Here is a 144,179-nt window from a genome sequence, read left to right as displayed (position 1 = left end):
ACTAACGTAAATGGTTGACGCTCTTTCGCACTTGCCTTTGTGTAGACTTGTCATTAAAGTATGTTTTCATTTACAGCGTCTGTAAACTATATCGTATGTTTGCATTCATACCTGTTGGAGTAATCGAGCACGAATTGATTAAATCGAGAGAGAAAGAGAGAGATAATCCCGAATAATTCCCAGCCCGTTAAAGTATCCCTATTGTGAATGTTGTGCGTGGTTGAGAAAGGGCACAAAAACTGAATCTGTCTATATACACGTCTTCCAATTTACGATGGCATGCAAAGCATGAAGGAAGTGAAAACGTGAGCATTTTAGCACGTCAGCGGACATCATGACGTCATTGTGACTGACGTCTCTGTACAAGATGCAATCTGTTGTATAACATGAGCTTGAAAACACGCGAAAAAACTCAAGCACTATCACTGTAAACATTGATACCTTCTCATATTTGTATTAGGGCACTCTTCTCTTCTTAACAGTAACAAACAATGTGTTCTCAGATTTTTACACATTTTTTTTTTTACTAAGATGTAACTTTGTTTTTGTTGATAGCACTGCTTTTTGACCAGTTCTGATGAAGGTCAGAGGTAACAATTATGTTATCCATCATTGAAATGAGACACCAAAGACGAGACGACGTACTGACTCAAAGACAAAAAAAAAATGTTGGTTTTATCTCTTGAGTTACAGATAACACATCACGGCTCACTAAAAGATGGGAATAGACATCGGGGAAGCGTAGACCGACTTGCTTGATTCACTCTCCATAAGCTGAAGCTGACCTGAGCGATCGCGTAGCTCGACGTTGAGATCATCGTCGCCTTCGAGCGCTATGTATTCGTTGTTGCCCTGCGGCGTTTCGTCGATCGGGAGATATCCAGAGACGATCATCTGTCCACCTGGAGGTCTTTCATTATCCTCCTGGTTGACGAGCACGGCCAGGTACACAATGATGTAGACAATGCCATAAAGTGCTGTGATTGGTCCGTAGATTGCTGGAACAACTATCATATCATTCCATGCTTCACTTTTTGCAAACACAGACGCCAAGATTATAATCCTGTAAACGAGATAAAGACAGAAGATAGAAATTAATGAGGGATGCTAACATCCATTACTGGAAAAATCGACTCAAAGGTTTTGATCTTTGAGAGTTTTGGTGCCATCATAATGCTGGATAAGGAGACTACTACTAACATAATGACGACATTATGGACAACACTATAAAGAAAATATGAGGAAAATTTTGCAGGATTTTATTTTTCATGAAAAGTTCACTTTCCATCGACTTGTTATTGACATATTATGTTACACATGGTAATAACAATTTCCCCTGCTTTCAGAAAGAGGTAAGGCAAGTGTTCTTAATTTACTATAGTAGAATAAGATCAAAATCAAATAATGTTGAAATATCTGCATATTCTCTTCGTATTGTTGTCCATAATGACGTCATGTAGTGTATAGTAGTCTCCTTTGATATTCGAAACCTTACAGATTTTTATCTTTTGAACGGATCGTCCGATTTTCGTCAAACTTTCAATGATGCGTTCTTCTAAAATTGCTGCTTTCACTCAATTCACAGCTATAACTTGGTTTCTTTGACAATGATACTTATTTGAAACTTGTCTTTGCCCCTGAAATGAGAGTCAAAATGATAATAAACCCTCACTCATAACATGTATATCTCTCCTTAGACAAAATAAATTGCGAGCGAACAATCAGTAAGAATCTAATAAAATTTTTAATGACATCATTCGTGCATATACTTTAAATTGTGTTCGAAAAAAAAACTGTCCTCATCAGATAGTGAAAGACAAATGGACAACTTGTACCGCATTGAATCATGTTTTATTTCTATTTTTTGATGATGGAAATAAACAAATTATTGAATTGAATTGAAATTGAAAATCACATTACGACGCTTGATATGGACACTCACGCCACACAGGTGTTGTGGAAGACGGCTTGCACAGCGAGGGTGTGGCGGGAAGTGCGATGCTGTCCGAAAAGAGCCGCCAGCAAAAAAGCAACTACGTAACCCACCAGGGGAAGGAACATGGTAGCAAAGTAGACCCTAAAAGGGGCGTGGAACAGTTCCGTATGAATGATGAGGTGTACCAAAGAGTTGGCCGTGAACGCCAGAAGGCCGACAGTGAGTCCCACCTGCAGAAAATGTATCAGAACTTGAATAGATGTGAATTGGATTATGGAAAAATAGTATGAATTGAAAGGAAATAGATGATATCCGCCATTTTTGCGGTGGAGAAGAAGAAATTGTCTCAGTTTTAACAAAGAAGAATATGAATGAGTAGGCAGGGGTCAGAGGAAGGAGAACAAGAAACTCATACGACTGTACTAAGATTTACTGCAATTAGAAAAAGAGAAGAAAAAATTTGTATTTAGGATGTGCTTGTAACAATAGGACTTAGGGGGAATGTAGGTATTTCTGTATTTTCTTCCTCATGAATTATGTCACATTAGAATTTAGTGGCAAAACGTGTTTTTTATCAGATTTGACTTGATTTTTAATCACGCTTTATAGTCAGAACAGATATAAAACAAATAAAAGTTTAAAACATGATGGAGGAGAAGATTTATTTGGACTGTCGGAAAAATTGTTCTTTTTGTCATATCTATAATTATGATAAAATTAGTCAATTGTAATATTCACAAACGCAAACAGCACACAAAGACGCTTGAAGAAGAAAAAAAGACGCTCACCACGACCACGACCTTTGCCCAACCCTCTCGAAGGTCCCGGATGAACATGCCGCAAGCAAGAGGAATCGCTACCAGGAGGATAGCGATGGCAACCACCCACAAAGTGGCGAGGGCGGTGCCGGGATACCACGCGGTAGTTACAATCAAGGTTACCAGAGGCACGAAGCCAATGGAGATCACTGTAGTGACCAGGACCATGGATGTGCTGTCGGTAGAGATGCATGGATCGATGGAATAAAAAATCCTGGTTACGGATCTCATCTTATCTGACCTGTAGGAACTATACCGTGAACTAACTGAGCTGTATCGTATTTTTTATTGTTATCATTCATTATTCCATAATTTTACATTCCATCTGATTTCGAGAGAGAAGTACAACACAAAATATTCAATTTGAGATGGAAATGGACAAATATATAAGCGAACATAAATAATTTGTGATCTGAGAAAATTACTAAATAGCAAAAGCTCGTATAGAATGTAGACTCAGCATAGTAACAATTTCAGAGTTTACTACATTACATTAATGACGAAAAATTACGAAATGTACAAGAACACAAAATGTCTTTTATGTAATAAAGTTACGTAATGCACAAAAATATTACAGAGTGTTCAAACTCAAATTTAAAGTTACAAATCTTACAAAGCAACGATTTGGTCAAACAAAATTCAATCACCCGATTGACAGAAACTTCATTGTGAGTATACAGGCTTACACAAAAATATTTCCAGTGATCAGGGTAGGACATTTAAACTTAAAAATGGAATTTCAAGAAATCGCTTTGAGATTTTTCTCAAAGGAACTTAAAGAAATTGATTGGAACAGAACAGAGTCTAACTTAACGACTAAATGTAAACATGTGAGAAACAATGTTTAATTTGCAAGGATGACAAAAAGGTATTGAAGAGTGATCTGCTAAACAGTGGAGCTTGTATGTAAAGGGTTGATAACTCGGTAGGTGCAGTATAAGAAATGATGGTATATTACATGCTTTAATCTCATCTCGCTTAAATTCAGTGACGCTCCTCTCTCTGGCTTCTTTCTGGAACGAACTTGCTTTCCACATTCATACTATCTCCTTACTTGACCATTTAAAGACAGGAATGAAAACACTCCTATTTCATTAGGCACATGAAAAATTCATAACTTGATATTTTCTCTTTCTCTTTTTCTTTCCTTTATCTTTTATCTATTTTCTGTTTATACTGTGTGAGGAATTTTTCGTGCCTTTGAGTACTCAGACTTGATGGTAAAGGTCATTGCAAATACAATGTACCATCATCATTATCATCGTTATTATCATCATTATTATTGCTATCATTATCATTATCATTGTTATTGTTATAGCATTTTCAAAGCTAATATACATATTTATATATATATATATATATATATATATATATATATATATATATATATAAGATGTAGAAAACGTAAAAGCATAATGCAGAAAGTAATTGTTTCAAGGTACATAAAAAGAAATGTCAATGTTACAGCACAGACACTAGTCATCTTTCTCATTGAGCCGTGTGTGCCAAGAAGATATGATGACAAAACAATCCATACAAACACATCCGTGAACGCACTATACTCTATCGTTGGTTGGGACGGGTGAAATTACGAAAGTTTCTCAATAAGCAATTTAATAACCTGCTGCCTCGTGTTTTAGAGAACGTGGTTTTTTTTTCTGTTTATACCTACTGACGAACTAAGAATATTCGTTTGAACCTTTATCAAAGCTACTTCCAAACTCGAGTTCTGTATAAACAAAATAATGCATTTTTGGTAAGTATGCAGTTCTCTAGGTCTCGGTATGAGATACCCTTTTCGATAACTAAGCTTGATGGGTTGTTAAATGGTTTTATTCTGAAAAAAAAAAAACGGAGAGTGACCAAAAACATCAAATGTTAAGAAAATTTAGTGTTTGAAATAATCAGAAATCGGCCAATCTCAGTAATTTGATATGATATACTTTTTCATGTTGGCTTAATTTAATTTATTTGGGCAGGAATTTTATTAGCAGTGCCCGAAAAGCAGTAAAAATCTTAATAGTACGACACGAGCTGAAAAGCGCGGGTACCAGTGCATTGAGGTAGTATGGCAGATCTCGTGCCATCTTATCAGGTTACCGTGAGATGCCATTCCGCTACTCCTTAATCATGTTTTGTCGAGTAGTTTTTCGTGTTAGAAACTTATACTGAAACTTACTTCATTTGCAAAATTGCAATACATAATTTGCTTTCGATCACCGTTTTATATCTGCAAGAGTATTATATACTGGAGAAAAGATTGAAGGTCTGATTTGAACTTTGTGAAGGAATTTAAGAGACCCGCAGTTTTTACTTTGGTCTATAAGAAACTATGGTCCTTTCTTAATGTCAAACGAATAACAAATAGTTACTGTTGCCGATTACATTTTGGTTTTCACAATTATTCGACATATTTGACAGAGTAACAGAAAAACAAAAACAAATCTTGACTTAATTATATTTCATTGACATGATTTCTCGAAAGAGCTAACTTCGTCTAAGTACTTTCTCACAGTTAACTCTGGCGCCCGGCCCTCCCAGTCAGTCTTGTGAAATTCAAATCCTTAAAAAAGCTGTGGGCACGAACAAGTGTATAATGTATCTCGAACGGAACGTACCTCAGGCATATGTTCCCGTCGATGAAGAATGTTACGACGTTTGCCATGGACCCTCCGGGACAAATTCCGACAAGCAGCATTCCCAGTCGATAAGGAGCGGGTAGCTGAAACAGGTAGGACACACCGAAAGCCATCACCGGGAAGAGTGCGAACTGGTTGATGCAACCGACGACGAGGCCACTCGACACCCGCCATTGGTTTCTGAGCTCGATTTTGCCAATGGAGGCACCCATTGCAAGATTCACCATCGCCACGGATACAGTCATCATGATCGACGTCACCTTGCGAACGTAGTCCAGATCGACCACAGTGGGCTCGACCTCCTCAGGTGTAGTCATGATAGCCGCAGTAGACAACATTAAAGAAGGCAGTTTTTGTTCGACATCCTGTTCTAAAATGTTCAGTGGGGACTGCGGTAGAGTATGGTTCAGTAATGCTCCCTCCATTGTTGGTATCGTGCAGGAACCTCTTTGCCGATTTTCAAGATTTTGTTTTGGTATTCTTTAGATTCTTCAAAGAGTGACAGATCTCGAAAGTGTCTTCGAAATCGAGACGAACAAGATAAATAGTCAGTTGGTATGATATACTTTATGAGCAGCTGCACTCTTACGACAATATTTTCTAATTCCTCCAAAAGAGCAAGTGTTTCACTAAGTCCTGTTTGGTGAACGCAGTCCTCTATGAACATATTTGCTGTAACACACATTGTTACAGGAGGAGGGATAATAGTGTATAATATGACGCAGAGTATACCAGCAACATATCGTCTTTCTTTGTCACGTGAGTATACTCACCAAATAACTGCACTTTATCTTTACTGGTACTTGTGCAACGAATGTTAAAAGCGTTCTACCTCAGACCAGTGCACAGGCGGTTCATGTTAATTTCTCTCGTAGTTTTCTTATCATTATGATGCGTACTATACGAGGAAAGCTATCACCTTATATGAATGAAAGCATTGCCAATTGTGACAAGCTATGACACTAACCTATCTAGGTTACGTTTGGTTACACAAAATTAATATAAGATATGATATACATACGTACACAAAAATCCAAACACACATCAGCGCATACACACACTCGAACACACACAAAAGAATTACGTAAATGTCGATAAAATACTATAAACACGCAACAATTTACTCGACTTTGCACGTCCGGGCGCTAATCCAAGATTATTGAATAATGAAGAACTATACCATAACACTTTTAATTGTCGGAATTAAGTGATAAAAAAGTGACAAATTCTGCTTTCCGGGAGGGGATAGTATCAAAGGTTTTTACGGCATACAGGTCTGACAATGTCTGATTTACACTTTTGCAGATACATATAGGCTATTTCTGGATGGGATTGACCGTCGTTTCATATTCATGATTTGTCTTTAGGAGAAATTTCTTTCATCTCATTAATAAACACGCAAAATGTACTCGATATTATAAATGGTTCAAAATGAATCTCCATATTTCTCAGATAGAAATGGCAGCTTCAAACATCAATGGTACAACTGCACCTGTGGAATTCTTTAGTGTATCCATTGCAAAATGACAGGCTGTTTGAACTCCAGCTCTTGAACCTCATTGGTTTTATGAAGGGGAAATTGAGCGGGGGTGTGGTAGAGATACTAGGAGCTAGGCGTACTCACCTCTTCCACCCATTATTTTGTGAGCCAGTCTTGGCCAAACCTGCCACACAATTTTGAAGCCAGGTTTCCTTTCCATGCTACGGAGATAAAGAGTCTCCAACCCAGCAGTTAGTGCTCTTGATTCTTTCAATCCCTTAGGGATAGCCATATATGAAACGAATTTCACTGTGATAAAATCAATGTACATACTGGAAAAGGAATACAATGTAGCGGTGGGAGGCTATGGCGGATCAGCGTTACTTTGATTTGATATATAGTACTAAAATTATGTTAGGAAAAGATTTATATATTCACGCATATAGTTTGAAGTGAGTGTTATATTGCACGCAGTATTAGAAAATATATATGGTTACTGTATACGATCATTATATGCAGTATTAGAAAATATATCGTTATATTATATGACCTATATAGATACCAATGCGGGATTGGTCAAAATGCTGTCACGTGACCACGGTTACGAGGATGAGAAGCGTTATATTTCCAAAACATGACGTAAATTACGTACAATCATGAAATATAACCCCGTATGTAAACAACAGGCGTGTTATATCACGAGAAGTGACGTAAACAATAGAATCAAAAACAAACGTCTGCTCTCGCGCAGATGCTTTGCAACTTACAGTACTAATACAGTAACATGCACATTACTACATGTATACTACAGTAGTATAAATGTCCAATGTAATAAGCGCGTAAGCGCGTAGCGCGAAATATGAAATTGCAATAGGGACCTAACTTACGTTAGTTACATTTGTTTTCGCCAAAATGGCGTGTTCGACAAATCGTTTCGCATCTCTTGGAGAGGATGATCTGGACCAATTACTAGATGAAAAAGACTCCAAATCTACTAAAAGAGTCATCAACTTAGCGGAGAATATTTTGAAAGCTTACACAGAAGCCAAAGGATTAAGCATTTCCGAGACGATAACAGCGCAAGAACTGAATAAGTTTCTCCGTTCATTTTACGCTGAAGTTCGCAGATCGAATGGGGAATTCTACAGTAAGAGATCGATGATAACTCTGCGATATGGACTACAGAGACATTTCAAGAAAGTGAGTGCTTTCGATGTTGTAAATGACCCTCAATTCAAGGAGGCAAATGAAATGTTTCATGCAATTCTCGTTAAACTAAAGAAGGAAGGCAAAGGATCTGTGGTGCACAAAGATCCTATTACACAGGAGGACATGTTGAAAATCAAATCGTCATCAGCACTGGATGTGAGTACTCCCAGAGGCCTTCAGAACAAAGTGTTCGTTGACATTATGTTGCACCTTTGCAATCGCGGTAGAGAAAACTTACGCAATTTTTCAAAAACAGATTTTGACATCGCGACTGATTCAACAAATGAGAGATACGTTTACCTTGCTAGTGACAAACTGACTAAAAATCATCGTGGAGAATCACTGGATGACTCCCGTAGTCAGCAAGGAAGAATGTATGAAACCCACAAACCAGACTGTCCAGTTGAAGCATTTCAAGTTTATGTTTCCCATCTCAATCCAGCTAATGACGATTTTTTTCAACGTCCAAAAGTGAACGCGGAAAGTGACGAGCAAGTGTGGTACTGCAATGCTCCCGTCGGTAAGAACACTTTGGGTGACAAAATGAGGAAAATATCCCTTGAAGCACAAACATCACAAATCTACACGAATCACTGCCTACGCGCAACATCGATTCATGTCCTAGACGCCAGTGGATTCGAGGCCAGACACATTATGTCGGTATCCGGACACAAGTCCGAAAGTAGCATCAAACACTATGCCTACGTCGATGAAGCAAAAAAAAGACGGATGAGTAGATGCCTTTCATCAGTAAGTGATGAGGCACCTTCGACTACTGTAATTCCTCCTAGCAATAAGCCTAGTTCTAGTTCTACACTGTCTACTAGCGCGGGACAAGGATCAACAGCTCTCGTATCAGTACAACATGCAGAAGAGACTGCTTTGTCGCAGAGCTCTCAATCTCAGCAGAGTCAGACTCAGTCATCCCCACAAATTAATGTTGTGTCAAACAAGCTCGCCTTAGACAAGAAGCGGCAGTACAATTTTTATAATTGTACGGTAAACTTTTACAATTAACGTTTATAGGGTCATGACAAAATATCGGTGGTCAATCTAGGTCTAGACAGACCTATATTATATGTCTAACGTTAGATCTAAGGTTAGATCTGACGTTGTTAGATCGAAGTTACAGAACTGTTAGATCTAGAACAGAACTCTATCATCTAACGTTACGTTAGGTCTGCATTAATAATTACAGAGACTTGTCTGTTAGCTGTAGGCCTAACACGTTACACATCCCAACGCTATGCTTCTAACTGTTACACAACGTTGATGGTCTACTTGACGGTGGTCAGATTTTCAGCATTTTCCTGTTTCAACTGTTCGTATTAACGTTACAATTCGATTTTTTCACTGTGGAGTTGGAATTCAAATTGACATCAACTTCAAGTGGACTATTTTCCTACTTGGATTTCACCTTACTGCGACGGTCATCGCAAAGTTGACATTGGAATTTGGATTTACAGAAACTTTTATGCGTTTGGAGTGTTTGTTTACCAGCTGAAAAACGTTGCAAAACTTGTTGGATTTCTTAACATCTGAGTATTCTGACACTGATGATCAATGGGTCTAACAGCAATCTGCATAATCTACAATGCCAATGGTAAGTTTTCACAAGTATTTTCTGTACATTTTTCTGCATTTTTTTCACATTGGTTTGCATTATAGTATAGGCCCTAGATCTGAGCTCAGGTGTAACGTGTTGTTAGATCTTACTTACTTTACTTTTCCGGAACGATGGTGGAGGACAGAGCCTGTTCATCGATCAGAGGTATAGAGTTATCTCTTGATGCTCTCTTTCCAATCAAGCTATACGATGTTTGATACATGTATGTATAAATGCAGATTCACGTTACACTTTGTAGCAGTGTGGCCGGCTCGATTGCGCATTCACTGACTTACAATTTTGTACTGCGCGTTACGCGCGTACTGGCCGTGTGGGCTGGCTCGGAAACCCGACAGTCGCTTCATATTCGCTTTTTGCAACCCTTTATTCTTTGAAGGTGAAGGTCATATAATATAACAGATATTGACTTTTTCCTTCGGTAGCAATATAACATTTTCATTCTCTTGGGGAATTATATTTTTGTCTCGGAATACTATATTTTTCCTCAGCGCTACGCGCTTCGGAAAAATATAATAATCCTCGACAAAAATATAATTCCCGCGAGCATCTCAAATGTTATATTCCACCTCAGTCAAGTCAATATCTGTATAATATGCTCTAAGTGATGTTATTAGTACATGTATTATTGTTTCGATTATTTTTGTACTTAAAAATTTACAAAATTTGATCATTGTTACTCAGTTATGTTTGTTTCATATGTTCGTGAACACAAAGTGGATACACTGCAAAAAGTCCGGTGTTAAATAGTGAACACCGAGCTGGTGTTAAATTTTCGGTGCTCATTTATGGTGTTAGATTAAGACCTCCGGGTGTCATTTCCAAATTTTAAACTGTTTTTTGAAGAGTTTCTTAGTAACTGCACTTCTTGTTGATTTTTAATTTAAACAAGACCATCAAGAATTTTACATTAAAATACTAGATTTTTGAAAAAATGTGAAAATAAATTTACACCAAAGTAACACCAGCTGGTGTGGTCTCTTATTGAAGGTGGACGGGTGTTAAACCATTGATATTAACACCAACAAATATCAAATCAACACCATGTGGTGTCATTTTTGAATTAACACCAGTACAGTGTCAAAATAACACCAGGTACAGTGTCAAATTAACACCACGAAGTGTCAGGTGAACACTTTTCAACACCATCACAGTGCATTTTTAACACCTGTGGGTGTGGTCCTTTATTGAAGTTTGATCGGTGTTAGATTTAACACCCGAGGTGTTAAATCTAACACCGATGTTTTTACAGTGTATAAATTCATATCAAATCAATAAAATCAATCAATCAAAACCTTGGTATACAACCAGCTAGCTAATTACTAGTTTATAAGTTTTCGTGACTGTTGTTTGAATAATTTAGAAGGCAACTGAGACTAGGGACTTCTCCCGATAGTCGATGGTATTGAGCGTATCAGGACAATTGGTATCCCGATCGAGGACAATCACTCCCGGCTAAATGTCGGTTAGTGTACGGTTAGAATAAAGACTATAATAGGGTGATGGATAGGTTTAGAGTAGGAAATTAGATTAGGGTTTGGATTAGGTTCAGGATTTAGATTAGGGTTAGGGACAGGGGAAGGATCTGGGGTAATTGTCATTAAACCAGTATTGAGACTCTGATATCCGGGACACGGCAAAGGCTTACTATTGTATAGAGCCTCCTGGCTCATGGAAATCAGCACGCGGGAGATGCCGAAATGTTGGAGAAACCGACGTACACTTTAACCAGCTTGAGAATGTGATTGAGACTAATCTATAAGTCAACTGGACTCAGTCGGCCTACAAGGCTTGCCATACGGTCATACTTTGAAATCCCTCCTTGAATTACAAGTTCTTTTACATTTCACAAGAGGTTTTTATTATCTCAAAAAAAAAAATGTTGGAATGTTTTTTAAACCTGTCACTACATGCATTGAGTCAGTCGACGTATATGTGAACACATATCTATAAGTTTGTTCAAAATGCAGATCGAAAAAAATGAGTCTCCAATGTTACATGTGCTGATGCATTCCTCGTAATATGAAAAAGGCAAGAAATTATCGATTATCAATTGATACTTCAACTTCAACTTTATTCCAGACAAAACATATCAAGATTACATGCATCACACATACATTTACATTAGTTAAACATTAATACTTTAAGGGCCTCTTTCAGCAGCAGTGCTTTTGAGTTGGGGCCTCTGCAAAAGTACACAAGTAAGTTTGGACTCAATGGTACAATCATCAACAGTCAATGATGTCAACTGACAAGAACGTTTGCCATATCAATCAATCGGATCAGTCGCTGAGACTACCGACTTTAGACCAAATTGCCGCGTACGTTCACACAATAAGGTGTACCACATGGGAAGTGTAAATCAGGAAAAAAACCAACGTATATATACAATGGAAAAGATAAAGTTCATGGGAAATGAAGACTACAAACACACACATACATGATAGGTATACACACACACACACACACTCACACACATACACACACACACACACACACACACACACACACACACACACGTCTCACAGAACGCATAGGACTTCTAGCCTGGACAATCTATATAAAGCATTCAACTGTTTAACACTGGCTTAAATGATTTCAGATTGTCAAATAGTTATTTTTTCTCGTTGAACTTTTAACCTATGCTGTAATGTTCCTCGTGTTAGGTGGCATTTGATATATTCTTTAATAAAATGGTTTGGAAAGAATTCAAAGAAACACTGGTTCTTACGTGAGGTCGATAGAGGAGGGTTCTGTGACCCGTGTTGCCATCATGAATCATTCAGCTAAGGGTAAATAGGTCTAATTGATCGGCAAAAGTGCAAACGGGACTGTAGTTTTAACAAAATAATCAAATGATTAAATGGTTAAATGGTTAAATGACCCTAGTTCATCAAGTGGTAGTGACCTTATAAAACTAAAGGAATAATGCCTATTTTAATACTCGGCTGTCTTAGATTTTAACTGGTAAGCCTTATTGCCTTCTTTTGTAATACACTGTACAATCAACATATCAAAGTGAGTAAAAAACGCACTTATTTCCCCATATAACATTACAGTAAGTCAGGCAAACAAGAACAATGCTATTGTATAAAGTTCTTCAAATCATCCCAAGTAATCTATAATGTCCTCATTTACATGAGACACCTGCACTTCGAGAAACATTAGTACAAACAGATTATTTAAGACGTCTCCTTGAAAATCAGTTGGCGTGTTGCTTCCGCCATGTTTACACGTATGTAAGGTCCTTTTTTTTTGATAGTCACTGAGAAGCAGAATAGTTCAAAAAACGTTTTTCAGGATTAGAAGGGATGTAGACAAAAATTGGAGGATATGATCGAGGAGGGTGTAGGATGGGATATCTCTTGCTCACACGAGGGAGATTTCACATTTTTAGAATTGAAGTTCAATGATCTGGTGCGTGAAGTACGACCTATTTGGAAATTGCCTATTAGAAATAAGAAAAGGAACTATTTATTGAGGAAATTTTGAATGGTTAAATCGTGCATGGTGTCTGTCAACTCTTGCTCCTCGTATGTATCTTTACTGTGTACAAAGTCGGTTAAGGTGGAGGGCGCTCACCGGTACTGTATTGACGAAACAAAGGGCAGTGGGTGGAGTTATGGCACGTATCAATAACTGCGTCATAACGCATTCTCACACTACAGGGTGAGTAAAAAGAAAAAAAAAGGCTTATTAAAGAAATGAACGAAAGATTATCCTACATGGTTTGACTGTCTTATCCCCACCATTTGGTATCACTTTTGTGTCAGATGTGTTCATGCTTGAATTTACAAGAGGCATCGTTTGCAAGAGTGCACGACTCGGCATGCGTCAAAAAGTGAGAGATCACTATCACACTATCAAAGTGAGAGAACGAATAAATTGAACGTACGATCCTCTCAAATAAAATGCATTGCGTATGTGTTTTTTCACACACACACACACACACACAATGAACTAACACAATCTCACACATAAACACAAACAGGCACACAAGGACCACATGCGCAAGCACACACACACACACACACACAAGCACATAACATCTCACGTTAAGATGCAGATTAGCTGTGTCACTTGGGAGAAATTGTTGTGATACTAATGCGCCAAACTTTCATCAAGGCATTATGATTTAATTTGACTTCCATTTTTAGATCAAATGGGAAATTTGGGACTGTTTGTGTTTGTGTGCTGGAGCGTGTGTGTGCGCGCGCGCAACTTTACTTTTGAAAAAGGCATATGCATTACATTTTAGATAGTGTCCCATATTCAATTAATTCGTTTCTCTCACTTTAATATGTTGACCTAAGTCGATTTTTTGCACTCTTGTTTAAGCACTCTCGTGTAACAACTTGTAAAAAGTAAAATTCGAGAGAGAACACTTTAATACAAAAATAGGGGCTATATCATAAACAAATGTATATTTTATGAGGGAAGTACACTTTGCAAAAAGACAAAGGAATACATATAGCGATGAAAAAGAGTGATACACTGAACAGCGGATCTTGTACATCGGGATCGCTCTATAAACGACAGTCAAACAACATTTGAAATTGGTGTTAAACTTTTTTTTCTCAATACGAAATATTTACTTACAAAAATTATTTGATGGAAGAGACTTCTTCTTGGGGAATATTATATCAAATATATCAAACGAAATATTTCCTTGAAGGCCATCTATGCTAAAAAACAAAAACAGAACAGAAACAAAACATTTGTTTGTTTTATTTTTTCATTTTAACGGTAGATGACAATCACCTGGCATATTCATTGTATGTAACATGTTTTAATTCCCATTTACTGTTTTTATCGCAATATAAGGGTCATAATGAACGAAGAAAAGGTTGAGGTTATCCGAGAATAATATTGATGACAGTTTGTCCGAGGATCTGTAGAAATCACGAATGCAAATTATGAATAGCAGTGGGACGAGCAAGCTTCCTTCCATTGCTGTTATCGTGTACCTTTGTTTTCCTTTGGATCTGTAAGATAAGTAACTCGTGAACCACTGCGAGGCTTTCCCATACTTACCGTATAGGGGGATAATTATGAGAAAAGTTTATCATGGTTTATCGTGCGGTTTAATCCCTGGAAAACTCCAGGAAGACGCACATTGTGTGTAAAAAGAGTGCATGAGTAACTTTCTCAACTTTCGTTCTTGTATATTGTGTTGTGATTTTCTCTTAATCTAAATTTGACGTTTGAAAATATATCATTCGTTTTTAGATAAAATCACATTTATTTTAAGATAAACAGTATTATCAAAAATAATCCAAGTTAGTAAGGTCATACCTTCTGGAAAGGAATAACTTTTGATATCTTCATATTGTTTCTCACAATGCCAATAAATTGCAAGCGATAAGATTAAAATGTGTATTGACTAGGAATGTACAACTTTGGGAATATGGCCATTAGAAAGTTATTTACAAGTTCATCATAACCTGCATGGGTATTTTCCTTCTTTCAAAATAAAAACGAGCTCATCTCTCCAGCTGCAATGCAGTTACAGGTGCAGAAGAGTGATATAGCTTAAAGAAATAACCACAGAGTTATCTAGCCGCATGAAAATGTGGCAACGTTCGATTTTACTATTAAAAAATGTGTCCTTTTCACAGAAGAATGGAAAAGCAGGTGCACTGCAACTGAATTATGAGTCACATTCTTTAAACGGATAAAATGGCATCAATGTTTTCTTTTGTGCCTTTTAAATCGAGTAGTCATTGTCTTTCTAATAAGGCGCGTGTACAAAACATCAGCACGGAGTAAGTCTTCACAGAATTTGGTTGCGTTCTGTTTAGTGATGAATTTATCCTCCCGTATATCACGATTGTCCGTCTCATTTTTCATGATGCAATCATCCATCACACTTTGCTCCAAGGCCCGAAAATAAGCCAGATCTTGGTGAAAGTTCTCGCCATATTCTCGAACTTTCTTCCAGAAGGTTGTGTTGAAATAATCATAAAGCATTATGTCTCCGGCATTCCAAGAGCGGATTCTTTCTGCGGTTTTCTCAGTGAGTGGGTATCGGTGGCTTTTGCTTCGGACAGCATTAGATACGTAGAGAATATCCGTGTAGTTCCAGCACATCAGTTTCCGCAGAAGAATCAAGGACTCGTCAAAGTACTCATTGATCATCACTAAGTCTATTTCCCGCGCCAATTCTTCGATTTTCTCCCTGATTCTTGTAAAATTTTCATCATATCTATGATCAAATCCAAAATCATACAACTGTCCATTTCTAAATCTTGTCCACAGAAAGCTGTCATTGGCGTTATACACTTTCACATTAGACATGAATGCTTCCAAAGGATTAGAAGCATTGATTTTCAAACGTTCTGCGATTTCAAAATATCCAAAGAATGATTCGAACTGCTTCACTGGGTGTCGAATTATTGAAATGTATTTTGCATGAGGCACAGCAATATCCATTTGCCTCCGATTGTATCTAACATGGTTAACTAACATGTCAAAATCTTTCCTCTTTCGACTCTTGAATTTTATGACCATCGAAGTAAGAAACAAGTCGTCACTTGAAAGGATGTGACTGCGTGGAGGTACTGCAACGTCCAGACTGTGAAGATATGCATACCGTTCAAATATAGATGCTAAAGTCGTTGATCCTGTTTTGTGTGTTTTTACATACACGGCTCTTTGAAGCGGTTGGCAGGTTGCTTGATGTGGAACATCGGATTCATTGCGAACGCTATCGGCAATAAGCATCACCGAAGTTACGGAAATTGGCCCCGTGGGGCAAAGTGACTGGTTTCCCTTACTCATCGTCGCATAGATTGTTCTGTAAATAAGAGAAACATATTTTATGAAGGTAAAGTTGAATTAAGTATGATGCCTCGTTAGTGAGGATACATCTTTTTCTTTTTAATCAAGGGATACAAACTACGTAGATGGCTATTCAAGAAATGAATACAATAAATATTATAGGCCCTATAGATACATTGGAAATACACATTTCATATACAGTATAATGATAGGCCTAAAACTGAACAGTTACTATAGAGTATACAGTGCATGTTGTCTTCAGCTGCCGTGATAGAAATAGAAGTTTCGTATTAACAGCAGTCATCAGCTTTGACACTCATGTGATTACAAGGATGTTGGTTTGTTTTGTTCTATTGATTTCGGGTTTTTTTTCCAATACTAGGCCCAAAAGAGTAGCCTGTTTTGGAACGCTTCATAGAGTGCATGTTACTTCTGTATGATCTCTCGACTCGGATACAAAACAAATACAAAGTACCAACACAAAATACACACAAAAAAGAAGAAGGAATTAATGATTTTCCGAGGGGAAAAATATTCTTTGCGATTGAAGTAAGTAGTGTAGATATTTGACTTGTATTTTCTTTACAACTCGCCCGTGTCATCATTATTCATAATCAGGTTTAGTGTGATGCCTACTGTCTTCTTTTGTGTTTCCCCCTGTGTGTAATGTTCTCATGTTCATGTTCTCAATGGGATGTCGTCTACTGTTGTTATGCTATGTTGCAGAATGCTCACCTTTCCGACAGGAGGGGACGAACTTTGGGGTACTGGTGGGAGAGAAGCGTTGGCTGTCGGTCTGCATCCAGGAAGAAGCAGCAGATGATCACTACGGCGCAGACGGGCAAAAAGAGCGACGTCAGGATTGATGGTGGTGAAGTGTTGGTTGCCATGGTTATCAAATTACCACTGAGTATAACCTGTAAATATAGTATATGATGAATAGATCACTGAATATTGCGATAGGAATAGATTATTAGAAGGGTGTTAAAGTGAAAAAACACAGATGTATTTGAGTTAGGTTGTTTTGCAAGGAAATTGCCCCGGAATTGCACTGTTAGTAAGTTATAGTGAACAAAGTATTGGTGTTATTAAATTCCTATATTCGTATCCTCAGTGAATGACTCTTTATTGGTATTGTACTGGTTGATAATGAACAATGTTTGTAGTAATCCAATAGTTTATAAAAACTTCCATCGAAGGTTTTTTATCATACCTTTAGGCATTGCATAGATATGGGGGAAATAGTCAAATTTTGAGCATTTGACCTTGACCTTTTGACATTTGGCCTTGGGCATATGCAATCAAAAGTTGATAGGCACATCCAACTTCGCCCACTCATATATTTATATACATGCCAAGTTTCATTAGGATACCTCAAACGGTTTTTTTAGTTACGCTGTCCACAAAATTGATTACGGACGGACGGACGGACAACCCGAAAACATAATGCCTCCGGCGACATTTCGTGGCGGAGGCATAAGAATAGATCAATATTACTATAATAGGGTTCCTTGTCGTCACATTTCAAGGAATATGATTCCATTTTTTCCCCCAGATGACAGTTTAAAATTCCAGAATCCTCATTTTGACCCATTCAATCAAATTACTTTTGACTTGTGCCTATACAAAAGATTTACTGTTTAAATATGGATATGGAAAGAGAAAGTCTGACCACTGTAAAGGAATGATAGAAAAGATAAGAATAAGAAAACAAAATCCTGATTTTCCGAGATTGAAGGCACTTTTCTCATTTTCCCTGAATTTTACATATAACTTGGAAAAAAAAGGAAAGTCATTTTCCAGGTTTTCTCTTACTCTCAGGGTTGGCTGGGAAGCTTACTGTTATGGTAAAAGGAACCATGATGTTTTTTTTTTTTTTACATGATCCATTAATTTGTTTTATTAAAAAAAAGTTAAATGATAATTATCTTGTCATTGAAATAAAATCTTACGTGGTAAAGTCCTGTACATGTATTGAAAGTGTGAATCTCATCTTCTTGTTAAACGTTCCTTTTTTCTTTGGAGAGGGGAAGAGAGAGTTTCAGTTGGGGAGGGATTGGTTCTAATCTTCAGTACACATTAAACGTGTGCATTCCTGTTTGTATAAGGTACAAATGTATACAGGTACACTTTTTTTTTGCTATTTGGAGATACCGTATGAAATTAGGAGTATAATACAGTATGTGAGAATAGCAGCAATTATTTCAAATGTGAAAATAAAATTTGTCTTTGATAAAAAAATGTTCACTTCAAAATTCAATTGAAATCCATTTTCCAGAACAATTACACTGACAAGCAGCGAAAACAAATTTAATTTTCATTATCATGTTTAATGTTGTAACAAACATCTGTTTTATAGAAATAGCAAGAAAAATGACATGAAAAATACTGTTTTAAAGAGATTTATATCCCACACTTCTATCATGTCTATGAAAAATGCTGCCATATATAGAGTTCAAACAGATTCATGGAAACATTTTTATTTTTAATATCAATTTAATTTCTGCACACTAGGTAACTAGGTAAATCTCTATAATATATTTCTGCAATTCAACATGAATTGTATTCGTATAGAAGAAACAAAATAATATCACTTCCTTTTTTCACTTCAACGACCAAAATTGAGGCCTCTGCAGTTCAACATGTACAAATTTGATGTTACATTTTTTCTTCTCGAACAGCTGAAATCGAAACTGTCGGTTTGTCAATGCAATTAACACACTTTATAAAGCTAAAAATTCTACATGTATTTCAATTTCAATGGAGTATAGCAAATTTTGAAAATCTGGCATCAGATGATGAGCATGAATATTGTAAACGATATGACTGCCATTTAAATAGGCAGAGATTATTTTTTTTCCTCCCCTAATTAGTTGATACAGTTAGGATTCAATAGCATAATACTTCATATTTACTACCTAGTGGTTTGTAGTAGGTTTGGAGTTAAGGAAAGAAACACTGCAATGTAATTGATTAAAAATTCTTAAATGATGAAGTGAAATAATTTGCCTTTCATGTCCAAGCAGAATTATCTCTTGAATTACAATATGGAGGACAAATGTCACGCCGTTACGATAAACGGTGTAACGAAATCATTAAAAAAAAATCTCCCACTGATAAAATTATGATGTAATTTATTCCAAATTGCCCAGCAATGAAGATGATGATGAAAATGAATTGAAACCTGCTTTACACAAAAACCACACAAGAAGTTAAAATTTAAGAGAACAAATGCTGTTATAATGTAAAGGCGTGACATGTGACGGCGTGACATATTATAGAATTTAGGATACTACACAAAATACACAAATTTGGTGAATATTTCTATTACACATTACATATAAAGAATATGGGGTTTATAGATTTCATAACATATTATCTAATTATATCATTCTAATGCAATTTAAATGGTAGCAGTCCCAATGTTTATATTTCTAACCATACTTACATTTTGGGCTAAACATTTTTACCAAAACTGGCCATTTTTCAAGGACAAGATAGTACAACTTCCCCCCTAAAGTATATATCAAAGATATCTTTTGAAAGTGTAAAATATCATAAATCCTGTAATATATCGTGTGGTGTTAAGCATATCACACACCTATGACTTTGGTATTTTCACATGAAGTCCCATTTGGTGTTGAATTGCCCATACACAGTGTTTGTTGTTTCCTTGGAACACAAAAGAATTGCATTGCTGGGATCACATTATAATTTCTTTTAATCATTATCAATGCAAGTAGTACTGCGTTGCGAATTTAAAAAAAAAGGATTAAGAAGAGAATCAAGCATAAGAGGAGATAGGAATGCAACGCAGGAGACACAATAACTAGAAAAGACATAGCACATAGCAATGCAGAGCAAAGGGGTAAAGGAAAGGAATGGACATGGTTTTGATCAATAAGGAATTACTCCATACAGTTGTCTGCCCATGGGATTATCAGTACATAATATTTGTATGTATGTATATATATATATAGTAAACGAATCAGTAGAAAAAGAACGCCGTAAAAAATAATAATAAATCCTAGATATATATATATATATATATATATATATATATATATATATGGGAATAACATATAAATTCATCTGCTGGGGAAAGGCCGTATATGAAATAACTTAAAGTTATACAGTGCATATGTAGAGAGATGCGTCGGCAAAATACAATTTGATACATATTCTGTTTACAATATCATATTCTGCATGCGGGACTAAACCGGAGCACGTATTTGGAGTGCAAATTTCTTGTCAAAATATCTTGTTTCATGGAGTCTAATATATCAACATTGGTTGTTACAGCTGTAGAATTAAGAACATTAAGATAACTTACACACCAATAATCATTATCAAACGGAGCTCGCTCTTACGAAAAGAACTGTAAACTCAGGTATATTGGGTATTATTGGCGGTATGTGCATTCTTGTGCTGCTGCACATGTACTTCAAGTTTGTGTATATAGCGTAAACTTCAATCCAATTCTTTGAGAGAAACTAAATGAAGTTTCGCTAATTTTTCACAAAACAGTTCTTTTTTGGTCAATAGGCATATGCAAATGAGTTGATGATGCCATGGCCTCACAACTTGCATTATAGTTTGCACACAAAATCTTGAAATTTTCAGGTTTTTGTTCAAATGCAATTAATGATGTCCCAGTTTGACTGATAATGGTTTTTGAAGTTATTCAACCTAGAATATCATTATGCTGTACACAACGGAATAACATCATGGTGTACATATTAATTGAAAAAAAAAATAAATTTCGTCATCAGTTCACCCTTTACAAATTCATATCAACTGTTCGAGGACTGTTTTTGACAGAAATTAGCACATAAAAATCCATATACATGTAGTTCCATATAGCTTACCTAGGTCTTATCCACTGTTGAGTTTTATTCACTGTTGAGTTTTATTCTTTAGTCTTTCTTCTCAGACTATGACTTTTAACTATAGCCTGGAATTTCCCTTTTAATTACCGACGTATCCTTCCACAAGTAAGGATCGTTTGATGATCACGATGTAAACATGCTCCGTCAATACCTTGTCAGCTACAACCCTGCTGTATCATTCAATAGTTCTGTGATCCCATGATAACACTGAATGCACTTCTGAATGGGTGATATTTGTTATTTCGAAGGTTCGTTCTTCCGAAACACCAAAATTCATTAATACCTAAATGTTCGTTAGTTCCAAAAAAAAAAAATGAAAAAGGGTTCGTTAATCCAAATGCAAATTAGTGACGCCGAGCTATTCTGAAAGATCCTTATTCCTGAGGTTTGTTATTCTTCAGGTTCCTTAAACCGAAAATGAAAAAGGGTCCATTATTACGAAGGTTTGTTAGTCCAAAACAAAATAAGGTTCGTTAATCCGAAAATGAAAAGAAGGTGCATACTAAAACGAGTATTTATTACATACTTTAGTTATCCCGAACACATGTACAAATTCCCGATAACTAGGTTCGAAAATGAAATACGGTTCGCTAATCACACAAAAATACAATATCTAAATACCTAATTATGCGTATTATACATGAAGGCTGCAGTGTATATGGCTACGTGTAAAGCTCTTTGATCTCCGCACAAGTCAAGGAACCCTTTAAAGGTCAAAGATGCCAATTCAGACTGCACCAGAGTGGCACAGTAATGAGTGCATAAACACAGTACACGTATGAAAGCTGCAGTACGGCTGCTAATAGCAATTATAGAAAGTATACAAACCTTTGAATCCAAATAACTGATTTTCGTCCAAATTTCTGAATTACTAAACACACACACACACACACACACACACACTCGACAGCAGGAATTCCATTGTAGTGCAGTTTCTTACGGTGTCCCTAAATACCATACTAAAAGTCCAAAACAAATCTTGTTGAACAAAATGGTTACATTTGTATAATATGCAATTTAGTTCTAACTATAACATGTAGATAGAGATATTGTTTCCATCAAAATTGATCATCTATCGGTTTCAGTTTAGAAGTGTCTAGTCCTATTTTTACAAGGTCAGTGAGTACAATCCACGTAGAAAACCCTATTCTTATTTGCAAGATATCCTCCTTTTCTTTCGTTGAAAGATAAATTAATGAATATTATGTTTAATCGCTTACAAATACCTGCCATAGATATGACAAGTGCTCAAATTAGGCTACGAGTTTCACTTTACATGTAAGAAACTTTTCAAAATTGATATTATGAATTCATTATGCATAAAATGCAAGTGAACTTTTGTTATCAGGTAAAAAATAACAGCTTGACCTTCACTTTACATTCGATATAAGACTAGCTTCATAAGAATATGAAACGAGTCTCGACATTTATACCAACAGATCATACATTTCACACCAACAGAGCACAAAATAAGTTAGACTATCTCGAAACAGATTATAATATACTCTGTATACCTTCACGTCTTAATAAGAGCCACAACACTGCTAGCCATACGGTGAATTATCCTGTCGGGATTGTCACTATTTTAAGCCCCCTCCAAAGAAACAGACCAAAACTACAACCAGTATAAGTATAGTCAACCTTTCGCGACTGTTCACGATGAATAAGCCATGGTTCATACATCCTTTCCTTTTGATATAGAGTTTTGATCAAAAGAGATGGATTATTGAGTATTTTAGGCGTTGCTGTTGTATGCAATGAACCGGTTTGGTAATCATGATGTTAATGAAAGGATGTAGACGGAAGACCAAGTTGCCAATAAGTTATAATTTGGCACGCCCGAAGAACCTATGTTCTTAAAAACTATGGCACAGAAAGAGATGTTTGCTGCAGGAATATAATATTCTCATTTACAGCGGTAAAATATTACACATTTCTGACTATAGCCAGGACAATATTTAACCAATTCTTCAATTCCTTGTCAAGTCAGTTAAAAAGAGAGAGAGAAAAAAAGAAACAGACAAACAAACACATTGGGAAAGAAAATATGTCACGGCAATATCACGACTGTTTCAAGAGCGCCTGCCGCCTATTTTTGCTCTCGACATAATAGTCTGTACATTGATAGAAGCGCCGTTTCAGTGGAGGTATATTACATGGTATAGGGGCTTACAATGGTTCCATCTTAATTCTTCTCAACATAATTCAATAAGGACAGACTTTAAGAGCGAAATAGAGCTTATTATCTATTCCTTATACTTAGGCAAAAACAAAAACAACAGGCAACGTCTTTTGCAACTTGAGTGTATAATTATCATTCTATAATGTGTGTCTCATCAGACACTACTGATAATCTTACCTGTCAGTGTATATGCAGGTGGAAAAAAAATCGATACTATGAACCAGAAATGATGAATTTCGAGACGGTCACCGCCACAAGTTGTCCTATTTTTCGCCTCTGAGTGGAATTGACCCCCACTTGACAGTCTGCAGATGACACAAAACACAGCTCATTTATAGGGGTAATAAAGAATCCCTTGCTTGTAAGAGATATCATGAATGGAGAACCGCTTGTACCGATAGCTTAGACAAGATGGCGCACAACAGTCGGATGCCAGTTCGGAGGGCGGCGGTTTAATATCGTGTGTTACACGTATGTACCGCAGTAATCAGAGAGATAAAAAACAAAGAAAACAAAACAAAACAAATCACACCGATGCAAGATAAAGCTGGCAATGTCAAGGCAATGTCAAGTCTGAGTGCCGAATAATCGCATAAAGATATCAATGTAGCCTAAATGATGAATTGCCTATATACCAGGGGTTATCAAAATTGATTAAAGATTCCCCCCCCCCCCCAAAAAAAAAGCCGTTACTCTTCTTCTTTTTTTTTTGGGGGGGGGGAGAGGTTGTTGTCATTTATACTGCAAACCTATACCGTTTATGACTTCGAGATAAGATTTAACACACGAATGTCTTGCTTAGGTGTGATTTATTCATATATTGTCTCTGATAAAACATAATGTACACGATACAGGTCTATAAGCATTATATAACAGTTTCCCTTTAGTCGCACGCGTCGTGTTCCTCGACGCCGTGGAGACCGAAGTCAACAATATAGTTAGAGATATGGGAACTCCTTCCGGAACAGTCCCGTAAAGACAACCTACGCACGTCGTGGTTACGTCACTGGTAGAAGAGAGACCAAATAAAATGTCCCTAATGCGATCCTACCACATGACGCCCTCTGTGCATTTGGTATGACAAACGTTGTAATCTGTCGACATCTTTCGTCCAGTTCCACTTGGCGATAACCCTGTTTGAGCTCAGACAATTATTCGCGGCTCCTGACAGTGATTCAAGCGTTTCCTGTGATAACACTTAAAAGATTTTTATCTCAGTTTTCCGTTCCAGTGTCACTTATTTGCGTGATATTTTTCCATTGTTTCACTGTATGCCATTAGCACAGAAATTCCTTGTTATTTCAAAATGCACGGAGAATATCCAAGCAACCTGTGCAATGCAATTGCGTGTTGACTTGATTTATGATACCCTGATCATTACTCTCATGTGACAAAAAGAACGCCTGCCCTCATATTTCATAATTATGTTTCCGCTTCTTTTCTTTAGATTACTTGGATACGTCTCCACCCCTCCCTCCTCAAAAAAATAAAACAATTAAAAAAATTTTTCAGACCACGATTCTGAAGATGATATTTGAAGTGGCATTCGAGAGATTTTCATAATTTCACATCATAGATTATAGTACATAAATAAACAGCTCTTTGTAAAGATTTGTGGAATTTATTGTGGTTCTTGAGCAGAGAAACCAATACTCTGAAAATCCTAAACAAATTACTCTGAACAATGCTGATGACATAGGAGCCCCACATATTTCAGAAGTGTATATAGCATGTGTGGAAATCATCCGGAGGTTTCCTTCAAAACCGTCTTCCACTGCTATACATCACTAATTTGACTAACAAAAGACATTGAAATGCACCTTCCCCTGAACTGAGCTGAACTTGCATGTTCCCTGCAGTGTCTTTTATAATAATATTCAGTGGCGGATCCAGAGGGGGGGGGGGGCGCAACCGGCGCACGCCCCCCTTATTTTTCGTAAAAAACAAAAGAAATAAAAAGAAAAACAATGAAATGAAACCCGGAAGTGGCACCAGAAATATTAGTCACGCCCCCCTTTACAGAATTCCTGGATCCGCCCCTGATATTAATCATAATTACTATACTAGTAATCATAATCAGTAGCGTTTAGTAATGCACAACGTATCAGTGATTGAATGATGATATCATCGACAGTATCTTGGTTTGGTTTGTGTGTGTGTGTGTGTGTGTGTGTGTGTGTGTGTGTGTGTGTTTTTGTATCCCAGTGATTTGAAGAAAAAAAAACATATTTGTAAATATATAATGGCAAACATTTAGACATTCTTTTGGCTACATACTATTAGTGTTAATCAGGGTATCATAAATCTACACAAGCCAACATGTAATATGCATTGCATGGTCTATGTCAGTAAAAGTTTCGAAGATTACTTACTAGATTGCTGATTACTTTATGTCAGGTAGCTTTAGAGATATTCCTGAACTGATCGATCCTGCTCGTAAACAAGAACCATGTCGCTTTGATTTCTAATGCGAGGTTTCAGGAGTTACAGTCAACAATAAATACGGTCGATCTGCACATTTGGAAGGAAAGAACGGTTACAATATAACATACAAAATTACTCCAAAATACAATCCTTTACTGCCGAGAACACTTACGTATTTGTCGAGTTGGTTGCTACTGCAGAATTTTTTTTTTTTTTTTTTTGTCAAATTACTTCTGTAGTCTTCTCTTTCCGCGTTGCACGTTTGAATAATAAGCTTTCACTAACAATTTTCAGATTCGGTGCTCCATCCTGCTATGGTCCAACTGAGATTATCCAACAGTTAATGAGTGACTTATTTCGTCTAAATGATGGTACATTTACACACGTTTCAAATCTTTTCTCTGTGTATATAGCTATGAAGTACGGTCATTTGACGGCGTCTTCGGATTCCACACGTTGCAAATTACATGACGTACTGATTATCCCACTGTAGTTGCTATGTTCAACATTCACTACAATATTATTTTCACATTGACCAGAGAGAATATTAAAGGTTCACAATGTCCACTAATACGTGAAAGTCATTAATAGCAGAGACTCTGCGCTTTGCCAGTACTTAACTCTCTGTGAGTATAAACATGCAGTTAATTCCCCTTCAAAAGGTCGACTGCACTATACATCTGACACGTCCGCACGGCATTGTGTCACCTCAGGAAACTACCCTTTTTTAAGTCATATAGATCAACCTGATAGTGGGATGCTTTCACCTATAGTAATCATTAATTCATACATGCGAGCGACGGTTGAGTAGCTGTGATACCTCAATGTAAGCAGGAAACATAAAAACCATCATAAATGGGAGAGTAAGCATCGGTGACTCCCCGCCTGCGGTTTTTTTTTCCCTCTCTCTTTTTTTTATGACAGGGTTTGCGCCACCAACAAGGGAGGGCAATAGTGTCCGCCTTCTCTCCATCGTGAATGATGCAAAGTCTCGATCGGCGGTGCATCTCTAACGTTTTTGCCCGACATTAGTGCAGGACATAGCCAGGGAGATGGAAGGTGTGTGAAGAAGATGAACGTGAACGTGAAGTTCTGCTCTGAATAGAGTGCTGTTGAGACTTAAAATAAATCCCTTTGCTGTTAATTAACCAATCAATTAATCAATTAACCAATTAATAAACCAAGATTCATCCCAACACAATGCACACCGCACTGCACCGCACGTCCTTCGCACAATTACTTCCCACTCAGTGAGTGGCAAGATTTTCTTTATGTATCTCTTTATTGTGCCCTTCGCACAATTACCCCCCACTCAGTGAGTGGCAAGATTTTCTTTATGTATCTCTTTACCTGGGGCCATCTTCCTCGTCAAGCTTAGCTTATGATGATGGTCCCCTGCATTTCATTTTTATCATTTCCTATTGCTTCCTTTTATATATGATATTCGTTCTTGAAAAAAGAAAATGTATGTATGATCCAAACGTTACGAATATTAGCTCTGTAAATGACTATGTAAGTATTTGGTTGATTTGCTGATTTGTATCGATTTTGAAATGCAGAAATAAAAACTGAACTGAAACTGAAATGAATTTGAAAATTATCCAAGAGGTTATCTCTCTATCTATCTACATATGAAAAGTTTGTTCGCAAAAACCGATAAATCCATTTTTGAAGATTTTGAAGTACGGTCTCTGTCATAAAGTACAAAATAAATGATATATTGGTCACTACATAAAGGTACATTTTTGAAGTTATGGTCAAAAGAAGCAAACATTTTCTTATTATCCTCTTTATTTTTCTTGACCTTTAATCGCAAATATCTCCATTTGGCAAATATGGACTTATCGGTTTTTGAGAACAAACTCTTCATATATTCTCTCTCTCTCTATATATATATAAATATATATATATATAATATATATATATATATATATATATAATATATATATATATATTTAATTAATGTATATACATATATATATATATATATATATATATATATATATATGTGTGTATATATATAACAAAACTGAAACAAAGTTCATGCTGTATTCACCAACGGTCTATTTCTGCACACAAATTTTCGAGCGTCTCGCCGCCCTTTCTCAAGTGTTAATACTGAGAGAACAATAACAAAATGTTGTTATGATTCATGTTTGCAAAAACTTATCATCGTCTCAGTATGTGCACTACACTGACGAAGGCCTGAGGCAGGCTGAAAATTTTGTAATTAAAAAAAAAGACCTTGTTGGATCCATGGCGTATTTGAGACTCGTTCTTCTTATAATTACAACATTCGAAGTGCAACACGTGGAAAGTTCCTATATATATATATATATATATATATATATATATATATAAGGATTGTGTGCAGTAATAAACCGTTAGTGAATACAGCATGGACTTTGTTCCAGTTTTGTTTTTATAGATATAGATATATGAATACATGTATACATATACTATACATACTGATTAGCCTATTTATTTAGGAAGTAACTGAAAGCTGATGTGACTGAAGTACTCATACCCAGATTATTAAAAAAAAAGTTATACTCCTTACCCTATAAAGCATTTCTGTTAATCGCTGTTATCATATTCATTGCTTTGATTAGTGTATCATCTTTGCCATTTACCGTTATCGTTACTTGAAACCGTATAACAAAAACCTCTATACAATATCTGATTCCAAGGCAACTACCTGTTTTTATTAATTGCAGCGGATGAATTATCGTTCGATTATCGAATGAATTATACCTTCTCAGAAGGAAGACGAGTTTTGGCTTATCATAATCGTTTTTCATATCAGACAACTCATAGGTCTCACATGAACAATCAAAGAGATGGGCACACAGTAACGTACATGCGTTACACCTCATTAATGAACATGACTGGACCGAGACTAAGTTTCAACATACCACCAGTGGCCCGAGGATGCAAGTATACCAGTATACTTATGAGTTATTCATGATGAGGTTACGGCACAATATTGCCCACTCTCGTCGATGATGAAAGTTCAGAGTGTGTGTGTGTGTGTGTGTGTGAGAGAGAGAGAGAGAGAGAGAGAGAGGGCAAATAAAATCGCTCCAACGCCTCACTCTCACATTGTCATTTTGCATGGCAGCTGTATGGTCCATGGTGCGGAAGGAAAACATTCACATAGACCTGAGAACATTATAGGTGCCATGGAATGCTCAAATATAATTACCATTTGTGTTTGTCAGATATCTAACATACATATAAGTTGAGTTAATGCGTATTTTTCACTTTTATTTTAAAAAAAAATGATATGATTGCTTATAATAAGGAAAACCTTCTTTGTGTATATAATTCTGTATAGCAGTGATTAGGTTATTATTCAGTTGCATTTTCAACGATGAAAGGGGGTAAGTATACGAAAATCGAAATATCATTTATACATCTTATACAGAATTTGATTGTGTATAATGTTATTTACATGCTTTTTATACTTTAAACTGAAGACCTAATTTAATGTTCTTGTAACATACTGGAAGCATATCGGAATTATGATTTAAGAGTGGTACACTGCACTGAATACAATACATACAAATATTGAGTGGGACTGACAGTATGTCACTGTAAACTACACACAAAGTAAGAAATATCTGAATATTGATTCTTGCGGGACTCAATTCCAATTTTAAACTCGAACATTATCCTGCAGCCATACAACTTTGACACATCCCTTACGAATGGTCAATATTCACCTTTATTTCCAAAATGAACGGAATCTTAAGAATCCCGGCAGACAAAAAACGTCAAGTGCGTTTGTGCCTCACATATATTTCCCGTTCATAATACTTACGTTAACTACATCATGCTTATTAGATCAAGTTTGAAATTTAATATTGGTTACAGGCGTTGACGTGCAAAGTATCTAATCCGTTCGGGATCAAAAAAAAAAAATCTACTTTTCAGAAAACCACTCAAAGATTAGGGCTTATATAGCCTCTTCACTTACTTGGGACATGGCGAGGAAGAGATCTTCAAATAGTTTTGATTCACTCTAAACATATGTAACCCTTACCTCCTCTATAGGTTTAGGCTATAGATTTGGTTTAGGTTTTGGTTGGTCTGTTATTGCCTTAATTATGAAAATGTGTAAAGTTATATGTTTACACTAGTTGACTGGTCATCATTATTAATTCTCTCACATAAACCACCACCACATCCATCACAATCACTCCAGCATGCGCTATATAAACTCCTTACACTAAATGAAGACAACAGACATTTGATTTACGTGGATGCCACATTATATTAGTGTCTTGCAAGTCTGATAGGTTGAAACCATCAATTTGGTGTATCTTAATATTTCCTTAATTACTCATGCAAATTATAGATGCTTAATATGGAGGTGAATTATAAAACCCTAAACTTCATTTGTGCTACTCACGGTACCGTGCGCGGAGTCCATTGTCCGTTTTTATAATTCGGAGGATGCACAAGTCATCAAATTAGATAATTTCAGAGAAACGCGAAATGGGAGGAGGCGTCTCCATGGTTTGGATCCTCAATGTTAAATGGCAGCGGCGCTCCAGGCTTGGCTCCAAAAAGGGGTCTAGAGTGTTCGTCGGGACGTCAAATCTCCATCAAATTTGTTCGGGTACTCGGTGTCGACTTTGAATAGGCAACAGGAACATGGGCACGACACGATGTAAATCAACGTCTTTTGTCGAAGTCCAAAAGCATCAATTGTAACTGCTGATGCAACATAATCCGCTCCCGGGGTCAGGAAAATCAGACAAGCATCTCAAGCATAGGCGCCGGAAGTGGGGGGGGGGGGGGGGCAGGGGGGCGGCCGCCCCCCCAATCCAAAAAGTGGGGGGGCAAAACGCATTTTTGCCCCCCCAAAAAGCCCCCCGCCCCCCCCCCCCCCCCAAAAAAAAAAATAATAATAATGATAATAAAAATAAATGAATAAACAAAGAAAAAATATATATATATATATGAATAAAAGGGAAAAAATATGGCTACAAACGGCAGCTTTTGGACTGTAAAATGTCAAAATTTTCAAGCTCGCTCGCTTCGCTCGCTCGCATCCAGCAGTTGAGCCCGGTGCGCCTCCCCCTTAATTTCTAAAGCGAAAGACATAGCTACGACGGCAGTTGTTGGACTCTAGAATGTCAAAATTTTCAAGCTCGCTCGCTTCGCTCGCTCGCATTGAATCGTTATGCCATTCTCCTAATGTTGCTGACAGTAATTGCCAGTAGTTGCGCCCGATGCCCCCACCCTTAATTTCCAAAGCGAAAGATAAATATAGCTACAAACGGGAGTTTTGGGACTGTAAAATGTCAAAATTTTCAAGCTCGCTCGCTTCGCTCGCTCGCATTGAATCGTTATGCCACTCTCCTAATGTTGCTGCCAGTAACTGCCAGCATTTGCATCCGATGCCCCCCTTAATTTCCAAAGCGAAAGATATGGCTACAAACGGGAGGTTTTGGACTGTAAAATGTCAAAATTCTCAAGCTTACTCGCTTTGCTCGCTCGCATTGAATCGTTGTGCCATTCTCCTAATGTTGCTGCCAGTAATTGCCAGCAGTTGCGCCCGATGTGCCGCCCCATTAATTTCCAAAGTGAAAGATAAAGCTACAAACCCCAGTTTGGGGACTGTAGAATGTCAAAATTTTCAAGCTCGCTCGCTTCGCTCGCTCGCATTGAATCGTTATGCCACTCTCCTAATGTTGCTGCCAGTAACTGCCAGCATTTGCATCCGATGCCCCCCCCTTAATTTCCAAAGCGAAAGATATGGCTACAAACGGGAGTTTTTGGACTGTAAAATGTCAAAATTCTCAAGCTCACTCGCTTTGCTCGCTCGCATTGAATCGTTGTGCCATTCTCCTAATGTTGCTGCCAGTAATTGCCAGCAGTTGCGCCCGATGTGCCGCCCCATTAATTTCCAAAGTGAAAGATAAAGCTACAAACCCCAGTTTGGGGACTGTAGAATGTCAAAATTTTCAAGCTTGCTCGCTTCGCTCGCTCGCATTGAATCGTTATGCCATTCTCCTAATGTTGCTGACAGTAATTGCCAGTAGTTGCGCCCGATGCCCCCACCCCTTAATTTCCAAAGCGAAAGATAAATATAGCTACAAACGGGAGTTTTGGGACTGTAAAATGTCAAAATTTTCAAGCTCGCTCGCTTCGCTCGCTCGCATTGAATCGTTATGCCACTCTCCTAATGTTGCTGCCAGTAACTGCCAGCATTTGCATCCGATGCCCCCCTTAATTTCCAAAGCGAAAGATATGGCTACAAACGGGAGGTTTTGGACTGTAAAATGTCAAAATTCTCAAGCTCACTCGCTTTGCTCGCTCGCATTGAATCGTTGTGCCATTCTCCTAATGTTGCTGCCAGTAATTGCCAGCAGTTGCGCCCGATGTGCCGCCCCATTAATTTCCAAAGTGAAAGATAAAGCTACAAACCCCAGTTTGGGGACTGTAGAATGTCAAAATTTTCAAGCTTGCTCGCTTCGCTCGCTCGCATTGAATCGTTATGCCATTCTCCTAATGTTGCTGACAGTAATTGCCAGTAGTTGCGCCCGATGCCCCCACCCCTTAATTTCCAAAGCGAAAGATAAATATAGCTACAAACGGGAGTTTTGGGACTGTAAAATGTCAAAATTTTCAAGCTCGCTCGCTTCGCTCGCTCGCATTGAATCGTTATGCCACTCTCCTAATGTTGCTGCCAGTAATTGCCAGCAGTTGCATCCGATGCCCCCCCTTAATTTCCAAAGCGAAAGATATGGCTACAAACGGGAGGTTTTGGACTGTAAAATGTCAAAATTCTCAAGCTCACTCGCTTTGCTCGCTCGCATTGAATCGTTGTGCCATTCTCCTAATGTTGCTGCCAGTAATTGCCAGCAGTTGCGCCCGATGTGCCGCCCCATTAATTTCCAAAGTGAAAGATAAAGCTACAAACCCCAGTTTGGGGACTGTAGAATGTCAAAATTTTCAAGCTTGCTCGCTTCGCTCGCTCGCATTGAATCGTTATGCCATTCTCCTAATGTTGCTGACAGTAATTGCCAGTAGTTGCGCCCGATGCCCCCACCCCTTAATTTCCAAAGCGAAAGATAAATATAGCTACAAACGGGAGTTTTGGGACTGTAAAATGTCAAAATTTTCAAGCTCGCTCGCTTCGCTCGCTCGCATTGAATCGTTATGCCACTCTCCTAATGTTGCTGCCAGTAATTGCCAGCAGTTGCATCCGATGCCCCCCCTTAATTTCCAAAGCGAAAGATATGGCTACAAACGGGAGTTTTTGGACTGTAAAATGTCAAAATTCTCAAGCTCACTCGCTTTGCTCGCTCGCATTGAATCGTTGTGCCATTCTCCTAATGTTGCTGCCAGTAATTGCCAGCAGTTGCGCCCGATGTGCCGCCCCATTAATTTCCAAAGTGAAAGATAAAGCTACAAACCCCAGTTTGGGGACTGTAGAATGTCAAAATTTTCAAGCTTGCTCGCTTCGCTCGCTCGCATTGAATCGTTATGCCATTCTCCTAATGTTGCTGCTGCCAATAATTGCCAGCAGTTGCGCCCGATGCGCCCCCATTTATTTCAAAGCGAAATATGTAGCTATACAATTAAAACTCCAGTTTTGGAACTGTAGAATATCAAAATTTTCAAGCTCGCTCGCTTCGCTCGCTCGCATTTTATTGTAATGCCATTCACCTTATGTTGCTGACAGTATATAATTTGTCGATCGTTTCACACCGTCATTCCATAATCCATGTAAAGAAACCTTACAATGTTCCTCAATGACTGCATGCGTTGTTGAATGTATCAAATTCCGTAATGTATTGTGGTCCCATTATTGCTCACGCACACGCGCACAAGCATCAGACCGTCAAAATTACTTTATGGTTCCCCCCATGTTTCGACCCACCGTACGCCACTTTACATATATATATATATATATATATATATATATATATATATATAATAGATGTGTGTGCGTGTGTGTGTGTGTGTGTGTGTGTGTGTGTATGTGTATATTGTGTAACATATGCATGGTCTAATCTTGAGCCCCCTCCAATGTTTGCCCCCCCAATCCAAAACTGCTTCCGGCGCGCCTGATCTCAAGTGTACATAAGATGAAAATAGGAGCTGTAGAAAGTTGGTACAAAGCCTCAGGAAGGTACCAAATTGAAGTTTCACGTTGCGAGACTGATCCCTTTGAAAATTTGGAGAGAAGTTATGCAACTTTTAAGATGCTTGGAACATTTCTGCTCCTCTGGAGTCCCGAGAAGAAGTCTCAGAAAGGCATTGCTCGAAGTTGTAGGGTTGGGGAAATATAATTGCTCCCTTCAGAGTCTAAAGGAAAAGTTGCTCTGGATTATAAGGATTTGGGAGGCATGACTGCTCCCTTCCGAGTCCAAAGGAGAAATCGCATTCAATTATCATTTTCTCTCACCTCCACATCTCATATCACCTCCATCCTAAACAATCTTCATTAATATTAAAACCCTCTCTCTACAACTCATACGCTAATTGGTTAACTTTACATGTCAGTCACTGGTGGTTGTCAAGTACCATTGGTTGATTACATTTTAGGTTGGGCATAAAGTATAAAACAAATTCTGATTGGTCGAATATTCTTTGGCTCTGCCTATCTTCCTTCCAAACTCTTCCAAAAAAATGATTACTAAGCCATGACTTGCCTTGAACTGTCCATTGATGCATCTGGTTTATTTACAAACCCTTCGAAGTGGTTGCAATTGTGGTTGGGGTAGAGGTCTGCATAATCTCCCATTTCTTTACTTTCTCTTCCATTGGGCTTCTCTTTACTCTGACCTCAGTCATTAATGATTCCAAGTTTTAGGACAAAGGTCGCCATTTACTCTGGGCTTGGCCGGTCAGTGGCCTAGACTACATTATTCACACAAGGAAGATAAACTTTGTTTTAGATTTTGCTATCTGTGTAAATGGGACAGCCTGTGGGAGTAATAAGGGGGAATTCACATTGAAATATGATCTTTAGGTGTAGTAACAGACTGAGCTCAGAAACACTATGTGAATGGGCAGTTCCTGTATGATTCATAGATAAGGGATAATTTATAGTTTCTGACCCCAGTAGGGAGACCGCATGACCCCAGTAGGGAGACCGCATGACCTCTAGTGAGAGGGTGTTGGTCCTGAATGAACATATTGAGAGATAGATGGAACAAAGTAATAGCTTAAGTCAAATAAATCAAAATGTGCTTCCAGTTTGTAAATGGGCACAAAGGATGGAATAAAATCAAAGGACTACATAAACTGGTATTTGGTAAAGCCCCTTTACTGGCTGGGCTACACATAATAATGATGATGATAATAAATAATGATGATAATGATGATGATAATAATAAGTACATTTGAAAAAAAGTTTTATAGGCCTACAGCGTTTAAAGGCGCCATTGAAACATACAACATTGATAGACAAAGCGGGATCATGAGGGTTTTTTTTTAAATTATTGAATAATACTATTCATTCTTTTCGCACTTGTAAGTCGCAAAATTTTCATTTAATAAGTACCAAGTTATTGATTGCTCATAAGACATAATGGACCAAACCGTGAGAACACTCTTGCAGACTCTGTTAAATCGTGTAAAAAACGTGTTTTTTAAGGCAAGATTGAAAGCTTATGTTACTGTCAGACTACAATCTGTGAACATCGATTGTTTTGCTTTGATCAGATTTGTTTATTTGTGAGTTGGATTCAAACTACAGTAAATATACGCAATAATACATAGAATTAAACAAATTAAATGAATGACTTTTTAGGCCTCTTGAGAAGCTAGTCTATTAATATTCTCAGCATCCATGCATTCCGGATCCTCTGGTTCAAATTTCTTCACCAAACCCTAAACTCCACATTGAATACAGCTATCCGAAGCAGTGCAGACAGTCCCGGTAAAGGCCTTCTTGATGACAGTGATCACAAGGCACACCAATCGCCGAGATCCTGATTGGGGGACTCATTTTCCGGCTTTCGTGGCTTGACAGAACTTACGACCTTCTCGATGGCAGCAGCGAGACAAAAAGTAATATCAAGTCCATTTGAACATTATCCTTTAAGACACTGAAGGGATTTGAAGGTGCCATATTCAGTCGTGTGAAGATCATCAATAGGCTCCTACTGAAGAGCGATTAACCAGACGGTTCAGCTGAAAATCAACGTGATCAAACTAGCAGCAGAGCAACATACGGCACAGTGCACAGTACAGAGCTTATTCGCAGAGTTCAACTGAAAATCAACTATGACGTCACAATACTATGAAATGGAACTTCAGAGAGTTCACTGCGTGCTTCTGCCACCTGTGACGCGCAGCAGTGGGTACATTCCTCATACGCGGAAAAAAAATGTGATTTTGAGCAATATTTGTGTAGAACTGCAGCTAGAAATTCGATGACAGTTCAGTAGAAAACAGCTAATTTATAGAAATCGAACAGCTTACAGTCCTTAATCAATGATTCCAAATTAACGAGTCTCTTCAAAGATAATTATGAAAATATGTTCATTTTACATACAGCGTTATTGCACGTTTGACCATTTAGGTGGAAGGGCGCGCGCTTGCCTGCACGTACGCAAAATGATACATAAATTATGTACGCACAACACGTACACGTACGTACTGTACTGGCTCTCCATAAAACCGTCAATGCATGCGATATAGGTCAAGCTAGAAAGGTCGGTCGTACCATCCATGTCCACCTTAGCCGGCCGGCCAGCCACATGCACGCACAAAGCACTGAATTTTCTACACGGCATGGCGCTGGCAGGACTGGACTGCTGATCAAAAAACTGCAATGAGGGGCACGAACATTCATTCCAGAGCAAGATCATCCTCATCGTCAGGACGTTCTCTCCGATCCATACATTTATTATCATAGGAATTGGGATAGCAATTAGTATTGTCATTAAAAAGGCCATGCTATGCAAACTTGGGAGTGGACGCCGGTGGCTAGCAAACTGGTGAGTAACGTGTTAAATACGGTTAACGTTAGATACCAGTCTAGTTGAATAGGCCTATAAACGTTAGAATTTATAAACTGTTTAACGTTAACGTTAGGCTCTAACGTTAGAGTAGTGGCACGGTAAATCTAACGTTAGTGAAAAAAAAAGGTGGGGTATCATATATCTCTAACTGCCCTTAACATTAGAAAGTGTCTCTAATAATAACGTTATTTGGTTTGACATATGCCATGGTTTGGTTACTGAAGATATCCGTAGAATTAGGAAAGGTTCTAACTTGTTAACGTTAATTAGCTTCTAACCTAACTGACTGTCTACGGATTACAGGATTAGTACTAGTAGTCTAACAATAACATAACACTAACGTTAGTAACACTAACAGTTAGGTCTAACGTTAGGCCTAGCAGTTTTGTGTCACTAGAACTAGACTAGAAGTTGGAAAAGTAAGAGTAACGTTAGACTCCTAATAAAGTCCTATTACAGTTAAGAGTCCTAATCGTTAGAGTATTAAATGGATCTAAACGTTACAGTTGTGTGGTAGTTATTTATTTGAAAATGAAAGTGAAACCTCTTGTAAATGAAACTGAATTAGTGAAAGGAGGAAACATCAAATGCCGGGGAAATTCAATTATTAATCCAACGCCTCATGTTTCAGCATAGCCTCGATATTCTTCCCTGCTCTTCAAATAGGCGGGCCTACATTTAACAATCCATGGCGATAAGGTCCGTCTTTTAATCTTTAATGTCAAGTTCAGGAAACCATGCCTATGTGACTAGAGCTATGTCTTAGGATTTAGGCCTAACAGTTAGATCTAAAAAGGTATCGTTTACCATTGGGAACAGTCAGTAAAAATGTTCCGAGTTGTCACATTTGATGCATATGTGTAGACCGACTAGGTCAATTGTATCACAAAACATCCAACCATATGAAAGTTTCGCAATGAAGTTTAAAGGAGATACACTATTTTTCTTAATAAACCATATATTAAGTGTATGCTCCTAGATCTAGCTAGATGGTTTATAGAAACATTCTTATTTGATATAACCATTGTTTCACATTTTGTATGATTTTTCAATACTCGACATTGATTATAGTAGCTCCTGATTAGATCTAGACATAATATTTTTATGCTTTTTGTTTCTATCCCTGACTCATAATATTTTAGAACTATTTATTTTGAAACACTAAATCTGGGTCTTTGTTTAATCTGCAAATAGTAAGTAATGCATGTACCTTGCTGTACAAGGACTTGTAGCTCCGACACCCTATTGTACAATACAACCAGTAGAGCATCTACTCACTATTGCCAGTATCACCATAGATTTTAAGATGGTCTTTATACTAGGCCTAGGCTAGGTAGATCTCTGAGGGATTTAGATCTACGGGTACCTAGACGTGTAAGATATGCGCTTGATGTACCTTGACGTCAAGCTATTAGTATTATGTATTTCATAGTGCCGAGCAGAATAAGGTTGATAGTACAGTGCAAACGTATATGCCTCCTTGCTAGGCAGTTCACTCATCTCCTTTTATGTACCAAAACCACTGTACCAGCTTCGTTGTCGATATTGTCTGCATACGTCTCATAAGTTCTGCTGCATCCAGCGGGTTTTTCTATATAAGTCTTTCCCCTTGCACATGTATTACAGTACGTTTTGTTTGTACATCTAATAAAGAAGAAATTAGATCGGTCTGGGGTATAGGGGATTTATACGTATCGCGGAGCAACGGACATTTCTGGTGTATTAGTGTCATTATCATGGAAAATGTCATATACAATGTATTCCATTAAAAGTAAAGGTATCATATTTCGACGCGAGCAATTATATCATTACAGCACATGTACTCCTCCGAAACATTTCTTAGTATTCTAAGCATAAAGTAATCATTAGTTATCGTGAATGATAACAAAGAACCCTGCATTGAACAATGCATGTTTTATACTAAAAACATATCTCGTTCTTTCATCAGGCTACATACGGATAGACATTGCATGGCGCATGGGTACGATGCACAAGCCACAGAGGATTGGCAATTTCTTTCGTGACGCACAACCATTAGTACACGATGACAAGGCAGGAGAGAGCCTCATCGGAACTGGTCATCAGAACCATGAGACGCGGAGGACCTCTATCATGAAAGTCTCGCAGAGCAATGCGGAGCACCCAACCACTGAACCATTTCCCACTCCGAACGAGGATCCATTTCTAGCTGCAGAAGGTGGTTATCACCTTCTCCGTCGGATATCCTGCGCAAGTACAACCGGCGTTCGCTTTGCACCGTCAGTGAATATTCTTTACGATGAAAATGAAGTTCGCAAGCATATTGCAGACACTAAATCTTCAAACCCGTCGTATGAGACCCTCCGGAAACGCCGTCTCACTGCGTTCGCAGCGCAGATCGAAGACTTCAAGAAAGGTGAAGTGGCCAAGACTTACGTCCGACGCGTACTGGGTCGCCTCTCGAGTGTCCTATGCTTTTTATCGATGCTTACTTGCATCTTCACAATAGCAGACTTGGAAATGAGCTATAAATGTGGAACGGCTTATAGTATTCGAACATTAAAACAATCTACAAATGTAACGGAAGGATCTTCAGCGTATCCAGTGATAATGAAGAGCTTTGTCACCTCAGGCTCTGTACTGATGTGTATAATTCTAATCATTCACTACCATTTTCAGTGTCGATATTTGATCATCGTTCACCAGCTACCCACGAACGCGACAGTAATCACATCACCTCTCCGGAACAGCTTCCTGCTCGAATTATTGCTATGTTTTGTCCATGTTCCTCCCTACTTCGACTCACTTGTTCCATCAGAACTTCAGCTGTCCGTGTTCCTTCGCCTCTACTTGACAGCTCGCTACATGAAGGAACATAATGAGATGATGCGCACAAAATCGACACGCTTCCTCGCTTCAGTGCTGCAGACTGAACTCACTTCGGGCTATCTTATAAAGACTTTCTTTCTGAAGAGACCCTTTGTTATGATCACCGTCTGTTACATCCTAAATCTTGTCGGATCAGGTTACCTAGTGTTCGCCATGGATCGTTATGACAACCCTTCTCACCACAATTCGTTTCTGGTAGGTGTATATTGATCAATGGTTCCGATATTGATATCATTTGGATGAGATGTTGTCAATGGGCTTTATCTGGTCAGGGGGTGTGTCACAAAGAACTGAAGTCAGTCTTAAAAGTTAAAGTCGACTTAAAATTGTGGTATGCGCTTCTTGGTCTTCAGTGATTTTCTTAACTTCCCGTTGCGGATGAAAATCTAAAGTCTCTTTGGATGCAACCATTACTACACAAAATAAAGTAAGTATAAAAGGGATTTTCTCTAAATGTTGGTAACAATTTGAAGTAGATTTGCAAAGGTTGATACAACTGAACAGGGAAACCAGTAGCAAACCGCAATGTAAATTTGACCTTAACTTTAAAGATCTTAACTTTAAAGATCGACTTTTTTCTGTGTGAAAACGCTACCTCCTGTTTGTGTATTTGCCATCACTTTGATGTCACATTTTTTCACTAATGATTGATCTACGTAAAAGCAATTGAAAGAATTTTGATGGTAACATGGTTGGAAAGAATTTTTATTCCTGAGTGGAGCCAGTATTCAAGCTAACTGACTGATTTTAAACGACACCAGTTTTCTCAACAGTAGTACAGTTTTCACCACATAACCGAGCTCTTGATAATTGGGCACATCGGCTTTTTGTATGTCCAGCAGGGCAGTGCATACAAAGTATTAGTTTGCCTACTTTTTATGAGCACTTGTGTAGTATGTAATATCGATGACTTGAGTATATGGTGCGTGCTCATCGCGAAATCGGGCACCCCGCTTAAAAGGGCCGGGTTTTGTTGTTGTTGTTGTTGTTGGGGGGGGTGTTTTTTTTTTTTTTTTTGCTACTCTCAGCCTATCTAGATTATGCGGTTAGTACTGTAAGAAATCGATGATACAGTATCAGCAACTCATTAAGTAAGTTGCATGATATTTTATCCGACCATGAATAACACTCTCAAATAGTGGTTGTTTTCATAACAATATATCTTCATGCTTTATTTTGCCTCTTGCCCTCTGTATACTTGCTGGAATGGTTCTGAAAGGACACAGTGTGGATGCAAGCTGTCACCATGACAACGCTTGGCTTTGGTGATGTGACGCCAGATTCCCTTCTCGGGAGAGCTTTTGTTAGCTTCTCTGCTGTCTGTGGCATCTTTCTCATGGCGTTACTTATTAGTGTGATTCACGAGGGACTTCATTTAACACAGCAAGAAAAGAGGATAATGGCCTACGTCGAAAGAATAGGTAAAGTTATATAGGACTCAATATCACTCGTTCGTTGTGTCTGATAAATATGATTCAAAATTTGCAAGTTTTGAAAAATATACCTGTGTGGTAACAGAAACTAATGACATTATTACATCTTCGGAGTTATTTGTTAGCTCATATGAATACAGTGTACATGTATTTGATAAAGGCAAGTGCAGAGCATTTACCTATCATTATATTAGAGTCTTTGATTTGACAGAGAGGGAAAATGGTGTGCTGGTATACAATATATACTACAGAGGTATAGCAAAGGTAGCTGCTTGCATCAAACTGTCCGGTAAGAGCGTGAAGGGAAAGTTAAAAGTCTTCATACGCTGGTATGAAATGGATGGATGGTGCTAGTGTTAGCCTACTGTCTGGGAATGACAAGCATGTTCGGCAACTTGAATAACAATATGATTCACTAGCACCAGGTGTGTCTGACATTCAATAATTTGTCTATAATGTACATTTAATTTGTCATGTTATATCTACACAAAGGTAGCTCTAACAGTGTTTCTCTTTCCCCCAGATTTCAACAATCTCTACCGAGATCGCGCGGCGCGCTGCATTCAAGCAACTTGGCGTTTGCACCGTGTATTGAAGAATGGCAAATCCTCTCTGAATAAGTGGGAGTCGTGGCTCGCAAACTGGGGTCTAACTGACGCCGCTGAAGTTTACACGCGACGGCTATACAACGCCCTATATCATTGGAGGGGTATCAAAAAAAGTAGAACTCCAGGTATTATATGAACATGAATTTTTCTTCTTCTCTGTTGTTTTAGCTCACGTGAGCCTTAAAGTGAGCTCCTGCGCCCAGTTATCGTCCGGCGTCCGTCGTGCGTAGACCCCCACCCCCCCCCCCCCCCCCCCCCCCCCCCCGAAACCCCATGACGGCTTTTCACCAAACTTCCTTAGGGTGATAGAGTCTCAGTTGTTTGGTTTGGTTTGATTTAATTTCGCATTCCTGAATTACCTGAATTTCCTATGATGACGCCCAGTAAGTCGAAAACTTGTAGAGGGCCATTTAACAGATCAATGCAGTCCTGAGCCTGAAGAATTCAATGTGATGTATCCGAGGGGTGGTCAATTTTTTCAATCTGGATCAAATTTATTATGCTTCTGTTTCCAGTTATCACTGAGCTTCGCCTAAAATGAGTTAACTGATTTTGCCTCGACAGTATCAGCACAAAGGCTGTCCCAAAAATTCACTGCTCTCTGGTTGAAAGAATTTAACTTCTTACTAGTGCAATACTTTCCCTTTGACCGCGTGTAACTTATCATTGATATCAAAAAGGGCAATTGGATCAATGTAATACAAATTCATTACAAATTTCAAACACACATACACAAAGAATAACAAATGAAATGATATGAAGTTATAACATTCAAATGTTTAAATTTGTTCAAATTCAAAAAGTAAAATTTGTTTAAATTGGTACATTCCCCCCCCCCCCCCCACCTCCCGGAGGCCTCATAAGGGTACCAAAACCCCGAAATAAAGGAGTTTCTAATTAGTGTATCTTCTTCTTCAGAAACAAAAGTGATAGTGGTTAGTTGGTGACACGTTTGGCACTGGTGACTGAGTAGGTTCAAGTTTGTAATAAATTGGTTAATTACATTGGTACATTTATTCAATGTGCAGCTCAATTTTGATTGTCCGGCACGTCTCAAGTACCATCGTATCGACATACCTATACAGAACAAGGAAAAGAAATTTGTCTTAAATGGTATCAAATAACACAACCTAACGATGTATATTTCAGTGATTTTTGTTTTCTTCCTCTGCGTATGTGTGCGTGTCAGATGACCAATGGGTGAAAGAGTTCGTAGCTGACAATACGGCGATCATGTTAACAGACGTACTGCGCAAGATAGACAACCTTGAGCAGGTGCTTGGTGGTGAACAGACGGAGGAGGGTATGGCAGCTTCATTCGGGCGGCAAGAAAACAGAGATGAGAGATCTTCAAACCAGGTACTACCTGTAACAGCACTTCAGATTTGATTTTGGCGGATATTAATGATTGCAAAATGATGGACATCTCAGGGCCCGGATAAAAGTATTTTGCTTGTAAATGATAAGGTGTTATAGCTGAAATATTATCCCCAAAACCGTACGTGGGATATGTCATTCGAGTAAGCATACGCACCTTACAGTCAAATTGTACCTACATCTAACGTCACGAATCACCTGCCATGTAAGAATGTTATCCATCAATCTTAAAACGAGCACAGATTCAATGACATCCATGATGTCACGTCATGTGCATAAACATTTACGAAAGTGGAAATTGCTGAAAATACAAGTGTATCATATTGTGTGTAAGTCAACAAGTTGTCAAAACCAATAGAAGCGGTAACGACGCTGTTCCACGTTTTGTTACTGTAGCTTACAAAACGTCTGTTCACCACCAAGCACCTGCTCAAGGTTGTCTATCTTGCGCATAGGCATAGTCTGTTTCTTCCCCTGCTCTTTGCCCAGTTACCTACTACAACCGTACATCTTTTACTCGTATAATCCCTGCTGGAAAGAACACATTCCCATATTGTGTTCATAATGTGTTCACATAAGCTCGATTTAACAGTGTTTAAGATGATTCATTCTATGGTCGGGTTTTTTGTGTGTGTGTGTGGTTGTTGTTTTTTTTTTTTACAGAGAGTTCACATAGTAGTGTTTTGTTTCACTCTGTATTGATGATTCACAATGTGTTCACAATGTTAAAACGCTCAAAGATATGTTCACACTGTGTTCCACACTGTGGGACACTGCTTTCTTTCCATCAGGGATGGGGGCATATTTTTGTTGATTGTTGTGTTTCTGTAATTTTCTTTCCTTTGTAACGAAGGAGAGGAATGTAGGCATACGCACACCTCTTGTCCAGAATATATATCTCGCCATTTTAGTGTGTCTGGTCGTGCAGCAACACATTATTTCCAAATTGAATAATAAGAAAGACAAAAAAAAAAAAAGAAACAAATGGAACAATCCTCAAGAAGATGAAACGGTCGTGAAAACATTCATCCTCTTCTCTTTGTGATCCAGATCAATGAGAATTGTGACTTTTGTGTTTTCTCTCTTTCCTCTTCCCGTCCGAAACCTTTCTCTGTCCCCTACCACTCATAGAAAGAGGAAAACGAAGAAATCGCCCAGAAACATCGATTGATGCTTTCGCCTGAATGCACAGAGCAAAATCAATCGCGGGACAAAGCTATCACCGCGTGGGACTCGGAGGATAACGCACATGCAGATTCCGACAAAAACCAAGTTGTTCCTCTCATTTTTGTCCAAGATACTTTGAGCAAGGCAAGAGATGCTGCCACAAGTAATGTGGCTGAGCTTGTTGAGCATGTTGAGAATATGGAACGCACACTCGGTAGCTTCTATCAGGTGATGAGATCTGAGCTTAGCGTCATCAAGGCTCATTTCAAGCAGGCAGACTAACTGATGACGACACGCTTTATCGCATAAGTAAAAAAAAAAAAAAAAATATATATATATATATATATATATATATATATATATATATATGAGTATACGTGCATATTACGTGCATGTCATTTTCACTTGTACTTTTAATTTATCTATTTTTGATGCAACAATTCAGCTCAAATGACCGTCAGTCAGCACCAGCTGTTTCATTTTGCTTGTATGCCGTCACCAGAAGCTGAAAATAGCACGCATCTGATTAAAAAAAACAAAAAACGAGTAAGAATGAGTTTACAAGTAAAAAAAACACAAAAATATGCAGAGGCTCTAGTTCATTTTTGTTTTTACTATCGAGAGTAATTAGATTTTTTTTTTTTTTAATCAAAGCCTGTTTGCAACATTTCCAGTGTTTCAGCAAATCAAAACACTGTTCATCGATATGAGTCAGTTGAAATGCACATAATCCAGAGAGTAAACTTTGCAATACAATAAAATTTTCTGCGAGGTACATCCCTCCAAGAAGAACCTAATTTTTTAAATTGTAATAACCGGCTAATTATCTGTAAAATCCGTCTCCGTCATGAGAAATAAGTGTTATTCTCGCAGGAATATGTACGAAAGAAATGAACTGTCTTTGTTTCTGTAACGTGAACTTTACTTGAAAGTATGTGGACGAGACGCACTCCTCCATGTTTTTTTTTTCCCCCTCTGTCACTTAAGTATAAAGTTATGTAAGAATATTACATGTACCATCATTGCTCAGCACGATACGGACTTTTTATGTTGTTGTCTTATGGTAACAAACTTTCAGCGTAGATTGGGTTTGCATAATTTGGACCAAACCGTTATTGGCATTCTCAACATTGCCCCACTTGGGCTGTTGTTGTTGTTTATTCTTATGATACAAGATGTAAGACACAAATGGCAGTTTATTTGCAGTAGATATGCTGTAGAAATCGGTTATCACGAACTCTCGTGGCGCCCAAACAACTCCCTATCTCTATCGACTGTATGTTTCCATGTTATCTTTCGCCTATTTTTTCAAGTTTTTGTTTACCCATGTTCACTGTTATGAATCCCCTCCCATCCCCGTTATCAGCAGGATTTTTTTTTTTATTACCTCGCTAGTCTTGTTTTCTTATTTTTCTATCATGTACGTTTCTTAGTATACACATCATATTATAATATCTATATTGTACGTGTACTGAGGTCGCGTTCAGAGCGACTGTTTCTCTTTGTGTTGCAAGAATACGTATGATGTAGTGGTCTGTAAATACAATGTACATTGTACCATCAAAGCTCATCTAAGCCAAAGGATAAAATTACCTATGGCGATCATTCGTCGTCCGGCTTCCGTTGTAAGTCGTCCGTCGTACGTAAACTATTCAGCCCCTTGTTGAGACCTCATGACGGATTTTCACCAAGGCAGGCAGGCATACAGCATTCAGAGTGTGATAGGATATCAATGTCAATTTCAAGTTTAAATGAGCACCATGCCTAGGAGCCCAAAGTCCCAGGGAAAAACAAACAAACAAACAAACAAACAAACATAAAATCTTCCAGAACAAGATGTAATGACCCCCCCCCCCCCCACTTCAGTATTATCAAGGGTATGCTTGTAGTCGTTCCCTTCCTTCGAAAGTACCCCTCCTCCAATCATTACTGGCCACCCACCTCCCAATTATGGGCTTCGCGGGAGTGTGTATGTGTCGGTGGGGGTCGAGTTAAGTTAATACTATGAGTAAGTGCATTTGTGACTGTAGTTTGAAGTTTTATCATGGCTTATCCAGGGGTCCCCCCTGGGGCCCTGTGAAAGGACCGAATTGGGAGTCAACTTGCATATTCTGATCTTTTTGAAAACGCATGATCAAATTTTGTATTTACATGGCAGGTATTATCGCCAGTGTGATGAATAAGGAGACCACACTCCCCTGGAGGTTCCAAAGCCACCAAAGTTTCCTTTGGTTATTTTTAGGTAATATATGTGGTCTGCAAGAATGCGTGTAGAATGAACTTACGGTACTCGGGTCGGCGCTATATAGACCGACTGGGTCTCTTGTCTTGACATACATGTATTATTGAAGTTATCATACTGTATATTCCTGATTGTACATGTATATTCACGTTTTTATTTTGTGTTGCATGCATAATTGATGCAAAATAATATGGTAATTTACTTGAGTTTATATATGAGCTTTAATGATAATTCGAAATGTGGGGAAATGCTTCAGATGCTTGCGATTTGATTACAGACTTGTAAGTTGTGCATAATGTCAAAATGAAACTTTGTATACAATGTATAACTATAATGTATAAAGTCCTCACAAATGTTGAGACGAAGAGTAAACATATTGTTCACCGGTAGTCAGTGTAACCGCAATTACAAGCTTCACAAATAAAAGTATGAAATTGTGCTGGTCGCTTTTCCCCGCATCCTACGAGGTACCATACTTATTGAATGTTTGTACACACATACATCCCAACGCACGCGCGCACACACACACCTACACATACAACACATAGATCTACAGCAAAACACACAGAAGAAATCAGTTGGGCAAGTTCACTCTCCATTTTAATACACCCTGTACTGCAAAAGCTTTTGTATCCCGTTATCAATGTACTGCAGGCCTACAGTATAGGCTAGTAAACGAAATTTTATCTGTAAACCCTCACTTCTGTTCCTGCATTCTAATTGACTTATAGAAAGCAGCAAGGATGGCGTCTGTCCGTGGGTCGTCTTTTAGAAAGAAGGGTGATATTGTTGAACTGACGAAACAAATCCAACCTGGTGGGTAGGGTCAGCGTACCCCATTTGGCCGCCAGACTCCGGGTGTCCGTACATCATCTCGCCCTCCTGTTGCATTCGCAGAAATTACGTGGATTAAAAACTTTTGTTTATAAAGGTGCAAAACAGTGTACTACTATATATTCAAATGCCCTTAAGAAATATATTACAATTAGTCGAACAGAATGTTAAGTTTCATTTAGTTTGACATAAAATTTAGGAAGTGGTTAAAGTGAAAAATGAAACACAAATACATAATCATATACGTTGTTTGTGATCTGAGTATATATCTCGTCAACCTTTCAATATATCTTTCTAACAGAGAAAGTCACAGCGTTACAATGAAACTGATGTGATCTTTAGCTGCCATCTCTGTAAAGAGTTTTTTTTTTTTGAAAATTTGTGTGTAGGAATAAATGAAGCCTTTTTTTTTACCACTGCTTATTACATCTGTTTCATAAAAAGAGGGGAAATTGGAAATTTACAAACTTTATTTCAGGCCGTTTAAACTATGTTCTATTTATCATTTCACTTTCGTTTGGAATTCCACGTAAAATCATTGGGGTCCAGATTTCTCACGAAAAAAAACCCCCAAAACTAATTTTCATAAAATCAGATGAAAAAAAATCAAAAGTCAAAGCAAACCAAAGAATGAAATAATCAATAGCATGCGGTAAAAATGCAACATTGCAAAACATGTTTACCAGAAAGTCTTCAATATAAGGACGGGTACCAAAACTGAACTTGTTCTGTCGTTGCAATGATTTATCTAATTTGAACAGTCCTTCCTATTCTGACCGAAACCTTGCAATACTTGACGTAAATCAGTGCTTGGTAAATCCAGTTTTACCCCCATCCTATGCTACCAGCGAGGCACTATTTTTCTTCTTTTGTATGTATACATGCACACGTCTACATTTGTATATATATTTATAACAACACAAGCAAATCATTTGGATTTTTTTAAGTAGGGAGTCAGTAGCAATACGTTATCACCTAGAGTTATTATTATTTAACTTATAATATTCAGTGTGGGCACGAAGTAACGGCTTTTGATAAAGGCAAATTTGCAATACATGTACAACCACTGTTATGCGTCAAATATCAGTGCTTAATATGTACTATCTATGAAGCGCGCTACAATATTCGTATACCTGCGGATGTTGTTCCTCTTTGGTCACATTGGCTCTCCGTCATATCAGACAAACTGGTGGAAAGCATCCATCAAATTGATGGTGCCCTTGATGAAACCTATTCTGCTGATCAGATGTATGAAATTTATTTCTTAAATACACAATTGTCATGCGTCTGAAGAACTAATTTCATTGAAATTTATATGGTACTTACCGCGACATCAGAGGCAAAAAATCCGAGATTAAAAGCCATGGGAACGCCGAGGCAGATGTCGAAGGTAGGCTCCTCGCTCTTCATTAGATCGTCTGCGGCTTTCTTTGAAAGGAGCGTCTTATTGGTTTCCGGGTCCGTACCGCCAATCGCGACGATGCTAAATAGCTGCAGGAGAATCAGAGGAAATTCAAGCTCGTGATGTGCAGGTATGGTGCATAGAGATGGCCTAAAGACTATTGAAAAGCTTGCGATATACAGTGACAGATTAGAGTGGCGTCACACTGTCCCAAAATTGACAAGATGGCCATACGAATTTCGCACGAAGTTGGCCCCACACTTGGTTAAAAACCAGTCAAGAGCCAAAGCAAATACGATGCCTACTGAGGGTCACACGATGACACCCTCAGGCCACACGAAGATGAAAATTCGTAACATAAAATCAACTTTCGCAAGATCTTCGCGCTATTTGGGCCTGTCAAAGGATTTTGCCGCCACTCACGAAGTTGCTGCCGGAGCCTCAAAAACTCCATTGGAGGTCATACGCTGGCTCAAAATGCCCTGACGAACGACATGCAAGAATGTTCATGTGATCAGAGCCGAATTTGAAAATTTCCCCTGTCGTGTGTCCAGTTTTGCTCAATTTCGGGTCAGCATGGCGGCTCCGTCAGCTCGTATGTTTTCCTATATAATTGGTGCACCAGCTCTACATATTAGGTTCATTGAAGGTAACCAGGTAAATGAAACACTGAGAGTTGCGATTCATGATCAGCTGAAGGGAAAACTACCCTTCGTGTTCGTGATATCTCTAATGAAGAAAGTGAACTCTTCAGGACAGTGAAATATACAACATTACTAATCAAGGAAACTCCGTGAAAGACGTTGTTTGAACGAATTTAGAAAGTTTAGAAGAAGGGGTTTAGGGCCTTGGAAACTCTTGAGAATTGCTTGCTCAATAAGGCCGACGAATAGGCAGGCGTGGACCGATCTTAGTTCCCATAGCGACTCCTTCCTTCTGAAGGTTGAAATTTCCATCGAACTGGAAGGAGGAAAAGTTTTAGCACTAACTCAGACAGACGAAAGATGGTACAGTGCACTCCCGTTATAACGAACTGGGTTATAACGAAATTCCGGTTACAACGAAATAAAAATCCAGGTCGCAAAATTATCGGCTCTATGTTTTTTATCGTTTACGTGTTCAGTTTCAACGAAATTTCGATAAAGCGCACTCCCGTTATAACAAACACGTTTATAACGAAATTCCGGTTACAACGAAATAAAAATCCAGGTCGCAAAATTGTCGGCTCTTTTTTTTTTTCTTTTTTATCGTTTATTTGTTCGGTTACAACGAAATTTCGATACAACAAAAGAAAACTGCCGGTCCCGAGGACTTCCTTATAACGGCAGTCCACTGTATAACGAAAGAAAACTGCCGGTCCCGATGACTTCGTTATAACGGGAGTCCACTGTAGTATCATCCGGACAATGAGGTGATGAGGACTTCTGCAGGAAGTAAGAGCTCTGTCGGACATCCAATAGATGAAACTACAGGTCTGCCGGGATTTCCTTCTTTGTGTATTTTAGGGAGAAGATAAAATGTTGAACTACGGGGGTCTTCTGACAAAGGTTCGGTGCGGATGGCGGGAGAGCGTTGCTCTTGACAACATCAGTAGCTGTGACTTTAGCAATCTCCTGATGATCGCTGGCAGGATCGTTGCCTACCTTATAACAGAACGCTGGATTGTCGAGTTGTCGCTGGGCCTCAGCGATGCTCAAGTCGTGTCGCCATACGATGACAGCTCTTCCTTTGTCAGCCGGTTTCATGATGTAGTTGGTATTCTTCCTCAGGGACTTAGAGCGCCTTTCTTTCTTTCTCAGTAATGAGACGGAAAAGGTGAACAGGATGAGTGAGGTTGTTGACGTCAATCCTACATTTGTTGACGTCAATCCTACATTTGTTGATGAAGAGATCAATATTGGGGTTCTCACCTTCTTATGGAGTCCAAGTTTAACGTTTCGGCTGCAGAGATTCAAATGACGGAGGTGACGGCTGTTGAGTCAAATCTGCCGAGTCATTTATTTCCTTGACAGCCCGATCAGATTCACTGTTCTTTTCGGCAAAGTGTACTTTCAGCCGTAGACGACGAGCGAAACTCTCGAAAACACGCCGAACTTCGAAATCATCCACTGATTTCTATTTTGGAACAAACGTCAAGCCTCTCAAAAGAAGAGTGCAATCACCTTCAGCGAGTGATAGGTCCTCAGAAATAGTTACAACTAGACGATGAGATGAAGGTTTGCTTTCATCAGCGATACCATGATCATCTGTCTCATTAGCACTCTCTTTAAACCTGTGATGTTCGGCATTGAGTATCAGACACTCATTTTCCCGCGGGGTAGAACAAGGGGGGGGGGGGGGGGGGAGGGGGGCAAGTTTTTAATGTTAGTGGTATTTATGACAAGTGTAGTACTCATGGTTGGAGTCATGTATGAAACTCCGGATGTATGAAAACTGGTCTTAAGCGCATAGTTGTCGAAGTTGATTAATCCTATTGCTCATCTGGGTATCTATGAAGTTGTATTTCACGTTGAAACTATTGTATTGAGAGTCTCACCACACGACGAGACTCATCAGTCTCACTAGACTCCGCCGTCTCTGCAGTGATGACGAAGACTTCCATCAGAAATCACATAAATTGGTCGGTATCTTTCAACAACGTGGCCGACGCGGGAATAATTTCGCTGTCAACAGTATGTCAGTAACAAGTCGAAGTAATGTATTCTTTTTATCAAAGATAAAAAATAACGTTTTGAGGAATTTTCTGATGACATCACCAGCACCTATATTCGATTTAGCGTTGTGTTGTGACTATTGTGACTGTCATTGACCATTGCATCATTATTTAGAGGGCGTCACACTGTCCCTCAGTTGACACAAGTTTGCAACACGAATATTGTCAATTTCTTGCAAAGTTGACCTAAAACATGGTTAAATGCCAATCAACAGTCCAAACAAGTACAGAAGGTCACACGATGGCACCACACATGAAAGCTACAGGAACATCTAGATCTTTAGGCAATTTAGCCGAGGGACACATGGAAGAAACAATGGCTACTCGAAAATGTTGCCTCCGCTAACGAAGTTGGTGCTGGGGCATGAGAAACGCCATCTGCGGTCTTCACATGACTTATGCTGCTTGAACGATTGAGTAGATGTTCATAAACGATCTAAGCCGACTTTTTATAACATTTCTTTTTCTAATATCGTTTGTCCGTGTCTGCTCGATTTCTAGAAGGTGTGCTGCCTGGTCAAGTGAAAACATTTTTGAAAACCTGTGTGAATATTTCATATCATTCCATTTCTATATAATCTGTGTTGGTTTGTTGTTGATTGTTGATTGTTGTTTTCATTACTTGACCGAATGGTGGAGGGTTAAAATTTTTTGTTGCCAAGGTTCGCTAGGCCGAAAATGAAATAAGGTTCGTTATTCAGAAGGCTCGTGACGCCAAATAGGAAGTTTTCATTATTCTGCAGACATTCATTTATCCAAAAATTAATTTAAAAGTTTCGTTCTGAACGTCTGTTAATTAAAAAAATAATAAATAATGTTCGAAATTCCAAAGGTTTGTTAATCATACGTACCTTCATTTTGTTTTCGGATCAAGAATCTTCAGAATCCCGGTTCGGAGTAACTAATTGTATTTCATTTTGATTTAACGAACCTTCGGAATAACGCCACAAAATGTTCTGATTGACAAATCCTATTTCATATTCAGGTAAACGAACTTCTTGATAAAGGGGAGTTTGTGTGTCTCGGAATAACGAGCCTTATTTCATTTTCGGAATAAAGAACCGTCAGATGAACGAACACCACCCTACAGGAGGCTGCCCTTCTTTGTATAGGTCGATTCTACTTAAAATGTGTAAATACTATTTTGCAATTTTTTACATTGATTCTACTACAAAATCCGTGGCTTTCCGGATCGCTTGAACTGTTACCTTTGCAACTGACCGAGCTGTTCCTATTCCACTTGCCGATGGTATCTCGATGGCACGGTTGTAAGGGTCATTAAAGAATCCTGGCTGGTTTTCGACAAAAGACAAAATAAATGAATGCATGGTATTTATTATTTTGCTTAGGCACTGTATAGATATGTATCAATCACGTTTACTTTAGTGTTCTCATACTGCCAGAGGGTGTATTGCCAAGGGATCACTTATGAATCGTCTGACATTGTTCTCACAGTTTATAAATTTATGTCTATGACTTGAAAGATTATCAAGCGGTTTCCATGCGAGAAAGTCTTCTACACATCATACAAATAACAACTTTATCTTTTTTTAATATCACATGAAAGGTAGATGAATAAAAAGAATTTGAATATTAGTAACCAAGTAGGTCTATTCGTGTTTATCTGATGTGACACCTTTCTTGTCCGTACATGACACAAAATCCTGCAGTGTACGTAACCACTTGTAGATTATGGGTCTGTCTTCGTGATCACATTAATGTGCTGTACGAAGTCCTACCCAAAAGGAGAATGTCACCTTTGCACAACAGTAATACAAACATAAAGGATCATGAGCTCAATCTGCCTGCCAAGGTATCACTTCTATACCCGACTACCTGATAACAAACTGACAAAAGAACCGCGTATATTTATTATACGTTAATGTTCTGCTGACATTTCAAATGAGAGTCGGATGAAATAAAAAACAAAACAAAAACAAAAACAAAATAACAAAACTAAACAATAAACAAAAAAGGAATACATTGGATCAGCAAAACGATAAGACAGAAATTGAAATTGAAAAATAAGACTATAAAATCCTGCACATATACGTGTCTCCAAAACTAATCTGACATAATAACAACTTGCTGTTTGTGAACAGAACGCATACTGAAAATAATGCGCATCGTATCACCTACAAAATAATACGCCTGTATCATCACTCCGATCAATATAATTATCTACATGTGCTGAGTTCTGAACTGACGTGTTTGTATTGTATTGGATACACGTATGTATCTAAAAAGCCGAACCCTTTGTGAAAGAGAGAGAGAGAAAAAAAAAAGATCAATTGCACGTGTATTCCTGTCCGTGTATCCAAACCAAACTCTGTATGATACGACACGCATGGCCGATGACAATCGTGAAATTCAATGTAAATGTGCAAAGCATAACCCTTCTCATGATCAAGTTATAGGCTCGGTATGTTTTGAGAGTTGTATCATGCAAAAGACTAGTTATTTTCCCCAGAAAAAAAAAAAAAAAACATTCAGTATCAGTCGCGTCAATTGGTGACTTTGGACGCATCATTCCCCGTGAACAAGGTATAGATAAGAAAACATGGACAATCATGCTTCCTATATAATACACCGACCTGTTGGAGTCCCGAATTCGCCAGTGCACGAGAAAAGAGATCGTTGCGCATGAAGTACCACATGGCCTGGCGTGTGATACGGCTTGACAAGCCTTGAGCTAAGAGTAGAAATATATTATTGCTCTGTACGGGAGTCCGAGCCACACGGTAGTTCTGCTCCAAGGGCAGACCGATGTAGAAATCAATGCCTTCATTGTAAAAATAGGTTAATAACATGAATGAGTACAATGTAAAAAAGCAAAAAACAAACAACACCCGACAGTTTTTACTTTTATTTGATCTTATTTACTTGCATTCGTATCGTCATCATCCATTATGCGTAACTCAAATTACAAATTTTCAAGCGACCGCAATACACATGACCGTGTAACGACCAAAACCACATAAAAACATATTCATAAGTGATCATTCACACGTTAAATTTATGTTACCGAAATACGACGGCATAATGTCTGGCGTCCCAAAAACGTGTTTCCTGTACATGTATTATGAGTAACGTGCTGCTTTGAACCTATGTCGATCTTATCTTCATTGCACAAGGACATTTGTCGACTTCCAGTCTTGTATGCGTCTACTCGTCATGAATACAATATTAATATACACTGTAAAAACATCGGTGTTAGATTCAACACCACGGGTGTTAAATCTAACACCGATCAAACTTCAATAGAGGACCACACCCACAGGTGTAGAAAATGCACTGTGATGGTGTTGAAAAGTGTTCACCTGACACTTCGTGGTGTTAATTTGACACTGTGCCTGGTGTTATTTTGACACTGTACTGGTGTTAATTCAAAAATGACACCACATGGTGTTGATTTGATATTTGTTGGTGTTAATATCAATGGTTTAACACCCGTCCAGCTTCAATAAGAGACCACACCAGCTGGTGTTACTGTGGTGTAAATCTATTTTCAAATTTTTTCAAAAATCTAGTATTTTAATGTAAAATTCTTGTCTTGTTTAAATAAAAAATCAACAAGAAGTGCAGTTACTAAGAAACTCTTCAAAAAACAGTTTTATATTTGGAAATGACACCCGGAGGTGTTAATTTAACACCATAAATGAGCACAGAAAATTTAACACCAGCTCGGTGTTCACTATTTAACACCGAACTTTTTGCAGTGTACAACACAACGTATACCGTAACTACAGTGCGTATCAAAAAATGGTAATCCAACTTTGGAGGGCTACCATTTCATAATTGTCCGCTCCGGAGAGTGCAATGTTGTGAGGAAAGAGGAACTCTCCCTCTTTCCATTCTAATTATGTTGACAAAATTCATGCATGACTGAGCACATGAACTCTAAAGACAACAATGGCAAATTACACTTTTTCCAAGTTTGAGTGTTATAATTAAAGAAACAATGCATGTCTCACTGAATGGATTGGATCTCTCAATGAAAGAGGTAACACAAACACGGCAGCCCGCATGACTGCAGGTTTGTGTTTAGGGCTTCTTGTAACGTTTTATGGTCCGTAATCTTCAATATGGCCACCGCTGATGATAACTTTGTCACTTCCACAAAGGCAACTAACATTGCACTCTCCATTGCTGACAATTATGAAATGGTGGCGCTCCAAAGTTAGATTACCTTTTTTTTTTTTTGATACGCTCTTTATATTGTGCGTACTACCTAATGAAAAAAAGATAACAACCCAAACTAAAACGCAAAAACAAAAGAGAGAAAGAAACTTCAATGGCTCAGTGTTTGTCAAGGTTGCAGAGAACGATTTTGATACGTCGGCATGCGCCGAAAATAATAGAAATATTTGCCTATAGTCTTAGGAGAAAGAATTACACTTTTTGACACGCAGCAAATTCATATATATTTCTTTCCCTCTTTTTAACCTTATTTTTGGGGTTATAGAGAAGAACTAAACTAGGACACGATGGCAAACTGCAGCTACCATAAATGAGCGGCATCATTTTGATAGTCAAATAATCCATATATTTACCGAAAGGCTCCCCTATCTCTTCGGCAAAGAATTTGCCCATTGTCCTGTGCTTCGGATCGACTCTGCGCAGTAACTCATTTGTTAGCGGGCCGAAGGTGACTGGATGGTACCCATGAGTCTTCCCGTCAAGTTCCAAGACGGGCTCAGTGGAAGCCATGAGCTCGCCTGCCTTTGAGACATCCCTCAGAAGCTCAGCACTGAGTCCGGGCGGTCCGGCTAGCATCAAACCAGCCTAAGTGAGTTAAAAGTATATACTCCGATGACACAGCTATGAGGGCATACTTGCAGCATTCATTAACTTCTTGTGATGATGTCACACAGCGTTATACTCTGTGGCACAGCAGCTGCATTAAAAATTTTGTTTTCATTCCATCATTTATAAATCATTATGTCGAATGCGAGTTGAATGCGAGTCGAATGTGAAAACAATTACGTTACATGTTTCCACATGAATGACAATCAATCTAAAGAGATCTCCGAAATTTGACTTCCTTTCAAAACACATATTTTTCCTCAGTGAGAAATTCATTTTGAAAATGCATATACCTTCATGGGCACGTAGATAAGCTAACGGGTAGTAAAGCTTCACCGAATCCTCAAACGAAATGAAATTGTAGATACGATGTGATCACTATATTGTCTTGACTATGATATCAGGTTACCCTAAATCTTGTCATACTAGCTAGGTACACACCGTTCAACGCACCATCAAGGTTTGTTGAACGACTATGACACACTTGCATATAGCAAAATTTTGCATGTGCATATATTTTATTTCTGCAGTCATTTAAAAATGTTAAAGACAAAGTTGTGTCCAAGTCGGACAAGCGGTCCTGTGAAAATCACACGTTCTCGGGACGTTTTTACCATTATCATTATCATCATGTGAATTGCATGATTTGCATCATTTTGAGAGTATATTCACTGAGTTTCAAGTTACTCGCTTGTTGGGAATGGTATTGTCTTTTAGACAAAATTCTGTTTGTGAAATCGAGCTTCTTACGACCACATGTGGTCTGTATTGTGTGATACCCGCATTTTATTTTGATTGCGCACACAACCGAAACGGGGACGATGCAGATCACATCCATTCATGTACCATTCCTGACGTCACAAAGCGACCCCTATAATGCTGAAGACATGCCTAAGGGAGTGTCAGCGAAGGGTAAGGGCAAAAGGGTAATTGACATAGAAGATCATAGAAGAATAACACTGAAGACAGCCTCACTGACATGACCTTTTGCGACTGAGAGAGAGCGTGCGAGCAATTTTCAAATTGTTGCTGAGCGCCAACTAAACATCAGCAACCAATCGGCGACCAATTTCTAATGGTCGGCAACCAGTCGCCGACCAGTTGACGACCATTTGCTAACCTTAACCTTTCTCCGAGCAGTCCCTATATAGACCAGCCCCTAAGATGGTTTCATCAAAATCTTCCTTCTTTCATACATGCAAACTCTGACCTGAAGCTATAAATTCTGGGACAACCGCTGCCTGCACTGAGGCGACAAACCGGGGTTAAGAACACAATTCACATCCCTCCTCCCCCCACTGAGGCGATCATTCATACACTATGCTTATTCCATATTCTTACAGAGATGCCGCCTTTAAAGGTGGAAATGAGCTAGGATTTTGACATCATATCACGGGCTTTAGGAAGGGAAGCCAGTAATTCAATAGCTCCCTTTTTTTTGGAAGGAAACTATAGCAAAGCGGAGTGACCTATGTCGCGAAATGTCCTGCGGAAAAAAAGACAAGCCGGAATGCTTTGCAGAAAAACATGCACTGTATTAGCATATTAGAATGAGAATCAGGGTAAAAAACATCAAGAAGCTGTACTTTTCCTATTTCGGAATTTTTCGGGGGTTGAATTTTACCTTATCCGGACCGAATTTCAGGATTGTTTAGGAAAGATCTCGAAACTACACCTTATCAAAAATGTTTCGGGAAAATACTAAGAGACCCCCTATATTTCACAGTTTTTGGAGATACCCCCTATTTCACGATTTTTGGGACCCCCCCCCCCCAAAAAAAAAAAAAAAATGCGCCTCTAAATCATATACTCATTTCCCGAATAATTTGGAATGCGCATGCTATGTGGTACAAAATAGGATGACCACTCGAGTGGGGGTTACACCTCATATCACGTTGTAGAAGAAAGGGAGAAAGAATTTTATACCTTGTGTTCGATCAACTCACGGACGGTAACCTTTCCTTTGCCCTTTTGAGCGAACTCTGGCCAGTAGTGTGCCACGGGTTTGTCGTAATCGAGCAGCCCTCTGTCGGCCAGCATTGCTAGGCAGATTGCAGCGACCCCTTTGTGGAAATGGATGGACAACAAAACTTAGTTCAGAAATATTACAAACTTTGTTTTGAGCACTTTCAATCCTCACGGACAAATACTATATACTAAAAAACAAAAAAGAAATAATCCCTGCAAAACATGTGAAAGAAGAGAAACTAGTAGCAACAGGGACAATGATTCGAGGCATCTCTGTAAAGATAGAGTGTTAATTTCATTGTTTAGAGCAACTCATGGCATTTTGATTGAAGCAACACTGAAGAGCTCAAGGTTAAGATAAATGAGATCTGAATTGATTTCTCGCTCTACTTACGCACCGTCTCAGCAGAAGTATGTTTATATTTCTTATACCCTCCAAACGAAAAAAAAAATCGGAAGGACAGTATTTCATTTTGTAATCTGCAACAATAGCAAGAATGTTCTAAGCATTGATACGACGAACATTTCTGTTTTAGATCAATGATTAGATACTCATCATATTTATTACGGTGTTGATGAATAATGTCATCAATTCATAACATAAGTCTATTATTGAGGACGCATGCATGCAAGGGCAATTTGATAAGCCAAACGAGGTCAGCTATTTCTCATAAAAATATACAATATGTTGGTTAATTCGTTTTAGCTGCAAAAACAAAAATAAACTAAATTCTACATTGATACTTGATTTTCTCATTAATGATAAAGTTACAATGACTTTATGGAAGAGGAGTTGAACATTTTTTGTATACGGTCATGGGGCAGGGTATATATAGGTATATTTTTGAAACATTAAAATCAATTTTGTTCCAAGCACATCGATCTTGCTCACCAATAGGGGGGGGGGGGGCAAGAGGGGAGGGAAGGGGCCATGTCTATGATGGCCCCATTATACCGGGTGTCCCAAAAAAGCGGAACGGTGGATTTTCAGTACCTTGCGGTCTAAAAGTTATATATCTTTTGACATCATTAAAAAGAGCATTTTCCGCAGAATACTATGATATCAAAATAATTTAATTTGGTTCAGTACTTTTTATTCTACACCAATTTCTGAAAATGCAGTGATTGTCAAATTTCGCCAGATTTTTGCGACTTATGAGATAATAATTTGAGTGCGACATGCGATCCATACGGTGAATATTGTGTAAGCTTGGTGATCCATGTCAACAAAAGATACAGCTTTCACATTGGGCACGGGCCAGGAAAAAAACACTGTGTGTGTGTATGTGTGTGTGTGCGCTCCCAATATGAAAGCGTTATCTTTTGTTGACATGGATCAACGAGCTAACACAATTCACCGTATGGAACGCGTGTCGCGCCCAAATTATTATCTCATAAGTCGCCAAAAATTGAAAATGACTGCATCTACAGAAATTGGCGTAGAATAAAAATTGGTATCATGGTCTTCTGCGGAAGATGCTCTTTCTAATGATGTCAAAAATATATCACTTTTAGAACGCAAGGTACTGAAAATCCACCGTTCCGCTTTTTTTGGGACACCCGGTATAATATCGTCTATTCAACTTCCGGCATAGCTATTAGCGGATTGAACTTTGAATTACTAGAGGCCGCAACAAGAACAGAAAGAAAGACGCACATATCGGAAAATGAAGAAGACTTCAAACTAGTGATTAAAACGCGAGCATTCCCGAGTCCAGGATGGCTTACACAATATCATTGTCTCGTTCAATAGGTTTAACGTTGTACCTTTTGTCGTGGAGTAGAATACCGACATTGTGTCCTCCCGCCATGGCTGTCTGATCTCTCCGTCGGCATACCCTCCCCAAACATCGACGACTTTCTCCCCTTTGTAGTAGGCGGAGAAAGCAGATCCACCGTAGCGAGAATCTCGGCCAGTCTCGAAGTTTTCTCTGCGTCCATATAGTACATGTGTAAAGCATGACATTAAGCATTGACTATTCTAAGGCAAGTTAACATGGCAAAGAATGGAGGAGCACATATGCATAGATTACTGTCATTGGATCGTAGTGGTGTGAAGCTGGGGAACCGAGAAGCTCCCACAGATGCATGTTTACGGCGGACAGGTTAACATCCCGCTAGTGACGTGCATTTACGTGTATTTAACAGCATGGTCAAAACCCAATAGCGTCACTGCCGAGTCAGAGACAGCATGAAAAAGACACATAAATTCGACTGACGTATATAGTATACACCGGTCAGCTTTCATTGAGACAATTAACGTACCTTTAGGCCCTAATAATCCTAATTATGCACATGGCTATAGTACCTACCCTGTATCTCTACATGTTTACAAACATGGGTCATTAATATAGCTAGTGCACGTGTTGTATTCAATGGCATATATTGTATGACAAGAAAAAGACGAACACCTGAACAACACGGCTACCTACCTGAACACTTCCAGCACATTTTCGAAGCCGGGTGCGACGTACCCATGAGCGATTACTTGAGGTGGAGTCTCGAAGTATCTGGGTAAAAAGACCACCAAAATGGCAGTGACTGCAACGAGGGCAGCGCTATTGATGAACGTCATGTTGGATCAATGTCCGACGGCATACATGGCATTCCATGGAGATATGGGTCTTATACTGTGTACCAAGGCGACCCCTGTTAAGGTCGCCTATAGTAAAGGTCAACATAATGTTCCTTATCTCTCTTCCGATCGCACAAAGATACGTTACCTAACTCATCGTATTTATCAAACGTTAATACCGGTACGACTCATAGCGTAGACTGGCATGGTTATAGTCATAAGAAAATAAATGTGAACCAAAGACGAGAGTATGTATGCAACGGCGGCCTAAATTTTCATGTGTAAAGGCTACATAACCTCTTTAATATTATTATCCCACAATGAGTAACACAGGCTTACATGTTTTTTCTTCAGTGCCAAAGCAATTATATTGTTATAGTAATCACGTTTTGTTTTGTTTTCGTATCCATAGTATACAGTTAATTGTGCACTGAACACTCCCTCAGTTTACAGTATTTGAGTTTAGGTTTGATTTACTATGAGACTGTTTTCCTATGACAGTGCAATTTTTGTCACATGTTGGTGTTAGACAATGTGTTGCCAAGGCAACCATATTCTTGGGGGGGGGAGAGAAATACCAGTGTTTCGCTCACTCCATTGGTTTGGTTTCTGCATAGAGATTTTGGGAGGGATGTTGAGTTTTAAAATGAGCAGATACTAATTTGATCATCCTTGGGCAATGTGCTGCCATGTTATCACAATGATACATTTGTTTGTTTGTTTGTTTTGGTTTTGGTTTTTTTTTTTTTTTGGAAAGAATATCAAATCAGCAGTTTTGCTGGATGAACTATACCATCAGCTCAGGGTAGGGCATCGGTTATATTCAGTTATAATTTTAGTCATATTTGTGTTTGAATTCAGAGCATTTTTGTGTAATAATGTATTACTTGATAATGTTTGTATCTGTTTTACATTGATATAGCTGATTCTGGGTGCATGCACTGGTCGGGGAGGAAGGTCTCGAGCCTCGGTTTTAAGTTTGCCTTTTCCTCCCCTGGCAACCAGCAGCATGCACCTTGAACCACCACAATTATTATATCATGTAATACGATTTTTTGTTTGTATTTTATGTCAGCTTGTATTGTATATTGAATTGCCGAATAAATGATAATGATAATGATAACATGTGCATGCATATTATGTATCCTTTAAGGGGGAAGAGAAACCAAATGACGCAGCAACGGGTTGAACATAATATAGAACAAATCAGTGAATGTTGAGGGAAAATTGGGCATTCCCTTCAAAAGTTATGTTGTCGAGGATCGTGCCGTTATAATGGATGAGGAAAATATCAGTTATTGAATATGGCATCACCGCAGGACAACGATATAAAGACAATGAAAGAGAATTCCACAAAATTCCTTTTTTTTTTCATCATAAAATATATTATGGCCTATTTTCCCTCGACTCATTCCCCCTGCTTAATTCTAAAGAGGCCGTTGAATTCGGAGTCAAGTGTTCTTCCGTTATGTCAGAATTGTAAGAGTTAAAATGGTATTATAATGATCGAATTCTCAGCTAAGCGTGGTGATGACGGTACACTTCTGTACCGATCGATCAACGTACTTAAAAAAAAAAAAAAAAATTGAACAGAATGTCCGTTTTCTAGCTCAGACGTTACTGGAGTCACCGTTCTTTGAATACTGCATCCATTCAGTCATCCATATTTATATAATTGGATTTCACTCTCCTTTATATCACCTATCACGTGACTTGTTTACCAAATCTGAAGTTACTTGTTGTTAGCATATTAACGACCGGCCCGATCTGTTTACGCAAGGAAAGGCTTTTACACCGCCGGCTTCATAGATCGAGCTAGAGGTTGTAAAAGAATGTCAGAATTTGTAAATCCCATTGTAGGTCCTTTACCTTGTGTGAAAGAACCTGGCGTGAATGAATATAAAAAGCTTGGCATTGCTATAATATATAGCGCATGTACAAAGAACTCCGTATCTTGGGTATTGGTTGCATTGCGCATATTCAAGACCTGACATAATATCTGCATCTTTGTAAAGCAAAATAAACAGACAAAAACGAAAAGATGGCTTTGATGTTTCTCTTGATATGAGCTATTTTGTGCTTTCGTTTTTGTTTTTGTTTTTTGTTTTTTGTTTTTTTGCCACAAATAGAGAAAATAGATTTTGTCTCTTTTTGCGGGATATCTCAGACTGATCTAAGGTACTCAAGTTAATGTTTGGTTTTTTTGGGGGGGAGGGGGCGGGCGGAGGAGTAGAAAATGGGAAAACATGAAATGATGTAAAAACAACATTGGAAATACACCAAAATGGTCGATACCACCAATAAATAAATCAATGTTTGTATCAAACATATATATATATATATATATATATATATATATATATATATATGTTTGTACCAATAAATAAATCAATGTTTCTTTCATGATAATTCAGTTAACCTATATTGTGAATATTTACATTGATAAACCCAAAAATCCTTAAAATTTGTTATTTTTTGTGCAAAAATCAGTAGAGTGGTTCCTTAAATTGGCTTGAAGTACAAACTCATAATATTGTATTTTCCCTCATAAGGGTGTGTTTAATAAGAGACGGTAAAAATGTAGAGAAAATGTTAAAAATTTGTACTGTATATGTGCAGGGCTTTTCATTGTGTTGTCCTGTGCACGAAGCACTTCTATGAATAAGTTCACTCCTCTGGTGTAAGTAGAGGGCAGGCGATAAATCAACCTCTTCAAAACTTCAATGGCAACATGCTACGTGTCTTTAATCTAATCAACTCTTTCCTTTCATCCCATAACTTGACTATATATATATATATATGCTTGGTTTGTCTCCTTAATTTCAATAACTTACTACAATATTTCATTATTCAGTTACAATTATATTTGTTTTGACGAGTATGTTAACGCAATCACTGGAATCATATATTCGTAATGTTTAATTAGACACCTGACATAACGACACAGTGCCTCATCGGTAAATGTCAATAATTTGGTAATCTATCATCTTAATGATGCTTGAATATAATGCCAGGCATACAAAATGACGGAATGTTTAACTTGTAATCGAGTGTGGGTGATGGAATAAAAATAAGACTTATCAACAACAACAACAAAAAAACCCAACACATGTGTGGATTTCATCTGAAGCCTTGCATCATACACATTTAAAACATGCTGGCTTATATAGCACACGCACACGCACACACACACACACACACACACACACACACACACACAAACACTCCACTACACATTAAAAAATTGACACAAAAAAGACACAAATAATTCCCTCACATCATGTGCTCCCAAAAATGAAATTTAGACTCCAAGGTGGTTCATTGAATTCATTTATTTCACTCCCAACAAATGGAAATACTACAAAACATTCACATATTTACAAGTAGGTATGATATATCAGTATTAATCAGTACGCATATAACTGGAAATCAACAACATTGTTTCAAACAAAATCAAAATCAAATGTGAATGTGATTGCACATTACTAAGCACACTATAGACAAGTGTTATTTGTCTTTTGCCCTTTCAATAAAATAATTGTCTGCTTAAAATACAGTTAAATACACAAGAATCATCACTATTTATGTTCCTATTGCCAAACAGGCTTGCATTTGCATATGGGCAAAAAATAAAACTGTGGTCCTAAAAACGAGCAACCACTTGAACAATGCCCCAAGTTTATCAACGCCGAAATTTTGGTCAGGTTCTATTTGAGACATCGACACATTCTGCCAAATGCAGTCAAACCTGTCTATAGTGGCCACCCAAGGGAAACAGCAAAAGTGGCCGCTATAGACAGGTGGCCCCTATAGACAGGTTGGTGGCCATTTCGAATGTCAAAACTTGCATTTTATAACAGCAGAAAATACAGCATGTTATTCAAAACAAACACAAAAAACAAAAACCAGCAAATAAGTTTGCATGTGCAGCTATTATGGGGATTTTTGTTGTACAATTTTTTTTATTTTATTTTTTGATGAAGATGGATGATGTGCGAAGCTTACATAAACAACAAACAATACCCAGACATGTACCATATTGTCCTTATTCAAAGGGACTTAAACACTAATTAGTCGGCATTTTAGTAAAATCTTATTAATATTTGAGTAAAATCTTATTCAGATTTTATTAAAATTTTATTAGGAGTTGTCTCTGCCTTTGTAGCATCTATTCAGGGCGGCATTACTGAAGCCTAGATCTAATCTAGTCAAATTAGTAGTAAGACTGCTTGTCATATCAAAGAGCTGCTTCAATTTTTGTCAATGGTGTCTATGCGATTGTGACTGAGCTAGGACTCGGTAGAATTCACGCAGTGAACTTAAAGACATCGTATTCATGGCTGATTTAACGGGTCGGCTAAATTTTTGTGGCCGCTGGCCACGTTAAGCAGGTGACCACTATACAAAGGGTCCATAATACAGCAATTTCGTGTGGGGGATTTTTCAGTGGCCGCTATAAGCAGGTGGACTGATTAGCTATTCTTGGAGGTGCCAACTCTGAGCTCAATTCCAAGAGATGAGAAATGAGAAGGCCTGAGCTCAGAGTGGCATTCAAGCCGCTTTTTTCTGCTGATATACTCAGTTCAGCTCTTCATCGCTTTTCTTCAGAGATAATTTACTTAAACGCTGTAAGGAGCTGTAAACAGCTGTAAGGAGATGGTCTTTTTGTTAGATTTGGGAACCCACAGGGGAAGGGCAAGAAGTCAAGAAACTATCCCCATGGAAGGGTCCTGCCATAATCCACAAAAGGCACACCCTCTTTTTATAACAAGTCATATAAAAGAACAAGGTGTTTACCTTGAACCATGATAGGCTCAAGGGGTGTAGAGATCTCAATAAGATCCCCCAAACTAACTTAGGGAAAGACCTGTATTGTTTCTGCGGGAAGCCTGATGATGGTTCCCTTATGATCTAGTGTGACGGCTGCGATGAGTGGTTTCATGGTGCCTGCCTCGGTATCACGGAGGCAGACAGCATGTCCATTGACAAGTATTTTTGCCCCTTCTGTAAGCAGAAGAAATAGTGTTATGACATGAAAAAGAGCAAATAACTATCATATACCTCTTCATCTTGCAGGCCATATGGACCTCCTTGAAGTAATGGAAGACCTCCATGTCTTCGACTCAGAACATCCAACTGCCACTGTGGAGGAGACACAAGAGACAGCCCAACCGAAAAAAGGAGAATCTATGGAAGGACAACAACCTCCACCCCGTCGGTACCTCCCCGAGGGGCTAGGAGGCATACTCACAGGAGGGCTAGAAGACTCAGGCAAGGTCCAGTGGGCCCCAAGCCCCGGCCCCCAGCCTTCCCAAGCTGTGGCTTGGGTATGGGCGGGGAGGTGCCCAAGGGCTAGAAGCCCTCATTAGAGTGACCACAGCTCCAGCCGTAGGTCAGGGCAGGGGCCTGCTAAGGCTTGTCCCAGAACCTGAGCCTCTGCAGGGGTACGATTCCCATTTTCAAACTGTTCGGTAGCATGATAGCATGTGGAATCAACCCAACTCCGGCAGGGACCCTGACCATCTGGTACACTTAGTGGGGGGAGTTCTCAACTATTGTGATCCAGATACATATCTGGACCCTGACTTTGTGGACTGGGTGGTTACAACACAGGATCGGGGCAACGCCTGGAAACTTGCCCTGAGCATTCACCCAAAGTGCGCCTCCACATATACCGACCAGCACTGGCAGGGCCTACTCCACCACCTCAGCCATCCCTGGGTGATCGGGCTAAGTGATAAAGGTGGTAAAGGTCGTGTTTGGGACAAACGGCATTATTGTATCTATTGTGGGAAAGGTTTCCAAAAAACTTCCTGAGCACTGGGAAGATTGTCACTCAGATGAAGTGGAGGTTTCTAAAATTCTAGCTCTTGAGAAAGGATCAAAACAGAGACCAGAAGAAATTGGAATGCTCAGGAAAGCATGTGATTACGAACACAATAAAATGTGTTTTACAAGGGGAAAGTGATGGGCCTTTGGTAGCCTATAAACTTCCCAATTTGGGGAGAAATGAACATTGAAGAATTACATATTCTGCGAAGACTGTCATGGCTTGTACAAAAAGTCGTCTCTATACAGACATGCAAAGAATTGTGTGAATAAAGGAATATCACAGAGGAAAAGGCATCGGTGGGCACGGGCAGCCCTGATGACCATATCAGGCAAAGTATCTGAAAAAATGGAATAAGTCTTCTACACTATGAAAGATGACAAGCACATCCCAATAGCAAAAAAATAATTCTTTTATCATTAAGCTTAGAGAACATAACCTTAATCAGGCAGGACATACGAACAATTTCAAACATTATGTATCCAAAAAAATGAGAGAGGCTGCCCGATTGCTCAAATTAGCCCGCCCATTAGACAGAAGAATTAAGGTCTTCTCTGCACTTAAAGTTGCAGGCTTTGATGAAAACACAACAAATTTTAGTAAACCATCCCTCGCAAGGAAACTTGAACATCCACTAAACCAAATGGCTGAAATCTGTGAAGCTGAAGTGCTGAAGAGTGGAAGAGCAAGTTCATCTGGTGGCCAAGAAGAGGGATTCAAAAAATTAATGGCACTTGAATGGGCAACACGAGTCTCTGGACACGCAATTCACCAGGCATCTGACAAAAGGTGGCAAAATCCCAAGCAATTGCAAATAATGGGGGTCACTGCCAGATTCACATTCGACAGAGAGCAATGCTCATTGCACATCTTTCTATGGCATTGGCTTTGGGTAGTCTGTAGGATAGGCAGATAGGCAGGCTTGACAGATGGCATAGAGAGATTATTTGGAAGGAAATCGTACTGAATTTCAGTGAAGAGGAATGGAGATGATATTTCACAATGGGAAGAGCAACTTTTGAATATACATATAGCAAATCATTTCCAGCCAGCTCTTGAAAAACAGACAATTAATTTTAAAAGGCCAGTCGACTACAGGAGAAAGTTAGGCATTGCCATTTGGTGGCTTGCAACTCCACCAGAGCATCGCATCATTGCAACTTTATTCAGAGATGTAATACCAGCACTGCATGCTCTTACAAGAGAAGTGTGCTTTGAAATTTAACAGAGATATGCTGTTGTCACATTTTACTTCGCTAGCATCTGGTCATCGTCTGAGGGAAACAATCGCCGGATTCAAGTGGAGAGGGTTTCCTAAACGTGCAGGTACCATCGCTGGAATTCACTTTCCTGTCATTGCCCCAGTTCACACTCAACAAGAGTACATGAATGACTGACAGCAGTTGGTTGGTCTAAGAATACACGATGCACATTGTACTTACTCGAAATATAATTTAGCGCAAGCTGTGCGGTGCATAGTTAATATCACGGGCACAGATTGGCATAAAGGTCACTGCACTTACAACTGTAGGTGAGTGCTATCATTATCTATGACTTTCCACAAGCTCTTCCAACTGACCTATGGTGTACATGCAATTGTACAATGCCTCCAAATTTAAGATCATGTACGCACTCGCATCATACAGCTCCATACGGATGGGCTATCGGTCCGGGACATTCAGAAGACGTTAGCAGAAGCTGGCAACATCCACTCCATTGATGGAGTCAGGCATGTGGTGACTCGATAGCCTGGTACAGGGACACTAAAAGATGCTCCGAGAGCTCATCACTCCATCACTCAGCTTGGGCGACTTGGGAGTTCATCCACAAGTGGATGTTAATGGACGATGAAACTACCACATCTGATCTGCAGCAGATACTCCTGATGAAAATGGGCCGGTCAAGCTCACTACCAATTAGGAGAGCAAAGAGGAAGCTAGGTTGGGTGGTGACTGGGACAAAGTACTGTCAACTCATCCAAACAGTCAATAGGATGCAGCAGTTGAAGTACGCCATGTCATGTTTGGCAATGGATAAACAGTTCGATGACGTTACCTTCACCGATGAGTGTACTGTCCAGCTTAACCAGCATGCGACCATCTGCTTTTGCCATACTGTAGATCCCTGTACAGGAGTGAGTACCGACTTGAAGCTCAAGCCTCGGCCAAAGCATCAAATGAAAGTCCATGTTTTGGGTGAAATCTCAAAGCAAGGTTCAACGGAACTGAAAATCTTTGACAGTATCACAAACCAACAGTTTTATCAGTCCCTCCTACGAGAAGGCTTTATAGTTCGTTCATCACATCAAAGAATTCGGAAAGTCATAGGTTTATGCATGACAACAACATCAAGGTAAGTACAATCATACATGTATATATGCAAACTCAGCAATCTACACATTTCATGATCATCGAACTAAGTCGTCTCAACAAAACTCAGGAAACTGCAAGTCAAGCCAATTTGGCACTGAATTTATGATAAAGTCAAAGTTTCACACAATCATAACTTGCTTCCATTATTAGATTGCTTTTTTGAAGGCAATGCCTAAAAGCCTCCTCATTCTCCACTTGTAAGGTGTGGGAGACCAAATGGGGGTTCAAGCCTCCAGCCAGTACCTCCTGCAGCAAAATTGTTCTTGGGACCTCAGGATCCACCTCCACTCCTTTACTGAATTATCATTATTATCATCATTTTCACTAACAGAATTTTGTCATGAAGTTACAAAAGTTTATCATTTTGTGTGAACATTTGTGATACACCAATCTTTACACTAATTTATGCCCACACCGGTTTCTTTCCAAATGAGAGCAAGATCTTAGAGCAGAATCATGACTTTTCCAATGATTCCAAAGTATAATTTTTGATTTGAGACTAGTTTAGTAGATTAGTTTGATACACCGCTGTTCCAAGATCGTTTGTCACCTCAAGGAATATGTGCGCCCTTCACAGAATGCTGCGCTTCGAATGGAATTCAAAAGGAAACCTGGATAAAAAGGAGAGCCTAGTTCTGCTGCGCATAATATCACCACTGTCCTGATTGGTGGTACTGTGGATGCAAACATATTGACTCATGCGGAATGCATGGACTGCTATGCGAAGGCTGCCAAACCTGAAAGATTTTGTGCTGAGGCTGGTAGGTAAGGTCTACATCAATGAGGAGTTAGCACAAAGCCACAACAGAGGTGCTGCGGAAAGTGAACAGAAAAGAACAGTGAAGGAGAGGCTATGTATGGAGATCTCTTTCTGGGTAATTCCAGCTCAGACAGAACTAGTATATCCTGGTAGCACTTCGTCCCTGAGTAACTCAATACCCTGCTATGGGAACACTGAAAGATGCTCAGAGAGCTCATCACTCACTCACCTCGGGCGACTTGGAGTTCATCCACGAGCAGATTGTAATTGGAGATGAAACTACCACATCCGATCTGCAGAAGATACTCTTGACTGAAATGGGCTGGTCAGTCTCATTATCAACGTTCAGGAGAGCAAAGAGGAAGCTAGGTTGGGTGGTGACTGGGGCAAGGTACTGTCAACTCATCCAAACAGTCAATAGGATGAAGCAGTTGGAGTACGCTATGTCATGTTTGACAACGGATGAACAGTTTGATGACATTACCTTCACCAATGAGTGCACTGTCAAGCTTGACCACCACGCGAAAGTCTGCTTTTGCCATGAAAATCCCTGCCACAGGAGTAAATGCTGACAGGAAGCTCAAAGCTTGACCCAAGCATGCAACCAAAGTCCATGTTGGGGATGGAATCTCAAAGCGAGGCTCAACAGAACTGAAAATCTTTGACGCTATCATGGACCAACAGTTTTATCAGTCCCTCCTACAAGAAGGCTTTATAGTTCCGTTCATCTCATCAAAGAATCCTGAAGGTCATTGGTTTATGCATGACAATGACCCCAAGGTAAGTACATTACATAATTATACATGTGTATATGTGAACTCAGCAATCCATACATTTCATGATCATCAAACTAAAGTCATCTCAACAAAACTCAGGAAACTGCAAGTCAAGCCAATTTGGCACTGAATTTATGATAAAATCAAAGTTTCACAAAATCATAACTTGTTTCCATTATTAGATTGCTTTTTTAAAGGCAATGCCTAAAAGCCTATTTTTTTCTGATGTACATTTATAATTGAATTTAATTATTTTATTGTTTAGATTTTTAATTATTCCGTGCTTAGCTTAGTTACTCAATGGTTTGTTTAATTATTTGTTTTTATAACCGTAATGTGCAATATTTCTCAGTATCTGTAAAGCACTATTGATAATTTTAATACATTTACTTTTATTGACGGTTAAGAGGTCAATGGTTGTAACTAATGAAACAAAAAATATATATATCTTTTAATGCATGTACTTTTTGTCGATGACTTTCTTGGTAATCTCTGGGTCTGGGGTCCAAGGTCAAGGATTTGAGACCGGGTTGAAATATTAAGGTTTTATCTGTTTGTACAGGCCCTGTACAGTGTTTCCATTATATTCATACAGTATTCATTTTGATACCCAATTTCAACTGCATTTGTATATATATATATATATATATGGGTCAGAATTTTGAACGATGTACAATTGAGCCAAAACAAGGCAAAATTTAAAAAGTAGGAAATTCTCCAAATCATTCATCTTACCAGAAAGAGTATAACTCAAGCTTTAATATGAACCCAATTATACTAGGATTTTCCCAGAGGAACAAGTTTTTATTCACCGCTGAAGTTTACCATGTCCAGAGTAGCGAACATCCGTGAGGAATAGTACTGCACATACATTTGAATACCATTTAACATAGTTTCCAAAGATCTGATTCAGTTCAATATCCTAACGAAATATCTTAAGGGACATGTGTACGTGATTGCAGAATATTAAGCTTGTACTCTTAACCTGTACGTAATGGTAGACAACTGATGATTTAACTAAATTCGTCATTTCTGTGGAAATATTGCTCTGCCGCTAAACACTTTCTGAACTTTACGCGCATTTTACAGAAACTCAATATTTTCACCTCTTATTTCACTATCCCATACTTTAATCCTCACTCCCAAATAATGATATACCTTTTTAAGATGTATATCATCTGGGCAGTCTCTATAACCCAACAAACATAGCATAGTTTTCATCACGGAGGTTCGCATGTAGCTCACGGACGTTCGGAACAAACAAGATATTGAACAATGCAGCTCTCTTGAGTTGGAAACGCATTCTACTCACAACAAACAGCAATTTCATGTCGAGAACAAACTCCTCTGCAAAATCCTGAATAGATATTACCAATTCTCAATTATATAAGCTTGTTTATCTTCTCATACTGGGGAATCAAAGAAAAAAATTTTTCCATCTCTCGTTAACGTACAAACGTACGTGTAATCTCAGTGACGTAGTCCATCCTTGAGAACGAATGTATTTATCAAAATTTCGTTATTATGAAGTAAATATTCAGGTCCTAAAGTTGTTATATAAAGTCTATAATGCAAAATTTGCTTTTTATATAACGAACATGGTCACAGCTAAAATTATGACAAAGAATTAATATAGAAAAACAACAGAAATGTTCTCCGTTATAGAAATACGAAGTTTAGCTGGGGAGGGCAAACGAATACGTTAGGAAAAAATCCCTCTGTGTTTGCTCCTTGTGTTACAGACTGTTAGAATTTGTGTTATATTAGTCAGAAATGATAATTTGTTCGATACTGCGAAGTTTCGTCATAACAAGTCCGTAACAAGTCCATATAACTTGGATGGATGTTTGTGACTTCGATATTATACAATATGGTTTGCTATAACAAACCTTTTGTAGCGCGTCATTTCGGAGGCTCGTTATTCATACAGTTTGTCAATACGAAAATTGGCAGAGTTCGTATAATTATGAAGCTTTTTATTCGGTAAATGATAGGAATCTCCGAAAGTTAACCGAAAGGCTTATTAATTGGAACATGAAAGATTATGATCGCTTATCCAAATGTGGAGAAACAAGTTAACAGTTAAAATCCTCCAATTTCAAAACCTCATAATAACCGTTTTCACCTTAACGAATATTAGGCCCATTCCACTTTTAGAAGAACGGACCTAAAGATAATGATCCTTAATATCTATTTTCCGAAGAATATTTCTAATGACAAACCTCCTGAATTAACTACATTTTTTTTTTCATTTTGGAATAACAAACCTTTGGACATCGGAGTAACGAATCTCTGGAAGAGCGAACGTATCAAAGTGCAACCTTAAACCTATTCTTAATCATTACCTTTTTTTAACATGTGTTTTCAAAGTAAGCACAAATGCACAAACAAATTGACCATCTCTCTGTCTCTCAAATGTTTTAAAAAAAAAAAAAATCTTGGAAAAAATTACAAATGAATATTGCTTTTCATTGATGAGTATAAAACAACATCATGTGATGATAAGCGGAGGATTTGTGTGTTTTCATCAGACAATAATTGTATACTGCATGATTTTTGTTCACTTGTGACGGCATTTCGATGAATAAAAAACAAACATAAATTTGGTATAACGGGAGTGCACTGGCAATTCTTTTCTCTGTGTGTTGGAGCTCGATCCCTTCTCTGTTTCTCAGTCATTTTCATTCAACTGCTTCCACGTCCTTTTGAAACTTTTCCGTTTCTTATTCAACACATGCTCATTACAGACTTCTTCCGTCATTATCCTGAATGTGATTGCGTAGCACTTTTCGGATTTGTTTCGGTTTGTTTTGTTTTGTTTTTTGATTTCTATTTGGTCGCAGCATGTTCAGGCTATTGAGGGAATGAGAGAAAAATCGTCATGAAGAGAAAAATAAGAATGAATTAATGCATTTAATATCATGACAATTACAGCGAACGTCCGTTATGGAGACCAAAACTAGATGTGTTCTGTTTGAGACGGCAGCTACCATACTCACAAGATAAACACTTAGAGCACCTGTCACTAAAAAGTGGCACTGATCCTCTTTCACCTACTATGTAATCCACTGACTTATTCAACCAACGAACATCCGTGAAAAAAAGTTTTCCGTTTGTTATTACAGGTAAATTGAGTGCTGAACGCTATTCACTTTCGGGTATGAGCGGCTCGGTGATTTGGTAATATTTTCAACTAACATTAATCTTATGTGCAGTGATATATTTGTAATTGTCAGAAATTTCCTTTCTCGGACAGAACGTCCGTGAGCGAAACTTTCAGAACCTGTAACAGTACAAATTGTCTCCAGAACCTCCTTAGAAAGAAATTTAAACGCACAGAAATTACAGATTACGCAAAATTCCATTTCCCTATAACTTTGTTTTAAGTGTTTAGCTGTTTTTTGTATAATTAGAGGGAAAACAAGCGTAAAATTGTGAGTAAATTTTCAATTGTTGTTTAATCATGATCACATAACGCCTTAAAAATTCTGAAAGTACTGCTCTAAACTAATTTTCTACTTTGTAAAACTTTATTTGTCGCTATTCGAGCCAAAAGTTTTAAAAAATACAGGACACTTTCGGGACAAGTTATCCCTATCGGAGGGATTGCATACGTCACGGACGTTCTCTGGAATTATCACGGACGTTCGTTCTACTACTAGGGTCATGTTCCAGGACGGATAACTAATCGGCAGAGAGTACCTAGCCTTCCTAACTCTTTCAAAAATTTGAAAAGGTATTGTCAATGCAAATTATAAGAAATTTGACATCCTTACAACATATGTATTGCTCAGAGGGGGATCAGTAGGTGAATTTTCAGAGAAAATATTAATTATATGCTTGGTTTTTGGTGAATTGCATGGTCCAAAAACTGCGGACGAACCTCAGTCCGCTCCAAAAATGGCATGCAGCTCCTCGGCTAGAGAGCCAAAGGTAAAATGCACCTTCGCCATCAAAGCAAGATGGTGTCCCACTCGAAAACGTTTTAATCATCACGGACGTTCTTCTTTTCTTGGAGGTTCGTCTAAAAATATAATTTCGGTTCCTATTTGACAAAGGATGGACAGAAACTCAAAACAAACATGTTATCGTGTTGCTAGATCTTAGTTGATTACGACTCAGAACAATATCGCCAATAACGTTTCATGGGCTACGATCTTTATTAGAAAATAGCGGAAGCACGTCCGTGACGAAAACTGAGTATAATTTTGCATAAAAGAATATTACGTCCCATGTACAGCCAGCAGACGTACAATTTTTGCAGGATATGTTCATTAGGTGGAACACCAAATTTTCGTATACGTTACAGTTGGGACAACAAAGTAGAATTTGCAGCAGCGATAGAAATAAAAGCATCACGGATGTTCGTCTGTTTAGGACTTTGATATTTCAATCGTTCTCTGTAATTGTATACGTGCTCATAAAGTTCTTATAATTTTGTGGTACATACCCATGATATGTCAGATCCAGAACATGGTCAGATATTAGATGCCACGTACCATTAAAAAGGCACATCATTAGTTTGAAAAACAAACATTATTGTGAAAATAGCGTTTTTACCGCATTTTTACGCTTTAAGTCCTTGTGAAATAAAAAATATCAGGCAAAAGTCGACCAAACCATATATTTCCTGAAAGGAAATTTACCAATCTTTGAGATGACATGAAAAAATCTGGTTTCTTAGATCATCCTGGCTTGTTCTAAGGGAAAGAATGTCATAAGGTACGAAAACTGGCAATTGTACATCGTTCAAAATTCTCACCCATATATATATACTGTATATATATATATATTTTTTTTTTTTACAATGTAGTATATGTGTTTTTATTGTAAAATGAACAATTTCAGCTATTGAGCTGCATGTTCTTTTTATTGTCAATAAACCTATGTTGAATTAAATAGAATTGAATTGAATTGAATTGAAAAGCCTCCTCATTCTCCACTCAAAAGGTGTAGGAGACCAAATGGGGGTTCACGCCTTCAGCAAGTACCTCCTGCAACAAAATTGTTCTTGGGACCACAGGATCCACCTCCACTCCTTTAGTGAATTATTATTATTATTATTGTTATCATTAACAAAATTTTGCCATGAAGTTGCAAAAGTGCATCATTTTGTGTGAACATTTGTCATACACCAATCTTTATATTATTTATGCACACACAGGCTTCTTTTCACTACAATTGCCACATATCAACTCTTTCTAAGTTTTTTTTTTCCCTTCTTCTTGATAGGCCAAATGAGAGCAAGATCTGAGAGCGGAATCATGACTTTTCCAATGATTCCAAAGTATTGTTTTTGATTTGAGACTAGTTTAGTTTAGTAGATTAGTTTGATACATTGCTGTTCCAAGATCGTTTGTGACCTTGAGGAATATGTGCGCCCTTCACAGAATGCTGTGGGTCGGTCAATCTCACTACCAGTAAGGAGAGTAAAGAGGAAGCTAGGTTGGGTGGTGACTGGGGCAAGGTACTGTCAACTCATCCAAACAGTCAATAGGATGAAGCAGTTGGGAGTATGCTATGTCAGGTTTGACAACAAATGAACAGTTTGATGACGTTACCTTCACCGGTGAGTGCATCGTCCAGCTTTACCAGCACACGACCATCTGCTTTCGCCATGTTGTAGATCCCCGTACAGGAGTGACAGCTCAAGCATACAACAAAAGTCCATGTTTGGGATGGAATCTCGAAGCAAGGCTCAACAGAACTAACTAGAACTATCACTCATTGTGATTAATATACCCCCACCCACAACTGAGGAAATTAGCTCAACCAGGATTTTTTTTTTTACTTTTTAATGAAAAAAAAAATTACCAAGGCAATGCACTGTCCAACAGTAAATAAATGTATTGCTCACTGTTAGTCAAATGTCCCACATCTCAAGTCGAGTGCTCAAAAACTGAGTGAGCAAGATAAATAAACTGACGATTTCTATGGTTTTTATTAAAAATTGTATAACCATGGCGCAACACAATGTTGGATATTAACAAAAAAATGAAGTTTTGCACAACTAATCATAGCCATCACATGTGCCAAATTTCAAGCCAAATGCTAACAGGATGAGGGGCTTAGTTGAATTCACAATATTAGTGTATCATTTTCATTCAAAATATACTGTTACCATGGCAACACATTTTCAACACTGACAAAAGAGTTTTTGCGCATCTAGGTAATGTAGAGGTAACATGTGCCAAATATGAAGCCAAAATGCTGTTAACATAGAGAGTTAGGATCTAATCGAAATGTTTGTATGATTTTCATTCAAAATGCACTGTTACCATGGCAACACATTGTTCAACAATGATGAAATACAAAGTTTGCATATCTCTGTACTACAATGGTTGCATGTGCCAAATTTCAAGGCAAATGCTCAAAGACTGAGGGAGTTACCTGAATCCACAATATTTTATGTTGATTTTCATTCAAACTATGCTGTTACCATGGCAACACAATGATCACCAATGACGAAAGGTTAAGTTTGCACATCTACATACCATAGTGGTCAGGTGTGCCAAATTTCAAGCTAAATGCTCAAAGACTGAGGGAGTTGGCGGAATCCACATGCTTTTTGGTGAAAAAAAATGTTGTTACCATGGCAACGCATTGTCCAACAATAATGACAGATTAAGTTTGAACATCTATATGCTATAGTGGTCACCTGTGCCAAATTTCAAGCCAAATGCTCAAAGACTGAGGGAGTTAACTGAATCCAAAATATTTTTGCATGGTTTTCATTCAAAATATACTGTTACCATGGCAACACATTGATCAACAATGACCAAAGACTATGTATGCTCATCTACGTACTATAGTGGTCACATGTGCCAAATTTCAAGCTTAAAGGGATCGTATAGTTTTGGTTGAGACCTAGTTTCAGGTTTCTAACATTTTATGGTGAGATAATCAGAAACCTCTTATGAAATATGAAAGAGCATGTATTTCTATGAGGAATTCAATGTTTATTTGATGAAAATTGGTTTTGAAATGGCTGAGATATCAAAAAAGAGCAATTCCACTAAAGTGTGGGTCCCACACTTTGTCACGATTGCTTTGTTTTACTTTGTTTTGGGATGTTTCAGTCATTCCAAACCCGATTTTCATCAAATAAACTTTGAATTCCTCTTAAAATGGTATGCTCTGTACTATATAATAAGTGTTTTCTTGGTATCTCGCAAAAAGTTAAAAGCCCAATTCTCATCTCCACCAATACTGTGCTATCCCTTTAATGCTCAAAGACTGAGGTAGTTACCTAAATTCACAATATTTTTGCATGCATTTCAGTGAAAAGCTGCTGTTACCATGGCAACCCATTGTTCACCACTGACGAAAGATTAAGTTTGCACATCTATATGCTATAGTGGTTGCATGTGCCAAATTTCAAGCCAAATGCTAAAAAAGTGAGGGATTTAACTGAATCCACAATATTTTTGTATGATTTTCATTCAAAATATGCCATTACCATGGCAACGCATTGATCACCACTGACAAAAGATTACCTTTGCATATCTATGTACCACAGTGGTAATGTGTGCCAAATTTCTAGCTAAACGCTTGAAGACTAAAGAAAGTTAGCTGAATCCACAATATTTTTGTATGTTTTTAGGTTTAAAAAAGCTGTTACCATGGCAATGCATTGTTCATCACTGACAGAAGATTAAGTTTGCACATCTATATATACTATAGTGGTCATGTGTGCCAAATTTCAAGTCAAATGCTGTAAGACTGAGGGAGTTAACTGAATCCACAATATTTTTGTATGACTTTCATTAAAACTATGCTGTTACCATGGCAACACAGATAAAAAATGACGAAAGAGTAAGTATGCACATCTACATACAATAGTGGTCACATAAGCCAATTTTTAAGCCAAATGCTTGAAAACTGAAGGAGTTAGGCTAATCCACACATTTTTGTATGATTGGTTAAAAAAAATTCTGTTGCCATGGCAACAGATTCATCACCACACACCAAATGTGTTTTGCACAAATATACATTACATTGATCGCATATCCCAACTTCAAACTGAATTGCTACAAAACTAATAGATTAGAGCAATCCACATTTTGTAAGATTTATATGAACATCTTCCGTTGCCATGGCAACGCATTATGAAATACTCATGAAAAAGGTCTCTTGCACATCTGCCTGTGATAGCGGTCACACATGCTAAATTTGAAGCTGATTGCTCAAAAAATGAGAAAGTTGTTTGATACACAAGTTTTTATGAAAATATGCCGTTGCCATGGCAACGCATTATGTGATACTAATGAAAAAGGTGTCTTGCACATCTACCTTTGATAGCAGTCACACATGCCAAATTTGGGGTCAATTGCACAAAAAATGAGAGAGGAGTTCAATCCACAACATTTTGCTAGATTTTTTAAAAATTTGCCGTTGCCATGGCAACTCATTATGCAATACTAACGAAAAGCAACTCATTATGCAATACTAACGAAAAAGGTGTCTTGCACATCTCCCTTTGATAGCAGTCATACATGCTAAATTTGGGGTCAATTGCTCAAAAAATGAGAGTAGTTCGATCCACAAGTTTTTAACGAAAATATGCCGTTTCCATGGCAACGCATGATGCGATACTACCGAAAAAGGTGTCTTGCACATCTACCTTTGATAGCGGTCACACATGCCAAATTTGGGGTCAATTGCTCAAAAAATGAGAGAGGAGTTCGACTCACAAGATTTTGCAACGGACCGACCGCCCGACCGACCGACCGACCGGCCACCCGACCTCAGGATGATTCCTATATACCCCCCTACACACTATGTGTGGGTGGGGGTATAAAAATCTTCGACAGTATCGTAGACCAAGTTTTTATCAGTCCCTCCTACAAGAAGGCTAGTATGAAGTTCCATTCATCACATCGAAGAATCTGGAAGGTCATTGGTTTATGCATGACAATGACTCCAAGGTAAGTGCATTACATAGTCATACATGCATGTGAACTCAGCAATCCACATCTTTTATTATGCATATAAAGTTCTCATGAGCATCAAACTCGGTCATCTCAACAAAACTCAGGAAACTACAGGTCAAGCCAATTTGGCCTAGTTTTGTTGTGCTTGATAGCACCAATGTCCTGATTGGTGGTACTGTGGATGCGCACATATTGACTCATGTGGAATACATGGACTGATAACTCGATGGACTTTGTGCTAAGGCTGGTAGGACAGGTCTACACCAACAAGGAGTTTGTGCAAGGCAACTAGTGAAACTCATAAACATGCAGTAGGTATTCTGAGGTCAAGGAATGCACCTTCAGGAAGTTAAGAGGCAGAAAAACTCCTACAGAAAATGAATGCAAAAGTTGTTGATCGACACAAAGTCCTCTTTTAAAATGGACATTTAATTGCAAAGACAAACTGACTATGGGAGGAGGTTAGGCAATGCCATTTGGTGGCTTGCAACCCCATCATAATATCGCACTGTTGCAACTTTATTTAGAGTTGCGATACCAACGTTGCGTGTTCTTGCAAGAGAAGTATACTTCGTAATATCAAAGAGATATGCTATTGCCACGTTTTATTTCTCTACCATCTGGCCATCGTTTGGAGGAGATAATTTGACAGGTTTAAAAAAAAGAGGATTTCCCCAATGTGCAGGTGCCATCGATGGTACTCACCTTCCTGTCATTGCCCCAGTTCACACCCCCAAAATACTACCATAACCGGAAGAGATTCAGAATAGATGACAATGACAGTACCACAGGATCGGATATACAATGTAGGGTGGACTTAGATTCAGATGGTTCTAGCTACAGAATTTTGCTGGATCCACCTAGAAGTTCGAGCTCAGAGTCGAACAATAATGCACACAGTGAAACAGCACCAGGTACTAAAAAGGCAGCGGGGTCAATGGGGAAGTAAAAATGAATGTTCTGTATGTCTTCTTGACTTTGTCATTGGGAAAAATTTGGATGTAATGCTCATTGAAGAGTTTATTTAAAATGTGTTACAAAAAAGACTATTTATTATTACTAGTATTCTGCTGAGAAATGTTGATCCCAACATGCACCTTTGAAAAGACTGTGCATGTATCGGATATTTTGAACTTTCCTTGGACATGGAGATGATGGTCCACATTGCAAGAGAGACTAATCGCTATGCTGGACAGTTTTTATAGTTGTATCTGCTGATGATGTAGCAGAATGGGTAAGGGATCATCTCCATTCTCAATTCAATAAGTGGCCAGCATGTGGAATCACCACAGGATCATGATCAACATGGTGCTGATACAAAAGACACATTTGGCTGATTACTGGATAACTGTGACAAGCCAAGCAAATCATGTTCCAACTTGATTATGTCTTACTGGTTCTACTTCCTCATCAACAGAATGCTACATTTACATGCAAACAACAATATCAAAGAAGTGCCATGAACAGGAAAGTTTTGACCCTTGGCACCAGGGTCAAAACTGACGACAGCAACATTCGACGACAACTCTATCACTTTCTCTGTTTGGTACTGCTATTCTTGTACTTCTACTTCTACATTGTGCTATTTGTTCCAAAGGATCAACGGTTTGTGGTGCATGACATCAGGTGCGTGACATCTAGTGATGATCTTGGGGACTGCTGTACACTCTCAGGAGAGAGTAACTGCACCCAGAAGAGTGTGTCGTGGCCTTTTCATCTTATCATTGTATACACTGAGCAAAGAGTACACTCATCCTCCACAATATTTTCAATCTCACAAGAGATCCCTGCTCTCAGAAGAGGGTAATCCTTACCTACAAAGGAGTGGCTTTATCCATCAATTCTCAATTTCACTTTCAATAAGAATCTAGGAACAATCAGAATATTGCACAAGAGATGCATGAAAAAGACCAAACTTATATCAATTCTGCATATTCTCAAGAAAGAGAATTCCCTAGAAAGAGGAAAAAAGGGAATGTGTAAGTGCAGAGCTGCTGAAATTGAATCTGGTAATTTAGTGTTTTAAATGTGTGTGGCATACATAGAAGAAAAAGAGGAAAGAGTCAAATAAAGGAGCGATTAGAAAGAGATTTATAGTGAATGTGCAAGTGAAGAGTTGCTGAAATTGAATCTGGTGATCTTGTATTTTGAACGTGTGTGACATTTTAAACATGTGGAACATTTTTCAGTGATAATATCATGTGATATGAGCAGCCACAAGAGAGACGACGAACACTGGGGCTCGGTGACCTGCTCCCGCACCAGCAAGGGGTAGACGATTTGTCAAAAAATTTTGACTTTCTCAAATATCAGGTGTCTTAACTAAAGAAAAAACTATCTTCATGAACATGAACAATACAGCCGACGAAATTGTCTGAGATATCACGGCATCAAGAAGGAGGGAGAAAATACTGACAAACTTGTCTGTGACATAGTGCGTGATCATCTGGACATTAAAATATCTCCCTGCAACATTGATCACACCGAGTATCGGGAATCCCAGCGACACTGGAAAGGAGAAAAGCTTCATTGTGAAGTTTGCTATCCTACCTACACAACACAACACAACACAACACAACACAACACAACACAACACAACACAACATGAAGCAGGTGTACCAGCTGAGCTCAAAATTGAAAGGGTACGACAGTGCTCATCAAAGAGGATCTTTCACAAGAGCATCAAGCACTGCTATATGCTGCCAGAAAATGCTTGGCCATAGCCTGGACTTGGACACAAGATGGGAAAATCTTTGCAGTCTCATCTAGAGAAAGGAAGAAGATTGTCATACGAAACCACAATGACATCAATCGACTTGGCTAATCATCACTGAGAAGAATGGCTACATAATATTCCTTGATTTATACATGTGATTATGACTGTTCGTTTTATGGGTATTGTATGCCACAAATTGGTAAGAAATAATCAAAATTCTTTATCGTGTGTGCGATGTTCAACACGGTGCCATCTAAAGAAAACAGATGATGTTTAACAAAAAAGAAAAGAAAAAGACTTTGCAAAAACAAAGGAAAATCAAAAGACAGTGAAGGACAATTTAAAGAAAGTGAAGAATGTTTTGAAGAAAGCATAAGATGCTACACAGAAATCCAACCCTGCTCTGGTTAATGAGCAGTTAACTGACCCAAATTACAAGCCTGAAGCACTTTTCCTCAAGTTCCATTTGCCCATATTTAAAGAAACAAGTAAGCTAAGTTATTCCTTTAACGGCGCCAGTCCCGAAAAGGGGTTTACACTCGCTCACTGGCTTGTCTTCTGCCTTTGGGGTGCCCGGCGCCAGTCAGGCCAGACAGCAGGCAGTATATGGCAAAGGGCGCCGCTGGAAACATGAACAAGTGATTTCCTTTGATGGTTCACAATGGCAGAAACGCCTTTGTAAGCTTAACATTGCGCGTGGGAAAGCTTAGCAGTTAACGTGAGAAAGTATCATTCTGTATGTGGATTTCATGGAGATAACATCAATTTTGGGCTCTCGCTTAAATCATTGGTAAACTAGCGAAGATCATGCAGGAATATTGTCTGCTGTTTCATTAATCATCGTTTTAGTATATGAGCACTACGACTTTCATTATCCCTCCGGAATATTGGGTACCATTCTAGTATAGATCTGTTCTTTCGGATACAAAATTGTTGACTCTTGTTACCATCAGAGGCAGTGGATTTTACAAGATGCCAAAACATAGGCCAAAACGTTCACAGTAGAAAACCTCACGGGCTGCAGCATCAACCAGCGCTCCTCCGGCACCGACATGAGCAAGGAGGATTGCTTGGAGTGCTCCCGAACCGAGTACACGCAGGCAAGGAACAACTACTCCCCCTCCAGCGGCCTCGCGATCCGTGGGGTCAGCGGCGCGAAGCCCAGCAGACGAACATAGTACCAGCCAGGGCCCCGGCCCAAGTACCATTGTTAGGCAGACGGACTACAGGGAGCAGACGGAGGACCGTGCTACGGGGGAGGCGGCTGGGAGAGCTCATGTGACGGCCCAGCCTGAGCAGGATATGGGTGATGCGGTCGGCGATAATGGCAAGTACCGAAATGAAGGGCTACTAGTGCCTTGGCCTACAGCAACCGTGCATAATGTTAATGAAATGCCTGTGGTTGAGAACGAGGTACAGGGTCAGTTGTTAGACAGTAGATTCCTGAAGCATCCCCTGATGGCGACATCTAGGGAAGAGCTAGGTTCAACGGTCCCCATGTCAAAGAAAAGATATGGAAGGGCGAGTTTGTAGATCTTAGTTGTTACTCAAGAATGCCCCGATTCAAAGTGATCAAACCCCTGTGGTTTTGAACATCAAGCTCTACACTACAACTACAGCCGCAGGGCAAAGTCCCGTGAATTACCTCTATAGAGCAGTGGACTAGTGCTTTTCTTGTCTATGCCTCTATGTATACCGAGAGACATGTTTCCCGAGAGTGCACTGTACTGCAGTACAACTGTCAGCCTTTTTTTAAAAACAGAAGTAGGGCTAGAACTTGGAAGAAAAATTGCACTTGAGACAAATGTCAGATCTCAGTCTACTACCATTTATCAACTGGTAAGCACATAATGTGACAGGCATTTTAGCTTTAAGCTCATGATGTGCATTAATGTATATGATTACTCTCATTCCTTCTGCTCTTGCTCTCATCCTCCAGACTTTCTGCCTTATATTTCTCTTCCCCTTCCGACTACAGTAACCCTCTGTTCATCCACTATAACATTACCTTATCTTCTCTCACATCTGATGTGAGACTACCGGTACCTGATTTCAATTCCATTCTGACCACAGCCACTTCTGTTCAGTAGTACACTATACAAATGTATGTAACACTGGAATAAAGCCAGGTTGGTATATGCAGCCACTGAGTGAACGTCTCTTGTCAGTACTGTGTGCTTATCATTGAGATATGATGCATCACGCGTTAACCCGGGGTACAGTACCCCGGGGTACCACGTTGTGTAGCGCCACCTCACATCCACTCAAGGACAGCCGCAGAGAAATGCATGCACTGTGTGTGCGTGTACATCGTCATTCCCATGCTACTGCATGTTATACATGCTTGTACTATGCATGCATGGCACGCTGTGCTTCAGTACAGTGCAGTGCAGTGCAGTGGCTAGTGCGCGCTAGCTCCAGCACCAAAATAATTTCCCATTTTTGCAACCCAGGGTACAACCTTTTAAAAAAATAATAATAATTGAACAAAATGGCTGATTTTTATTTGGTACCCCGGGATATCATTTATGTCATCATATGTCCAACTTCTACTCATATTTCAGATTGTTCGCTATGATAACTTACTCCACTTGTACTAGTTTTGCATCTGCACAGTGCACATGACACATTGTGAATGCATCTTTATTTCATGGATTGATGCACTCCATGCATCGTACTAATGGCATCAAACACCACCAGGGTAAGAAAAAAGTCAAGTGCTATCAGTAGTTGCAAGAGTACAGGGTAGTACATGATTGCATCTGGTTCTGTGCTGGCTATCCTCTCTAATCAAGTCAACAATTTGCAGAATGAATTTGTGTGTGCATGCAAAAAACAAAACAAAACAAAACAAAACAGCATGTCTCTCAAATTTTGCTCATCTGAGTAGGCATCTCCTGCACTGTAGAAGTTGAGATAAAATTCTCTTCCTACACAACTAGAGCAGCCACTTGGTTGTCATGGTGATAAAAGCAAATTCAAGTTTGATTCCAGGCACTAATGTTTGATCTGAGGCACTTATGTTTGACTTAAAAGACTTATGTTTGACTAATACTTTGACTTTGAACCATACATAGACTTATGTTTAATTCATGGCATCCCTGTTTGATTCTTCAGACTTATGTTTGATACTCAGATTCAGTTTAGTGCAACAGGTCACTGAAGTATGTGCAAGATCTTTTGTGGTGCACTCATCATGCTTGACTTAAATGAACTTGAAAAACACAGAAAATATCTACAGTTGTATAATATACCTAGCCATCACCTAAGAAAAGGAAGATATACCCCCAAAAATGTGTGAGATTGTCAATCTTTCAATCTTTTCATTGTATCCCACATTTCAAATTCTTTTGGTTCTTGTCACGACAGTAACTGCCTATACTACAGTAGATCACCAGAAAGCTGGCAATAATTTTCAGTGTAATTTCTAACTGCCAACAATTTAAAACACATTTTCTAACATTAAAATATCAACTACTACAGAGCATAAAGTTAGATTGAAGGACTCGATCCCTTCTTCCAAAGTGACCTGGTGTATTGTGCAGTTCCAGCCAGGATTGATGAAATTTGTAGGCTGACATTACTGGCAGCATTCATCGACTCTTGTCCAGTGTTGACCAGTAGATCATCCCTTGATTTCTGGGGATCACTTGACTCGGATTATTCCTCAGGAGTGAATGCTGGTGCACAGACCAAAAGAAAAGCATACAACAGGAAACTGCATAAGAGCCTGAAATTCATACTCTGTACATATGTCACTACATGTACAGCTCTTCATATGTGTGCCAGTGTGATCCAAATTTCTTCAGCTAACTTACTACTTTCCTTTACTTTTTCTCCCCAGGTCTTCTTTCACATAACAACAACAAAAAGAAGGAAGAAAAACTAGAAATGTCGCTATGGCGACTGGTATGCCTCCGCCATAATGCATGATTCTCCTAATAGGTCTAAATAGTACATGTGGACAATATGTGATTACATTTTCACATAATTGGCAAAATATTAAAATGACAAGTTTGTCACAAATGTGTTGAATGTTCACCTGCCTTGTCCTGGTTTAATTGGATGAATAGGAGAGCATGTCTTTGGGATTTAAGGACTTTAACCTGACTTTGACCCATTCATACATTTATGCATTGAGTAATTTTCAAGGTATGGAGAAAAAGTGCAATTTCTGTATTGAATAGTAAATTGTTACCATTTTCATCTGGCCTTTGACCCTGAAATTGATAAGATAACCACTGTCGGGCAGAACATGCATACATATGTAGTAAGTTTCAAGATAACTTGAGCCACTTCCGAAATATGGAGGAAAAACTTAGTTCAGCACTTTCACTTGATCTTTGACCTTTTGACCTTTGAGGCAAAAACAAAAGAAAAAAAAAACTTTCCAGAGAATTTCTATTAGGTTATACATGTATACACCAAGTGTAAAAAAAAAAAATCCTGCTGGCATTGCATAAACATGAGGGAAATAGTAAAAGTTTGAAGTGTTGCCCTTGACCTTTGACCCCTGACCTTTGACCCCATGAACCCATAACTCTAAATAATTACTGCCAGTCAGTACATGTATACCATACTATGTTCCATGAAGATACCTTGAACAATTTCCAAGGTACAGAGAAAAAAGGTGAAGTTTTAATATATTTACTTGACCTTTTGACCTTTGACCTTAGACCTCATGACTCAAACTTTCCCCAGAGAATTTTAATTGGGTAGTACATATATACACTAAGTTTCAAGAAAATATCTTCAGGCATTGCATAGATATGGTGGAAATAGTGAAATTCTATGTATTTGACCTTGACCTTTTGACCTTTGACCTTGAGCATGTGCACCCAAAAGTTGATAGGCACAACTTCACCCCCTAATACAGATACATGCCACGTTTCATTAAGATACCTCAAAAGGTTTTGATAGTTACCCTGTCCACAAAATTCATTACGGACGGACGGAAGGACGGACGGACGGAAGGACGGACGGACGGACGGACGGACGGACAACCCGAAAACATAATGCCTCCGGCACCACTTCGTGGCGGAGGCATAAAAAAGAAAGAGAAGTAATGATAAAGATAAAGTATTGTCAATCGGATACTGAACAATACTTGATAAAGTGTTACTCTAACAACAAAACCTCAAAGCATTACAAAAGATATAAATCTGAACAAAATCTAGAAATTTGGTTGCCATGAAATGTAGATCCACTCCCATATCAATTCTCCTATATATAATATTTAATTGAAAACAGAGAGCATTGAAGCATGTCTGAAGTCTTAAAGATAATATAAAGTTTTGGTACCTCAAAAGTTTCCCTGAATTTCCTTGTCTTAGTTTGTGTTTCAGGTTAAAGTACCTTTCATATAACTAACACTGTGAGACTTACTCGCCCCAAAGTGCTCTCATGTCTTAGTAATCAGGCAATTAACTGCGACCAGCAGCCCCATACGCATAGCGCAATGGGGCTGCGCATTGTAGCATTCAGGATCATGACAGACGTAGTATCGCGGGTAAATATCAACTTAAAATCTAAACATTTCTTCAATTTGAAGACTCACCAGTTAAGTTGAAGTATTGAAAACAGGCTTCGGGCAACGTTTGGTTCTGCCAATAGTCCCTTTCTGTTCGAATTGATGACTGAATATAACTCGGTCGAGAGGACCTTGGGAGAGCTACACTGAATTCAGGGGCGGATCTAGCTTTTTTCCAAGGGGGGTTTGAGGGGCTGAGCTTGGTATTGCGAGGGAGCGTAGCGACCAAGCCCGAGCGAGCGAAGCGAGCGAGGGGGGGAGGGTGTGGGAGGGGGGTATTCCCCTCCCACAGTGTGGGAGATTTTTCATTTTTAGGGTTGCCAGCTTGCGATTTTAAGCATACTTGCATGCTCTATTTTTTATCTTTTTTGCCGACCCTGGCTCCGCGGTCCCTGGGTTTGTGATGTCCCAATGGCGATGCAGAGCATCGTCCACAAGGCGATGTCTGTGAGCTGCGTGGAGCCGCGTGGCGTCGCGCCGATTTTTTTTTTTTTTTTTTTTTTTTTAGCTATTTGAACCCCGTAAGTGATGTTTTCCTGGCATCTACTAACGTAATGGAGAACATAAAAAGCAGTCCATGATATTACGTCTTATTAGAATAAGATCAATGCCGGAAGCAGTTTTGGATTGGGGGGGGGGGGGGCAAACATTGGAGGGGGGTCAAGATTAGACCATGCATATGTTACACAATACACACATACACACACACACACACGCACACGCACACATATCTATTATATATATATATATATATATAAATATGTAAAGTGGCGTACGGTGGGTCGAAACATGGGGGGAACCATAAAGTAATTTTGACGGTCTGTATGCTTGTGCGTGTGTGCGTGAGCAATAATGGGACTACAATACATTACGGAATGTGATACATTCAACAACGCAATCATTGAGGAACATTGTATGTTTTCCTTACATGGATTATGGAATGACGGTGTGAAACGATCGACAAATTATATACTGTCAGCAACATAAGGTGAATAGCATAACAATAAAATGCGAGCGAGCGAAGCGAGCGAGCTTGAAAATTTTGATATTCTGCAGTTCCAAAACTGGAGTTTTGTAGCTATATATTTCGTTTTGGAAATAAATGGGAGCGCATCGGGCGCAACTGCTGGCAATTATTGGCAGCAACATTAGGAGAATGGCATAACGATTCAATACGAGCAAGCGAAGCGAGCAAGCTTGAAAAGTTTGACATTCTACAGTCCCAAAAAGGGGTTTGTAGCTACAGTATATCTTTCACTTTGGAAATTAATGGGGCGGCGCATCAGGCGCAACTGCTGGCAATCTGGCAGCAACATTAGGAGAATGGCATAACGATTCAATGCGAGCGAGCAAAGCGAGCGAGCTTGAAAATTTTGACACGTTACAGTCAAAAAACTCCCGTTTGTAGCTATATCTTTCGCTTTGGAAATTAAATTGTATGCGTCTGGACATGAGAATTTTGACATCTTACAGTCCCAAAACTCCCGTTTGTACCTATATCTTTTGCTTTGGAAATTAAGGGGGGGGCATCGGGCGCAACTGCTGGCAATTACTGGCAGTAACGTTAGGAAAGTGGCATAACGATTCAATGCGAGCGAGCGAAGCGAGCGAGCTTGAAAATTTTGACATGTTACAGTCCAAAAACTCCCGTTTGTAGCTATATCTTTCGCTTTGGAAATTAAATTGTATGCGTCTGGACATTATGGTGGCATTTTCCTATGCACATTATATTTTTTACTTGGCAGCCCAAGGGGGGGGGGGGGTTTAAACCCCCCCCCCCCCTTAGATCCGCCACTGGAATTGACGGTCAGCGCATGCGCACACATCACATGCGCACAAATTTCAAATCCATGAACGGATAAGATGTCTGTGTGCGCATGCGCTGGCCGTCGATTCAGTGCAGCTCTTCCAAGGTCCTCTCGACCGAGTCACATTCAGTCATCAATTCGAACAGAAAGGGACTATTGGCAGAACCAAACGTTGCCCGAAGCCTGTTTTCAATACTTCAACTTAACTGGTAAGTCTTCAAACTGAAGAAATTTTTGGATTTTAAGTTGATATTTACCCGTGATACTACGTCTGTCATGATAATGAATGCTACAATGCGCAGCCCCATTTAGCTATGCGTATGGGGCTGCTGGTCGCAGTTACCATGCATGCAGTAATGGTTCCATACAATACGTGTACTGTATATTGATTCTAGCGGTACCACGGTACCGCGACGGCTCTGGTACGAAACCATTATTGCATGATTACTAAGACATGACAGCACTTTGGGGCGAGAAAGTCTCACAGTGTTAGTTATATGAAAGGTACTTTAACCTGAAACACAAACTAAGACTAGGAAATTCAGGGAAACTTTTGAGGTACCAAAACTTTATATCATCTTTAAGTGCAATACACTGAGGGGACTGTCACCAAAAATCAAGGTCAGCTTAAGTATTCCCATGGTTCACATGGCAAATCGGAAAGAAATCCAGCAAGAAATATGGCAATTAGCACACATACAATAAGTGATATGGCAGCCTACAACACTCGGATCAAAGAGAGGGGCAGCATCACCACAGTGTATACTGAGACAGAATGACTACCATACATCTCGGGGCCACAGAATGCTCTTTTCAGGATGGGGGGGGGGGGGGGGCAATGCCCTGAGGGCGCTAAGGTCAATGGTACCACCCTTCCCGCTCAGACAGAAATAATCTAAAGACAGAACCTTTGGAATTTCATGGGTGTTGTGATTCTATTTCCCTGGGGGTTTTTTCCCGCATATTTTTTCGAATTTCATGGCACTTATCTTCAGGATGTCCTCTGACCCTGTAAAAAACCCCACAGGTGTCTTCTGCCACCCACAATCACTATACCGTTCACAGATCATAATTATAATGTCTCATTCCACAGTCTTCTGTCCGTAAAAATTGTTTGAAAGTTGATTTTATTGTGTTTGTACATGTATATAGAATGTATATGCCAAGAAGTTGTACCTCCATGATTGTACCATCTCATGTTATCATTCCACCATCACTGCTTTGGTCACTCTATCCTGTCTTTCTCACGGTCTATCCGACATTCCTTTCTCCAGCCACCATCATGCCTCATTACCTCACACAAACACCACCACCTGTCCATCTCACTTCCTCTGCCACCCACCCTCTTCATCCCATGATTGTAAACACATGTACGATATACACTGGACTTGTTATATAATCAGCCTGTTGGCGATAATAAACAGATTGCCTCTCAGAGCAGCACAAAGTCAGACGTGTCGAGTCTCCCTCTCTCTAGAGTAATGGTCTCCATCCAAACACAGTACATGGGTACATAAAAGTGGCGACGAGGACCATTCGAACCTGCAATATAACTATGGCACAGCGCATCGACGTCCCTCCGCCGGCTCCCTTTGGAATGACCTCGGCGAGAGCTTCGACTGGTTGGACGAGGTGGACAAAGCAGTTCAGTTACTATGTAGAGGCATCTGGCATAACACGTTTGAGCCCGAAAAAGGCCCTCCTTCTACACATTGCAGGCCCAGAGGTCCAGGAACTCTTCGAAACCCTCACTCTCCCAGCCGCCAGCGCCGGCCAGAACGAATATGACATCGCGCTAAGTGCGCTAAATGAATACTTCTCGCCTACACCGAACATTGCCTTCGAACGCCACCAATTCAGGCAAGCAGCTCAACGCCCGGATGAATCGGTGGACGAGTTTTGCACCAGACTGAAAGGCTTAGCAGCGTCCTGTGCTTTCACTGAGAGGGATGTGAGCACGTTCGGGACCAATTCGTGGACAAATGTGCATCATCGGGTCTGCGCCGACGTCTTCTTCGGGAACCGAATTTGACGCTCGCATCCTTGATGGACATCGCTCGGGCAAGCCAAGCGGCAGACCAGCAAGCAGCAATCATGGAAGGGCATGGTTCGTCACCTCTTGCCCGACCTCGTTCCGACATCAACATTGTTGCCCGGCCTCGCAGCAGTGGCTATAATCGTTCTCGTGATCAGGCCCCTCCACGAGTCATCCAACATGATTTTCGAGCCCGACGAAACAACCAGGAGCACGGACATTCCTCCCAATCGACCAGGAAATCGACGCAGGCCTGTACAAACTGCGGTTTTGACGATGGTCATCAGCCTGGCGATTCTGGCTGTCCTGCCCGAGGCCGCACTTGTTGCAAATGTCGAAAAAATTGGGCTCTTCGGTCGTGTGTGTCGCAGTTCACGACGGCATCAGTCGCGCCCAAATCCCGTTCGAGCCATCGACGACCACCACCACGATGCCGACTCCCCACACGGATCTTCTGACGAGGAGTACAACTACCAAATACACACCGCGAATGTCACCCTCGCACGCGCCGACGTCAACATCGGTGATCACACGATCTCCATGATCGTGGACTCAGGAGCAACGGCTAACCTCATCGATGCGACGACTTGGAATAAACTCAATCTGATACACTATGCACTTTTTCTTTCAACAAGGGGAGGGATATTGTGTTTGTACATAGGGTTTATGCCAAGAAGTTGTACCTCCATGATTGTACCATCTCATGTTATCATTCCACCATCACTGCTTTGGTCACTCTATCCTGTCTTTCTCACGGTCTATCCGACATTCCTTTCTCCAGCCACCACCATGCCTCATTACCTCACACAGACACCACCACCTGTTCATCTCACTTCCTCTGCCACCCACCCTCTTCATCCCATGATTGTAAACACATGTACGATATACACTGGACTTGTTATATAATCAGCCTGTTGGCGATAATAAACAGATTGCCTCTCAGAGCAGCACAAAGTCAGACGTGTCGAGTCTCCCTCTCTCTAGAGTAATGGTCTCCATCCAAATACAGTACATGGGTACATAAAAGATTTATGTCAAAAATTTGATTATGTTACGTCAAATGCTGAAAAAAATTATAAAAGAGGAATACATGACCCTCTCAGCTTGATTAACAACCATTCGCAAACTGATGTTTCAACATTCAAACTACAGATCCTGTGAGGTATAACAAGCAGTATTAAGTACAGCATTTTTTAACATTGAGTACATGTATTACTCTTACACTTACAGGCGAAAGTTTTGACAAGCTAGTGATTGTCAAATACTATTAAATTGTTATTTTCCTTGCCATCGTTTTCAAGTAATTTTCAGATTTTCTTTATCTTCGGTGTTTAACCCTACTTTAACTGGGCTATTTTAGACCAAGTTTTTACGGGGGGGTGGTCAATATGACCCCCTTCAGATCTCTGCCGCCGATCGCCACAAAATTTTGCCTGAACAAGGAGCCAAATGTCATATACAAGATTAGATGGTCATACAATAGAAAAATATCGACTTTCTATTTTTAGTAAATTAATTATGCAAATTTATGCATAAAATCATAGGGCCACCTGTAACTCCATTAAAAAGGCTGAAGGATTGGTAAAGTTTTGTGTCAGAATTCCTCAAGACATATCAAACAATTTTCTTGTAAAAAAATAGCACAATCAAAATCAATTTCTTTTGTTTTTTATTGTTTTGTTAATTTCTTATGTATTTTATTGTTTTTCGACCTTTTTCCCATTGATTTTTGACCAAAATTTGTTGCAGGGCCTTTTTCAAGCTTTTCTGCATTAGAATTGATTAATTTCTATGATTAAAAGTTGAAATAGTCGAATTTATATCAATTTAACAAAAAAAAACACAATTTGCATTGGATTTGCACATGATATCATGAATATGAGCTGTTTTCGGGTTGACACGCACATATGCAAAATGTTACGTAACTTCAGAACGGTGTACCCGGACGTCGCAAATTTGGTCTCAAAATATGCGCAAGACTTCAAAGAAAAAAGTCATGAAAAGACGCAGCAAATCTTTGCGCGTTGCGGAATCGCGGCACAAAATGTCGAAGGGTGGGTCAATGTGACCCCCCCCAGTTAATATAGGGTTACAGATAATCTTCTGATAACTGTGATATAATTATGACCAAGCTAGGATACATTGGTTTCACATCTCTCCACTCCTTGAAATTTCTGGCATCAACTAGTAGGATGTGACACGAAGCACCATTTAATACTGAAACATTCCTACCAACTCCCTTGGCCCCCGCAGTCTGGTCTGCCCACTTGTTGCCAAAAGAATTTCTGTTCAATCTATTCATCTTTTTGGTTATTACGTTACCAAAGCTCCACACCTGCTAAGCACTGGAGATGCACATTGGTCCACTGGCAAGATTCCAGGCAAACTGTTTGAACTCATCTGTGACAGAACAGGGTGTGAGTCTCACTCTGTGTCCATGGAACCCAAGTCAGCTATTAGTTTCAGGATGTCCTGTCTCTTCCTGGTCACAGCGGCCTGAGTGACGGCCTCCAGCAGCGGAACTTGGCAGCCCTGGAGGCTTTGTCTGCACAGGTGTTCGGTGGTGCAGATCACAAATAGTCCACAGTCATACCCTGAATAGAACCAAATAATGAACAAGAACAGGTATTCTTAACACAAATGATTCAGTTGCTGTGTATTGAGCCTCATAAAAGCGGGCTGATTTTTAGACATATTCATACTTGTAACCTTGCATGACAAAACTTACAAGTCACAACATATTTTTCTTTTTCAACACTGGTTCAGATTTTGAACACAAAAGGTCTTAATGATAAAGCTTATTGATATGTGGAAATGTGGATACCAATTGAAGAAATTGACAGAAAGCCTAACCTCTAGAGGTGTGACTTGTGAGGAAGAAGGCTCTCAAGGGTTTACTGAGATACACTGACTCACTCTGTATTGTACAGTATGTGTGTGTAATGGGATTTCAAACTTAACATTTTGTGCCTATCATTGTATACATCACAAAGACCATATTTGTCACCAAAAGAGACAGGAAAAATCTATCTTCAATGAATGCATGCAGGTAACATATAAAGCTTGAGCTTGTTAGCAATATCTAAGAGTACTTATTAAGCTTTAGTGTGATGTGACAGCCTCCAACGCATGTATTAAAATTCATTAAGTATGCACGCCACTCAATTTTGGAACTCTATTCGTTCAGCCCATAAGTTCATCAGGACAACAAACTTACTTCTTAGTCATTCACGTGCACACTATTAAAGTCATACTGACTGTATTATGTATGTAGCACAATTTACAAGAATGCACACAAGTGGATGCACCATAATATCATATATTATTACCTATACGAGGTAGTTTTGCGAGGCAATTGCAGTTGGTATTTTGCAGGGTCGGGAGTTCAGCAGGCGACATTAGAGCATATCACGAGCATCCGGGGGTTTTACATATACAGTGGACTCCTGTTATAACGAAATCCTCGGGACCGGCAGTTTTCTTTCGTTAGATCGGAATGTTGTTATAACTGAACAAATAAACAATAGAAATACATAAAGCGGATGACATTGCAGCTCAAATTTTTACTTCGTTATAACCAGAATTTTGTTATAACCGTGGCCGTTATAATAGGAGTGCACTGTAAAACAGGGAGGTGGGAAGAGAAAGAGTGGAATCTCTCTCCCCACCTCCCTGCTTAAACATTCCGATCGACCACAAAAAGAAAACATTCCAGGACGTCCAGGGTGTCAGTTACACGCACCGCTGAAGAACGCTGATAAATCAACTCATACAAGGTCGACCACTTACAGCAGCACTAGGCGTCAAACAATGACTAGTCCATTTGTGCTCAGTAATTGCACAGTGACCATTAGTTTTACAACTCTCCAACTTGAAACAGAGAAGTAAAAATAAAGTGTAAGAGCGTTCAGATGTTCGAAGTTTGCCTGTTACAACTACATATGTATCTTTGAAGTTGGAGTTGAATGATATACATTGATGAACGATTTTGCAATTATTCAACATGTTGATGGTCTACGGGTAGTCAAATGTGGCTTGATCTTTATCATAGTGTATAGCCGTATTCACATATTTTCTTAATTTACCTAGGGGATAGGTAATAATTATGATATTGACTGGCCTTTCTTTCGGGAGGTACCAGATAAATATTGCCCGCACTGAAAACATATTGCCCTCGTCTTCAACTCGGGCAATATGCTTTCAGTTTGGGCAATATTTTCTGGTACCTCCCTCAGGGCCAGTCAATATTATATAAATATAATACTGTAAAACATGATATTTTAGCGGCATGAAATTTTCGCGAATTGGAGCCGACGGCCTTTTTCACGGCACGAAATTTTCGTAAAGTGCCTCTGGCATTCAATGTATAGTGCAGACAAGAGCCTTCTCATGCATTTTTAATTTCACTCTCTGGCTCTCGCGAAATTTAAAAAATTAAAATGCACACGAACATTAGTCGTTTTACAGTATACATTCTTTGAAAAGACCCATACACTGTATCAGCACACATAGCATAAATACTATAATTTGACTTGATTTTATTATTCAAATGGATCCCCTTTTCTTACTTCTTTCTCTCATGACCTGATAACTTCTTCCCGACTGTCTTTTTCTTGTTGTTATGGGCTTTGCAGAGACAGGAATACAGTGAGATTACCGACACAAAGCTATTCTGCCTTGGGACTTGGTTAATAACAAGGCTCACATTTGTCACACATCAAAATAGACTTTATGCTTTTAAAAGGTTATTGGTTTCTTGCATAGAGAGTATAACTATACAGTTTTTTTTTTCTGTTTACTTTACATAAGTAAGATGATGCGCTCAATCTGTACCAGTGTACTAGGAACACCAAGTGAAGAAGAAGGACGTAGCCCAGGATTTGGCCCTGCGTCAATCACCTACTGCTTATAGTAGGGCAGATATGTAACAAAAATTGGTCGAAATGCTCACATCCGGCGGAAAGTATGAAATTTTGCATATAGGGGTATTTTGGGGCGCTGATTTCAAATATTGCCGGATCCAAGAGATTTGACCACGGGGTCGGCCGCCATTTTGAATTCCAATATGGTCGCCATCACAAAACAAATTCAAAGATCTCTATCTTCAGTTCTGAATGACCTGTGGCACCAAAATTTGGTACACATTAGCGTTTTGACACATTGAATTTGATGACAGATTGATTCGGAGTGTCTGACAAACATCGAATGGCCGCCATTTTGAATTCCAATATGGCCGCCGCGACGAAATAATCAAAATCCCTATCTCGATTTCTAAGTGGTGAGGGACCCTGAAATTAGGTGTAAACAAGTATTTTAACATACTGAGTTAAAATATTAACTGATGTGATGTGTCTGACAAACGCAATGCCTGCTATTTTGAATTCCAATGAGCATCTAGCAAGAAATGACATCCTCACTGATGCTCAACATGGCTTTCGCCAAGGGCTTTCTACAACCACCCAATTCTCGTCAGCAGTACATGATTGGTCCTCTACCTTACAAAAACGCAGCCAGATTGATGTAGTCTTCTTGGACTTCCAGAAGGCATTCGATCATATGCCACACCAACGCCTGCGTACGAAACTCCAGTACTATGGAATTTCAGGAGACTCTCTCAACTGGGTCATGTCCTTTCTCAGTGAAAGGAAGCAAGCCGTGGTAATTGATGGTACACAATCCTCATGGAGAGCTGTACCATCAGGAGTCCCCCAGGGATCTGTGATTGGCCCGACTCTCTTCCTTTTGTACATAAATGACATACAAGATGATATCCAATCCTCCATCCGGTTGTTTGCGGACGACTGTGTTGTCTACCGTGAGATTGTGACTGACGATGACTTTCACTTACTACAGCAAGACCTTCAACTACTATCGGCCTGGTCCCAAAACTGGCTCATGAACTTCAACGTGAAGAAATGCGGCATCCTCTCAATAACCCGCAAACGCACTCCCAGTATTTATCAGTACCTCCTTTCCAATCAAGTAATTCCCAGAGTCAACGAGTACAAGTACCTAGGTGTGACGGTTACGGCTGACCTTCGGTGGAACAAGCACTGCCAGACTATCAGGCACAAGGCAAGCCAAACCCTGGGACTCATCCGCAGAACCCTGTCTCCATGTACTAAAGAAGTAAAGGCCAGAGCCTACACTGCACTGGTCCGTCCACAACTAGAATACGCCTCTGCAGTGTGGAATCCTTTCACTTTTATTAATATCAACTCACTCGAGCAAGTACAAAAGTCTGCAGCCCGTTTTGTCCTATGTGATTACAGCCCAACATCATCTTCCACAGCCCTAGTAACAGCACTCGGATGGGATATCAGCCTTCACTCTCGCCGCCTTCTTGCACAATGCACACTTTTTCACAAAATCCAACATCACCTGGTTGCCATGCCCCTCCCACCCGATATCACCCCAGCTAACTACATTGGAAGACAAGATCACCAACTCAAATACACAATCCCTAGATCCACCATTGACTCCCACAAGTATTCATTCTACCCAAGAGCCATAAGACTATGGAATCGCCTGCCGGGACCCATAGTAAGCACCGCCAACCCAACATTATTCCAAGGAGCTGCTTTGCCCATCCTCAGGGCAATGCAGCCTCCTGCTGGATCAGCCACTGTGTAAGAGGATCGACGCTGTTTTTACTCGCACTGAGCACCTATACTCACATTTTATTGTATGATAGTGAGACATCTGTACATACACTGAATGACACCCCCTCATGACACACAGTTCGAGTTCATCCCAGTATAGCTTCATGTACAAGCTGCTTCAAGGGATTACTACATCAAGGTCAAGGTCAAGGTCAAGGCTACGAAGACAAACATCACGACTAACATTCACGGGCATGTCAAAAAGTGCAGCAAAAAGGAAGCATGATGCACCTTTCACTGACGTCACAATGTAAGTACATCAGCGCGCACTCTATCAGTTACAAACGCGCGCTCAATCAGGTAGCCTAATTTACAAACCCGATATAGAGATTTTCAACACTCCAACATAGCAAATATGTATTAAATTCAAAATGGCTGCCGTGCAGCTTGTCAGACATATCAAATAAGTCTGTTATTGAAGTCATCATATCTTCATGCTTTTATATATCAAATTCCAATGGCTAATGTCATTCAGAACTGAAGATAGGGATCTTTGACGGCGGCCATATTTGAATTCAAAATGGCGGCCGACCCCATGATCAGATCTCTTGGATCCGGCAATTTTTGAAATCAGTGCCTCAAAATACCCCTATATGCAAAATTTCATACTTTCCGCCGGATGTGAGCATCTTTTTCACATATCTGCCCCACTATTACTGGACAGCATCACTACCACTGACCTAAAGCCAGTTTATGGCAAGGACATGATAACGCGGGAACAAATACCTAATGCCTCACCTCTCTTTCATTCTTTCTTGATCTTAATTCATAAAAATTAGCTGCTAGAAAGAGGCATATACATGTAATACACGAACAAAGGGAATCTGTTTCTTGCGGAGAGTACAGTTATTGAGGTTTGTCTGTTGCTGTTTTTTTTTTAATGTTACTCTCCGTAAATAAGGGCAAAGGCTCTATATTTTCTGATCTTCACAATGCTTTGTTATTAGTACTAAAGCAGATTCCTGCATGCTACAAACCATTCTGCTGCTGTGGTGACTGCTCATGAATGAAGCTTGCTTTCTTTCCAGTCGGTCCAATATGTGGCTGCAATTTCCTGGCTACATCCCTTGCAGCACGTTCATTGTATGACCCACAGGAGTCGTAATGTCTGAATGAATAATCACTTCTCCAAAAGACGAGTAAACTCCTGCAGATTCAAGAGCAGTAGGACATGACATGGAAATAGACACACCTTATACATTGTAGCACTCATATACAATGTAGACCTATTCGCTTTTAAAACACTGTAACTTATGAGAGCCATACCTGGGCAGCTTCCACATAAAGAAAAGATGATTCACTGGGTTATGCAATGAGTCAGGTGTATTGCTATGTCAGTGCATAAATCAACTATTGATAGGCACACAGATGCTTTCCCAGTGACAGTTGAAACAGACATTAACATAAATAACAGTACCAAAACCCAATAGGTCTGCAAATGAATACTTACATGTTTGAAGCAAATATAATTCATGGTGGCTTCAACCCCTAATATCAAAGGCACAAATGCAACTGTGGAATTCTTCTATGCATTCATAGAAAACCGACAGCTGTTTGAATAATTCAATCCAGGTGGAACTCCGGGTATTGAACCTCCTTGCTATTACTATAACTTACATTAGTCCATGGGCCAGGCCAGATATTGGTACCATCTGAGGTGGCAAAACCTTTTTGGTGTCATTTGGTTTGTCGGGCATAGATATGCTTATCAAGCTATGATAGCATTTCCAAATGAGTAGCTTAGTCATAGTAAATGAATTTTTAACCAATTTGGTCTCGTTGTTATATCCCTATACTTCTGAATCGAAACTAACCGCTATACAAAGAAGAGCACTGTCTTCTGTATGTTCCATAGAGCTGTAAAATGCAGCTCTGTGGTATGTTCACAGGTGTTCTGTTGTAAACGCGGTGCGCTTAGTCTTTATTCAAGGCAGCGAAAGGAATATCCAAAGGTTATGATGTCCACAGCGCTCAGTCTTTATTCTAGACGGCGAAGGGAATATCCAAAGCGTATGATACAGTGTATATCCTTTTATCTAAAAACAACAACAACAACAAAAGCAATTCCTCGTTAATTTTACCGTATCTTTCAATTATTTATCATTTTCCGACGAAAACGCTACGGTGAAAACGCTGATACCACGCCAATGTCGCTTTATTTCCCTCCAACAATATAAGATAATGCAAAAACAATGTACCGATACACTACGACACATTATAATGAATGATATTGTCAATGAACAGAGTGATTTTTGTTTAAAACTGATGTATTTGTTGATAGGGTAGTATAAAAACAGTATAGATAATCCCTTTTATGAGGAACTTTAGATATGATAACGGTACATTGGTCTAGATAAAGACTAAGCGCACCGCGTGACAGCTGTGGACGTCATAACCCTTTGGATATTCCCTTCGCTGCCTTGACTAAAGACTAAGCACACCGCGTTTACAACAGAACACCTGTGGACATACAGAAGGCAGTGCTCTTCTTTGTATAGCGGTTTAGTTTCGATTCAGAAGTATAGGGATATAAAAACGAGACCAAATTGGTTAAAAATTCATTTATTATGACTAAGCTACTCATTTGGAAATGCTATCATAGCTTGATAAGCATATCTATGCCCGACAAACAAACTGACACCAAAAAGGTTGTGCCACCTCAGATGGTACCAACAACCCATTTTTCGGGTCTTGGCCCATGGACTACATAATGTATGAATGCATACAGTACAAGTATGCATGCAGATGAATCTACTCCTCTCTCAGAGTGTGTACCACATATATCATTTGATTTCTCCATGATGTGTCCAGGGAGGTGTTACAGAGATGGAGTGGCAACTCTTTGTAATTCATGCAAACACATGTTTGGGTTCAAGGCGTTACAATGGGATGTCTAGCATTCCACTACACTTTTAAGTCATGCTCGGCACCGCTCTCGTGGCAAGACATAGTTCGAAGGCGAAGAGCGCATTTCACCTTTCGTTCATTACAAGCTTTATTTCACTGTAAAATTCTAAATGAAATATTCGAATTGATTTAGAATAGTTTAGGAAAGAATTCAATATAATAAACATGTATTTCTAGTTTCTTCGTAATTCTCAAATCGAAATGAAATGAAAATTGGGCCCTCTTAAAAACCTAATATTTTTCTATAATGCGCACATTTCCGCATGTTAGTTTTCTATCTTTTAATCTGGTATATTTTGATCTTTCAAATAAAGTACGCTGCTAAAGCGTGTTCCAGCTTCCTTTTAAACTATTTGCTGTTAAAATTGTCAGTTTTACACTGCATTTTTTGATTCGCTGCTCCAATTCAAGGTACACAAAATTAATTGTTGCCATCACATTGAAAGAGAGAGAGAGCGAATTGCAGTAGGGGCAAGTATTTCTAGATGTGAGAGCGCTAGTCCCGATTATTGATGCTCTCTTTTGTCAAAGCACATGGGTAACACCTGTAGTTGAATGCATAACTTCTCGGCGGTGCCGCGCATGACTTCAAAGGAGAGCAGTAGTTGTCTCTCCTTCTCTAGCACCTCCCTGATGTGTCCATGTACCTAGTGTAAAAACACAAGTTTTTCATTTTCTCCGCTAAGCAGGCTGCTGAAGATGCCAATGCCTGCCACATGCTTCACGGCAACCATTAACTCTGAATTCTGAACTACACAGTGTAGATGAACACCCAATCCTATCTTTTTAATAATATTCTCATAACAGTATGTTTAGCTAATTTCCCATACGTAAAAAAAAAAAGAGCAAAATTTCATGAACGCGTAACAAAAATACAGACGGGATAACTTTGATGTTCCTACCAATGGGAACCTCCTGTGCTGGCCGATGAATCATTGTCATTGATGGCGAGAAAGATGAGTTGCTTGTTGGGTAGGTCAAGAGCTTCAAGGAACATTCCAACTTCAGCATCTTTAAATACAACCAAAAATCAAAATGAAGTACATTTATTTCCACCACTGGTAACACAGATGTTGTCAATTTAAGATGGTTTTGACAACAATATATCAGTTCTTTATATGAGGCGAAGTACACAGTTGAGGTGCTAGAAGTGAAATGCAATAGACCAGTTCTGTAATGTTTTCAAAGTTTATGCATGGTTTGTTCACAAAAGTTGCCCTTAACAACCACAAAGCTCGCCTGGAGGTTGCCCTACCTAGCAACAACTGAGTGAATTCCTGACTGTGGAACTTAGACCCCATTTACAGTGCAGGGCTGGGCCGAGCCACGGCCGAGCCCCGTAATTTTGTCTGTTTACGGCGCCGGGCTCGGCCCGGGCTTTTAATTCAAACCTTTCAATATTTTGTCGTGGTGGCGCTCTGCTTGTAAAAAAAAACACAATTTGGTTTAGTCTGGCTTCCAGACCCTTTGCCAACTGGATTTCATGGCAACGAAGTCGCCATTCGGCAAAGGCCTCTGCCGAAGGAAAAATCCTTTGCAGGACAAAACCACCTTAAACTATCCTAGTTTTCGACGTTGAGGGGGTTGATATCCTGACTAGCGAAATAGTACGGGCAGAGGGTCTGGAAGCCAGACTAAATTTGTTACCGCATTTGGCCCAGTTTGCGTTTACAGTGAGAAAAGGCTGGGCTGGACTACCTTGAGAGCTTGGCCAAATACAAGGCCGATTTTGGCCCTGCATTTGGCCTTTTACAGTGAAATAAAGGCCGGGCTCGGCCACGGCCGAGCCTGGCCTTTTCACTCACTGTAAATGGGGTCTAAATAGGAGGGAGCAGGTGAATGAAATGCTTTGATACTAGCCTGTAGGAAAAGAAAGATTCATAAAATGTAATACATTACTGAAACTATCTTTTGCATGCCACTGCATACTGACGAAGTCTATGAACTCGGCTGACTGGATCTTCTTTTGTTTCTATCCAATCAAAGGGAACCTTGACAAGGGAATCAAAGGATCAAAATGGGGTATGATCATTTTATATAATTCTGAGGAATGGATTTATGGCTCCTGACAAGGATTACATAGAGTTCTGTCCTCTAGGTTTACAGGACAGAGCATCAGACCTTGAACTTACAAATTCAATCATCACCTATATGGTCCAGATCTATGATAATTTCTAGCAAATCTAGTACTTGAGAAGACTAATTAAAAATACACAATGGACATACATCACAGCAAACACATCAGCTGATGTGCACATACACAACCAGCACAAAATGCAATTAAGTATAGTATTTTCTGTAATGTCCTTGACCTTGGGTCACCTCAAACCATATTTTTGGGCTTTCTTTTTGAATCTGTTGTGTTGTAAGAGAACACACTGGTACTTCAGTGAGAGAAAATTCACACAAACAAACAAGCGAACTAGATACTTTTGAAACTACACTTGTATTAAAGGAAATTTGGTCAGTTTACCTGTTGTCGACAGCTTGATAAATTGGGTTATATCAGGACTAATAAATGCCACACAGGATGCAGAGTCTTTGAATAAATCATATTCACAGTACCTGTGGAACAAAGAATATCAAAAAAATAAAATGTGAGTCCTGGTATCAACACTTAACAAGGAATATCAAGGGAAGTCTACTGTACACTTGTACATTAGCGCTCCTACTTCAATATGATACTGCTTTATATGGCATTACACATTTTCTGAACAAGAGGGCAGGAAACAGTAGAAATAACTTACTATGGTGCATATCATGTTCTTCAAAATGCTGAACTGCTTGAACACCAAAAGTCTATTTGGTTCTCTGTGATTTCTACTGTACCCAGTAAGTTGCATTGTTTATACAAAATCTTCCTTGAGAATAAACTGTTCAATAAAAGTAAATAGCCCACACAAAGGTTCGACCTCTCGTGCCAAAATTTTACCAAGTTCAAAAGCATATAGGTTTCTACATGTAGCAGGCTGTGTCGAATTTTGGACAGGGTTAATATGGTTGATTGAATTTTGGGTGGCTTGCATTAGTCAACAACTCTACTGATAGTTCTATAGCATCAGCCCATTTCCTTGGCTTGGAGGATATCATGTTAACAATTCTGGGTCCACACACCTTCTCAGACAAGGAATGAATTCCCTCCATTCACACAGAGTGAAAAAACCAAAACAAAACCAAAGTATGCACTTCTGACCACAGTACATTTGCTGTACACCAGAAATAGAAAATAATGAAAACAATGAGAAATGTCACACACTGTAATCAAAAGTATAAACGTAGAATTTTCATAATAGTGAGATGTGGTACTCTGTTCTGCATCTTGTAATTCTCATGGATGAAGATGAGTTGTGTACAAAAATAAAAATCTGCATTCAGTTCAGTCACAGAATTTGCATAAAAATTTGTAAATTGACCACAAACTCGCTGCAGGTTTTGTTTTTGTTTTTTTTTTGTTTGTTTTTTTTTTGTAACATCGTAACACAAGTGCGTCAGTGTCAGTATTGAGATCATTCAAATGGACCCTCGGAGATGCGTATTTAAATCACCTTCCCGAGAGAGACTATAGTATACTTCCCCACGCATTTGTACATTCATCTATGCATTAATTTTACTGTGGACTTTCTATCTTCAGAAACCATAAATTCCAAATGTCTTCCTTGAGAATTTAGATGTGAGAAACATTGATTGACTGACCCAGCCAGGCTCGGTCAGTACTGAATATCTCAACAGAATTTACACACACTCTTGAGGTGTAAACTTGAACAGAAGTGGTTTCATTTGTCTGTATTGTCTAGACAATAGCATTATGAAAATAAGCTTATAATTTTAGTTCCAGCACAGCTAACTATACACAGCCCTGTCGCACGGCGTCTGATCGGGCTACAGCACAGCCATTTCGTACGAGTCTCTATCTCTTCCTACCTCATTATCAACGACTGGGACTACACTAGTAGAGTCGCCAACAAAGGGGACCAATTGACATAAATTACAAGTGAATGTATCTCGAAAGTTCATACTCAAATGAAAATGCAATCAGCTGATCGTTTAACCAGCCACATCCCTGTAGTAAAATCTGGTCACTCCTCCGTAAAAGGCAATTATGATAGCTCAGCACGACGTTTCCCTCACTCGCCATTCTGTCTTCACAGCCACAGGAAATGTGTGTAATGTGTGTGCTGGGTGTAAAGAGTCAGATGAGCTGTTATGTTTTTGTGGTGCCACGGTACACGTGCGCGTTCGTTCGATCCATCGATATCGATGCATCGGTTTTCGATCAACGGCGACTGTGCGCCATGCCATATGCGCCAGCACCCGTACATTATTCAGTCACAGTAAATGTCCATGAAGAAGGGCTTAGGCACAGTCAGTAACAAAACCAAGGATATATTCCACTGAAATTGTCAAAGACTGACAACGTTCATGAAGCGGTGCCCAAGTCGTGTGGGGGTATTAGTGTCTCATCTGCTTGTGGCTGATCGTATAATCATCCCTGTCACATGATTCCCCGATTGATGTTCGTTATTCCGAAGCATCTGTTTTGGATATTCGAAAGCGTTTCTGAAAGATCGTTCATCCGGAAATGAAATAAGGTTCGTTATTCCTAAGGTTTGTTATTTTGAAACACACTGAAATGTAGGGCCTACCAATCGAACCATACACCTACATAGATGTTCCTTAATCCGTAAATGAAAAAGGGTTCGGTTTTTTGTTTGTTTGTTGTTGTTGTTTTTTTTTGTTGTTTTTTGTTGTTTTTGTTGTTGTTGTTGTTGTTGTTGTTGTTGTTTTTTCGGGGTTTTTTTCGGGTTTTTTTTTTCCGGGTTTTTTTTCGTTATTCCGAAGATTTTTTTTATTCCGAAGGTTCATTAATCCAAATATGAGGAGAAGGTGCGTACCGTCGATCGGAATTACGAACCTTATTTCTTTTTCGGATTAACGAACCTTCAGAATGACGAACTTTTTCCCATGTTCGGAATATTATTGAGCATTCGGAATAACGACGCTTATTAAAATGTCATTTTCGGATTAACGAACCTTCGGAATAAGGATCTCAATCAATTCCCCTATAATCTACTTTGTTCCTTAAGTTTACCAGGGAGGTGGACCCACCTCCCTGAGTTTACAAAGTCTTGTATTTGTATTTTGTATTTCATATTTTGTGTACTACAAGTCCCTCTTTTTTGTTTAAGCACATATTCTTCTTCATCTTTTTTCAAGTTGATATTCCAATCCTTATGCTTTCTTCGACAGAATGTTAGTGGGCTTATTCTAAAAGCAAACAAACAAAGTAATACTTGTGTATATCTATTAACAAAATCGAAAAAGAAATGTCAGATGACTCAATCTTCATCTGTAATGGAGCCCAATGTATCAGCATCACAGGTGGTAGGCCTTATATAAACAATGTGAGAGAATTGCGAAATAAATTCATAAGGATGGTTTAACATATATTTAGATAAAGAGTTCTCTAGACACATCCAAAAGTTATATTTATCTGTGACAGTTTCGACGACGGGCTGTCATCTTTCTCAAACGATGGCTAATCGGCAACTGATGATTTGGCGCCAATCAGCAATCACCCAGGTGTGACATCTGAGTGATAGCGCCATCGTAGCGAGAGCAGACGTATCAGCGAGGCTATCTGGATTTAAAGAGAACCCCCCACAACATCTTTCAACTTTTCAACTTTCAACTTTCAACTTTATTTTCACCTCCATCAAAATGAACAAAGAAATTATGTACATTTGCATATACACGGGATATTTGTGATACAGAACAAAATTTGAAAAGGTACATAAGAAAATTATGAAAATGAAAAGTAGATGCGATTACATCTTTGTTAAATACATAAAGCGTATAATGCAAGTCAACTAAGGATGAGGATGGAAGTGGAGGGTCCCACTAAGAAGCAAAGCTTGTACGATATGGGACCCTCAGAAAATACACAAAACATCAATATAAAACACAATAAACGAACTGATGTCAACTGACATCAAAATGATTGGGAAGAGGAGAAAGAGAGAAAAGGAAAGAAAAAAAAAGAGGAAAAAAGAGAGGAAAAAAGGGAGAAAAAAGAGGGAACTACAGCATGTGCCATCGTGGACGCAAGCAATCTAGATTTCATAATGTAAAATAAGTGATAAAATACAAGCTGGATTGAATGTAATGCAAAACATTTTTATACGTAGTTATGTTGGTAAGAATGCAGGAGAAAGAGAAAAACACATCGTTATATTTAGAACACAGACAGGGACATACTTAGGAGGACATATGTAAAAAAGAATGATGACTTGACTGAGTTGATAAAGGGAAACTAACTCTGTTGGATGTTGTAAAATTTCAATAAAATGATTTTAATTTATTCTTGAAGGAAAACATGAACCGGGATGGGGGGGGGGGGGGGCATACCAACTGTCTGACATTATTCAAGTTCAAGTTCAAGTTTATAAAACATTTATTTTCCATCTTTTTCATATGTTGTATAATATATACATAAGATTGTACAAGGAAGGCAGAACCTCAAAAAAGCAGAGCTTGTGGTGAGCTGCCTAACAAAAATACATTACATCACGACACAAGAAACAACAAAAACATAATAGTTCCCATGGCAATATTAAGATGAGATGTTCCTCAAAGAGAAGTATTGCAGTCTAACAGAAGGGAAACAGTAAGTATGAAAATATGTGACAATCTACAGCCTAGCAAAAGTTGCATATATCAAAGTTAAACGTTACATATTTATAAGTGCTAGCAATGTGAAACCTCTGCACAGATGTAAGCAAGACAATGAGTGAAATGCACTGTTTCTAAGTGGATCATGAATAAACCCCCTTACCGATATATTCAAATTTTATGCATGCCATTTTAACAAAGGTTGTTCCTGGCAACCTGAAAGCTCGCACGAGGCCTGCCCGACACAGCAACAACTAGTGTCTGCAAAGTGGATTCCAAGTATTGAAATGCCGCTAGTTTATACTGTAAAAATTACTAAAATAACTCGTCACCAGGCCCCGAGAGAAGAAACATCCACAAACTTGACCATAAAAATTGTCAGCAAAAAGGTCTATTATTTCAAAAAGAAAGACGATTTATAATGGCATTTACATAGACTCAAAGAAGGTGCAGATTCAAAATGGGCTGGGAGATTATTCCAGACCTTGGGACCAGAAAAGCGCACCGTGTGTTTGAATGAGACTTTTTTATGTTTTGGAATGTGAATTAGTGAAGATGATTTAGTTTCATACTTATGGTATTCTGAGTTTTCTTCAACTAAGTGACATAGGTGATCAGGGAGAAGATTTCAATGTATTGATATCTTTTAAACGCAGCAGCTTTAACTCGTTAAACAATGTATCTGTTCGAACACCACCAGGACCTATATTTCGTATACATTACATAAATATTTAATAATATGATTTTAATAAACCTGTAATCTTTTCAAATTTGATTCCAATGTATTTCCCCAAACAATTGTGCAATACGACAGGTAAGGTAAAATGAGTGTGCAATAGAGCATACGTTGTATGTTTACAGGCAAATAGTATGCAAATTTACGAATGATACCAATATTTTTAGACACTTTTCGCTCAACTTCTGCAATATGAAATTTCCAGGATAACTTGGAATCAATGAATACACCTAAAAACTTTGTTTTATCAACTTTAGGGATTTCATCATTGTTTAAGTAAATATTAACATTTCTACCACCATCTTTTTTCCTATTATTAAAAAGAATATAATTCCATTTTTTGCTATTCAAGGATAACCTATTAACTTGAAACCAGACACATACATTTTTAAGTTCACTATTGACTTCATTACACAGGATATCCAAGTTTTTGCCACATGAAAAAATATTTGTATCGTCAGCGTATAATATAAAAGAAAGCTTATCAGAAACAGTGTTTATATCAAGAAGGGGCCAAGTAGTGAAGCCTGAGGAACACCTCATTGAACTTAACTGAGCTGTGAGACAGCGGAATTATATTTAGTACATTGATAACGATCTTTTAAGTATTTAGAAAACCAACTATGGGCAGTACCTCGAAAACCATAATGGTGTAACTTAGAAAGCAAAATATCGTGGTTAAGAGTATCAAAAGCCTTTGATAAGTCAATGAATACTCCCTAAGTGTACATATCATGTTCAGAGGCATCAACAATCTTATTCGTTAAATCAATTAAGGCTAGAGATGTAGAACATTTTTCAATTCGTTTATTTCATATCCAACAATGCAAAACATTTTCGTACACAAAATAACACAATATCTATACAATGTAGTAACAAAGAAAAATACGTGTAGTTAACAATACTACGCATCACAAAAGCAAATGAAAATTGAATCAAAACTAAAGTTGCAGGAAATGGAGGAGACATGCTAAAAAGCTAAGCTTGTATTTTGCAGTCTCCTCGTGGACAAAAAGACTAAATAACATCAAGGAAGCAAGTTGCTATAGATATACTATAAAAGTTGCACAACACATACAGACCTATACAAAAGAATGAAAAAGAGGAAATTATTTTGAAAGAAGAAACAGAGACATGAGGACAGGAAAAATGCAAGAAGGGAGAAGAGATGAAGGGTCTATACCGGCACACGCGAGGCACAAGATGCGATGGATCACCGAGGTAAATGTAGGAAAGGAATAGATCAAAAAAAAAAAAAAGAATGAGTATGACGAATAAAAAGAAAGCTCAAAATTAAGGCTAACTAAAATGTAACTAATTCCGCTATATAGGAATTTATGAACAACTTCTTCAGTTTGAATGTGAATGTGTTTAAACTTAGAACTTGTTTCATACTATTATCGAGAGAATTCCAAAATTTGGGGCCTGTAAAAGAAAATATAGATTTAGCAAACATAGTCCTAGTTAATGGCAAATGAAATGAGTTGGATTGCCGGGTAGGATAAAGATGAACAGATCTATTTTTAGTAAACATGGACTCAAACACAAATGGGAGATAATTATTGGTAAGTTTGTACATGAATATTGTCCTAGATGTAAAAAAATACAAATCCTTTACCTTTAAGATTTTGTTTTCAGTAATGGAATAACACATCAGTGTGACTTCTCCACGATTCATTGCAAATAATACGAAGAGCTTTTTTCTGTAACAAAGGTAGTCTTTCCAAATGCGAAGAATATGTGTTACCCCAGGCGAATATACCATAATTCAAATAAGGTAAAATCAGAGATGAATATAACATTAAAAGAACGTTCTTTGGTAAACAAAATGCAACTTTATTTATAACACCTATATTTCTTGAAATTATGGAATCGATATGTAAATTCCAAGTGAGTTATACGGTCAAGAATCAAACCTAAAAAATTGATTGAAGAGACTTCTTCAATAACTGTGTCATTCAAATAGACATTCCTTGGTACATTTCCCAAAGAATTACTAAAAATCATGCATTCAGGTTTTTTTTTTTTTTTGAATATTTATCGACAGTTCATTTGCTCTTATCCATTGAAGTAATTTATCCAATTCAATATTCAAAACATCAATTAACATATTAGGATCAGAATGTGATAAAAATACATAAGAGTCATCAGCAAATAACAGAAAGGAAAGAATACTTGACGAATTTGGCATGTCATCAATATAAAGGATAGATAAAAGAGGTCCAAGCAAACTTCCTTAAGGCACTCCACAAGTGACAATTTGCATAACAGATGCATGTCCATTAATATTAACAAATTGCTTTCGGTTAGAAAGATAATTCCTGAACCACTCCAAGGCCTTTCCTCTGATTCCGTATAGTGAAGAAGTATATTGTGGTCAGTGGTATCAAAGGCCTTGGAGTAGTCCAGGAAAACGCCAATTGTAAGATGAAATTGATCAATAGCTTTTGAAACTTTATCTAGAAAGGTAAGTATTGCGTGTAACCGGAGGGCCAAACCCCAAAAAGTCGCTTACTTAACGAGTGAGTTGCACTCTCTCTACAAACTAAGTAGACCATGCTTATTTTCAAGTTTTTATTGTAACAAACAACATTCCACTGGTCTACCTCAAAAAAATTTGTTGCGAAAGCCTCCAAATCCAAGATGGCGTCCAAGATGGCCGCCATATTTACTGAATTTGTTATTTGAAAGATAGAATTTGATTGAAACTTCAGACTTCAACAAATTTGATGTCATATGAAAGAGAATAAAATTTTCTACAAGTTGATACCATTTTTGTGGGTTATTGTGATAATTGGATTGAGATTTTAAGGAAAAAACACTCATTTTTTGATATTTTTCTGAAAAAAGGAAAATCATGAAAATGCTTGATTCAGCATAAATCACAGAAAAACTGGAGGATTATCTTGAAACGTTTCAAGAATTTTGTTTGACATATAATTAATATTTGGAGAAAAATAGGGGTCAGTACCATTTTCGGTTCAGGAGTTATAATGTCTCAAACTTGAAAACTCACTATGTAAAAAGGCCACTTTAGTTGTGACAAGACCTTGTTGGTCGTAAAAAAAGCCTGCGCGCGCCAAGACTACTACACGCACCACTGGCACTGGCGCTTGTAGCAGTGCCAGTGGTGCGTGTAGTAGTCTTGGCAAACGCAGACTTTTTCTTTGACAAACAAGGGTTTGTGCCTGCAAACTAAATTTTCATGCCAAGTGGTAACTCAGGTGACGCTGATTGCAATTATTTCAAAGTAGATTGTTCTGAAGCAGACGAGATGAAGCAAAAAATATCTTTCAAATAGAGGTAGAAGCTTGAAACACTAACCTTGCTACAGAAAGTTTAAAACAAAATTTGGATCAATCACTCAAAAAATTCAAAATTGCAGGCCATCGAAGCTGACATAGTGTATTGCGCCAAAGTAAATGTATCATTTCGATTTTGATACAATTTTGTCTGTATCGCTGTCTATTTATATGGTTTTTATATATTCTGAATATTTTAATGGTATTTCAAACCATCTTAGGTTTTTATGGAGACATTTTTCAGAATGCACCATGAATATTTCTCTAAAAAGTAAAAATAAAATAAAATTTAAAATGTTTCTGAAAACCATGCAGAAATTAATATCTTTCCCATATAATCAATATTTGGAGAAAATTAAGGGTCAGTTTTGTATTTGGTTCAGGAGTTATAATGTCTAAAACTTGAAATCCAATTTTACATAATATAATATTTGCACGCATCTGTTCCCAAAGACGTCACGGAGGGTCAAATCCAGGATCGTGCTTACTTCTTGAGTTCCACTCTCTCTATAAACAAGACCATACATAATATTAAGTATACTAAGCAATGTTCCGTAAGTACACCTTAGTAGATTTGTTGCAAAAACCTCCAAAGTACAGATGCGGTCCAATAGGGCCGCCGTTTTTATTGAATTTAACATTTCAAACATAAAATTTGATAGAGACATTGGATTGCAACAAATTTGATGTCATTGATTATGAATTAGGAGAGCAAAACTTCCTAAAAGTTGATACCACTTTAGCTGTGTATTGTGATAAATTGGGGGGGGGGGTGTTGTTTGCTTCTCTTTTTTTGGGGGGGATACATATTTTTATATTGTTTTGAAAAAAAGGAAGAAATGTAAAAATGCATGATTTAATATTTATCAAAGAAGAACTGAAGAATTGTTTTGAAACCTGCGATTGAGATTGAGATTTACTGAGATTGAGACATAATTCATATTTCTGGAATTATAGGCAATATCATACACTGTTGACAAGTTCACATCTAAAACTTGAAAAAAATTATATTTATGCATTATGAATTTTGCATACAATGTGTTTACATGGTCACATGTAATATTGTTATCGTCTAGTGACTTGCAAGTACCTGCAAACTAACTTTTCATGCCAAGTGGTAGGTGACGCTGATCGCTATTACTGTAGCATTTCATCATAGTAGATTGTTTTGAGGCAGATAAGATTGAACAGAAAGTATTTTCCAAAAAGAGATAGGAGCTTGGAATTTGGCACAAATTTTGCCAATGTGTAATATTTAGCGATAAAAATAGTATCCACACAAAATTCAAGATGGCGGTAATTAATCGAGGTTGTCGTTCAGGCATTATTTACCATTAGTGCACGTAAAACAAAAACCCAACTTTAGTTAATTCCTCAAAGTAGTTCTAAACTGTGAGTTAGGGATAGAACAACTAATGTACAAACTTAAATCAGTATAATTAATGCTAAATATTGTTAGATATACTAAATCGATCTGATAAGAATGTCTTTTTATATACTAAATTGTTAACAGTTATCATGGTTTAGGTTATGGTTTCTTGAAAAGAAATGGTGTTATCTCCGTATGTTTTAGGCTTTATTATAATTTTTTTTGCATGGTAGAATGTTTTGTGATACAACTAACCTGCACATATAAATCGAATGTGATATCTCTCCCAGTGGTAAACAATACCTTTAGTGTGTTGCGTGAAAGTTAAATCTCAACTTATAACTTATAATTTGATATATTTTGTTCAATCTTCTTATATTGCTGTCTATTACATGTTTCTATACATCCGAACGATATTGTACTAGTGTAAACCATATTGAGGGTCTTTCTTTTGGGGGGGGGGGGGGGTGGAGCTCATTCCAGTGTTTGGGTAAGGCCCAATCTTTGATAAAAAAGAAATGCTTCTGTATCAAAGATATGCTTTTTTACTTGTATGTTACTCTTCTGTTGTAGAAACGTGAATGATGATGGTATAATATGTGTAATAATGTCTGATGCGCAGATGTCCTTGAAAGCCCTTCTGATCCGAACCCCCCCCCCCCCCCCAAAAAAAAAAAAAAAATCTGACATGGCGGCAATTTCTCAACTTTGCTCTTAAATGTGTTGTGCGAAATTACTTTTTTCAGTATATTGTTCGAATAAAATTGTCCAAATTGATTAGTCGTGCTGTATATTCACATTTACAAATAAGCATGCTGAAACTGTATTTTACTGTTATCAGATTTTTCTTACATTGTTTTTAGGCTGATTTCATGTGGGTTATAGTGTCACAATTGATCTGAACTTATGCCATTGGTAGATACTTTCCCATAATATAGATATCAGGATCACTCGAGAGTGAAAATGTTCATTTTCATTCATTTTAGAGTGACCTCGGGGATCACTCGAAGAGTGACGAGTGATCCCTAAGGCAGAGCTCGACACTAACGGTGGTTCGGTGGTTCGATTTCAAGTTTTAGACATTATAACTCCTGAACCAAATACAAAACTGACCCCTGATTTTCTCCAAATATTGATTATATTATGGGAAACATGTTAATTTCTGCATGGTTTTCATAAACATTTTTAATTTTATTTCTTTTTTACTTTTTAGAGAAATATTCATGGTGCATTCTGAAAAATGTCTCCATAAAAACCTAAGATGGTTTGAAATACCATTAAAATATTCAGAATATATAAAAACCATATAAATAGACAGCGATACAGACAAAATTGTATCAAAATCGAAATGATACATTTACTTTGGCGCAATACACTATGTCAGCTTCGATGGCCTGCAATTTTGAATTTTTTGAGTGATTGATCCAAATTTTGTTTTAAACTTTCTGTAGCAAGGTTAGTGTTTCAAGCTTCTACCTCTATTTGAAAGATATTTTTTGCTTCATCTCGTCTGCTTCAGAACAATCTACTTTGAAATAATTGCAATCAGCGTCACCTGAGTTACCACTTGGCATGAAAATTTAGTTTGCAGGCACAAACCCTTGTTTGTCAAAGAAAAAGTCTGCGTTTGCCAAGACTACTACACGCACCACTGGCACTGCTACAAGCGCCAGTGCCAGTGGTGCATGTAGTAGTATTGGCGCGCGCAGGCTTTTTTTACGACCAACAAGGTCTTGTCACAACTAAAGTGGCCTTTTTACATAGTGAGTTTTCAAGTTTGAGACATTATAACTCCTGAACCGAAAATGGTACTGACCCCTATTTTTCTCCAAATATTAATTATATGTCAAACAAAATTCTTGAAACGTTTCAAGATAATCCTCCAGTTTTTCTGTGATTTATGCTGAATCAAGCATTTTCATGATTTTCCTTTTTTCAGAAAAATATCAAAAAATGAGTGTTTTTTCCTTAAAATCTCAATCCAATTATCACAATAACCCACAAAAATGGTATCAACTTGTAGAAAATTTTATTCTCTTTCATATGACATCAAATTTGTTGAAGTCTGAAGTTTCAATCAAATTCTATCTTTCAAATAACAAATTCAGTAAATATGGCGGCCATCTTGGACGCCATCTTGGATTTGGAGGCTTTCGCAACAAATTTTTTGAGGTAGACCAGTGGAATGTTGTTTGTTACAATAAAAACTTGAAAATAAGCATGGTCTACTTAGTTTGTAGAGAGAGTGCAACTCGACCTCTGTTTTTAGCTTTTGGCCCCCCGGTTAGTGGGATGTGTTATGGTTTTGCCGGAAACCAAACTGGTAATCAGAAATTATTTTATGAATATCCAAGAACTTTAATAATCTAAAATGGACAACTTTTTCAAGTAATTTCGAAATAGAAGTCAACAAAGATATAGGTCGATAATTACAAACATCTTCCCAATCCCCATTTTTTATAAATGGAAATTATTTTGGAAATTTTCATATCCTCAGGGACAACTCCGTTACACAGAGACAAATTAAAAACATGTACCAATGGATCAACAATAGAATTCATAATATTTTTCCAAAGAACATCATCAATACTGTCGTGCCCAGCACTTTTCTTGTTTTTCAAATTCTGAACAATAACAATTCATTTCTCTCTAGAGGGCGAAAAACAATAAATTGCGATTACGAGTTTGTAGAAAATCAGAAAACTTCTTATGCGTATCAGGAATATTGCGAGCAAGATTATTGCCTATTTGCGAGAAATACTGATAAAAAGTATTTGAAATTGATGTAGCATCATTAATAATCAGATTATTATGTTTGATTGTGGTGGTAGGTGGTTTCTCCTTATTTTTTTGATAGCTGTATTGATAGTTTTCCACGTATTTTGAATATCATGTTTAAACAAAAATAACTGATTAATAAAATATTTACGTTTCTCGCACCGTATTACTTGCGTAAGAACATTCTTATATGAAGTATATATATTCATGATGAGATTGCTGAGTGCTTTTGATTTTATCAACATAATACAAATTATTCTTACGATTAATCGATCGCAACAATAATTTAGATATCCAAGGCAGCCTAGGAAATCTTTTGTAATTGTTACTTTCTTTCTAATAATAGGAACATGTTTATCCAGAGTAGAAATCAGCGTTTGCATGAACAAATCGTAAGCTTCAGTTGGATCCTCATTATCATACATCGGTCCAGTCCACTCTGTTTAGCTCGTCCTGTAACCTAGCTATATTGTCAGGTGTTGTTTTCCGGAAACTTACCATAGAGGGCTTTAAAGAAATTCTACGGTTAAGAGGGATATAAGTGAAAATGGAATAATGTGTCAGATAAATCTGAAAAAATCTGATAAAACAATTCCAGAGGCAGGTAAAGGACTGATGCTACAAAATATATTATCGATAAGTGTTGTAGAATGATTGGTTACACGAGTTGGTATTGTTATAAGCGGTAAAAAAGACGAAGAAGTCATTACATCCAGAAAATTTTGGGCAGTGTTTAGAGTCTAAAACTTTGACAAATCAACATTAAAATCTCCTATAATAAAACCATCTTTATTATTAAAAGTTGGGTTTGATGATAGGGAATGTACATAATAAAAAAAAATCATGAATATTTGAATTAGGAGGTCTATATAATACTGACACAATTATATTCTTTGAGTAAGGGATCTTAATTTCAATAACAAGTGATTCAACGATTTCACTCATACAATTCAATTCATCATGAATAACATAATCCAGATTTTGTTTTACATATAAATCAACTCCTCCGCCAATTCTCTGATTTCTGCTATTATGTATGAAATCATAACCTGGGAGTGAGAACGTAGAAGTAAAACCCTGAGTGGCCCATGTTTCACTAAGACCTATTACATTAAAAAAGAATCCATGAGTGTCATCCATAAACAAGCGAAAATTATCAAAATCATGATTCAAACTCCTTATATTCAGATGCATCAAAGACAAATTATTGTCACAATCATTACCTTCAATCAAAGATTTGGTATTGTTGATTGAGAAATATTCTGAACTTGGGATATTGTTCATTGTTATTCTGACAAAAAATAACACTACCCTCATCATAGAAATCAAAAGGTAACTGATAATCTTTACTCGAGGGGTCATTAGTTGTCTGTGTTTCCGTGTCATGTCCTAACATTTCAAAAAACTCATCACTGTGTAATGAGTGAAAAGCAAAGTCTTCGACTCGCATCATTTAGGAGTCAGAAAGAGATAGAACGTACTCGGTGTCATCGACCACCAGTGTGCGTTCGAGCATGCATGGCAGAGACCCCAGGATGATGAGATAAGAGAGAGCATAAAAGAATGTAAGAGGATGAGGAGGAGGAGGGAATAGAAAAAGTGGTAGAAGTAGGAATAAGAAAGAAAACAACGTAAATGACCGAGAATTACAAGAGAGCAAAGAACAAACAGTAGACAAGAACAAGACAAATACCACAAAAAAAACACATATAGACTCATGACCAAGGTACATTTCCGAAGGCTAAACCCAAACACCGCTCTCCCGCCCCCCCCCCCCCCCCCACCCCGAGGAAAAGCATGTCAAAACTGGTCAGGCAAGATAGACTCCGAATAATACATATACAATTCTTTTTGTGAGTACAGAAAGTAAAAGCGCTATAGATGAAAGTTAACTGTGAACCCTATGATACCCTTGATCGTAGGGGCTAGGCCGAAGCTTTCCATTGGTCGAGCCTCGCCACGCCACAATCCTCCGTCACCCAACACACAAACTAGACGAGAATGTGTTCGCTGGTGCATGTATTACACAAAATCATTTTTGTCGAAAACCATATTGACTGTTACTTAATACTTTATTTTTATCAACGAATTTCATAGCTCGTGTAAATACAATTTTTCAAGTCTTTTATTAAAACATGACAGAACAGATATGGGTTTATAATTACTTATTTCAGTTTTATCTCCAGTTTTGAATACGGGGGTTATTTTCCCAGTATACTACTGATTCCATTTTGCTCCTTTGTATAGCATATGGTATTTGATTGTGTAAGACTTGAAATAATTGTAGCCTAGTGGTGAACAAACTTTAATGAAGAAGAATAATTCATCATCCTTCATCCTTTATTACGATGAATAATATTGAACTAAATATCAATATTGCAACTAGAATTGTTACTATTAGTGTTGTTTAACTGCCAATGAATATAATAATGATAATCACGACAATTCTGATTATACTTGTTATAATTATCATTATCATTATCATTATCACTATGTTTGACCATGCACGTTGCCTTCGTTATGAGTTACTACTGATTCCATTTTGCTCCTTTGTATAGCATATTTGATTGTGCAAGACTTGAAATAATTGTAGCCTAGTAGTGAACAAACTTTAACGAAGAATAATCCATCATCCTTTATCAACAATGCAAGTGAAGTATAATGGATTGAATAAAAAGGAGAACGTTTTGTAAAACTGAGGGCCTTGTATTCATTTCTAGTATTTGGGACATTATGTAAAAGGAAAGAGCAAAAGAAGTACGCAAAAAGGGAATTTTCCATTTCAACACGTCCGGTGAGAATGATAACGGCGTTAAGCTGCCACTAAACAGCTTGATGTGCATTAGATGCGTGTCACGCAATAAAGATGGCAGTATGAGATTCTATATATTTTTTTTTTCTCCCCGTTTCACAATCTCTCATCCCGTAATGGCCGCTTTCCCCACATATTAAGCATCATAACAATGAAATCTTCAATTTGTTAAATAAGGTCATCTCTAAAATAGATGTTGCTTTTCCATTTCTTTTACGTATTAATAAGTGTCGACTACTAAGTATTTTGTCTCCCCACCCCACTCACTATCTACCTTTTTTTCCCCCAATTTTTTCTTCCTTTTCTTATTTACTTTCCTTCTCTCATATACCTTATTTCTATCAATGGAACTTGAAGTAAACATCGATGAAAATAAGGCAAGGCTGCATTCTATTTTTTGTTTCAGTTCCGTCATTCTGCATTATCATCACGAATTTGCTGTTAGGACTTCGCATTAAAAAACAAAAACAAAAACAAAAACGTGATCCAAATCTTCGCCTAAATCTCTGGTGTGACCCAAATCTTCGTCTAGATCTTTGGTGAGGAGAACTATCTGAATTATAGTTTAAAAATAACAAGCTCGAGAAGGGAGACGGCAAGAAAAGTATAGACATGCAGAGGGGAATGGAAAAAACAGGGGGGGGGGGGGGGGCAGGGAGTAAAGTGGGCGAGAGAGAGAGGGGGTGGGGGAAGAGATGGGGGCGACGTTTTGGGTTATGAGAGAAAAGTGGGGTATATAGTTCGGCCTGGGTCTGCGGGTAGAATTTTCTATAACACCTTCGGGCAGTGTTTACTTACTCGGCGCTTAAACGCATCAGTGTTAATTGAAAACCGGAACGTGAAAGGGCAACCAGCCATTTCACGGACTCCTGATGGTGGTGGCGTCGGCAAAAGGCTGGATCTGGGAGAGAGTTTTAACCTCGTTTCATCCGATTTCAGTCTCTGAATAATATGGTGTCCTCATCGCTATCACGTGGCTGCATGCGGACAAAATGCAGACCCTGCAGACACGCAAGCGAGGTCTTGAGGAAGTCAAAGTTGTTATGACTCTGTGATGATTTACCGTGGAAAGGAAAAAGCAAGCATGCACCTGTCACAGGTGGAAGCTTCACAACTTATGCATTTTCCTTAATCCCCTCTTGACAGAAAAAGGTATCGCGGAGAGAGAGACGGATGAGAAGTTGGGACGCACAGATCACGCTTTCGTCATTTATCATCCGAATTAACATATTTTTGTTATTTGTTATTTCGAGGAATTGAGTTCGCATTTCGCTATGTAACTGGCTGCTCTTCTTATTGTGTCTGAACGGAGACATACAATGCTTTCAGCGACGTTCTTCTTTTGTGTCATCTCACACATGGTAAGTGTTATCTTATTTGAATTTAACCAATTGTCAAACACGTGAATATAACAGACAGTAAGAGAAAAAGTATCTATAACATGCAATACGCAAATAGTATGTTGGATGCAGTAACATGTACAATGGAATCAAAAATATATTGTATGTTTATGTTACAATCTATAAGAAAGCTTGTAGAGACTTTACAAACATCATCAAAGATTAAGCAGGGAGGTCGATAACAAAATATGCCAGAAGACGTGTTGTTAGAAAAATTATTCAAATAATGTTAGAGGGTTGTAATCTTTCTTGGAGTATATTGCACTTACATTTACGCACATGTATGCTGAACAGGGCCGCGAAACTGAGGGGCTGCCGCCCCCTGTATATTTTGGTCTGAAAAAACAAATCGGGAAAATCTTAAACAAATCACAACTCACATGTTTTTTCTAGGGCTTCGTCTTTGGTAAACAAATAAACAAACAAATATTACAAGTCATACCTATCCGTTTCACATCATGGACGGTCTGAACTTGTAGATGTACAGTACTCAAATTGAAATATAAGCTTTTGACTGCGACTTATGTTTCACCTTCAGTCCACCTAAGGAGGTACATAGGCGAACATTATACCTCCTACTATGTCCACCGAACACTTTACCAGCCCTCTGTGTTGTGTGTCGTGTAGACCTCCTGTAGGATAGCCATCACCACGGGCTGTATTTGTTGTTGTTTTTTTATAGTCAAATTATTATACTTACAATATTATTAAGCCTTAACATCATAGCTGGAGTATTCTTACAAAAAAAAACAAAAACAGCGATATACTACCATTATTACATACACAAAGAGTAAGATACCATGCAGGAGAGAACACATTATTGTCACGTTTGCAAACCCACCATGCAATGATCCATGCTTCAGCACTTTAAGGTCATTAGAATACACTATAGTGCCCCTTTGAGATAAAAGATGTATTGGAGAAACACCTTGCGACAGATGAAAGGAACTATATGTACAGAGACCAATTCAGTTTTGGTACTGTTTTTTCTGTAATTTCTAACCGGGGGGTTTCAAGTATGTCTAACAAAAGATAATTAATTCATGCACTGACATAGCGACGCACCTGGCTCATTTCATAACCAATTGAAAGAACTTCTGGGGTTTTTTTTTTGGAAGCCCCCCAGAAATGGCAGCCATAAGTTATTACAGTGCTCTGAAGGCGGATTCATCTACAGCCGACATTGACTTCGTTCGCAGGAGACTCGCAAAAGCTCTAAAAGAACCTTTTAGACTTGTTTCATGCTTGTTAGAAAACTGACAAACTAACCAACTAACAGAGTGACTAGTCAGTTTGTTGAGGATGGAAACCTCCGTAATATGTGTTTGTGTTAGAGTGTATGTATATAGGTCTATAGCAGTGCGTTGGGCTATTGATGATGAACATAATGATGCAAAGCGCTGTGAAACAACTAGAAACAGTTCGTAAGAGCGTTATACAAAATGTAATTATCGTATTACATTGCATTGCATTGAATTGTATTGTATTGTATTGTATTGTATTGTATTGTATTGTATTGTATTGTATCGTAAACCATTGTAATTCGCAAGAACAGCGAAAGTTTTCTGGAAAGAATTGGACAGATCATAATCTGGACAACCAAAAGCTTTAGAGAGGGGAAAGAGGGAGAGAAAGAGAGAAAAGGAAATATCTTTAAGGAAGCATGCACCACTTAGTGCAAACAATAGATACTTTTAGGCGGTGAGTCACGACAGAAGATCACTACAGCAATGTGACAAAATAGTTCCCACCAAAGTCAAACAGAGCGCTCATCCTTTGAATATCAATGCGAGGATTGGGATAATGAAATCGAGAAGTGTTATACACAAAGCTCTTGACAGACTTGACAGAAGACAGCGCAAATAAGTTACGTCACATCGCGCCACGGATATATCGTCTGCTCTTCATGTCTGGTTGATATCCCATCTCCTCGTTACCTCTATTATCTCTCGTCCTTTTTCTGTTCGTCAGCTGCCTCTTTTCCTTTCGTCCTTTCTGCCCCGTCTCTCTCCAGATATTACGTTACCTTATCACGATGTTATTTTCTTCTTTCCAAGAATCAAATCCTGGATTTGGGTATAAATCTCGCATATCAAACCACATGACAGGAATACCCCAACGTTTTCCCACCTTTTTTTTTCAACGAAGGCGTAAACAGCCCGATCTGAAGTAAATATAAGAAGCCCATGCCCGATATAGAGACATATTTCCTCATTGTGACCAAAGCTCGGTGTCGATTCATCCTTGTACAAGTACATATATTGTCTGGTTTCCAATCTGGGCTATTAGAATATGCCCTGTATATGGAATTATCAATGAAGTCTTTTTATATGTCTTTTGTTAATCATAATAGGTTTTCCCGGCCAATTTCGCACTTTTGTCAGTCCATTTGATAAAAGGTTAATTCAATTTAGCGAAAATCCTCGTCACTGCACATTCTGTCATTCAAAATTGCAACTTGTTCATTCAATTTAGCATTTCGATCAATGAAATTCGCACATGTGCCTTTCGAATTCGTAAAATGGGCATTCAAATTGGTACGTGCTCTTCAGTCATTCAACTTCGCCAGCACTGGCGGAAAATGGTATTTCAGTCATTCAATTTCGCGTATGGGCAGTCAATTTCCAAACATGTTCATTCAAATTGGCGTAATGTTATTTCTATTTTGAAAAGGTGACAACCGTGATTCATACTTATTTAAAGGGATCGTATAGTTTTGGTTGAGACCTAATTTCAGGTTTCTAACATTTTTTTGGTGAGAAAATGAGAAACCTCTTATGAAATATGAAAGAACATGTAATTCCATGAGGAATTCAACGTTTATTTATGAAAATTGGTTTTGAAATGGCTGAGATATCCAAAACAGAGCGATTCTAATAAGTGTGGGACCCACACTTTATTACGATTGCTTTGTTTTGCTTTGTTTTTGGATGTTTCAGTCATTCCAAACCCGATTTTCATCAAATAAACTTTGAATTCCTCTTAAAATGGTATGCTCTGTACTATTTCATAAGTGTTTTCTTGGTATCTCGCAGAAAGTTAAAAATCTCCACCAACACTGTACCGTCCCTTTAAATGTGAATTTTGTGAATGTGAATCAACACACTGTAAGTATATAGCAAAGGTATCTTTGACCCTAGATAATTCAAGTTTGTTTTTCTGTAACGTCCCTCTTCTTTTATACATGTTATTAGAACTATACATGCACTAGTACCATAGATTCACTTCACTTTCTTGTGTCCAGTCATGGCAGTACGAGTTAGATACATGCGTATCTCTCAAGAAGACAGCTGGGAAAGAATCATAGAAGCATTTGAGAGTAATAACCTTGACAAATTGATGGCTAGAGCTGATCCAAGAACTTTATTCCTAATGATGATTAACGTAATATAGCACCCACCAAATGAAAATAATGAAACATGCAGATGAAAGAAATAATCACGATGTAAATTGAAACCTCCTTCTCCCAATTAATGTCAAAACAAACTTAAGATTAATGTATCTGTGAATGAAATAATGCTATCGAACATTATAAACACATACACATATTTTTAAAGTGCTGTTGCAAGGTGATATCAGAATAAAGAATGAATACTAAAATAAGAAATGTTAAGATGCTTGCAAATAATACTTATGATGAATGAAAATGGAGAAAAGGAATAAAAGCAACAACGTGTCTGCTAAATTGACTGCAGTAAATGCGAAATTGGATGCCCAAGAATGAATTCGAATGAACGAGCGCAGCGTATACGTGATCACGTGACTATATCATGCTAAATTGAATGAACGATTTGCGAAATGGTGCTTGTCTTACGAATTTGAACTGAAAAAGTGCTGATTCGAATGATGTTAAAGGTAATTTGAATGCTCCAAAATGAATTTGAATGAAAAGATTATAAATTTGAAATACCGAACATGCCATCTCGGATAAATTGTGCTAAATTGAATGCACAAATTAGGAATTGGACTGAAAAAGTGCGAAATTGACCGGGAAAACCTATAGTAAATGTGGAAACATACAAGTTATATACCCAGCCTAGGGAAGAGTGCATTCCATTGTCATTTGTTAATCATAGTACATAAGCAATGATTGACAGATAATGTCATTGACAGAATCTTTGTTTGGAAGCCATTTTGTGGGCATATCCGAGTAATCTGAAGAAAATTGAAAAAAAAATAAAATATATGGCATATATTGAGATATTTTAGGCCACATAAGTGATGGTCAGGGCATCATGAATCAACACAGGTCAACATGCATTTGCATTGCGTTGTTCCTTTAAGTTCAGTAGTTGTTTTTTCGAGTGTGTGGCGTTATCATGTCTAAACTTCATCTCTTCATATACGTCATCACCTTCTGGGTCTTTGGGGAATGAAGTTCATAGTTTTGAGATGGAACGGTCGAAAAAAAAAAAACAAATTGCATGGAGACCTCGAATGAGTTGACGTGCAAGCTTTCTTTGATTGGTCTCGATGCTCTTCATTGATTTGCCCTAAACATACAAATTAGAATTATGATTACGTGTGCACATTCTGTATTTTAACCCTGAATGTTGTAGACAATGTTGCATTACACAGCGACGCCCATTTGAAGTTTCTTCTAACCTCTGACATAATATCTTAAGACAACAGTCTCTGCAGGACTATTGCTTTAACCTTTGACAGTCGTACGAGACAACATGAATGCGTATGATCGACCACTCTGTGTACAAACCAAAAGGTCCGAGGAAATAGCGAAGGAGGAGGGAAGAGGAGGAGGTGGAGGAGGAACGAAACGGTGCTTATGATAAAAAAAAAAGTCTGAGCGTATGGTCTTGGATATATACCTCTCCTAACAAAGTTTGTACTATGTTTGCAGTGTTATTGTCTCTCGTCTATGCTTGAATAGAAATGTTCCCTGCCCAATAAACCTGGTCATCAGTGCGTATTGTATTTTTGTCAAATTATTTCTCCTTAATACTATAACCACTGTCTAAACGGTCGTAAGATCTCAATTGAAATCCTGGGAGGAATCCCAGAAGATTAGTGAAGATTAAAACACCTATAATAGCACAAGGACAGAGTCAGGAATGAATTGAGAGTGAAAACCCTCCTCTAGAATTGTCACCTATAGATAGAGATCCTTAAGATTGTGAATGACAGGGATTATTGAACTCCTCTAACAAGGCGTCACAGCAATCCGCGTAGAAGTCCACAAACAGACCATTCCGCACAACAAATCCATTCATTGCACCCGAGCCAAAAGAAGTTCACTCTATTGGCAAGGGGAGGGATGAGATTTACGACAGTAATTGATCGACTTAATTTGTTGTCCACAATGGAAATTCTTGGTACATATTATTTCATGTTATTTTGTTGCTTTTTCACACTAAATTACATTTAATTTTAGCATACATCTACAGATCAACGAAGAGTAACAGAAAATGGTAAATCCCGTGTACACACACTGAACTTTGCATGGACTCGATATTACAACGAATAATTATACATAACATACATTCAAGTACACAGACATGCACAAACTGGAGCTGAGACAAGACATACCAGGGAGGTGAGACACCAGGGTCCCGTTGCATAAAACTTTTTTAGCAACCTTAAAAAATTCAGGTTGGAATTTGTCCAACCTGAATTTTTTAAGGTTGCTAACCTAAGAATGTAAAATCCGTTGCATAAAAACTCTGGTTGGGAGCTTCCAACCGGAATTTTGTGATTTCAACCGGAAAAAAAAAAATCCGATTGGAGTTTTATGCAACGGGCCCCTGGAAGGTGAGACACCTCCCTGGACATACACCGTATAGTGCGTAACATCAAACTGACATTTCGTGTGTGTGTGTGTGTGTGTGTGTGTGTGTTATGTCGTGGTAATACATCGCCCTCACCATGCTCAAAGTCGCACATCCCAATTAAGAAGAAATGTCAAGGCCAAAAGAATAATGATATTTTGTTCTTTCAGGTTCTTTACGTTTTCTGACTTACGGCATCATACTATGCAAGGCTGCTGATGACGGTCTAACAATTGACTGAATTCAGTATCCAATTTTCTTTGTTGTTTAAACTGACAAGGACGGAATAGTGTCAATAGCTACCCTGCTCGTGAACCTCGAGTAAATATTGCCGAAGGGTATTTTTCATAAACAATTCAATCACTATTGATTACAGTAGTCTTTGTAAGCTCTGCATTTGAGATTAACACAGGGCAATCACCCTCATCTACATAAAATCTATTTTGGAGCTCGGACTCTCATGAATGCTAATGACTTGGAGTTGGCAGGAACATGATTTCGTTATGTAGTCACCACAATCTCATTCCCTTTGAACCTACGTTTGATGCCGCCGCTCAATGATAGTTGAAGTACAGTATGTGCCAAACTTGATCCGCCTTATACAGATAGAAATACAAGTTATTGCTTGATGTCTCATTGCATAATGACCAGCCACTCTTTAAGGAAGATAGATTATGTCTTTATATGATGGTTGTTACTTTTCGCCATTCCTACTAAAAACAAACAAACAAACAAACAAAAACGTTGAGATACATAATGGTTGAGACGTGAATAGAGATCGCGCAAATATTGATAAAATAAAAACAGAAATTACCCAACCGGGGGCATGTCTGGGCACTAATCTGACATAATTCTTAAAGAAAATATACTTGAAGATTATACCATATCAATTTTATTTGTCGGAATTAAGAGGAAAAAGTGATAACAACAGTTTCCCATCAGGAGAGTATTTACAGTTTCAAATGCATTCTAAACATGCAGCTCTGATTTACTATTTTGCAAATGTTTGTGGATGTGATTGACTTTTGCTCTGTTTCAACATTAGGTGAAGTTTCATTTCATTTCATGAATAAGTATACGCAAAGTGTTTGCAACATTATGTTAGAACTTCAAAATGATCGAATTGCTCAGAAAGAAGACGGCTTCAAACCCCGGACATCTAAGGCATAAATGCACGTGCGGAATTCTTTTATGCATCCTTACAAAACTGACTGCTGCTTAATGTAGCCAGTTGGAACTCCGGTTACAATTCGTTTTTCCGAAGTCTCGGTATGCCGAAGACTCGTTTTACCGAAGGTTTGTGAATCTGAAAACGAAATAAGGTTCCTGATGCCGAATATTTTGTTAGTATGCACTTATTTCTGGAAAAAAAATTATAACGAACTTTATGAATAGTGACCCTTATTTTATTTTCGGACTAACGAACCTCATTTCCTTTTCAAATTAGCGAGCATCTAGGTATATCACGGAATTTGTATGTTTCGGAAAAAACGAACCTTCCAAATAACGACTCCTCTTTCATTTTTGGACTAACGAACATTCGGAATGATGACACCTCAAATGTTCTGATTACCGGACCCCATTTCATTTTCGGATTAATGAGCACCTATAGCAGGGTTCGACACTAACGGCGGCGCGGTGGCCCGGGGCCACCAAAAATGAAAGTCGGGCCACCAAATTTTAAAAAAGGGCAAATTTGGTGGCCCGCCTTGGGTCACCAAAATTTTTTGAAAAGTATGTCAATAAATTCATAACTTTTTGCGCCGGAAATTAACAGTTAAATTTGTTTAAAGGATGATTGAAAAGGACTGAATGAGTGCCTGAGAGTAAGTGTTGCGAATTTGTTGAGGTTTATTTATGAGTAGATATGTCCAGCTTCCAATTGTTACTATAATAAAACTTAAATATTTGACTCATTTAAAAAAAAAGGACTTTTAATGTTTTTTATTGATTTTGGGGGGCCACCAAATTTTTCTCTTGGGCCACCAAAAATTGGAAATTGATGATTTTGGTGGCCCCATCGGGTCACCAAGAAAAAACAGTTAGTGTGGAGCCCTGCCTATAGTATTAGGAATTTGTATGCTCCCGAAAAAAACGAACCTCTGGAATAAGGAATTAAAGAGCGTCTCCCTGAACACCATGCTCATGGATCTCCTTGGTTATTTACCTCATCATGCTTTTTATATGTAGGTGTAATGCGCCCTCTGGACTCTCTGCGTGTAGCGTTTTTCATGCTGTTGTGTGGAATATCACTCCCCAACACGGTGGGAGTTTGACATTTTAAGATGAGCAACCCCTGCTGGAGGGAACACAGTGTCCCACGGTGTGTTCACAATGTGTTTACATAGTCGGCTATATTATGAAAACGTTCGAATTTAACAATGTTAAGATGATTTCACACTGTGGTGCGGTTTTCCACACAGTGTTCACATAGTGATGCTCTGTTGATTCAAAATCTGCTGACAATGCTAAATGCTCGAATTTAACAGTGTAAAAAGATTTCACACTGTGTTCGCAATGTGTTCACACGTGGGCCGATACTGTGTATCACACAGTGTATCACACAGCGTTTCACACTATGAGACACTTTGTTTATTCAAGCAGGGACATTTTGTGGCTTGCTTTGGTGTCTTACAAAAAGAGAAAGAGAAATTTCTTTAAGGTAAACAAATTAATGTGCCAGTAATGGCAGCCGCAGAAATTACAATTTCCATCATATCAACCAATTGTCTATCATAAGTCATTCCTGATGCTTCTTATTTTACTGTGCTATAATTTTCAAATCCGCTCGAGGTGGCAATCAAAACATTCATTTATACTGATAGAGGCACCTCCGTTCTTCCATTATCATCACTCAAATTCTATTCACGTCTTAATTACCTCAGCTGAATCTCATATTCATGGAGAACAGAAACGTTATCCTCGTTTGCTTTCAATTTATTGTCCAAAACTATTCAAGATCCTTTCGCACGTAATCGCATGCCTTGTTATGACAGGATGTATTTATGACGGTCTTCGATCGTGACCTGTTGGTTTGATAGTAGTTAGCTTCCGGAAAACTTCCATCCATCAATGCATGCTCCATCAGGAACCTCATGTGAATGGTAAAAGATGGTGATTAATCATGACCCTCGATTCATTGCTTTGCTTGTAGACAAACAGTACATACGAACTCAATATGGATCGTGCAGTGCGTTTTTCGCGAGAGCAAAGGATGTCAAAATGGCATCGCATCATATTACCCTGTTACCGCGGGCTGGTATTCTCTCTTACATCAGGGAGGTGGCCACCTCCCTGCTTACATGGAAGCATTGACTTGTTTTGCCACCAGCTCGTCAAGGAACGAGAGAAAGAAACAATCACCCCGCAACAGCGATAAGCATCTTGTGCATAAAGATTAAAATGGCTTATTTCCTATTTGCATTCAAGTTGCCGTATTTTTTCTTCTCATGTCATTCTTCGAGAGAAACACTACCACCGACAAAGAAGTCATGAGGGGCTTATTAAATCGCCAGCGGGCGAGACATCACGATCAGCACACGCACTTTGGGCAATCACTCCGGGTAATCTCTAACCCAAATCTCCGGGCGTACCCTCATCCAAGCTGCGGGTGAAAAGTCAAGCCTTGCATGTAACTGACGTGAAAAGTAACTGTTGTTTTCTTGCACTCTCTGCGACATTTCTGTGTATCAATCTAATCGCAAAACGAAATCTTCTCGTGTAAACAAACACCCCAATGACTTCTCCCCCTCCTCCCACCCCCACCACCACCACCAGTTGAATTATTCGGTACTGGCTGAAAAGTAATAGGACCGAAGAAATCGAATCTAACTGTCCGATCCGAAGAGTTGTACAAGTTGGTTACGTTGATGGATGAATGTAATGTGGTAGCGGAAGAGACTTGACCCAAATTTACATAAATGCAATAGATAACACTTAACATGTGTTAACACGACCTAACATATTATGACATGTTGTCATAGAAAAGAATAAGTGCATGAAATATGACTTCTCAATCTGCGCTTTTTCTTCCGTTGATTGTATGATAGTCTGATTTACCGTTTGTCTATCATACTAGAAATAGTGTCATTTCCGCAAGACATTTCAATAGAGCAGAAGAATTCAGGGGAAAAGATGCAGCTGCCATTGTTGTAGCTGTTCTGCCGTCTACGTTAGATATAAAAAGACCGCAGACTATGTACTCAGTATATCCTTCTATCTTACAGATTTCTCAGTGAACAATACGACAAGCCTTCCAACCTAATTCAAACATAAATCAACTCCCAATCAACTTTTAACCAACCAATCGACATTGATTAAAGCTTTAAAGTTTATAATGATGTTTGCTATCTTTTCCAGGTGTCTTTAAAGTGAAATGATGATTTTCTTCAAAGGATGCCATTGAATTAAAAAAAACCAAATAAACATGAGAGTTAAGAACAACAGACATATATATATATATTTTAATCTCACAAGGTTTCAAAATTGTTTCAAGCGACTTACATGATTTTTTTTTTATGGAGATGGTAAATTAAAACACCTTCATATTAATGATTTAGTTAGAATTATATCAAAGTTATAAAATAACATTCAGGCAATAGTAACTCTGTTAAACAGAGTTATCTCTGCCTGAATAATATTTTAGAACAGCCATCTAACAGCAGTCACGCAGGAATTATGGGTTTGTTATGTAAACAATGAAATCAATGTTCTCAAGATATTCTATGATGACATATTCCCTTTTGGTATATAATAGAAATTAATTGGGATAACACAAATTTCCCCGATCTGATTATATCTTTAGCAAAAGCATGAGGAAGCCATATTATGCCTTCAACAATAATGTGAATCAAGTACTAAGGTACATTCACAACATACACACACGCGCGCGCACACACACACAACACATATTGGGCCTATACGGCAAAATCTATTTCAGATCCAAAATTTACATTTTTTAAACAATAAAACAAACAACATCTACATCACGGATTTATAATAACAATCAACCGTGTAACTCTTCGTGATTGGAAAAATCCTAATGTAACGACTTGGATTAAAGAAGAAATAGAAATCAGACAGTTTATATATACTCAAACCAATTTTCTTCTACGATACTGGTATATCTATCAGGGCACGACAGAATACAGCGTCATCTTTGATTTGGAAAGTGCTCCATTTCTGATCGCAAACGCAATTTGCAGATGTAGTTTTGGCGAATAGTAGAATCTGCAGTGCGTTTCGAATGAAACTGCTGTGAGTTTGCGTTTCAAGATACCCCGATGGTCGTAAAGTTAATCATTTTCGTTGATGAGACTGACTTCATTAATGCTGAATTATATATAGTCATTTAATCGACTGTCATCGGAGTCTGTGAAAGTGTTAAGTATTGCAAGAACTAGTCTATTATTTTTGTTTTGAACACATTAACGGGGAGTACAAGGTTTGTTCACATTGAATGCATGGACACTGCAATACTGCCCTGCAATGTACAATGCAACTGTACTGACCCATCCGATCAAATTTCCTTTGAGAGCATCTGATTATCTCAAAACGTTCGAGCATAATTGTAATTAGCATGATGGCGAGATACGCCCATCCTGATATACACATGGAAGATATCATCACTGAGGGTATATACGCCACGGGGTTCCCTATCATTCTGCTATTCTAGGTACTAGGTATAGAAACATATAATATATGCACGTGATTTTGAATGTATGAGAATATGCAGGTGATTTTGAATGCATGAGAATAACGGATTTAATGATTATCATATTATTAATCATAACGTACACTGGTATAATGTATGTTAGACCTATTTAAATCACGCTTGGTACGTATTCACTTCACCTCATATAGTTATTGAATTCGGCAGATTCAATGTAAGATCAGATTAAAAATGCATAAGGGGATGTTGATATTTTGTGTGGGTTTTTCTTCTTCTTTTTTTTTTGGTTGCCTAGTTACAGAACTGAGAACAGAAACGGTTTATGAACAAATTTACACCAAATGACTATGGATAACTCCATATTTATACTTCTATTTACCCTAATTAGTTAATGAATTCTTCGGTGACCAAGAGGTCGTATAGGTTTAAATCCTGCTTGAGTATGTAGGCCTACAGGTATCCCCATGATTTCTTTAGTCATGGCTACTACTAAACACACAGATCAATTTAGTGCTTATTTACGTCTATGTAGGGCAATCCATTTGCCAATCAGTTGCAATCCGAACACCTTAACCCTAAAAAGGCCGGGGGGGTTGAATCAACCCCCCCCCCCTCGACATTTTTCGCGACTCCTCCTCCGCGCGAATTTTTTTGACCGCGCCGTTCGCTGACTTTTTACTTTCAAGTCTTGCGCATCTTTTGACACCATTTTCGCGAAAATCGCGCATATCGTTACGACACTGCGCGACCTTTTATACATGCCTGTCAGACTGAAAATGGCTCAAAAACGTGATTTTGTGTGTAAAGTCTATGCAAATGGAGTTTTCTCTTCGTATTCATAAAGATATGATTATTTTCACTTTCATAGGCTGAAACTAATTAATTTTAGCATAATTATGCTTGAAATAGGTTCTGTCATAAATTTTGAGAAAAAAAATGATAAAACAAAAGGTCGAAAAAAACATAGAAATACATAAGATATGCTTAAAACAATGAAATACATAAGAAATTGATTTTGTTACCAGATTTTTTTTTCATGTACATTGTTAGGAATGCTACAAAGAATGTTATCACCAAAAATTAGGATTCTAGGAGCTTTAATTTCTGATTTAGAGCAAAAAGTATGATTTTAGGCATATATTAACATAATTAATCATTATGATGAAAATTTCCATTTTCTTTTTTATAGTTTGGTAGATTATGCGACAGGTAATGTATGTGCCAATTTTCATGGTGATTGCGCGAGCGACGGCCGAGATCTCGGGGGGGGGGGGGGGTGAATCAACCCCTCCCGGCCACAGAACACCCAAAAAAGCCCGGCCTGGTTAGGGTTAAGGTTCCACGGTTTACCTTGTTGAGTATAGAAATGTCCCCTTTCATCTAGCTTATGACGTAATACACACGTAAATCATAGATGTGCGTAGATAGGTTGCCCATGGTTTGGAAAGATTTCACAAAGCAGAAAAAAGATTTGTTTTTTGCTTGTCTTTTGGAGATAAGTATATAATGTATCCATCACTTACATCTCACGGAAACTGAAGCAGCGCGCTTCGCAGTAGGTGAAGCGCCACACTATAGGCGTAATGTTATTACTATTGTCAGTTTGATAACTTGCATTCCTTAACGCTTTATAATCTTTCTTCCTCGTCCTCGTTTCACAAATGAGAACTCAACAATGCATTATGCACATATTTTTACCTTGATCTGAATTAATGTTGTTCTCGAGTCATACATAAATAATCATATATTCTGGCTACAAAATAGAAATAATAATTATATGAATACAGTTCAGGACAAATTAAAGTCAACCTCATTTTGCAGTATTTACTGCCATTATCTCTCTATCTTTTTTTAACATTGACAACTATAACAAATCAATTAAATAAAGTCAAACCAAAACAATAGTAACGAAGCAATGCTTGTAATGAAATACATTATTTTTTTTTCTCTCGATTATATCAACATTTGAAAGCATGATTATTTCACTTAAATGTGTAAACATATAAGTCATATTTTACTTGCAAGGAATATATTTGCAAAAAAATAAACAAAGTAAATCATACAACTAAATTAAGAAAGAAACCTTTCATAATAGCCCTATCTGCCCCATCCCAACATAAACAAATATTTTCTATCATATCCTAAATAATTCAACACACGTAAAATTCTTACTAAAATCTATCTATATCCTCTCTTCCAAATCAAATTCATGTCTCATCAAGCCCATTCCGATTCAATCCAAATCACAGACATAAAACACGCATACACACATCATACCCACACAAGACACCAACACACTCATCCGTACAAATTAACAAACACACACGCACACGCCTCATATAGTGCTCTATCTCCCCCAATCTTGATGAAACACCTTCAAATTAGTTTACGAACTTGCCGTGTATAATCAAAGAAAACATAACTACGGATCGCAAAATAATAACAGCGGTAATAGGTGCATATGTATCTCAAAAGAAAGAAAAAAGCTCTTTTCCATATCACCATTAATGTTAGCTTATTTCTTTTTGAAGTAATCTCTTTTTCTTCATCCCCATGTCCTATTATCTTCTTAATAATTTCCTCAGAAATAGGGATTACACTCTCCGACATTTAAAAAAATATATATATTTCAAAATGAAAATTATTGTATTACAACAGGGTCCTTTCCTATAATCCCATGCATATCTTTCCACTCTGCCTTCCGAATATCTTTCATCTCAAACCTGTCTATCACTTTCTGCCACCAAGGCTTAACATACACATAATGCCAGAATAAGATAATGTTCGTGATTATTATGTTTCTTCCATTTGCTTACAAAAGGCACACTGATTATTTTCATCACAACCAATCAGTATAGACACCAACATACCGACACACACACACACACACACACACACACCATCATCACTACTAACGCACTCTCACAAATTGTCTTTCCCTTTTCGTCGGATGATTGATTTATTTGATGGGAGCAATTATCAGTCCTCTTTCTACTGCCTTTTCCCCTCTCTGCTCGGCGACTTGTGTGTATAATAGCATACGTACATATTCCGGACGCACTTCGCCATGTTTGAGTTAGTGCCCATCTTCCATTTCAGCACAAGAAGAAATGACCCAAAAGAAAGAAGAGGAGAGAAAGAGAATGTGTGTGTGTGTGTGTGTGTGTGTGTGTGTGTGTGTGTGTTTTGTGTGTGTGTGTAGGTATTAAAGTGTTTGTGAGAAGGGGATGAACAGAGATGCGTCCTGGTTCTATAAGGCAAGACTCTTCTTGATCGATCACCAGGTGTGGCTATAGATGCATGTGTGTCATTCACTGGACCCGTGTCGCCTAATTAGGGACATTATGTAATTTATTGCTGTCTACTTTTTCAATTCGGTAGGGTTCGAACCGGCGGGTTGAATCCGTCGATGTGGTTTTCCCCGAATTCTTTCCATATAACAGTGTTCTTCTCTAGCTGATTACATCAGGAAGAAGTGGGTGTTTGGGTCAAGGGTCTGCATTAACCCATCTCTCTTCCTCTTGCGAATTTGTTTTCTGTTTTCTTCTTTCTAAGATATACATTTATTAGTTTGCCTGTTGATAAATCAGGGAAAGACGGGGATTAAATTAATGTTGCCCAAACACCTCCCATCCAAAAGCACAAAAGAACATGAATATAGCACACTTATCTTTATCATATCAATCTCCTCATTACTGGAAAACTAAGTGGGAGCAGCTATAGATTCTTGGCACTATGATACAGACAAGCAAATCAGGAGAATATTGTTCTTCTAGGGCTACGTTCGTTTCACGTATTTAGTTGCGCTTATACCTCATGTGCATTCAATGAAAGTAACAGGGGGTTTAGGGACCATCCTTCACTTTAGATTAATGGGAAAAAATGTCTTGCTAACGTAATGACAACATTCCATCACAGGTCGTATTTCCTGGAGAAATTGCCCTTTTCTGCCCCCGCGGCAGCTGGAAAACAACCTTTCACTCATGTGGTGTTTCTCACTCAGAAATCATCCATGGCGTCTTATAACCAGCAAACGTACTCCTGGCTTCCAAAGATGACAACTTGACTGGCGGACATGGCACATGCATTCTTCATCCCGCTTGTATGCCTTGATGGTGTTTGTGTCGTGATGCACAGTGGTTTTAGAATTTCTCTGCAAATTGCCACTAGCAGACACTCGTGTTTTTGTTTTCATTGCAGCAAGTGGAATCAGCCAAAAGATGGAACTTTCAGAATCAGTCCCACGAGAATTGAGACTATTACAGTGTTATCATCATCCCTCCCACCTCCCCTATATACCCCATCGAACGAGAAAAATGCCCTTATCCAGAAGGCACAGCAAATAAATGAATCAACATAACTTCTCAAAGCAACACATGGTGTAACAACTGTGACGCTGCAATTAGGCAGACACTTCATGGCATTTCTTGCGCATCTCGGGGAAAAAATTGGTCGTCTAGGCAGACCAGGTACATGTGCAATCTTCAACAGTTTACTCTATTCTAAATTATCTGTGGGCAGACTGGATCATTATGAGAGTAAACCTGACTCAGCTTAGCAATGCATATTGTAAGAAATTTTAAACTATGTCAGAAATCTATTTTCCCTTTCCTGAAGAAAATCTGTATCAACAAGTGTTCATGCTCATAATGTTGTGCGCTTAAATTTTGCTGTAGAACGCCTCTCATTTCTACCGTTAGTTTTCGTAGTGTAGTTAGTGTTCCGTCCATACCTCACGTATTTCAAATCTGATTATGTGAAAAGAAATATCTGACATTGGGAGGAAGCTTCTAATTCTACGTGAGGCTATATGTTTAATTATCAGAGCGCTAATGACAATCACTATGTTGTATAGATTGCTGCCTTCATTTCAGCTATAGCCTATGGTGTTACCAAGAATATTATACAATTATATAACTGGACGGAATCCTATCTGAATAATTCGCATTACGCACCATGTATTTGCTTGGAGTAATGACTGCGATGTTTTGAAGTTTGTTGACGCATTGATCGACTCACATGTGGTGTATGTATTTTGGCAGTCAACAGATTTTATGGGTCTTTCTTTTTCCAGGACATCGACAGGCTGACAAACAGAAAACAAACAGATGTTTTCTACATTTGACTTTGTTCCTCTTGGATTCACTCGAGTAAGGGTGTGTGGACACGATATATGGCTAGTCTTAATGTATACCTCATATATATATATATATATATATATATATATATATATATATATATGCTTTACAGCGTTGAGCACTTATCATCAATCCTCAACAAACTATATATTCCCGACGGATATAGACCCAACGGATATATATATATATATATATATATATATATACATGTATATTAGAGAGACTTAAATCAAGATAGAAAAACCCTTCATTTAGGTGCATGACTGTACAAACGAAGAGTGCAAGGGACGGTTAATTGGCGAGCGTTTAATACGATTGAGAGCAATCTAAGAGAATTAAAAAGGATTGTGCATGGTCGGGTAATGACGTATATAGACAACGTAGACCTGCTTTTTTTCGGAGATTTTCTCCGCAATTCTTCTTACACGACATGCAACATTAATTTGAATTTTGGATTTGCGTACCATTGTCGTCTCAAACATTGAGCGATTTAAAATGTTACATTTTGACACTAGGCTATCAATGAATCTTGGATCTTTAAATCCAAAGAATTTACTGTGGAAATGGTATCCACATCGGTGACTCACTCTAACTCCCCCCTCAAAAAAAAAAAAATTAAAAAAACCCGAAAGCCCAGCATTAAAGCCAGTTTCTTGAATCTATCAAGCAATGTGATCCAGCGCATAAGCCATTATGCCACTTTCAATAATATTTTGTCTCAATGTATGTCTCCAGTTTTATTTTTTCATATTATCGTTACACAACTTTCTCCATTTACGTCTCCGAACGTATCAGATGCATTAAATCTAACACAAGTTGTTAACTCAATTTGTCTCTGGTCTTTCCTCGTTTTACCTATACCATTGTCTTATATATCTCTATAATTGGAAAGAACGCAGTGTCTCACAGTGTGTTCACAATGTGATCACTGATAGTCGACTATATGAAAACGCTCGAATTTAACAGTGTGAAGATGATTTCACACTGTGATGTGGTTTTTTCACAGAGTGTTCACATAGAAATGTTCTGTTTCACACTGTGAAGTGATAAGTCACACTGTGCATTGATTATTCACAATGTGATCACATTGTTAAAACACTCAGATTTAACAATCTGGGAGATTTCACACTGTGTTCCACATTGTGTTTCACACTGTGGGACACTGTGTTCTTTCCAGCAGGGACATGAGACAAGTCTTCCGCAGGGGAATCGCCAATCTCACCTGGAAGAAGAATAGAAGAAGATTAATTTTCATTTTAATCGTGTTTTATCTCTATCCAAAAAAAGAAAGAATGTAAATTCAAAGTATCAATTTAATTAATCATATTAACAAATTTTAAGAAATACAAATCATAAAGTTTAATGCAAAATATCTGAACGAATAAAATCAATAGAAACAATGCATACATTGCAATGGTGACAGTGTGGAAGTTTACTATTGTAATGATATAGTATCGGGGTTTCTTTCTTTCTGATTCATTTTTTTACTCCCTGCCCTAATCTGAACTATGTCTTCCAGGGTCATAGGATGGTCAATATAGCTGAATAATAGTAATCATAATAATGATGATAATGATGATGATAATAATAATAATAATAATAATAATAACAAAATAACAAAATTGCTAATAATGAAATAGATGGAAAAGTAAGCAAGCTTAAAAAAAGCAACAAAGCAACGGGACTTTCGTTAACTATCATGGGGCATATTGCCTTATGCTTTCTTTTTTTTCACAAGTGGCTTCCGCGAATCATCCAGCTGTCATCAGAATATGCATATAGAATATTTGCATAGTGCAACATGAAAACAAAGTCAATATGAAGCTCAGCGCAAAGCATGGCTGTGTGTTTGCTGCGTATATACGGAACGATTGTTTTGCTCATCTTTTGTCTCCACTTTAAAGGATACCAGGCCACCCCTTGGTCAGAAGTTGGGAGTCACTTAGATCTCTGTCTCCCTCCCCTTTCCCTCTCCGTCTCCCTTGCCCCCCCCTTCTCTTTGACCAGTATATTTACCGTGAAAAAACGTCTCATGTCCTGTAATTGGTCTCCTAGAATTTTCTCCGAGGGTGCAGGCGAATGCACGAAGACTGAGGACAAAATAGAGACAGTGATAAGGGTTTAACGAGAGAGAGAAAAGCTTGCACGACCACATTTACATTCCCCAGCCTTGTGGAGTTTCACTCCTCTTTGTTCTTTAAACTGAGCTGCGATCGATGTCTCATCTTAAGTAAATAGTGGCGGTGTTTTGGTTCATCAGTGCCTTGGGATTCTCGATAATTTCTGTGTTGTGTAAAGCCACGTGATTCCAGCACGCTGGGGAGAGAGCATCGCATTTCAGCTATTTCCAGATTTAGCGCATTGGTGTCGAGCAGTCTATATCGATGCGTGATAGCCCAAACTCTTGCGGACAAACAAACAGATGTCACACGCTTCTTCGTCCTTCGCAGATCACCTTTGAATGTCTGTCAACTACAGGTGATGTTTTAGTTCTTTGACTGTCTTTGCCTTGTCTTCATTCCTTGATTAATTTGTTGATGTTGTTGTAAATCTTACTAGCTTTGCAAGTATTGCATGAGTTTCCTGGCTAGTGTTTACCAAAGCTGAAATTGGTGGACGCATTTGACTACATGGCCTTGCGCTTACTCCACGCATTTCACATTGCAGTTATTTTATTATCACTGTGATGATCATTAGTGTATTGATTATGTTAAAAGAACTTGCATCGACCGAGGCCAGTCCTTTCACAGACAACTTTTTGGCACCATTCGAGTTACCATCACCCTTTTTTTCACCTGCTCAGGAAGTTGGCCTTATAATAGTTTTCGCGCCTTCCACTATTTACCCCTTCCCCTTCCTCCCTTCGTCCCCTTCCGATAAAGAAATACAAAGAAATGTGGATGAATAAATAAGATGAAATCAGCCAGGAACTCTACAAGAAGCTATTTTGATTAGTTCCGTGTAGGTCGGTATGAACAGATTAATTATGACAGCTGATTATACCTTCGTGGTTCGCACACGTCATACACTTCATATAGAGCTTCCAGATTACGAAATGGCAAACGTTTAGATATAGAAATATTAGGTTACTGATCTCAGCAACAAGTGCAAATGCTTTTCCGTCTTGCACTTCACGAAGGCAATCATTTCGACAAGATTCCTTTACATGAATTACGTTCAAGACAGCATTACTAGAAAACAATATGACAAGTATTCGCTAAACATTACCCATCTGAACAGATTTAGCTTGATTTTCGATGCATGTTTGTCAAGAGACAATGTACTCCATGTTTGTGAGGACTTAAGTCCATTAAGTAGGTCGAGTTATCAAAGCAGTTTACGTTTTCTCTTTTTTTGTATAGTGTTCGTCACACTGTTATTTTATCCTCTTATCTCTATCAAGAATCCCAGCCAACTTTCTGTTGTAGTGTATGGCAAGGGGACAATCGTCGCGTCGATGTCTTGATATCGCGATGAAACAACCTAAATCTGATTTTAACAAATGCGCTTATCCTATAAAGGCTGCAGACCTTGCAGGGAAACACAAATAGTCACAAAACGACATGCTTGAATGGTGATAGTGAGTAAAGAACCCCTTCCAGAGAAAAGAAAATGAGTGAGAGAGAGAGAGAGACAGAGAGACAGACAGACAGACAGACAGAGAGAGTGAGTCAGAGAGCGAGATTTTGTGATTTTACTACATTTTAATTCATGAACAACGTTTTTTTTAATACCCTGATAAAAGTTTCACATCATGAATAATACACTTAAAGGGGAAATTCAGTCAAAAAATAAGTTAGTCTGATAAGAAAGAGTAAAATATTACGAGTTCAAAGGTATAAATATGATCGAAATCGGATGAAAAATAAGGAAGTTATGATATTTTGAAGTTTCGTTATTTTGGTGGGAAACATGCAGTTACTGAACAGTCAATATGAGTCAATGAGTATGCAAATGGCAAAGTGGGCATGTCATTCCCTCACATATTATTACCATTATAGTTTGTACATAAAATTTTGAAATTTCCAGTTTTTCATTCAAACGCATTTATGCCCGAGGCTCAAATCCTCGTATATCTAACTGATCACTATTCTGAAGTTATTCAACGAGGAATGAGGTCATGTTTCAGACTCCAATGACAGAAACATTGATTTTTTTTTTTTGTACACGATCAATGGAAAATCGTGAGGGTATGACATGGTTAACTCACTCATTTGCATATTCATATCCGAAGATTGCCTTTCGTTTGATTTTCAAGTGTGGTCTCCGATGGCTTTTAGATAGGCGTTGTTAACCTTGGTGACTCGAGTTTATTGAATTAACTTGCAGATGTACAGTCTATGTAGATGGGACACAGAGGTGGATCCTTTTTGTTAGTGCCCTTTGATATTCCCGCTTCTTGTCGAAGGCATTTTGGCAAGTCTGTTGTCTTTAAAGATACTTATATCTGTGTTGGTCACTTGGCAATTTGCTTTCGGACTTTTTCTTTGTATTGGCAAAATACACGGATTTTCGAACCCGGATAAAACCGTAAAAAAAGCCAGTTTTACACTCCGGATTATCCTGGATCTTAATCCGGGACGCTCCGGTGTGCGAAACCACGGTTTCCTCTGAGTGCCGTTGCGGATAGGTTCGGACTTGGGTGGATACACGGACAAGCACGGTGTTTACACGGAGAAATAAGGTAGCAACGCGGACCACATCGAAAAACGCATACAGGGCTGATACGAATTTCAAAGAAGAGCATGGAGGCTGCTTGATCCTTTTACGGTTGTTCCATGGAGGTGTACATTGTCTATTGGGATATCCCCGGAATGCTGAAGGGTTGACTTATTTTGCAGCAGTTAATTGAGCCTGCACAATCCTGTTCCTGCGGGATATGCCGGTAAACACCGAAAAGGCACCCGTCGTGATCCTGAAAATTTACCTTGCTTAATTTTCCATCCCGGAGTTGACGGATGAAAAAAAAAAATCCGTACTGCCCCTGTCACACTTTGCCGGATAAGGCAAACTCATGAGAAACGAATGTCGATTTTTGGCATCCGTTGATATTCGTTCAAATGCGTTTTATGCCCTTTGATTGTATTCTTTGGATGGACGTTTATCTTCAGGTGACCTCCCACAGAGCAGCCAGAAAACTTTGTGCATGCACAAAGTTTTTTTTGTTTTTTTTTTCTTGCCAAAAATGGATAATGCAATCTGACCCTTGTCTGATAGTTGTACGTGTTCTCCTGTAGGTATCCTATCTGTACTGTATTTTGTCGCTTTCCACGCGTTTCCATCCGCTAAAGGCCTCCTGTAGAGTCCGTTGCTGCAAGAAATGGAAACGGATGGAACGGCTATGTACAGCACATCAAACGCATACACACGGTTCACTGACGTTCGAAGTACGTCCTATGCGTCACTCATTTGTTCCTCGTGCGTTTTGTCCTCTGGGCATTCAGTTTATATTCGTTTCTCATGCGTTTTCGCACGTCCCACTGTCCTGTACACAATCGCCCCAGGTGCGTTTTGTTCGGCTGCCAGACCGTATGCTCCTCTAAAACGGAAACTTTAAACTTTGTCCATCGGATTGACGATATGAACAACGGATGAGCAAAATATCGCCCGTTTCTTGTGCGGTGGGCCTATCCGGCAAAGTGTGACAGGGACTTACTTATACTAAAATGCACCGTGATACTCCGTGCAGTCACTATATACCTGTTAGCGCCGTATGCGTTTCCGGTGCGGTTGCTATACATTGTCTGCCTGCGTAGACACCGTACTTGTCCGTACCTTATCCAGTTCGGAACGTATCCACACCGGTATTGAGAGAAATCGTTGTGCCGCACACTGAAACACACCGGATCAATATCCGGTATGATCCGTGGTGCAATCAATGAAGTGTTGGTAAGAGGGTCTTTAACATGGACCTACATGGAGGTACATGATGCCTTCATGGAAGTGTACGGATTGTTTTTCCTCAGTGAACTCCTGGATGAAAAAAATTACGCAATGTTATTTAATATCATTATCTTTTTAATGCCGGTACGCCAAGGCTCACGCAAGATGCCTCCATAGTGTTTGATGGACAAACACCGATGATCCTGGAGCGACGATGCGGGATGAACCTTAATGCGATCCATGAAAACGTTAAAGGGGCTTAACGTTTCTGCAAGAAGAAAATGCACGAAAACTTGTAAACAAAATATCATGCAGGATGAGGAAGGAGGGAGAAATAAGTAATGTAAAGGGGAAATAATACCAGTGCACATACTTATATTTGAGAACTAGCGCGAGGAATGCACGGTAATAGTAAAGCATACAAGCAGGTGAATTTAAACCACAAAATATGAAGCCCAGAGTTATTTCAGAAAAAGAAACAGAATCGCATATTCGGAGTCTGCTTACAATATCCGGATGTACGAATGGGTACCTGGCATTTTTTTAACGCTTGGGTAGTGATAATGGCAGGGCCCTCTGTGGCTGTTCAACTCAGTGGCAACACTGGGGAGATTACCTAAGTATAGAAGACAGTGTATTAGTATTGCCAAGAAGCTGTCAATTAGAGTTGAAAGAGGGTTTATCCAGTAGAAAATAAAGAAAATGGGAAGTGGACCTGATAGACGAAACCTTTTAAGAACAGATTGATCTCTCATATACCAGACAATCCATACCCTCCCTTGCGGTATGGGCACAATAAAATGACAAGACATCATTATCAAAATTGTCTCTATATGTGGCCCGACATCGCTCAAACGTAACTCATACCTTGCTTGTCTATCCATTGTTCATCAAATCTCTCTCTGTATATTCCCAAGCGCATGTAATTGATGCAGAAGCAAATATCATTCATACAATTCAGACACGGCTCCCTCAAATAATCGACAGTTTACCATTAAGTCTTTACCCAGGAGAAAATTCAACCTTTTCAGTCCGACAAAATAAAATAACTGCGCAAAGTAATGTTATGCTACTATTCCATTGAATCAAATTGTCTGTTTTTGATAGAGTGTTTGCATTTACCAATGTCAAACCAGATACTGTGTATACTGAAATAGCTCGAGGCTGCATATCTCAGATAAGAGCTTCCACCAATGTTGACTTTCAACGTGGGATATTGTTTCCATACACCGACACGTTGTAATAACCGGTTTGAATCAGAACGAAACAACCTACAATATTTTTAACGTTACATTGTGCCATTTGTATGGCGTCTTTTCCAAAGGGTACAAAGCGCTTTATGCG

At 38.5% G+C, this 144,179-nt stretch overlaps 6 protein-coding genes across 6 annotated transcripts; 2 read left to right on the top strand and 4 right to left on the bottom strand.

Moving 5' to 3' along the window:
• Window positions 1-711: 711 nt before the first annotated feature.
• Window positions 712-5,818, bottom strand: LOC139710401 (ileal sodium/bile acid cotransporter-like). Its single transcript, XM_071622317.1, has 4 exons — window positions 5,373-5,818; window positions 2,725-2,929; window positions 1,943-2,166; window positions 712-1,063 (listed from the first exon to the last, which is right to left on the bottom strand). Exons 1-4 carry the CDS (start codon window positions 5,816-5,818, stop codon window positions 712-714), a joined length of 1,227 nt encoding a protein of 408 aa, XP_071478418.1.
• A 1,967-nt stretch (window positions 5,819-7,785) lies between these two features.
• Window positions 7,786-9,099, top strand: LOC139710400 (zinc finger MYM-type protein 2-like). Its single transcript, XM_071622316.1, has one exon. It carries the CDS (start codon window positions 7,786-7,788, stop codon window positions 9,097-9,099), a length of 1,314 nt encoding a protein of 437 aa, XP_071478417.1.
• A 6,292-nt stretch (window positions 9,100-15,391) lies between these two features.
• LOC139710399 (galactosylceramide sulfotransferase-like) lies at window positions 15,392-17,376 on the bottom strand. Its single transcript, XM_071622315.1, has 2 exons — window positions 17,222-17,376; window positions 15,392-16,502 (listed from the first exon to the last, which is right to left on the bottom strand). Exons 1-2 carry the CDS (start codon window positions 17,374-17,376, stop codon window positions 15,392-15,394), a joined length of 1,266 nt encoding a protein of 421 aa, XP_071478416.1.
• A 21,582-nt stretch (window positions 17,377-38,958) lies between these two features.
• Window positions 38,959-44,707, top strand: LOC139710398 (uncharacterized). The gene is made up of 5 exons (XM_071622314.1): window positions 38,959-40,035; window positions 41,060-41,261; window positions 41,797-42,006; window positions 43,071-43,240; window positions 44,390-44,707. The coding sequence occupies exons 1-5, from the start codon at window positions 38,959-38,961 to the stop codon at window positions 44,705-44,707; spliced, it is 1,977 nt and encodes a 658-aa protein (XP_071478415.1).
• Window positions 44,708-47,435: 2,728 nt separating this feature from the next.
• LOC139710410 (beta-lactamase domain-containing protein 2-like) lies at window positions 47,436-60,965 on the bottom strand. The gene is made up of 8 exons (XM_071622326.1): window positions 60,823-60,965; window positions 60,158-60,321; window positions 58,349-58,485; window positions 56,170-56,401; window positions 54,207-54,398; window positions 52,825-52,904; window positions 48,828-48,992; window positions 47,436-47,549 (listed from the first exon to the last, which is right to left on the bottom strand). The coding sequence occupies exons 1-8, from the start codon at window positions 60,963-60,965 to the stop codon at window positions 47,436-47,438; spliced, it is 1,227 nt and encodes a 408-aa protein (XP_071478427.1).
• A 24,667-nt stretch (window positions 60,966-85,632) lies between these two features.
• LOC139710397 (sentrin-specific protease 8-like) lies at window positions 85,633-105,429 on the bottom strand. Its single transcript, XM_071622313.1, has 7 exons — window positions 105,311-105,429; window positions 103,779-103,859; window positions 102,993-103,000; window positions 102,197-102,305; window positions 99,365-99,534; window positions 94,061-94,319; window positions 85,633-86,032 (listed from the first exon to the last, which is right to left on the bottom strand). Exons 1-6 carry the CDS (start codon window positions 105,427-105,429, stop codon window positions 94,150-94,152), a joined length of 657 nt encoding a protein of 218 aa, XP_071478414.1. The 3' UTR covers window positions 85,633-86,032; window positions 94,061-94,149.
• Window positions 105,430-144,179: the final 38,750 nt, after the last annotated feature.

The sequence above is a fragment of the Diadema antillarum genome, unplaced genomic scaffold, assembly GCF_040938485.1.
Source record: "Diadema antillarum isolate AM-2024a unplaced genomic scaffold, OU_Dant_1.0 seq00001529_RagTag, whole genome shotgun sequence".
In the NCBI taxonomy this organism is placed as follows: Eukaryota; Metazoa; Echinodermata; class Echinoidea; order Diadematoida; family Diadematidae; genus Diadema; species Diadema antillarum.
This window is presented reverse-complemented; position numbering and strand designations above follow the sequence as displayed.

Excerpts from the sequence above, each read along its gene's own strand:
- LOC139710410 (XM_071622326.1), bottom strand. The coding sequence starts at position 60,965 with ATGACGTTCATCAATAGCGCTGCCCTCGTTGCAGTCACTGCCATTTTG. Across the intron at positions 58,486-60,157 it reads ATTCTACTCCACGACAAAAG|GGGTCGCTGCAATCTGCCTA; the intron begins GTACAACGTTAA and ends ATTTCCACAAAG. Across the intron at positions 56,402-58,348 it reads GTGAGTTGATCGAACACAAG|GCTGGTTTGATGCTAGCCGG; the intron begins GTATAAAATTCT and ends TAACTCACTTAG.
- LOC139710400 (XM_071622316.1), top strand. The coding sequence starts at position 7,786 with ATGGCGTGTTCGACAAATCGTTTCGCATCTCTTGGAGAGGATGATCTG.
- LOC139710399 (XM_071622315.1), bottom strand. The coding sequence starts at position 17,376 with ATGGCAACCAACACTTCACCACCATCAATCCTGACGTCGCTCTTTTTG. Across the intron at positions 16,503-17,221 it reads CGTCCCCTCCTGTCGGAAAG|AACAATCTATGCGACGATGA; the intron begins GTGAGCATTCTG and ends TCTTATTTACAG.
- LOC139710398 (XM_071622314.1), top strand. The coding sequence starts at position 38,959 with ATGCACAAGCCACAGAGGATTGGCAATTTCTTTCGTGACGCACAACCA. Across the intron at positions 42,007-43,070 it reads CAAAAAAAGTAGAACTCCAG|ATGACCAATGGGTGAAAGAG; the intron begins GTATTATATGAA and ends TGTGCGTGTCAG. Across the intron at positions 43,241-44,389 it reads ATGAGAGATCTTCAAACCAG|AAAGAGGAAAACGAAGAAAT; the intron begins GTACTACCTGTA and ends TACCACTCATAG.
- LOC139710397 (XM_071622313.1), bottom strand. The coding sequence starts at position 105,429 with ATGGCGAGTGAGGGAAACGTCGTGCTGAGCTATCATAATTGCCTTTTA. Across the intron at positions 99,535-102,196 it reads AGCACAGGAGGTTCCCATTG|GAGTTTACTCGTCTTTTGGA; the intron begins GTAGGAACATCA and ends TTGAATCTGCAG. Across the intron at positions 94,320-99,364 it reads GTCACCACAGCAGCAGAATG|GGTATGACTGTGGACTATTT; the intron begins GTTTGTAGCATG and ends GGTTCTATTCAG.
- LOC139710401 (XM_071622317.1), bottom strand. The coding sequence starts at position 5,818 with ATGGAGGGAGCATTACTGAACCATACTCTACCGCAGTCCCCACTGAAC. Across the intron at positions 2,167-2,724 it reads GGGCAAAGGTCGTGGTCGTG|GTGGGACTCACTGTCGGCCT; the intron begins GTGAGCGTCTTT and ends CATTTTCTGCAG. Across the intron at positions 1,064-1,942 it reads TTCCACAACACCTGTGTGGC|GATTATAATCTTGGCGTCTG; the intron begins GTGAGTGTCCAT and ends TCTCGTTTACAG.